The sequence below is a fragment of the Lepisma saccharinum genome, chromosome 10, assembly GCF_977018435.1.
Source record: "Lepisma saccharinum chromosome 10, izLepSacc3.1, whole genome shotgun sequence".
NCBI lineage: Eukaryota > Metazoa > Arthropoda > Insecta > Zygentoma > Lepismatidae > Lepisma > Lepisma saccharinum.
The window spans coordinates 62,507,404-62,651,582 of NC_139238.1; the positions used below are offsets into that span (position 1 = coordinate 62,507,404).

The 144,179-nt window shown below is 36.8% G+C and overlaps 1 protein-coding gene across 1 annotated transcript; it reads right to left on the bottom strand.

Annotated features, from left to right (window-relative positions):
- Positions 1 to 3,384: 3,384 nt before the first annotated feature.
- Positions 3,385 to 91,135, bottom strand: LOC145994126 (pickpocket protein 28-like). Its single transcript, XM_083130215.1, has 7 exons — positions 91,051 to 91,135; positions 89,856 to 89,978; positions 85,954 to 86,081; positions 85,114 to 85,384; positions 22,110 to 22,227; positions 20,872 to 20,957; positions 3,385 to 3,679 (listed from the first exon to the last, which is right to left on the bottom strand). The coding sequence occupies exons 1-7, from the start codon at positions 91,133 to 91,135 to the stop codon at positions 3,501 to 3,503; spliced, it is 990 nt and encodes a 329-aa protein (XP_082986341.1). The 3' UTR covers positions 3,385 to 3,500.
- Between the last annotated feature and the right edge of the window lie 53,044 nt (positions 91,136 to 144,179).

Sequence of the window (144,179 nt, forward strand, 5' to 3'; positions counted from 1 at the left end):
TACAACATACACAACGCAGTACAAAAGCCCAATAGTTAGTTTTCTGACTGAATCGTTCCTTCTTATTCATTCAGAACTTTGCAATCATTTCCAAGAACATTTCAAATTTTACATAACATCAGAAAGTATTAAAATAATACTGATATACTTAAAATACAATCTTTACAGTTCTCCATAATGTAACTTTATTTCTCAAATTATCAAGTGAAAGAAGCAATATACAATCTAGATAAAATTTTACTCTGCATTTGAAACTTATTCTGAATTCGAAAGAATCCCCAACCTTCTTCATATATTTATTTACTGTAGAATAATTTACGGATCAAAGTTCCACTTGCAAAATTTATTTGGAAAGTTTTATGTGGAGGAAGAATGACGAAATAGTTTGTAAGATAGTAGTTTCAGAGTTTGAAAACGCAATTCCAGTTTGTAATTTGCAGATATTTTAAATTTCTCTGGTTCAAATTTGGCTGCAAGTAATCGTTGTCATAGTTCTGAAAAGTATTGTTTCGTATTAAGAACTTTACATACAAACGCGTGCAGAAGACGAGCCAAAGTGTACAAGTACTAATTTAACTAACTTAACCAACTCTAAATACTTGATTAGTGCTAGGAACATCAAACTTAAATGTCTTAACCTACTAAATTCAAGCCTATAGAAATAGATTTATGATCACACAGTAAATGAAACGCTTTGAGAATATCGATAAAAATATCTTAGTTCTTGGTTTAATTAAACAATAAAGGAGAAAAGTTACATGAACTCACAATGATTAACTGTACAAGTGTACGAATTATTATTCGTTAAAGGACTTTGTCCGCAGATTTTTCATTTTCATTTCCATGTGTGTATAACCGGAAAATATACTCCAAGGCTGATATGCGACACACATTTGTACATTAACGAAGTAACTTGCATTACACTAATCTTAGATCTTGCTCTTTTTGACAGAAATGTACTACAAAGAAATAATGAAACATCCATTGGTTTATATTGAGTACAAGGGTACAAAATTGTTTACAATGTATTTGTGAAATACCAAAATTGAACAAACCTGCAAAAAATTCAATGATGGGTGTAATATTCACCACCCATGCAATATTTACCATCGTGCATACAACTCTATGTAACTCGAATTGAAGATGTACTAAGTGAATTTTATTTCCAATAGCGTGGAAATTAGTACGCGATCTTCGAAATGCACATTTTCGACAACGTTTTTCACAATAATGTGAACATACAAATCACAATCAACATCGGTTTGTGTTAAATAAATGAATTTGTTAGTAATTATAAATCCGACTTACGTAAAATGTACATAACAAATCAGTTAGGCTCACTACGTACTTCTCACTAGTTGAACACATTTTCAAGATATTGATGACTTTTCTTGTGGTACTGTCGGTTAGGTTACGTTTTAGATTTTGAACTTCTTTATTTAGTTAAAGCAGGTTGATAGAGGTTGTTTGTAATCTTTAATTTATTTGCTTCTGAATGCAGACGTGTGTTTCTCCTTTGTAAACGATAGAATATCTTTTCAAACTACGAAACATTGCTTGCAGTTTGTGTATATACCTTCGTCTATATATTTTTCTCTTTTCTGGCAGCATAGTCTTTAGCTTGTTTAGAGCACGTCTTCCTCGATTTTTTGGTACTAAAGTAGGTAAATTTCTTAAATTGGGTGTAATTTTAGCGATGGCACTGCAGTTGGCTTCAGCACGTTCTTTGGTGGAAAATACAGAAATTCTGCTTTCAGATCTCGCACATAGTCTTCTTCACAATAATTGGCACTGCACACTTGCATTTTTTACATTTCGTCCAAAAGCATGAATCCACTGGTTACTTACGCAATTATCGACTGGAAATCTATGATATTTTATGTCAGTTCCTTTAGTTTTCTGGTTATAGATTTCATAGCTTACTACAGCACAATTAGACATGATTGCAGTCTACAAGTACAAAAATACAATAAAAATAAATCGAACGCTACAAAATCAATAACCTGCTTGTTCCGATTTTTGCGACGTGTTAGTATCTAAATGTTCCCAGCACCAAACTTACTGCACATAGCAACGAGCACCGTCAAACCCGATCCTCCCAGATGACGTAATGCATACGTACTTCACATAGCAACGAGCACCCCCTGCAATCAACGTATTGTAATAACATACGGAATGTAAACTTGTCAACAGCGTTTGATATAAATATCTTGAGGATGAAACGCCACTTCAAAAATTATTAATATAAGAACTAGTTTATGGACGCACAAACTGAGTTTATATTTACACACAGTGCTCCTAATACTTGAAACAAGAAACTTGTGAAGACCGTTTCGTAAAAATCATCCTTAATAGACTGGCAACTTTAAAAAAATGCACCGGTATTAACAAAAGTACCACTTCAGCACCATCTGTAAGCAGCAGTTTGAACATGACGGAGACCTTTTATTTTCTGTTATTTACTTAAATCTATTCAATCGTAACAAAATTATAAGGTTTACATGTTCTAGTGAATAAAACAATATTTTATGTCGGAAAATTTCTTCCTTACCGAATCTATATTAATTGTATGGCTATCCTTAGAAATTTGGATCTATGCTTTAGCATGTCTTTAGAACCCCCTTAAATAGAGCCGGAAAGAGGGTTCCTAGACCGAATTGAAATACTTTACAAATAAAAAGCTTCTTAACGGTCCAGATGCCATTTACGCGTGCTGACTTTCTCTCCTGCACCGGAATTGAATTTATGTAAAATTCCTGAACCTACAACAACCCTGTTATTAAGTACAGTCACCGACAAAAAAAATGAGATCCTGAAATAGTCTCTTTCCTGCAAGGCGTCGCATAGGTCATTAAACATCCCTAAGAGTTTCAAAATGCTTCTTTCGCATATGTTACAAAATCTCTTCTTGCAACATATCCGTGTGTATCTAAATCCAACTCTTATAAATAGGGCTGGGCCGATACCGATGTATCTGTATCGGTTGGAATTCATCTGCCGATATCAACTGATACTTCCCGACATTTTCATCTAATTATTCTGAAAATTATGCAAAAGTTCCTTTTATATTTTACACCACTTTTATGTGAAAAATGAATTTTTGTATAACATAACATGTAATATTATAGTGTAATAGTGCAATTCTTTAATATTTTGAAGTAAATCTTGGTTAATTGTTTTATATCTTTCACACAAATATTAATCAATATTTTGATGAACATTCAATTATTACAACTTTCAAGTATCGATATCGGTATTGGTGAGAATCGTTTAACGTATCGGTTCAAAGTGGTATTGACTCAGTCCTATTTATAAAGAACCATTAGATATTTTTTAAAAAGGAAATAATTACTTCTTTCATGTTTATCAAAATTTATTGACTCATAACACAGAAAGATAAAAAGAGATTAACATTACTAAAATTACATTCACCAATGGTAACAGGATAAAATATACAGGGTAAAGGTTATTATAAGTTAGGAAATAATGGGGGGAAAATCTTAAAAGTAATTGCCATTGGTCGGCTTTGTAGGTTCATCTTCAGAAGATTCCATATTTCTTCGCTGTCGCCTGAAGTAATAGAGCAGTGCGAACAATCGGAAAGTGAAGAAGTAGACAATCTCTATGACGCTAAGGGCGCTGAATCCTAGACATAGACCTAGAAATCCCCCACAGTTGGCTGCAACAGAGAAATTTCAAAATTATAAGTGACATAATGGAATTGCCTTCTTGCTTTCCAATTATTAAAAAACTAGAACCTTTTAATGGTATATTTAAGTAGTGTATTCATGTACGTTCAAATTCATACTTGGTACGAGGCCTATTATTTCTATTACTTTAACCACAATGGAAAACCTATTTTGACGATGTTTTTGTTGATTTTATAGTATTGCAACTCTGTGATTTTTCATTTCATACTTCGTACGAGTGTCATAATTTCTTTCGAGTTAAAGTACGTAACACCTACACCCACGCACACCACACGCAAAGCCACGCACACCCATTGCAACTTTGTGATTTTTACCTCATACATGGTACGAGGCCTATTGTTTTTATTAATTTAACCACAATGGTAAACCTACTTTGATGATGTTTTTGTTGATTTTATACTATTGCAGTAGTATAATCATATTCCTTCAAAATAACACTTGTTACGAGGTCTATTGTTTATATTAATTTAACCACAGTGGAAAACCTATTTTGACAATGTTTTTGTCGATTTTATACTATTCCAAATCTGTGTTTTTTCACGTCACACTTGGTACGAGTGTCATAATTTCTTACGAGTTAAATTGGGCAACATTACGCAACATTGCGATCGCTCTTAAGGGTAACTTATAGCATCATGTCATGCAACAAGTTATTACGCAACATTGCGATGGCTCGTAAGGTAAATTATTGCGCAATGTTTACGCAGCAAGTTATTACGCAGACCCGTATCTAGCGTGTAGTTGGTTATGGCGTAATGGGTGTCTTCTGACTGACTTACTGTTCCGGATGTTTTCATCCGCGCTTAGGTTACTTAAAGGGTTTTTGCATTACAGATCAGTCAGTATGGTGAGAGTGTTTGAAGAGTACGGATGTGTTGTTGCAGTGTTAAAAGTTAAGTATTTAATTTATTTTAAAGCCACATACTATTTATTATTTTTAAGTTTAAAAAGTGCATCAAGTGATTTTTCTTCATTGTAATTTCGATCAGATTGAGTTTTGGTGTATTTATTATTTTTTTATACTTAGTACAAATATATATTTTATATATAATAAAAAATAGCTAATATAAAATAAAACATCATGAATATTTTTGGGTTTAAGAAGCAACAACATAATCAGCTTGTAGAGAGAATTTCAGTAAACATAGATGTGTTTAGAGAAATTTATCATCAATTAAAAGGGTTACTTCTTGTTCACTTGAATAGTATTTGGTCTCCTGTTGACGAGGATACTGGAAAACACTTATTTGTATTTAATAATAACTTATCATCATATTAGTTACCTGTTAGTGGGAAAATTCAAATAAATATTTCACCACCCAATGTGGCAGTTTTGCACATAGGTCGAAATTTGTATAGAATTGAACATAGTACATTACTTCCTGATACGTCTTATGATGTGGAAGCTGGTGAATTTTTGTATGCTGAGATAATTGGAGAGTATGATAAATTGATTCCTCTGTTTATCGAAATAAGAATAATATATCCTCTTATTAATATATAAAATATCTAAAAAAAAAACATGGATATATTTGGTAATAGAAGGCGACAGGAGATTCCAGATAATTCCAGCAAGATTGCTAGTGTATATGCACGTCTAAAGAAACTGAAATCAGATTTACTCATATTACAGAATTCGCTAAATCTAAATATTCAAGCAGAGATTACAAATCTGCAAACTCTACTGATTGATATTATAGTAAAAATTGATGGAGAACTCAAATCTTTGCTTGAGAAATATACTAATTTAGCTTCAATAGATAATCTTCAGAACTTAGAAGAGAATATTGCCAACTTGAAAAAAGAACTTGATAAATTTAGACAAATCCAGAGAACGAATACCGAACAGCTGAAACAGCAATTAAATGACCAGGCAAATAGTATTCGTACCGAACTGCAAACCATCATCCAGAATATCAAAACTCAAGAAGAATATGAGCAGGTAAATGCTAGTATTGCTAAATTGCAAGAACAGTTTCAATCTTTCGAAGTTCCTACATTGCAAAGTATCAAATCTGAATTACAGAAGGATGAACTGCAGACAGCTATAACCGAAGTTCAATCGAAACTACAGACATTGGAAGATTTTATAAATAATTTACCTTCATCTTCTGAATTAAATGCTATTGCTCGGAGCGTTGCCGGCATCAAATTTCAGTTGGAGACTTATGAAGATTTTGGGAAGATACAAGGTACCATAGCTCACATAGAGATACTATGGCAACTATGAGAAATGAGCTAACAAGTGTACAGGAAACTCTGGAATCGAAACTGCCTGGCATTACTGATATTCTAGCTATAGTTCAACAGCAAGTTACTAAGCTTGAAAGCTTGAATACTGAATCAGAATTATCGCATTTCCATCATCCTATTGACGACATTCAGAGTAAATTAGAGACACTGCAACAGTCTACACCTACGCAGGATGACATAACGACACTGCAAGAAATTTTGAAAAATGCAGCTGATGAAACAGAACTCGATGCTATAAAATTGACTCTTACCACACTTCAGAATACTGTAGCTGCTTTGCCTACTTCTCAGGAAATCAGAGCTATGAGGAGAGCAGTACATCAAATTTTAAAATCTGAGGATATCAAAAACATTCAAGCAGAAATTGCGCAAATCAGAGAAACTGTTGCTAGTCTCCCCAACAATCAAATAATTAACGAACTACATGCATTATTTACAGAAATCAGAAGTCAAGTACACGATCTTACTACCCAGAGTTCTAAATTGAAAGTTGTAGAAAATTTACAGGAGATTATTTCTAATATTACGTTACAAATTACTACTCTTCAAGCAAGTCAAGAATCTGCTCTATCAGGTTTTGCTACTCAACTTCATGATCTCAAAGAGGAAAATAAACAACTTTATATTGATGTAAAAATCAAACCTAGCTACGATGAGTTAGTTCGTACTATAAACGAACACTTGGAACCGGTATTAAGCAGACTAGATGACGTAGATACTCGTCAATTTTATTCTATGGAAATTGTTAGGTTACAAAGGGTTCCAAATTCTCGAGGGCACTGGACGTACGTCAATGCTGGCAATGTTTACAAATTATATATGTACACTCAGGTAAATGAATTTTTTGTTGATGGTAGTTTAGTTTTCTAAAACATGGAAAACATATTGAAGTTCCTCAGCTTACTATAGTGCGAAAAGATGGTATACGCAAGGCAGTTCAAATAATTATTGCATACTGGGATGAGTCTACCAATAAATATAAAATTCATGACGACGAACAATTATCAGTTTTTGATATTGAAATTGTTGACAAGTTAGTATTTGACATGAAGCGGTTATACCCCGAGGACAATCCATTTTATGCTATATTGTCACTTCGAACTCGATGTCAACACAAGATATAGTTCATGAATTACACAATTACAAACGATTAAGTGTAGTAACAAAAGGTGTGAATGAATTCTTCCAGGCTGATCTGATTGAGATGGCCCCTTCAAGGGGGACTTAAAAAAATTTGGATAAGATAAATCATGGTAACAAATATATGCTTACAGTTATTGATACTTTTAGCAAATATGCATGGGCTGTTCCCTTAAAATCCAAGACTAGTACTTGTGTTACCGAGGCTTTTATGTCGATATTTAGTGATGGAAGGATACCAAAATAATTAAAGACAGATAGAGGGAAAGAATTTTACAATTCTACATTTGCTAAGTTAATCAACAACATAATATTAAACATTATTCTACATACAGTGATCTGAAAGCTAGTATAGTGGAACGATTCAACAGAACATTAAAAAATCGCATGTGGAGACACTTTACTCTACAGGGCAATTATGAGTGGGTTCAAATTTTACCCGAACTAGTTCATGAGTACAACCATACAGTACACAGTACTATTCACATGAAACCTGCCGAGGTAACCAAGTCTGATGAGCAACGATTGATTTCTACTGTTTATTGTAAAAAGTATAAATATACTACCAAGAAGTCAAAGTTTAAAATAGGGGATAAGGTAAGGGTCAGTAAATATAAACAGTTATTCGAGAAGGGTTTTACTAAAAATTGGAGTACGGAGTTATTCTCAGTGGTTCAAGTTTTACCAGGGAATATAAATACATATATAATAAAAGATAATCATAACAAAATATTGAGAGGGAGATTTTATGAAGAGGAACTTAGTAAAACAAAATATCGAGATACATATCTAATCGAGAAAATATTGAAGAAGAAAAATAATAAATTGTATGTGAAATGGTTAGGTCTGCCAGACAAAAGTTGGATAGAAGCAAACCAGGTGATTCTTTGACACCAACATGGAATGTGGTACAGCGTTTACCAGATGAAGTTTAAACTAATAAAAAAATGGAGAGTTGTTACCTGATAACATAAGATGCCTCATTGCAGACCCATCAGGTTGTGGGAAAACCACTTTGCTGGTTGATAATTTCTTGCTTGCCCCCAATTGGCTACATTGGAAAAATAGACACTTGTATGTGTTTTCTAAAATTTTAGAACAACCGAAATACCAACAACTCATGAAGCTGTACGAGGGATTGGGCATAGCTACATTTGCATCAACAATAAAATCTCTCGACCAATGTTTGAAAAATTCTGTTGTGGTATTCGATGATGTTATTCTGGAAAATCAGAATGAAATTAGATTTTTTTTACACAGAGAAATAGACTGCTTTTATTTAGCTCAAACTTATTCCAAAATTCCCAAACAATTACTACTAGATAATAAAAACTTAATCTGTTTGTTTTGTCATGATCATACTAATTTGAAACATATATACGATAATTATGTAGAAGGAGACTTAAATTACAACCAATTTTCAAAATTCTGTGCATCTTGTTGGAACAACGACGATTTTGGATTTGTCACCATCGACATGACTCGTAAACCTAACACTGGTAAATTTAGAAAGAAAATCAACGACTTTTTAAACGTTGAAACGATATAAAATAACCATTGATCACAAAAAATATGACGAAATATAAAATAGAAGATAATTCGAAATTACGAGAGTACTTGTCCAAACGTTTCAAATGTTGGAATTCAGAGAATCGAGGTTTTTACGAACAACACAACCGTCAAGACTAACCTATTATCGATGCAATCAGTGGTCTTGGTAAAGAGATTAAGGGTTTACAGAACAAAATAAAAACCTCATCAATGAATTGGTACCTCTTATTGCTAAAAATTATGCAGATTTTCCTCCTACGAGTTTGGTTTCATGTTGTTGTTGTTATTATGTTTTTGTTGTTGTTATTAAGTTTTAAATTTTTAAGATCATGATATGGTATTTGGTATACAAGGAGTTGTATACCAAATACCATGTCATGATCTTAAAAATTTAAAACTTAATTCGAGTTTTACTAATTAACATCAAGAAAAGAAGAGGCAATGTATAGCCAAAGGAAATGGAATGAAATTATTACTCAGTACGCCACAATTAAAACGATTGCAAAATACGAGAAAGAAAACACACAGTGGAAGATTCATATTCAGCATTCCAGCTCTCCTGGCTACATTGGGGGCAGTTGGGAGCTTAGCGGGGGTTGTGCTGCTATTGCCAAAACTGTAATTGATTGAAAAAAAATAAGGCAGAACTAGAAGAGCAAAAGCGTCCTAATCTTGCCATGGAGAAAAAAATAGGCAAAGGTGTGAAGTCTAGACCACTCAGAAAATTTTTTAAAAAAAGAAGAAGATCTTACCAACCAAGACATTGAATCTTTAATTAAAATATTTAAAATTAAACACTTCGGGGGTTTTCCTGTCTGATTCTCTTCCGAAAGGTAGTCCTCAATCTCGAGAATGTGGTGTAGTGAATTTGGACAAGTCCGAAAACTTTGGTACTCACTGGATATGCTATTATAAACAAAATGAGAATACTTTTATTTTTGATTCTTTCGGAGGGGTACCCCCTACGGAATTAATTCGTTACTTGAAACATGTGAAAATGTATTACAACGATGGTAGTATTCAAGATTTCGATCAAATTATATGTGGCTATGTTTGCATTACGACGCTCAGAATTTTAAATAAAATACCAAACATCAAATTAAAAGAATTTCAAAAAGCTGTATTATATATTCAATATGGAATTTTTCATCTCTCCAGCGAGACTTCGGTTTTAAAACTACATCTTCACGATGATATTATCTATCCAAAATCCATAGCTCTGAGAGCATTCTACAGTATGTATATGATTCCGAATGTAGCTACCTACAACAATACTATATTAGTAGGTAATGAAAAAGATAATTATTCCTCCTGGACAGTATAAGTTATTTACTTCACAATTTGAACTTCCAACCACTGTCTTGCTTTCTCAAAATTCTGTAACACACAGAGTAGAGATTGTAACTACCAATGAAACAGTGGACTTATATACCATGGGAGAACCTTTAGTATTTGAGAACAATAGCAAATTACAAACAGGTGTTAGGCACATAGGTAAATTTATACCAAAATTCTTAGCTATTGAGACATTGAATATTCACTGTAATATTGCCAAAGATATGATTATCAAAGCACTGAAATTTCTATTGGCAGTCACAAGGAGACAGGTATCATTGCTACATTTAATCCGAATTCGGAATTTATGGAATCTATCTTCTATTCCCCATTCCCACCAGTCTATTTCCCTGTTTCTATTGATAACGTTAATTACATGGAAATAACAATTACGAATGACAAAAATGAAATCATCGATTTTGCCGGTGCTAATAGCACTGCGATAATAGAAATTAATATTTTAAATAATTATAAAAATAACAAGATGGAAAATATTAAGATTTATGAATTACAGTCCTTCTTTCCAAACAGGAGGACATTTACAAATTCGAATCAGCCCAATAAAGAGATACAGTATGCCATTACGGTTGGTCAGTGGGGACATTAAAATTTTCCAAATCAGAAAGTGCATATTATAAAGTTGGTGGGTTCGAAGCTGGTACAAAAATTCAAGCAAAATGTCTCACAGTACTGTTCCCCATGAGATTGCTATTTGGCTTTTTCTCTGATTATAAATAAATTATGTGGAAAGGTGGTTTGAGTATCATATTTCGCAGAGCACCCAATGATTATAATGCTGTCATGAGATACAAAACTTTAAATGCAGATGAACCAGCTAATGAGGCTTGTTTACCCGAAGCTGTAAAATGTGTGATCCAGTCTATGGAGTTGCGAATGCCTATAGTTGAATATGAATCGAATTATGCTCTCAAATACATAGCCAACATTTTGAAAAATCCTGAAGTTCCGATTCAATTTTATACTTATCAATGCATACAGAGGTCAATGGAGGGTACATTGTTTGAATTTGACCTTACTAATCAGTTCCAATCTTTGCAATATGACATGCCAGAGTTTGTAGCTGTGCTGTTTTGAACAGGGAGAGATGACAATCAGGAAAAAGATAGCAGCCAATTTGATAATTGTAAAGTTAAAAATGTGTATCTGAAGAATGGCAGAAATGAAGTATTTCCTCGTGAGAATTACAATTTAAACATTGCAGATCAAGATTATTTAAAATTATATGAAGCTTATAGTGCATTTAAAAAAGAGTAACTGAAGGAAACATAGACATGTATTATAATCCAGATGAGTTCATAATTCACAGACCAATGTTTTTAATAAATGCATCAAAAAGAAAATTGGTAGTTATAAATGATCGAACTAATATTAAATTGATATGTGAATTTCATGAAACTATACCCAAAAATACAATATGCAGTGCAATTTTATTTGTGGTGAAATCATATATTTATGATGTAAAAAATGAAAGAGAGATAGAAAAATTTTAATAGGAGAGAATAATATATAAGAAATTAAACTACGTGTATATTTTTTTGATATTTTTAAAATTTTGGTTTGATGTTAGGTTTATTTTTTGTCACATGTGTTGAGTGCAATTATTATTAACTTCTAAACTAAAGTATCATCAAGGCAAAGTATGGATTCCACACTCGAGGATACACCTCTTGTCGTCGTGTGGATCAGGGCTACTTTTTTTATTCTTTCTAATCTCATGGTTTGAGCTTTGTATTCTATTATCCTCTCGAAGTATCCTCGACTGTGAAGAAAGGCAATCAATATAATCCTGGAATGTTAGTTTGTTTTCCAAGGTATCTTTCCACGTTCCTTTTGCTTTCTTCATAACGCTGCTTTCTGTTCTGAATGTATACATCATCGAAAGCAAACCAGCAAACTCAACAATAATATCACCGTTACATTCATCTTTGAACTTACCGAGAACCTTCTTGTTGTGGGAAGGAATTCCAAATCTCTTAGGTTGAGGGTAGAAAGAAGTGTCGAAATACCCAAGCATGGAAGGATGTTTAAGATCTTCGCAGAGGTTAGGTGTTTGTATGTCATAAATAAAACTATCGGTGTCTATGTACAAAACTGACAGCTTTTCATTATAGAAAGGTTTCATAATATTATAATGAAATTCGAACATGTACAATTTCGACAAGTCGAGAACTGTTGCACCAACGTAAATAGGTTTTCTGAATTTTATTAATATCATATCTAGATTAAAAAGTGTTAAATTCTCGTTGTAAATTTTTCGCTATTTGAATCTAGGATCAGATATTAATTTTCTACATTCATTATAATCTGAAACCAATTTTATGTCTATATGCTTTCTGACGTTCTCCATCGTTTTTCCAGAAACGGCATTATTCATTAGTTTATAAAAATCTTTATATAATTCTGAAATGGCAGCTGTTCTGTATCTCGTGTTGGTCTCAATATAAGATGTTAACCATGGAGAGTGTTTGAACTTGAGAATTCTTCTCACATTTACTACCTGAACACCCTTCCCAATCAAAAACTGGAGATTCTTGTAGTGGACGACATATCTCTCTTTTCTCTCCAGAGTTAAAATAAGCTTGCTTTGATTAGAATCAGGTGGACATTTAATTTCCGGAGCCGGAGGTAAATCGGAAAAAAATATGATGCAAATTATTTGGAAATTCAATGTCCACCTCAATGAACAGACCAAATTCACGATCGTCGAAATGATTAATATCAATTGAAATATGATCTATCCACTCGAATTCTCCGTATGGAAGTTTTGTATCATTGCAAATCTGTAGATTCTTTACGTCAGCGTAAAATATGTAATTCGATGGTCGATTTGCATCGTATTGATTCTCAGACATGTGAATATTGTTTGCTTTTGCATGTCTCTGCGAGCATTGCACCATCCCCCCACGTATCCCCTTTTCTATAAAAAGTAACATGTCCACATCCGATATCAATTCCAACTTAATCCTGGTCTGGAGCAACATAGCAGACCACGCCAAACCAGGAAGACTGTAGAAGTATGCTGGATGTAATTTATAAATATTTATTGCTGTTTTTTCTGAATACCTGAACAACATCAGCAAGTATTGTTACGTCTGATTTGAGATATGCATACTGATAATCGCCGAGAGTATTGCATCTCAATTCCTTCCATATTAATTTTGCATGTTCGTATTCTTCATTTGTAATTCCGTTTTTTTTTCAGTTGACTGAAGAATTCTTTTTGAGGTGGGAGAGTGTCATCGTCAAATTTAGATTCATCGGTTACATATTCGTAACGATAAAAGCCTTTACGTTTAATCAGTTATACGTGTATGTTTCATCTTCATTCGTTCCTGGAATTTTAACTTTCTTACTTATAGAAATATAACGTTCTTCGTTTTGAGCAAGAATATCTATTTTTTGCTTATCGTATCCAAGATTCCTAATTAAAAAATGGAAGTCGTAATTTGATCCATTGTAAAAAAAAATGTTGGTACGAATTTATTCTTCTGGATTTTGAGGTTGCAGGTGTTACAAATTTAACTAATGTAGTTTCCGGTGAAATGATTATGGTGAAATACTTTCCGATTCTCATCCGTGAAATGTTGATCACACGACGGACACGTTTCAATGTTATTGTAAGATTGAAGTTCATCACTGGATAATGGAAGCATTGATTTCGATTGGCATAAGAAGCTGCCAATGTTCTCAACCTCCTCCACCATCTTTTTTAAAAAGAGTTCAATAACATTCGGTCCGCGATATATATATGGTTTATCTATCCTATCCTGCCAAACAACAACATATCCAAAACTATTAGGATCATCATGCTTTTACGGTGTTGTGGAAGAAAATTCGGGATCCGGATCGCAATAAGACAATGGTTTGAGAAAAACCTCAAAGTCTGCAATGATAATGGCCGGATGTTCTAACAAGACCTTGTGCATTTTAAATTCTTCGAATTCATTTTCTTTGGGCATTAACATGCGAGCCGGTCTGTTGACTCCACAGTAGACTTTATGTTCAGCAAGTTTTTGTTTGGCAATTTCTTGATTTTGGAAATGTTGGTAATTACGTCGGTCACGATCGTCGAATACGGTTAAACACCTTGGACAAAATTCGATGTGTGCATCAATCTTGGTTGTTTGGCTCCTGACCAAGCGGGAGAGTGAACGAATTAGCGTGTAATGATGAACATCATCGTCAGCAATAAGAAGCAGATTGATTTCCACGGCTTCGTCATCAACAATATTAGTTATCCTCACAGGATGCACAAAATGCTTAACTGAAGTATACGAATATGCATTTATAGCTAATCGTTTTCCTTCTCCATTTCGTACCCTGTTTTCAAATTTTGTTATGTCAGAAATAGCAACAGGGTATTCAATGCCTGTCATAGCATATTCAATCTCGTCGATATATTTCTTATAGTGACTAACCTGTTCCGGATGATTTGAACAATGAATCGGGTGAAGCTCCGCTAAAATGCACCACATAAAACACTTATTGTCGGTGTTATAAACGTTCAGCACAGTTCTCTTATGCTGAATTTCTACCGGAAGTGGAACGTAGCTTGAAGCAGAAATAGGAGTCAATTTGTTTACATAAGCGATTAATCTATGAGGACTTCTACATAAAGACCAACCTGATCCCTTAGCCTCGAATTCATCATGTTTCCTAATCAATTCACTAATAAGATTAGAATAAAAAACGTTCAAATTATCAATGTCTGCCAAATAAAGAACTTGGTTTTTCGTTTTGTGAAAAAAAATATTTCTTGTACTATTGGTTTTCTCATATTTACAGATTAGATCAACATATACTTTTATGGAGTTGTTTTCCACTTTATTTTTCAAAATATTTATGATAGATGTTTTAATTTCGCTCAAAAAACTAGAAATGTCACAGACTGATTTTGAAGTAAAAAGAAAATCCAGGAGTTCGTTGATGAATGCAGATCTAATCGGCTTTTGGTCATTAGACATCTTAATTTGTTTGGAAGTAGAAGCTTGAGTTTCAGGATGATCAATTTTTCTCTTCAATGTTCCATGTCCGGTTGATGAATTGCAAATTTTCAGCTGTTTACTTAAATGTGCAATGCTAATTATTTTTTCACATTGAGTACAAGGCTTAGTAGATAACAAACAATTTATTTTCGAACCTGTTTCGCTACATCTTGCCCTATGTTTGCTAATATTAGTTTTGGAAATTAATTTCCCACAAATAACAGATTCGATGAACTTGGTAGATGACATTTTTTTTAATATGCTTTAAGTAAATAACAATAAGACGCACAATCAACTCGAAATTCAATAAGATTCTATTTACTAGAAAAAAAACAATTTTAAACTTAGGATAATTGATAGAATGTAAATTAAAAAACAGAGTATTATTTATATTAATTATTTTATTTATTAGATTTTCATTTTTTATTTCTAATATTTATTAATATATTTTTAATAATTTAATTTAATAATTCAATAGGAACATTGGAGTTATGGTTATTGATATAACTCCTAGGTATTTATATATAATTTTTTTCAGGGAAAAATACAAACTTCAATACAAATACAAATTCATACAAATTCAATCTGTGTGAAAAATAACTTGAACCACCTTCAAAATAAAAATAATTGTAGCTATTACGATAAAATTTTCAGCTATGTTATTTATACAGAATTTCAGGAGACAACAAGTAACATCTGATTACATCAAAACTCAATCTGATCGAAATTACTATGAAAAAAAACACTTGATACACTTTTAAACTTAAAAATAATAAATAATAATAATAATAAATAATGTGTAGCTTTAAAATAAATTAAATACTTAACTTTAAAAAAAAAATATGAGGAGCACTGCAACAACACGTCCGCACTCTTCAAACACTCTCACGATACTAACTGATCTGTAATGCGAAAACCCTTTAAGTAACCTAAGCGCGGACCGCGTTGAAAACATTCGAAACAATAAGCCAATCAGAAAACACCACAACATCGCATTACGTCATAACCAATCAATCAGAAAACACCACATCATCGCATTACGTCATAACCAACTAATCAGAAAACACGACATCATTGCATTACGTCATAACCAACCAATCAGAAAACAACACGTCAGATATGGGTCATCATAATATTGCGTAATAACTTGTTGCGCAACATGATACAATAATTTACCCTCATGAGCCATCGCAATGTTGCGTAATAACTTGTTACGCAACATAATGCAATAGAAGTAGACCGAAAGTAACTTTGCGTGGGTGTGAGTGGGTATGCGTGGTTGGGTAAAGGTGGGCGTGGGTATGTGTGGGTGGGTGCGGGTGTGCGAGGGTGTGCGTGGGTGGGCGTGGGTGGGCGTGGGTGTGCGTGGGTGGGTGTCGGTTTGCGTGGGTATGCGTGGGTGTGTGTAGGTGGGTGTGGGTGGGTGTGGGTGTGCTTGGGTGTGCTTGGGTGTGCGTGGGTGTGTGTGGGAGTGCGTGGGTGTGCGTGGGTGGGTGTGGGTGTCTGTGGGTGTCCGTGGGTGTGCGTGGGTGTGCGTGGGTGTGCGTGGGTGTAGGTGTTACGTACTTTAACTCGAAAGAAATTATGACACTCGTATGAAGTGTGAGATGAAAAAACACAGATTTGCAATAGTATAAAATCGACAAAAACATCATCAATATAGGTTTTCCATTGTGCTTAAATTAATAAAAATAATAGGCCTCGTACCAAGTGTTGATTTGAAGACCTCCAATCCCTCTACTGTATTTCTAAGGCAAATTAGTTTAATTTTCTGCTTATAATGCAAAGTTAACATAGTTTTCGTTATATTCACTACGTACAAACCAAAAATTATGCTTATTTAATGTATAACTAACTTAGTCTCTAGCCTTCTTAAACCCGAAGGTTCATGGCTGCGGCAACATATGCCTTTCTTCTGTCCCTGTCCTGAGTAAGATCTATATACTCTTTTCCATCCCTACCAATTTCCTTTAGGTCCAACTAAACATTGTCCCTCATCTTTGTTTTGGTATTCCTATTGGTCTCTTACCATCAGGTTTCCCAATAACAATTCTGTAAACTCTTCTTTCCTCTCCCATTCGTTCCCAATGACCTACCCACCTAAGTCTTCTTGATTTAATCATTCTAATAATATCTGGACATGAATACAAATTATGTACTTCAAAATTATGTAACCTTCTCCAGTCACATGTCTTCTCATCCCTTTTAGGCCCAAATATTTTCCAAAGGATCTTATTTTCAAATATTCTCAATTTATGTTCCTCTTTCAATGTAAGTGACCAAGTATATTTACTGTATTTAACTTCAATTTCTTGTAATTAGCAAACGAATCTAATTACTATGATATGTTAAATAGCTAATACTGTAGTTACTATATCTTTTTCTATCAGCTTATTTTCAAATTAATGTTATTAACTTTAGTCTTTCATTTATAACGATATTGCTCTTTTTTTATCAAATTATCTAAGAGTACACACAGACAAACACATGCGTACACACTTTTACGTACATAGATATGCCTTTTTTCAATATTTTAGTATGAAGGTTGCACTTTTTCCTATTCAAGCAAGGGTAGGAAATGTAGGATTTTTGATAATTTGTTGTAGGTTTTTGTTGTCCAAGTATAGATGAGAACTGAGCTGGGACTCTGTTTTGAGCCTTTTCATGAGAGTTGCATGTGAACTGTATGCAAATTGAGCACTATTGGCTCTGCATGCTTCTACGTTTTGTTGTTATTTTCCACAAAGTCTGTGAGATTGTAGAGAGTTTCCCCTTTTCAAGTAGTCCTTTATTGATTTTATTTGTATGTGTTTTATGGTCTTAGCAGTTTTATGTTATGAGGCACTTTGTTGTTGAATATTTTTATCTGATTGTTCTGAGATATTGAGTGTCTGCTGTTTTACTTGTAATTATCTTTCCTTCTTTTGTTGTGTATTTGACTACATTTTACCCAAGTTAGTAGTATTTAGAATAATTGTTATTAACTTGTAGATATAGGGAGTAATACTCCTTTGCAAGATGCCCTATACTTTAGCCTGAACATTATTTTTAGTGTTCACTTTGTAAGCCTTAGTACACTTAATGTAGAGGTAAATTAGTCTGCAATGTAGGCATTTTTCTGATAAATTATAGTAACTTAGTCGTTTACTGCTGATGATGCTAATCTGCTCTTCTTATGTACTACGTATGATGTAGCTTAATTGAGTAATTGGAATTTTGTGTTGAAAATAGGATTTTCTGTCTATCGTATTCCTCTGTTGTTCAGTTCGTCCATATACTCTATGTGATCAAAAGTATCCGGACACTCCGCGAAATGTGTGTTTATCATAGAGGGCGACACCGTACTGCCATCTACATCGTGGAACACATAGGCAGCTAACTCAGTAGTCTGCAGACAGTGTGCGACAGCAGTATGGGATGGTCTGAGTAACTCACAGATTTTCAACGTGATCAGTTAGTTGGGTGTTACTTGTGTAGGAAGTATGTGTGTGGGATTTCCACCCTCCAAAACATCCCTCTGACCACTGTTTCCAATGTTATAGTGAAGGGATGTGTACAACCCAAAAGCGTGCAGGCTAACCTCCCATGTTGACCTCCAGAGACCTTCGAGTGTTGAAGAGGGTCGTAGAGCATTATCGTCAATCATCCATCTCCACCATCACACAGGGATTCCGAACTGCATCAGGATCTACTCCAAGCACCATTACTGTTTGGCGCAAGGTGCGGCAACTTGGTTTCCATGGCCGAGCAGCTGCCCATAAGTCAAACATCACACAGACAAATGCCAAACGCCGCTTCGTGTGGTGCAAGGAGCGTCACAACTGGACCATAGAACAGTGGAAAACCGTTGTGTGGTGTGATGAATCACAGTACACAATCTGGCTATCCGATGGTAGGGTGTGTGTGTTGAGAAAGCCTGGTGAAGACATCTACCAGCCTGTATAGTGCCGACAGTGAAATTCGGAGGTGGTGGGGTTAGAGTTTGGTCATGTTTCTGCTGGAGGGGGCTAGGTCCCCTTGTTGCTTTACATGGCAATGTCAGAGCACAAACTTACGTTGGTATTTTAACAGCTTTCATGCTGCCTACCATCGAAGACCAGTTCGGGGATGACCACTGATGGCCGTGTGCACGAACGAAGATCAAATTTTAAACTCGGATCGGGAAAGGATCACTGGAAAATTCCATTGCACGAAGACGGTTCAACACTTGATCGCGATCTAGGAACATCAAAACGAGTTTATCTTCTGAACGGCCATTCGAGACCGTTTTGGTGGCCGATCCTGGTTCACGATACTGACGCTTCGACTGCAGGCAGTTGTTTTTGAATATAAACAAAGCGGAAAGTGATATCGAGGGCGTGCAAACGCTAGAAATGTTGGATGTACAATGCTGATAATTCGAGAGTTGTGTAAAGTAAACTAAAAACTGCCAAAATAATAATAATAATTTGTGGTTCTGTGGTGCAAAGTCGAAATTTTTCTAAATACTGTACTTTCTATCCCAGAACACAAAACATGTGCAAGTGCAAGGTAAATTAGAACAGAGCAATGTTACGATATTGCTACATGGTGTTGCTACACGACATGACAATATAAATATATAAGAATTAAGAAATGAAAAATTCAAATACTTACCACAATACAGTAATAATAATAATAAAATATCTTTATTGAGCGGGCGAGTTTCAGCGTACGCTGTTCTCTCGCGAATGCATTTCGTAAGGCATTGAAGTCCCGTAGAAGAAGGTTCCATGCTTTCTCCTTATTCTTTTGTCTTATGCCGTCAGTTCTTTTTTAAGATTATTATTTCTTTACACCCTACTACATCCTTGTACTCGTCGATAAGGTTGATCAGTACATTTCTCAAATTCAGATAAGTTTGCAGCCCGAATTACTTTCTTCTCCTACACGTTGATACTTTAACACATCACACTATTCGGTGGGGTTCTTGATTGTCATTTGTTTTAGCCAACCAATCAGGTATAGCCTTACAAATTAATCTCGGATCATTTGAACGGAATCTCTTGAACGTCGTTTTTCGTTGGTGCAATGCAAATCTTTAAACCAAGTTCATTTAGAGTGGATCAAAATTGATCCCGCTCATCTGAACTTCGAAATAATCGGCGTTGGTGCACTCGGCCATGAGTCTTTCAACACGACCGAGCACCCGTCCATACGCCAGGGCTTGTGGGGGAGTGGTTTGACGACAACAACGTCCCACTAATGGACTGGCTTGCGCAGAGTCCTGATTTGAATCCCATAGAACATCTCTCGGATGTTTTGGAATACCGACTTCGTGCTAGACCACACCGGTCCACATCAGTACCTCTTCTCATTTTGGCGCTCTGCGAGGAATGGGCTGCCATTCCTCATGAAACCTTCCGGCACCTGATTGAAAGTAGGCCTGTGAAAGTGAACGCTGTCATCAAGGCTAAGGGTGGGCCAACACTGAATTGACTGCCAGTGTTGCCGATGGAGGGTTACCCAAACTTGTACTTTATTTTCAGGTGGGTGTCCGGATACTTTTGATCACATAGAGTATTTTAAGTTTTAATAAACTGCCTTGATCAGCAACTGTAAAGTATTTCATATGGAAACAAGGCTTAATCGTGTTAAATAGACACTCACAAACATCCATGCCCCTGCCGAGATTCGAACCTGGTGCTCCTATCATCGTAGCGTAATGTGCTAACCACTCCGCCACGGTGACCGGCTTTATTTTTTAAATTGGAATGATCAGTTGAAACACAACAGTACAGTGAGATTTGATTTGCATCTTCTGAACTAATAATCAGATATGACGGCATTGTAATAAAACGCATAATGGAGAAAGTTCTTAACATACGACAACTGAAGTATCTATTAGAAAAACTTACCTAAGAAGTCTGTCCAATCGTAGAGTTCACTTCTCTGCATGGGGGAGAAAGTACTATCCTTGAAATAGACCCTCACTTCTCCAAGTCTGCAGGAAAATGAATTCAAGAGTTAACCAATCAAGTGAAAACAGTAAAACAAATAAAAATCATCGACAGACGTGCAATGATAGTACATTCTTATTACTAGAGCTCGGAAGTTCAGGCGTTTATTTTGGTTAAAATAAGCAGGCAAAAAAGGCATTTATAATGTGGAAAATGGGCACCAAATGAAAAAATAAGCACAGTGCACCGAAAAAAGTAGCAAATTTCAAGTTACTTATATCTATAATTCTTTCAGAAAGTTATATTCTGGATGGAAATAACATTTTTATTTTCCTTTGTTTGCATTCATTGCATATGACCACTAGTTTTATTCGACATTCATAGATAGCCATCTATCAGAAAGAATACTTTTTCGTAGCAGAAAGTGATCTCTTTAAATTGATAAAGCAATTGAACCACACATGAAATAGGCTCCTTCAATCAGATTCATATCGTCAGGAAAATAATTTCTACTTTTAAGAATTGAGACATGCACAGTAACGCTAATCGGAACTGGACCTACAGTTTGTGTTCTTCCACCAGGAATCGAACCCAAGCCTCTTGTTTACATAGCTACCACGCTACCACTGCGCCACAGGGGATGCCCTTCCTTTAAGAATATCACGACTTGTTTTTAATTTTTCCATTTCCACATTTGCACTTTTTTCTGCAAAAGCTAACCCCTATTCTCACGACACTTCCTTCATCTGCTTTACCGATTCCTTAGAGCCTTTCATCGATGCTACAAGAGATATGATATGAAACTGGAACCATAATATAATTTGTACTAATATTGCGTTTGTTTTATTGGAATTTCCTTCTTCATTAAAATTTCGTCCCGACTTCTTTCCAAAAAGATCTCTTCGGGTGGCAAAACTACAGTCATTAACAATTAAGCAATTGAGTACTTACAGTTGCATTTTCACAAGTTAACAATACATGTTCAAAAACTGTTACATTGTTAAATTTTCCGTTACATAGTAACTGGTATTCTACTTCGTTTATAACTTTTGAGCTAAACACACGTGAATTTTTCGAAACTGTGGGTAATAACAAGAAATGTCCTACATAGACAATCTGGAAAGATATCGCTGAAAGTATTGTAGAATTTATAAAGATAATTGCTGATGATGTGACCATAATATATGTATATTTACCTTCCATATTTCGAAATGTCATCGGGGTGTAAGTTCTCAAAAGAAATGTGTGTGCTGTATTCTACTTGAGAGCAAGTCGGTAGGCAATGAGAGCAGTTGTAGTTCTTCACCCTGAATCCTGAAAAGGTGAACAACAAAATAAGAAGTCGCATCACCTTGCAATGGCGAAAGCATGTTGTAAAGGTGAAAATAATTTCTATGTAGTCCAGAAATAATTTATGTTCAAGTTAGCCTATGCTTCCAAGATTAACTTATATGCTAAGTAATATACAGATCTTATTATATGAATCTCTTCTGTTACTGTGCCACTGTGATTTCCCACGTGGCCCCTCCCTTGCAGGTTTGGCCGGACCGAGCTAAACTGTGACGTCATAAGTGGATGATCGAGGTAGGGGACCTGATTGGCCACTGCAGGGATGTGTTCACTATACGTTACAGCAGTGAGCGTAAACATAAAATTTGCCCGCACTTTAATACTGTTGGAGGCCGGAAATAATGGTAATTCTACTATTGCAGTCACTGTCAACGTAGTGATATTACAATATAAACATTCAAACATTTGAAGAGATGTAAAAAGTAGTGATCGTTAAAAATGTTAAATGAATTTATCACTTTTCAAAAAATTATCCCACAATATCCACAATATCGTGGAACTCTGTAGTGGAACTCTTTATTATTTTGCAGTTGTAAAATTAGTGAACAAATATTTACAGTGTTTTCCTCACCTGTGAGTACATTATTCCTACAAAATAATTTTTCAGGTCCTCCACAATAAGGGACACTTCTTGATACTGCAAAAAATAAAAACACCCAAATTAGGTGAGAATGATATACGATATTCCTTAAATGAAAAATAATTATTATACCTGTTTGAACATACCACTGCATTTGCCAATTGGTGTTAATAGACATGTTATACAGTGTAAAACAACATGCTCAATGGTTTTTCCTATTTGAAAGTCGGTGAACTAAGAATGAACTGAATTTCCGGCTTGAAACTCCTACTAAATGCTGAAATAAGGATCAACTGAATTTCCTGCTTGATGTCCTACTGAACGCTGAAATAAGAAACAACTGAATTTCCTGCTTGATGTCCTACTGAACGCTGCCTCCCCGATAGCGCGGTGGTAGCGTCGTTGCCTTGTAATCAAGGGGTCCCGGGTTCGATACCCGGTAGAGGCACATAGTGGTTCGGATCCCACTATAAACTGTAGGTCCAGTCCCGATTAGCCTTACTGTGCACAAAGTGGACTTAAAACACCAAATCAAACCAAACCTACCGAACGCTGAAATAAAAATCAACTGAATTTCCTGCTTGAAAGTTCTATTGAACGCTGAACAAAGAGAAGAATCAACCGAATTTCTTGCTTGAAAGTCCTAGAGAACGCTGAAATAAGGATCAACTGAATGTCCTGCTTGAAAGTTATACTGAACGCTGAAACAAAAATCAACTGAATTTCCAGCTTGAAAGTCCTATTTAATGCTGAACTAAAAATCAACATAATTTCCTGCTTGAAAGTCCTACTGATTCTTTATAACATTCACAATTTTATTGTCACGATATAAATTTTAATGAGAAGAAAGAGAATTCATTATCACTGTTACTTTTTTTAATTATGAGATAAGTTGACTTCTGTATTTTATTTCTTAAAGAAATTATATATTTGTGCTGGTGATAATTCAAAACCGATCAGCGACAATTATGGCGACCTTTAGGCAGAATTCGTGAATACATAGTTTGGAAGTTATGTTCTGATTTCTTTAAATAAGGGATCGGAAGCAACATTCTTACAACTTAAGAACGGGAGTTTCTTAAGATGTGATGTCGTCGATAGTTTCAGGGATAATGAAACTAATGATGAAAATGTTGATCCAATGAAGAATATTATTTGTTGCAGTAACGTTGAAGCAGATTCTCGACTAGTGAAGTGCAATAGCTGCAATAAATAGGAACATTTAGAGTGTAGAAATTTTATTGTAATGCACTGGGAAATATTTAGTTCTTCTAATAAAATATATTTCTGTAGATCTAGTAAACCAGAGTTTGATCCATTTTTGTTAAAATCTTATACAAGTACAGTAAATCCAAACTTGGACAAGATTATTGCTGCATTTCAAGTTACGGTTACCCAAAGTTTGCAGAAAAATAATGAGAATCTTAAAGGAAAGTTGAAAAAGTACATAAATTGAGAGTATAAGATCCTTAGGAAAATATTTGGACCTAAAAGGGATGAGGAAACGGGTGAGTGGTGATTGTTATATAATTTAGAAGTACATAATTTGTATTCGTGTTCAGATATTATTAGAATGATTAAATCAATGTGGGCATGTGGCACGAATGGGAGAGGAAAGAAGAGTTTACAGGATTCTTGTTGGGAAACCTGATGATAAGAGACCTGTAGGAAGGCCAAGACGAAAAAGGAGGGATATCGTTGAGATGGACCTAAAGGAAATCGGTAGGGATAGAAAAGAGTATATAGATCTTGCTCAGGATAGGGACAGATGGAAGGCCTGTGTTGCTGCAGCCATGAACCTTCGGGTTTAAGAAGGCTAGAGAGTTAATTACTTAGCTGTGAATTGCAACAAAATTATGAAATGCTACAAAAGGATTTGCAACCAAATAATGAAAAACTTGAAGAGAAGTTCCAAGTCATTCGAAATGAATTGCACTAGTTTCATCACATTGAACATTCGTTACAAAATGTTGCTCAAACTTGTCAAAATGTTATTAGTGAGTTTAGGTGTAAATTGGATGAAGGAATTAGTACAACACATGCCGAAGTTTCAGATAACTAAGAACAAATGAAGAGTCATGAGGGAAAGTTGACAAGGATGGAAGTCTGCAATGAGGAAATTATGGAGAAATTTACACAATATGAGGTTAGGTTTGAAACATTAAATGCCGAAATAGATAGAATGAAGGTAGTTCAGACTTCTACATGTAGCTCTGAAACGTTGGTAAATAACGTGATAACATATTCAATGCGTGCCTGAATTTTCGTAATTGTCCAAGTTGACGACTCCTTACTGTGGAGGGTAAAAAATCTGACATGAGAACTCCTCTGAATTGTTTGACTCCCAACGGTTCGATCAGAGATTCAATGTCGTGGTTACTGAGTGCTTCTTCTTTTTTAAAAACTTGTTCAAAGCGTTCTACTTGACTCTTTTACCCTTTTCTCCATTTCCAGGTTGTGCCGTTTCTGTTCTTCCAATTCTGCCTTGTTCTTCTTTGAGTCGATTACGTTTTTTGCTATGGTTTATGCCACCCAGTAAACTTCCCACTGCACCCAAAGCTGCTAGAATTGTTGGATTGCTGAATATGAAACCTCCCGTGTGTGTTTTTTCCCCTCGAACGTTGTAATCTTTTCAATTGAGGAGTGCTGAGCAACAATTTCATTCCGCGACCTTTGGATAAACAAGAACGTTTCTTTTCTCGTTGTTTCTTGGTGAGTAATCCATCGAGGGCAACCAGAGTTTTAACATTCGAGTACGGTGCTTGGTAAACTACACGCTTGGGCTTCATGATCATGTTATGTTATACAGAGGCTGATCAGCGTATATGTGACCAAACGCGATTCCTTCCCGCTGCACTCGCCCAACCTTGGTCGGGCTTGTTTGTCAGTGTAGTTTGTGAGCTGTAAAAGAGTGGTAGTGTTTTCTCACAGGGCCGAAAATCCATCACAAACTGGGCCACTTTTGTGAGGAGTACGTTGTATAACATTTCCAAGCGTTTGCGTTTTCTGGATGGGCCGAAAATTCTGCCAAAACTGAGTTGCTTTTGGGAAGGTTATGTTGTAGCCCTTTATGATGCAAAGTTCAGTGTGTCAATGATCAGGAAGTAGTGTAAGAGCAAGGATTGTGACGTTCATTTGACTTTATTCAAGAATGTGATCGACAAGTATAAGGATTGCATGGCCCCAGCGTTCTGTTCTCCAACAAAGGGGACGAGAACACAGCCGTGCACACAAGCCACCACAAGTATGCAGGCGAAACTTAGCAGAATGGCCAAGCAAGAGAATCCACCGACCCAAAGACAGATGACGAATCATCTAACCTTGTCTTTGGAAACTGTTAACCGCATCTTGCACCTGTGGAGGGTTTCATACTTATCGTGCTGTGTAATCGTTACGATTGTAATCGTTTACGAGTTCTTGTAGGATGTCGATCCATTTGTAATATTCCTGAAGCGTGAACCGTTTCCACATGCGTGTTTTCAAGGTTCGCTTGAAACGTTCCACATTGCTGGCTTTTAGGTGACTGAAGGTTGAATAATGATGAATGTTGTGTTTTCGAATGAACTGCTCTAATACGGAGTTTTAAAATTCTTTTCCGTTATCTGTTTGAAGGAATCGAGGTCGTCTGCCACTTTCATCGAAAATTATTTTTAATGCTTCCACTACACATGTTCCCGTTTTAGTTTTTAGAGGTAAAGTCCATGCGAATTTTGAAAACGTATCTATGACGGTGAGGAGGTACTTGTTGCCTTTGTTAATTTTATGTAAAGTTTTCAAATTACCGCTGCTTATTTCGACGAGGTCACATTGCCACAAATCGTCTATACCTTTTGTTACAACCAATAAACGCATGTAATTGCGACGCTCTGGATTGTGCAACTTGTTCACTATAGCCTTCCTAGACATTGAATGAGAGATTTCGTTTGAAGAGAATGACTAACGTAAGTAGTACAATAAACCTGCTTCTACGCCATTAAGTGGGTCTCAGTGTTGCCAACCCACCCCAAGAAAATTTCACCATATGATATTTTACAGGCGAAACTAACCTACCAATAGGAGTTGGCAACACTGACTAGTTGATTCTCAACGTCTTGGAAAAACGTCATAAGACAAATATCTTAATCTTTAAGAAAGTCGACTTCCGGTATGTCAAGATGTTACTTCTGGCCTGTCAAGAAAATTTTCTTAAGACAATTATCTTCAGACGTTTTTCCAAGATATTGATTTTCTTGGGTCCTAATTGAGCTAGGATGATGATTTTAGGTTTGTTTAATAGGATTCGACGAGAACTATTCGACTAGCAAATAAAATCGATTCTACCCCCCCTCTATTTTTTTCTAGCATACTGATCTATTGCATGCTAACCAAACCTCTTGTGTGGCAGTGCTCTTGTAACGCCACGTATGTATGTATGTAATGCGATTTGTGGGGGAAGGGAGCAAATTTTGAACTTACGGCTTAATTAATCTGCATGCATGCTTGATTTTTGACTTGTTTATTTCTAGTTCGACATGCGATATAACGTTAAAAAGTACAAAGCAATCAAGTAATCTACCCTGTCCAGTTGGTCCTGGGAGCCGCAAAATAATGTTGTCAGCTCTGAGCTGAGGGGATAGCTTTTCCACTTTATTACTTTTTTAAACTGGTCTCTTACAATACATAAATTTGCAAATGGGATGTTCTCTTCATTACTGGATTCTTTTTCCGCATTTGGCGCCAGGTCATTTTCGGCATTTTCACTTGGTCCTTATGTGGCTCATCTGCTTCTTCGGTGTAAAAGAGATCGTCCTGGACATCTAAATGGTCATATCCACCATCGTTACTATCATTCTCCACAACATCGTCCTCATCGGAACTCTCACCAAGAAATACGTCCAAAATAAGAGATTTATTACAGAGTCGTGGACGCTTCGGTGCATTCATAACGCCGTTAATCGCGCGGGGGACAAGTGTCACCCAACTGACTTTCAAGCTCAATAACACGGGCTAGTCCTCACTACAACATGCAAACGTACATTAGTCGGTAATGTAGGCGAAAATTACTGAAGCCCCTCCTACACATTGCTTGGCGATAACGAAAACAAAGGGGCTGGGTGACAATGTTTACCTATAGCTGTACATATAGAAGAAAAAAAATTACCTGACCAATAAAATGTAACAATACCGATCCTGACCTTTGTCGGATGACGTAGGTTGCAATCCCACCCCCGATGGCGTATAGACTTAAATGTTTGCATAACATGAAATACTGTTAATGAAAATGTGTTGTTTCTAATGTTCAATATAGAAAATCATATAACAAGAAAAAGAAGAAAAGAAATGTTGCGAGGCAGATACGGAGCCTCAACTCAAACCATATATGATCAGACAACATTTCAACGATGCGTTCATAACTAACGTGTGATTATTCAAAAATTCAAATAGTGCAGTGAGAAACAACCAAGTATCTAACTCTCTAAGCTTCTTAAACCCGATGAGGACAAATACAAGCACATCCTGATCTGAGAAAGATCTATCTATTTACTATTTTTCTATTCTAACCGATTTTTGCTTTTAGGTCCATTCGACCCCTCATGGTATACGAGCTCCCAGTGCCCATCCCCCTGATGGTGGAGGAAGCGAATCTATTTATCCTTGCCAAGTTGGACATGAAACAGCATGATATGTGGGAGACTATAATTTATACATGTGGTTGCTTGGATGCTTACAGAGGATGACAAGGTACCCTAGGATGCCATAGCTCGTGCGATTGAGGTATTTTATTAAGCTCATATTTTGATGAGTGTAAACAATTAAGTAAGTCACAAGGGGCTGAGGCATAGTTCGAATCTCTCAGTCTAGGTATGGATGCAGACAGGCACGAAGTTTTGTGTGTGGACGTAAAAAAATGTCCTTCACCCCGATGGCATAGTGGTAATGTTGTTCTTGCCTTGTTCCCATCGATAACATAGTGGTTACACAAAAAAAAACTGTCCTCTATTAAGAAGTTCTTCTCAAAATTAATCAACCACTCTCTCTCTTCTCCTCATTAAAAAACACATTATTTCCAGTGAAATATTGACTCAACTACCTTTCTAAGATGCTAGAATGGCTACCACGAGCTTGGTGACTGAACATTAAAGACCACCGAGCGATTTACTTCACAGTACTGTCACTTAGTTTCAACAAGCAGAGTTCAAGGCTTCCCGGGTGTCCTGCAGGGTTCGGCATTTTTTTTAAAATAGCATGCTAATAAACTCGCTTTACAATATGAAGACCCCTCTCAATGTGTCGGCTGCAGTTATTCTCTGGTAATTATGCCTTGCCGATGGCGTTGTCGCCTTGTAATCAAAAGGTGCCAGGTTTTGATACCTGTTGGAAGCTGCAATTCAATCAATCATTCTCTGGTAATTATATTCTTGTGTCAAGTACAACCCCCTCTAGGAACATTTAACATATATACAGCTTGTTAAATAACATTGTTTTTCTGATCATCTCATCCTGGTAGTCACAATTGATCAATGAGAAAAATATATTGTGCTGACATGGGAAACACGCAATAAAAATGCATGATCAATGGTCAAAGTCAAAAGCAAGCGGAAAAAATAAACAGTGAGAGTAATACAAGCTTCCAGCCGTGTGATTTGCACAGAATTAGATACAAAATTGCATTCATAACGCCGTTAATCGCGCGGGGGACAAGTGTCACCCAACTGACTTTCAAACGCAATAACACGGGCTAGTCCTCACTACAACATGCAAACGTACATTAGTCGGTAATGTAGGCGAAAATTACTGAAGCCCCTCCTACACATTGCTTGGCGATAACGAAAACAAAGGGGCTGGGTGACAATGTTTACCTATAGCTGTACATATAGAAGAAAAAAAATTACCTGACCAATAAAATGTAACAATACCGATCCTGACCTTTGTCGGATGACGTAGGTTGCAATCCCACCCCCGATGGAGTATAGACTTAAATGTTTGCATAACATGAAATACTGTTAATGAAAATGTGTTGTTTCTAATGTTCAATATAGAAAATCATATAACAAGAAAAAGAAGAAAAGAAATGTTGCGAGGCAGATACGGAGCCTCAACTCAAACCATATATGATCAGACAACATTTCAACGATGCGTTCATAACTAACGTGTGATTATTCAAAAATTCAAATAGTGCAGTGAGAAACAACCAAGTATCTAACTCTCTAAGCTTCTTAAACCCGATGAGGACAAATACAAGCACATCCTGATCTGAGAAAGATCTATCTATTTACTATTTTTCTATTCTAACCGATTTTTGCTTTTAGGTCCATTCGACCCCTCATGGTATACGAGCTCCCAGTGCCCATCCCCCTGATGGTGGAGGAAGCGAATCTATTTATCCTTGCCAAGTTGGACATGAAACAGCATGATATGTGGGAGACTATAATTTATACATGTGGTTGCTTGGATGCTTACAGAGGATGACAAGGTACCCTAGGATGCCATAGCTCGTGCGATTGAGGTATTTTATTAAGCTCATATTTTGATGAGTGTAAACAATTAAGTAAGTCACAAGGGGCTGAGGCATAGTTCGAATCTCTCAGTCTAGGTATGGATGCAGACAGGCACGAAGTTTTGTGTGTGGACGTAAAAAAATGTCCTTCACCCCGATGGCATAGTGGTAATGTTGTTCTTGCCTTGTTCCCATCGATAACATAGTGGTTACACAAAAAAAAACTGTCCTCTATTAAGAAGTTCTTCTCAAAATTAATCAACCACTCTCTCTCTTCTCCTCATTAAAAAACACATTATTTCCAGTGAAATATTGACTCAACTACCTTTCTAAGATGCTAGAATGGCTACCACGAGCTTGGTGACTGAACATTAAAGACCACCGAGCGATTTACTTCACAGTACTGTCACTTAGTTTCAACAAGCAGAGTTCAAGGCTTCCCGGGTGTCCTGCAGGGTTCGGCATTTTTTTTAAAATAGCATGCTAATAAACTCGCTTTACAATATGAAGACCCCTCTCAATGTGTCGGCTGCAGTTATTCTCTGGTAATTATGCCTTGCCGATGGCGTTGTCGCCTTGTAATCAAAAGGTGCCAGGTTTTGATACCTGTTGGAAGCTGCAATTCAATCAATCATTCTCTGGTAATTATATTCTTGTGTCAAGTACAACCCCCTCTAGGAACATTTAACATATATACAGCTTGTTAAATAACATTGTTTTTCTGATCATCTCATCCTGGTAGTCACAATTGATCAATGAGAAAAATATATTGTGCTGACATGGGAAACACGCAATAAAAATGCATGATCAATGGTCAAGGTCAAAAGCAAGCGGAAAAAATAAACAGTGAGAGTAATACAAGCTTCCAGCCGTGTGATTTGCACAGAATTAGATACAAAATTGGATTGATCTTGCTCATGGATAGGGTGAGAGATGGAAGGCTTCTGTTGCTAAACCTTCGGTTTTTAAGAAGGCAAGAGAATTAGTTGGTTAATATCAGGCTATTAGGAACTGGCATCCTTGAAACTGAATGCTGCAAGCCTTTCCCTCTACACATTTATTTCCGACACAATCCTCGCTCTCGTTATGCTTTTTTACAGATAACATCAAAAAGCCGTGACATGCGATTTTCAGGCTCTTCCATTCACAACACAAACACTCATGTTTCTTTTTACATCGCAATGATGAGGATACTCAGTACCATATAAGATTTGGTGAGTCTCAGAGCTCCAGGAAAAATAAACTCCTGTAGGATTTTCCGTGTAGCAGTGAGACACATTAGCACCGTAAATTGAACTGCACATAATTTAGATTTTATTGAAAAGCAAACAGAAGCCGTGTTGGGAGCAGTTTGAAGACTGGAACGGTTATGCAAGGACACTTATTATGATATAAACATTTCAGTATAATATTTCGAGAATTGCTTTTCGATAATGTTTGGTACTTAATTTAATCAATTGTTTGAAAAAACACAAAACTTTCAAATGAGAATTACGGCCTTTTTAAATTTTGTAGGTACTTGAGATACTATTGTAACACTCTTCGTAAAGCTGTATATACTATTTCCAACTTTTCGTTCTTTTTTGAGCCTGAAAGTGTGGTGAAATCTCCTTTCTGTTCCTACAATAGTTAGCCCAGTTTTTAACAGTACATCTACAAATTCCATGGAAGTGTACCAGTTATCAGTAGTTACATTTCTGTTGGTATCAAAATTAGGTTTACACAGTCTTACTACAGCCTGCCTATGTATAGAAAGCTTTTTCTTGTTTTTCATATAATTCTAGTCCATCTGGTCCTTTATCGCAATATAGACAAGAGTAGTATAAAAGTATATAATATAAACTCGAGAAAGTATGAACCCCCCTCAGGCAGATTTGGCTACACTTAAACCTAGCTCAACATGCCCATATGAGCTTTTTGCTCAAGTGTGGCACCCTGTCTAATCCAAGATTTTTGTAAAAATGCCCTCGGGAATTTCCCGTGAAAGTATGACCCCCCTCAGATTGATTTGCCTACACTTATAAAAGGCACTTCTGTGAGATTGTTGTCCATAAGCTTGTCAAAAATATGCCCCTCTTGATATTTTTTTTGGCCACACTTAAAACTAAGCCAAAAAGCCACCCACATACACACCCACACCCACCCATATCCACCCACACCCACCCTCATACACCCATACCCACTCACACCCACACATATTTACTTCCGGTCTATTTCCGGCTATTTCTGGCCATTTCTGGCCATTTCTGCCCACTTCCGGTCCACTTCCGGTCCACTTTCGGTCTATTTCCGGCTATCCCTGGCCATTTCTGCCCACTTCCGGTCCACTTCCGGTCTATTTCCGGTCTATTTCCGGTTCACCCACTTCCGGTCCACTTGTGGCCTATTTCTGGTTTATTTCTATTGCATCATGTTTTGCAACAAATTATTACCCAATATTATGCAATAAATTATTAGGGATGTGTTGTTTTCTGATTGGTTGGTTATGACATAATGTGATGATGTGTTATATTCTGATTGGCTTATTGTTTCAGATGTTTTTAATACGCTCCGTGCTTAAGCTATATAAAGAGATTTTGCATTGCATATCAGCCAGTATTGTGAGAGTTGTTGAAGAGAAAGGGTGTGTTGTTGCAGTGCTGCTCATATTTTTTAAACACAAAAATATAGCAGATTTGTATAAATTGAATTATAGGTTTGTCTGATTTAATATAGAGAATTTTTTATTATTTATATCAAACATATTGAACAAAGGGTTTATATCTGCCCCAGTTTGTTATACATGACACATGGTATTAGGTCTTTTTTTTTCTAGGACATGCCTGTGTAGACATGCATTTGTGCTAGGGCAGTGCTTCTGTACTTATTCTATCTTTGTGCATGTAGGCTATCAGCTTTATACAACCTGTCATAGGTTTATTTAGTATAGAGTTTTGATTTGAACCCCAAGAAATTTTATATAAATACCAAAGCCAAAAATATTAACACACATATACACACACTAGGTATACAAAGCACACTGCTGAACCCAACTGATATTTTTTATTAAGTATAAAATTTTGATTTGAATCCCAAGAAATTTTATATAATAAACCAATAATAAAAATGCCAAATCAAAAACATTGTAATCAATGCAAAAAGAATATATCCAGCCCCAATTGGGCTAAGCATCAAAAGAATTGTGATTCAGACAAATGCAGAACACCCACAAAAATATGTCCTACATGCCATAGAAAATATAGCATGGAATATTTCACATATAAACATAAGGGTACTTGTTCTGCACAGTCATCAATATTGCCCCCACAACCATCTACATCTGGTCTGAAAAGGAAGCATGAAACACCTGTTAATGCTAGACCGGCAAAGCAGCCATGCTATGAACCCATCCATAGCAGTTTTGCTGGCCAACGTAGGGATTACCGGTTTGTATCAGAGCAAAAATGTGGTATTAAGAATTCTTTGAACAGTATAAATCCTGATGTGCAGGCAATTCTAAATGCACAAAATGGCTCTTATAAGCTGTCCCTCAAATTGTTTACACAATATAAGAAACCAAATGGCACAAAATTTACACAGCCCCACATAACAGAAACTGTAGATATATATTCAAATACAAATTCAGACAAAATAATAAGCAGTTTGATAGATCAATTGAATATTAAACACTCTGAATTTGCAGCAAAAGAGTCAGGATGGAGCCTATGCGGATCTCCACACAAGCTCTATGTTAATATTTCTGAATTCAGCCCATTACAAGGATCTACATATCTGCCATTACCTGCCAATATTAAAAACAAAAGAGCCGTGGTTAACATAGAAAATAATGATGAGAAATGCTTTCTGTGGTGTATTTTAGCTGCTTTGTTTCCAGTTTTAAGGAATCCTCAGAGAATAACTTATTATAAACAACATGAGCACGATTTTGATGAAGCAATGGAGAGCTTAAAATATCCAATGTCTGTTCAGAATATTGATAAATTTGAAAAAAAGGCCAGGGATATCAATGGTAAACAATTATCTATTAATGTATTTATTTGTTCTACTGGCCGTGGCAATTTCTTGATAGATCCTCTCAGAATCAGTACACTTGATGATGATTCTGCTGTTCCGATTGATCTGCTCTTAATTGAAGGGTATGACACACACCATTACACTCTGATACATAATCTTGAAGCTTTAGTCAGAAAACAACTAGACAAATCTAAGACAATATTCAAGTTGTGCAGAAGATGTTTGACTGTATTTGATGGTAAAAAAATAACAAATCCAAGTGAAAATGCCAAATTCAAAAAATTTGAAGCCTTGTTGGAACACCAAGCATATATAGTCTGTGATTTTGAATCAAACCTCAAACCCCTTGCATTCTGCAACCCAGATCCTGATGAATCTTCAAGTACATCATACCAGTTACATGAACCTTCTAGTTTTTATTATGTTGTTGTACAGGATGGTGTTGTTAGTAAAGAATATTTATACATGGGAGCAGATGCCATCAAAGAATTTGCACATAGAATAGAAAATGAGTGCCATGACATAGCATCTAATATCTTATTAAAATCAAAACCTATGTTGCCTTTAACAGAGGATCAGATTGAAGATTTCAACAATGCAGAAAAATGCCCGGTATGTGATTCTGAATTTTCAGATACAAATATCAAGGTGAAACACCATTCTCATACAGATGGTAAATTCAAAATGGCTCTGTGTAATAGCTGTAATATTAAGATCCAGAGACCAAAATTTGTCCCTGTATTTTGCCATGGTGCATCCAATTATGATTTTCATCATCTGATTAGGTACGAGGGGTTTGACAAGCAGAATTTAAATATTTTAGCTAAAAATAATGAGAAATATATTGCCATTAGCAAGATAATTAAAGTTAATGGTGTTCCTATTCAATTAAGATTTCTTGATTCATACAGAATTTTATCGGCTAGCTTGGCTACACTGGCCACTCAATTATCTGATGATCAATTCAAAATTACATGTGCTTTGTTTCCAAATCAGGACCTGAAATTAATTAGGCGGAAGTATGTATATCCATATGATTATGTTACAGATTTTTCTAAATTTGATGAGTGTTCTCTGCCAACACAAGAAGAGTTGTACAGCAAAATCAGAGGATCTGGAATCACTGATGATGATTATCACCATGCCCAATTGATGTGGAACAATTTAAAATGCCAGACATTTGGTGAGTATCACAAGGCTTATTTAAAACTTGATGTGGCTCTCTTAGCCGATATACTGCAGGCATTCAGAAAATCTTCCATGCAAAATTATAAACTGGACCCAATGTATTTTTACAGTGCACCGGGCCTAGCATGGTCTGCAATGTTTTTAAACACTAAAATGCAATTGGATCTGATCCAAGGTCAAGATATGTATCTGTTTATGGAACAATGTATAAGATGAAGCATGGTGCAATGCTCTCAGAGATATGCCAGAGCTAACAACAAATATATTCCTGATTATGATCCAGCACTGCCATCAAATTATATACTGTATGTAGATGCCAACAGCCTGTATGGTTATGCTATGATGGATAAGTTGCCATATGCAGGGCTTGAGTGGGTTGAAGATTTCAATATTGAAGATCTTAAGGATTTTGATGACAGTAACTATGGCCTGTTCTTAGAGGTTGATCTGACAATTCCAGATAATTTACACAACACATTTTCTGATCTGCCCCCAATTCCTGAGGTTGAGTGCTCACCTGGCTCTAAACAGAAGAAATTGATGATGACTCTAGAGCCAAAACAGGATTATGTCATATATTACAAAAAACTCCAGTTCCTAATGAATCATGGTGTTCAAGTGACCAAAGTTGGCAAAGTTTTGAGGTTCAGGCACTCAAGATGGTTGAAGCCATAAATTGGACACAGAGCTACGAACATCTGCAATGAGCCAATTTGATAAATCTTTGTTTAAATTGATGGTGTAATGTGTAATGTGTATGGCAAAACCATAGAAAATGTCAGAAAACATACTGATGTTAAAATAATTACTGACCCCAGCCTGAGCAAAAAATTGATTGCAAAGCCTAATTTCAATTATAGAAGAATTTATGATGAAAATATGGCACTCTTCAACAAAAAAAACAAAGATTAAGTTTGATAAGCCTATTTATGTAGGGGCTGTGATATTGGAATTGGCCAAATTACACATGTTAAAGCTCTATTATGATATGCTCAAGCCTATTTATGGCGATTGTGTAAAATTGATGTACATGGACACACATAGTTTTATTCTTGATATTCAGACAGAAGATGTCTATCAAGATATGACACAGCCTGCATTGCTTGAATATTTTGATACCAGTGAACATACACAGATTCAACCCCACAACAAAAAGGTGCCTGGCAAGTTAAAAGATGAGACACTTGGTGATGTTATTGTGGCATTTGCTGGGTTAAGGGCCAAGATATACAGTTTTGAAACATGTGGTGGTGCTGTTGTCAAAAAGGCCAAGGGCATTGGCAGAGTAACTGTAGACAAAGAGCTTGAATTTAAAGATTATGAAGATTGTCTCAAATCACAGAGTTCAATCAGAACATCAGAATCCAGAATTCAGAGTGTGGATCACTTGTGACTACAAATGTTGTAAGAAAAGTGACTCTGGACCCACATGATGATAAGAGATGTATTTTGTCATGTGGCATACATACTCTACCATGGGGTCATTGTGACTTGAAAAATGGTAATCAATGCCCAATTACAGAGCATGATTTGAAATAAATAAACATGCCTATGAACTTATTTGGGTTCAAAAAACAGGCTATTATGGACCTGCCAACACCACAACCCTCTTCTGATATAATATCTAAACTAAGTGCTTTGTTAATTATTCATCTGAACAGCATACTTACAGATGTTGATGATGAAACAGGTAAAACATTGTACATATTTAACAATAATTTAAATCATTACCAATTACCTGTAGGTGGTCAATTACAATTTATTACAACCCCTGAGGGTGATGTCAAGATTTCAGTAGGGAGAAATATTTATAGAATTAAGCACTCAAACATGGTTTCTGGCACTGTATATACTGTTTCTGCTGGTGACTGCTTATATATTGAGGTCCCGGGATCCTATGACAAGCTTATACCTTTTTTTATAGAATTAAGAATTAGATATTCAATAATAAATAACCACTAAAACAAAATGCCTAATGATATATTTGGCCATACAAGGCATGAAGATCACAGTGATGAGATTCTTATGCTTGATGTCAGAGTCAAAAAATTAAGAAGTGATTTACAAGCTTTACAAACCACACTCAATGCCAGTCTTCAACTAGAAATTACAAATTTACAATCACAATGCATGGACCCTCTTCTTAAAATTGACTCACAACTCAAATTATTGCTACAGAAATATACTGATTTGGCCACATTGGATAATTTTCAAAGTTTAGAAGAAGCTGTGGCAGCTCTTCAAGCCAAATTTAAGACCCAGGCCACCAACTCTGAGCAATTGAAACAACAATTGGAAGAGCATATTAATAATGTCCAGACACAGTTCCAAACAATTGTCAAAAGCATAAAATCACAAGAAGATTTTGATCTAGTGATTTCCACTCTAAAGGAACAGATTCAATCACTGGAGATACCTAATCTGGACCCCTTGAACAATGCCATAGCCGAGGTTAAAGAAAAAATTGAGACACTTGAAAATTTTATGAACAACTTGCCATCTTCTGATGCTTTGAGTGCAATAACTCGGAGTGTTGCCAATATTAAGCTGCAACTTGAAACATATGAAGATTTAGGAAAAATTCAGAGTACCATAACCCATCTTGAGGGTACAATAGCAGCAGTGCAAAGTGATTTGACAAATGTACAAGAATCTCTAGAATCTCAACTTCCTGGTATTGTAGACACCCTTGTCAGTGTCCAGCAACAGATCACAAAACTTGAAAACCTCAACACTGAATCAGAGCTATCTCATTTTCATCACTTGATCGATGATATCCAAACAAAGCTTGAAATTTTACAACAATCAACACCTACTCAGGCAGATATAGCCCTGCTCCAAGATGCTATGCAAAGTGTGGCTGATGCTTCTGAATTAAATAATGTAAAATTGGCACTTGAATCTTTGCAAAATACTGTATCAAATCTGCCTACATCACAGGAACTTAAAAATATTAAGAGAGCTGTGAATCGCATATTGAAATCAGAAGATATCAAGAATATCCAGACAGAGATCAAACAACTTACTCAGACAGTGGCCACTCTACCAACTAATCAACATATTAATGAACTGCATGCCCTGTTTGAGGATATCAGAAGACAAGTCCATGATCTTACTGCTCAAAATTCAAAATTGGCAGTTGTTGAAAATTTACAGCAAATTGTAGCTAATATCAAGCAACAGCTAGGGACCATGGAATCCAATCAAGCAAATGCTTTGTCTGTTTTTGCCACCCAGCTTCAAGAGATTGTGCAACAATACAAAAAACTTGTTGTGGACATAAAGATCAAGCCAGGCCATGATGATGTTGTTAGGACTATCAATGAGCATCTTGAATCTGTAACAAGTAGATTGCTTACAGCAGAAAAAGAAATAACCGGCATAATCGAGAATCCTAAACATACAGTAATTCTTGAATTGTACAGTATCCCCAACAAAGAATATGATTCACCATTTACACCAGGTGGCAAAATATATATGCTGTCCCCTGCACAATTTTATTACCAGTTTTTTGTTGGGGGCACACTTAGACCAATCAAGATCAAATATTGGCTTCAACCACAGGCACACCACTACCCTACCTTATCAATAACAAATGCTGACAACAAACCAAAAATCACCAGTGTAGAGTTAGAGGATTTTACAGATCCCAATACATTATAAACATCTTATGCTGAAGATGATGGCTCTCTGGAATTTTATATACAAATAGGAGACAAACTGTATTTAGAAAATCCTGTAGTATCAGCTGCTGAACACCCTATAGTTACAATATTCTTGTTTACATACTATGTCTAGACAAATTATTGTTGATGAATTACACAGACAAGCCAGACATAATTATAAGAAACTTCCAGTAGTCACAAAAGGCATAGATGATTTATGGCAGTGTGACTTGATTGAGATGGCAAGTGGACAGCTAAAAAACTTAGACAAGATCAACAAGGGCTTCAAGTATCTACTCACTGTCATAGATACATTTTCAAAATTTGCCTGGGCTGTGTCACTCAAATCCAAGACTGGAAAATGTGTTACAGAAGCCTTCAGGACAATCATCAATCAGAGTGGAAGATCACCGTGCCATTTGCAAACAGATAATGGCAAAGAATTCTATAATTCTGTGTTCCAACAATTTATTAAAAGCCAGTCAATACAACATTACTCGAGTTACAGTGATCTCAAGGCCTCAAATGTAGAGAGATTCAACAAAATCCTAAAAAATCATATGTATAAACAATTTACACTTCAAGTTAATTATAAATGGCTTAATATTCTTCCAGAACTTCTACATAATTATAACAACTCTGTCCTACATAAGTATAACAACTCTGTCCATTCGACAATCAACATGAAACCCTCTGAGGTAACTTCATCTGATGAGCAAAAATTGATCAGCACTGTTTATTATCCTAGATACCAGCCAACAACAAGAAAAGCCAAATACAAGGTTGGTGATCAAGTAAGAATCAGCAAATATATGCACTTATTCAAAAGAGGCTTTACCAGAAACTGGAGCACTGAATTATTTACAGTGGTTCAAGTTAAACCTGGGACCCTTAACACATATATAATAAAAGATCACCGAGGAGAAATTCTCAAAGGCAGGTTTTATGAAGAAGAACTCAGCAAAACTAAGCAGCCCGACACATATCTCATAGAAAAAATCATCCGCAGAAAAGGCAACAAGTTATTTGTCAAATGGCTAGGACTCCCAGAATACAGCTGGATGGAGGCAAACAAAATAATACTATGAACACCTGGGATGTTATAAAGAGGCTGCCAGAACCTGAACAGCAGATTAAGAGAAATGGCAAGTTGCTGCCTGATAATATTAGATGTCTTATTGTTGGGCCATCGGCTTGTGGTAAAACTACACTAATGATTGATAATTTTTTATTGGCACCCAACTGGTTAGACTGGAAAAACAGGCACTTGTATGTTTTCTCTAAGAGCTTGGAACAATTAAAATATCAGCAGCTGATGAAGCTATATGATGGACTGGATATAGCCACTTTTGAATCAGATGTTAAGCCACTTCATGAATGTCTCTATAATACTTTTGTTGTGTTTGATGATATTATACTGGATAATCAAAACAAGGTTAGAAATTTCTTTACACAGGGCCGACACAAAAACATTGATTGCTTCTACCTGGCACAGACTTTTTCTAAAATACCGAAGCAGCTGATCCGAGACAACAGCAATTTTATATGTGTGTTTCATCAAGATCATACCAACCTCAAACACATACATGATGAATATGTAGGTGGGGACTTGAGCTACAATGATTTTTCCAAGTTTTGCAGTAGGTGCTGGAACCAGGACAGTTATGGGTTTGTCACAATTAATATGACAAGGAAACCCAATAGTGGCAAATACAGAAATAAAATCAACAATTTTCTAGACATTGAAACATATATAAATAAACATGAAAAGGCCAATCATTGATGATCTTAAATTAAGAGATTATCTTGTAAAAAGATTTAAGGGATGGAAATCAGAGAACCGAGGAATCTATGAACAACACAAGCAAACAGAACAACCTATTATTGATGCTATTAGTGAATTAGGTAAAAATATCAAAACTGTTACAGAGCAAAATCAAAATTTGATCACAGAGCTTGTACCTGTAGCTGCAAGGAACATATTAGATTATCCAATCACCCCACTTTCTACTATTCATACACCTAGTCCTGTTGCTCCTCGAAGAATTGAAGCTACTCAGGATCCTATTGAATTGGGTCTTCTTGCTCAAAAATATTTAAGCACACCTGAAGACAACAAAGATGAGGTCTTTGGCTTATATGCTGACACAGAGCGTGACGGTAGCATCATACATAGAATTGGCAATTTCAGAGTAACATTTATGGGAGATGATCTGATAGTATATTCAGAATCTCATCTTGGAGAAAAAGGTGGTTTTGTTAAATATCCTGGCACACCTGGATTGTGGGAACTGATGACTAGGAAGAGACCTGGCAGCTATACAGATCAAGATTATGAGCGTTACAAAGAAATATTAATAAAATCAGATGCTCTATACCAGAACAATGATCCCACACAAAAAAGAGTCAAGTCTAGCAGTGGAGCAAAATACAACAACTTAATCAAGCCCATATGGTCACAGATGAAGACAGGTAGTGGAATCAAACAATACACCACCCTGCCTAAAGAATTTGTCTGGGTTGATGATGTCAGGAAACTTCTAGATAGGTTGCTGGTGATAGCTGGGGAAGAAAATGCTGGCAACCACAATTTTTACAATGAAAAGGTTGGAATTATGTATATGATAAGCACCAAATTGTCTAATTTTATAATGAATGACACTAAGGGGATTGGATATCTTATAAAAATTATTAATACTCTACCACCTAAATTTTGGAATATCTCTGAGGGTCGGGGGTTGTTTAATGACATTATAAACAAGCTGCCATTTGAACTACACATTCCAGGCTATCAGTATTGTGGTCCCGGTACAAAATTGGACCATAGATTAAACAGAGGTGACCCTGGTGTTAATCCCCTAGATGCTGCTTGCAGAGACCATGACATAGCATACAACACACATTCTGATCATGACAAGAGACATGTTGCAGACAAGAAATTAGAAGAGGCTGCATTTGGTAGATTTGTAAGCAAAGATGCTTCTTTAAATGAGAGAATAGCAGCATTGGGAACCACCATAGCTATGAACACCAAACAAAAACTGGGGTGGGGGTTGTGAATATATATATATATATAATAAACCTACGATGAAGGCCAAGGGTGTTATGTATCAGATACCTTATGCAGGTCTTAAATCTCTTAAAACTATTGATAGTCTTTTAACCAAAAAGCAGCGCAAGAAAAAAAAATTCTTGTCTTGCCAAGGGTCATGGTATGAAATTGTTGCTAAGTACCCCCCAATTAAAAAAATTACAGCAATCTAGAAAAAAATCACATGTGGGTGGATTTATATTTACTATCCCGGCCATCTTAGCAGATTTGGGGGCTGTTGGGAGCTTGCCTGGGGGATCAGCTGCTATAGCAAAAACAGTAATAGATGCCAAAAAGAATAAGGCAGAATTAGATGAAATGAAGCGCCATAACCTGGCCATAGAGAAACAAGGCAAAGGTGTTAAGAGAGCCATGAATAAGTTTAAAAAAAACAAGAGCCGCTTACAAACCAAGATATTGAAGCTTTAATCAAGCCACTGGGCATCAAAAATTTTAGAGGTGTGTACATGTCTGATTCTTTACCAGAACAACCACTCAACAAAGAGTGTGGCATAGTTAATTTGGATAAGTACAAAAATCAGGGCACTCACTGGATCTGTTATCTTAAATATTTAAAAGATGAGGCATTTGTGTTTGATTCATTTGGAGGTATTCCACCTGAAAATTTAGTAAAACATCTAAAATCAACTAATCTTTATTACAATAATGTCGGTGTTCAAAATTTCAAAGATGTTAATTGTGGACATCTGTGTTTATCTGTTCTTAGATATATGTCTCAAATAAATAAACCATCAATTGAAAATTTTCAAAAAGCCCTGTGGTATTTAAAACATCATGGGGGTATTCCATCTCACCAGCCAAAATTCAATATTGAAACTTAGATTACATGATGATATAGTGTATCCCAAAACAATAGCTCTCAGAGCATTTTATGGCATGTACTTGATCCCTAATATTACACACCACAACAATACAATTGCAGTTGGGGATCAAAAAATTGTCATCACTCCAGGGCAATATAATCTATCTACCTAAATGCTCAGTTACCCAGAGGTATAGTATTAACTCAAAATTCTGTCACTCACAGAGTAGAGATTGTATCTGCTACAGAGACAGTGGATCTGGGTACTATAGGAGAGCTGTTAGGATTTGAGAACAACACAAAACTTGAACCAGCCATCAAACACACTGCTATTAATATACCTAAATTCTTAGCCATAGAGACTCTAAATATTCACTGTAATGTGGCCGATGGTATGATCACCAAATCAAATGGCATAGGCACTCACAAACAAACTGGCATCATTGCAACATTCAAACCTAACTCTGAATTTATGGAGCCCATCATCTACACTCCATCACCAACATTATATTTTCCTGTGTGCCATAATAGAATAGATTATATTGAATTGATGGTCACTAATGAAAAAGAAGAATTAGTTGATTTTGCTGGAGCCACAACAACTGCAATCATAGAAATTAATATTTAAATAAAAATACATACAAAAAAAATGGAAAATATTGAGAGTTATGAGCTACAATCATTCCCCCCAAACAGGAGGACCTTTGCAAATTTAAATCAACCCAACACAGAGATTGAGGTTGATCTTGATGTAGGGGATGGCTTTATACACCCTCACAGAGCAGATTTATACATCAAATTTGATGTTGTAAAGCTCGATGTAACAGATTATCCGGCAAATTCAAATATAAGATTGGTGGACAATTTTGTGCCACATCTGTTCTCTGAAATTGAGATCAGAAAACATGGTGTTGTTATAAACAGAGTGGATTATCCCGGCATTACCTCCACAGCTTTGGCCACATTAAAATTATCCAAGACCGAGGCTTCTTACTACAAAATAGGTGGACTTGAGGCTGGTGATAAGATATTATCTAAAAGCCACACAGTATTGTTCCCCATGCGCCTGTTGCCAGGATTCTTCTCAGATTACAAAGATATTATGTGGAAGGGTGGTTTAAGAATCACATTTAGAAGAGCTGCCAATGATAATAATGCTTTGATGAGGTACAGTACATTAAACTCTACTGGGGAAGCTCTGCCTAATACCCTACCTGATGAAGGCAAATGCATTATTCAGACTATGGAGCTAAGAATACCGGTTGTTGAATATGAAGCCAGTTATGCTCTTAAATACAAAGCAGATATAAAAAAAAATCCACAGGTACCTTTACAATTTTATACATATCAATGTGTACAGAAGCCTGCCACTGGTACCTATTATGAGTTTGATGCTACAAATTCATTCTCCAGTATACAATATGACATGCCAGATTTTGTGGTGGTACTGTTTCAGACTGGAAGACACAATAATCAGGAAAAAAAATCAAGTAAATTTGATAGCTGCAACATCAAGAACATATATCTTAAAAATGGCAGAAATGAGGTATTCCCTAGAGAAAATTATAATTTAGGCATGTCCAAGGATGATTTCCTCAAATTATATGAAGCATTTACAGCATACAAAAGGGTCACTACTGGCAATACTGACATGTATTACACACCAGATGAATTCAAAGCACAGAGACCCATGTTTGTCATCAACACTTCAAAAAGGAAACAGGTTGTGGTTAATGACAGGACAAACATTAAAATTATCTGTGAATTCCACGATACACTCCCTGATGACACCATATGTAGTGTTATTCTTATAGGTGAAAAATCATATGTTTATGATGTAAGAAATGAGAGAGTCACAGAGCAATTCTAGAAAGTCTCTGCATATTACATTGTCTTAGTATTAGATATGCAAGTTGAGGCTGGTGTCCAATTAAACTTAAACCGGAAGTGGACCGGAAATGGACCGGAAGTGGACCGGAAGTAAATATGTGTGGGTGTGGGTGTGTATATTGGTGGGTGTGGGTGGCTTTTTGGCTTAGTTTTAAGTGTGGCCAAAAAAATATCAAGAGGGGCATATTTTTGACAAGCTTATGGACAACAATCTCACAGAAGTTCCTTTTATAAGTGTAGGCAAATCAATCTGAGGGGGGTCATACTTTCACGGGAAATTCCTGAGGACATTTTTACAAAAATCTTGGATTAGACAGGGTGCCACACTTGAGCAAAAAGCTCATATGGGCATGTTGAGCTAGGTTTAAGTGTAGCCAAATCTGCCTGAGGGGGGTTCATACTTTCTCGAGTTTATATTATATACTTTTATACTACTGACAAGTATTGTAAATGTAATGTGTTTTGATTATTAGATCTAGTTATATTAGCACCAAGCGAATAGCAAGCTTTAGAATTGACATTAAATTAACTCAGAACTTGCAAAATTACTTTCAGGGTTGGCAGATCTCATACAATTCAGAAGTACTGCAAATCTAGCTGCGTGTGTAGGAAAAACTGCGTATAAGCTGTCTCACTCTCTCTCTCTCTGTCTGTGTGTCAGGTGGTCGTGTCGTTCGCTAGTTGTATGTCACAGCTTAACCCGTACTAGGTAATATTTTTTTTACATGAGGTAAGTTAGCATACCTTGCTAGGGGTATATGTTTCAAGCTTCTAGCTGTAGGGCCTATTTGCAAAGTGTAAGTTTAGTAACACTACTCGTCGAAAGCAGCTCAAACAGTGTTGCCAATTGTAGGTTAATTTTCCCCGTTATACAATTGCAAGAGATAAGTTGCTTATAACCTATCTGGAAGGCTTGGAGTGTGTGTGTCCATGGTAGGTTAATTTAGTTTGCAATAGATCTTGTGTGTTGGCCCTTACAAGTGATATAGCTGCCTTACTCTGTAAGGTATAGTGTGTGTGTGTGTGAGCTGGTGAGGTTAGTTTAGTTCACCTGTCACGATATGCACCACTTTCTGCCTTTGAGTCACCTGTAAGGCTATATGTGGGTGGGTGAGTGAGGTTAGTTTAGTTCACGATAGATCACACTTTTAGACAGTAAAATTAATCAAAAATATTAACTGTACTTCAAAAAGTAAAATTGTGTGTATCTCATGTCGATTTTATTTGCTAGTCGAATAGTTCTCGTCGAATCCTATCCAACAAACCTAAAATCATCATCCTAGCTCAATTAGGAGCCAAGAAAATCAATATCTTGGAAAAACGTCTTAAGATATTTGTCTTAAGAAAATTTTCTTGACAGACCGGAAGTAACATCTTGACATACCGGAAGTCGACTTTCTTAAAGATTAAGATATTTGTCTTAAGACATTTTCCAAGACGTTGAGAAGCAACTAGTCAGTGTTGCCAACTCCTATTTGTAGGTTAGCTTCGCCTGTAAAATATCATATGGTGAAATTTTCTTGGGGTGGGTTGGCAACACTGCGGCTCACTTGATGTTCCAGAAGCAGGCTTATCCTACTACTAACGTAATTGGATGTTTCGAAGGCGGCATTTCACTGGTTTGATTTGATTTTGATTTGATTTAGTTTATTTTACTTCGCGTTTTGTGCCTGTTGGCTAATTTGCGAAGATGGGGATGAGTGATGAAATGATGAAATTGATGAATGGACATTCACAAACAACCAAGCCCGACCGGGATTCGAATCCGGGACCCTTGGCGTCGCAGCGCGATTCACTGGTATTTGAATAAAAAGTTTATCTCCAGCGAACACATCAAAAACTGTAAAATCTTCATCCTTATATATTTCATATACAGAATGCGTTTCATCCCAATACGCTAAAGGGATATTTCCTGACTTCTGGACTCCGCTTAATGTCATTGTAGTAATAGCTATCTGTTTTACATGAGCCCAGAATGAAAATTTGTGTATTTGTATAGTACCGTTGATTGAAAATCTGTAATATGGTTTATGTGGGCTTAATACGTACAACTTGTTGTCCTTAACGAACGTGGAAGTTCTTTGCAGGTGCGGTATGCTATTGATTTCGATAGCTTGCAAGAAAAACAATTTGGCAATTTTAGTATCGATAGTAACTAGATTACTGTGAACATGTTCCAGTTTATTTTCTGTTGGTAACAATTGCTCGACGATAAAATCCGTCAAGAGTCAAGGGGTCAAGAGTCATCAGAAGCTTATGTTGAACGGAGTCGGGTGGACATTTGATTTCGGGAGTCGGAGGTAAATCCAAAAACATGTCGTGCAGATGGTTGGGGAATTCGAGGTCCACCTCTGCGAAGAAACCACATTCCCTATGGTCGAAATTTTGTATATCTATTAATGCAGAATCCATCCACTCAAAACGACCGTAGGGAATTTTCTGTATCATTGAATAACTATACAAATTATTCACATCAAGATAAAATATGTAATTTTGTATGTATATGACATATGACATATGTTTGCCTTTGCTTGTCTCTGTGAACATTGAACCATTCCATCCCGTATCCCCCTTTCTATAAAGAGAAGCGTGTCTACATCCGATATCAATTCGAGTTTGATTTTTGTTTTGAACAACATGGCCGACACACCAAACCAGGAAGGCTCCGGGGGAGAATAGGGACCTAATTTTATTTAGGGCGCTGTTTGCGGTCGACGTCACTGGATCCTCTGTAAGAGAAAGTAGAATGTGCGCGGTACCCCCAACCACAGCTGGGAACTGGCCGTAGCCAGCCGGCACCTCCGACAAGCGGGCGCCGGGTAAAGGATTAAAGGATGCCTCGACACCCCCGGCGTTAGCTAGGAATCGGCAAGCCGATTCTCCTGTACAAGGGCGGCAGGTTAGGAAGGAGGTCATGGTGCTCCCAGACCAGCCGGGCAGGTAGAACCTGGCACCTATCAGCCGAAGCGATTAGACCAGGTAATTAGGTTGCTGCTAGGCTCTTCTTCTTCTTTCTACTTTCTTCTTCCTTCCTTCCTTCTGGGATGGCTGCTAGGCTTCTGGCTGGATGGCCAGTTTTTCCCAGGATGTTTGCCAGTTGACATCCGGGAGCCAACTGAGCTCCGGTCTCGCTGCACTGGGTATTATACTCGCGGTTGCGCATGGGTGGTGAAAATTTTAATGCAAGTACGCGTTTCTAACTCATTTTTTTACATATTGCAAACTTCGTACTGAGGAATATCAAGGTTTTAACTTTGAGAAATCACTAGTGGGAAAATCACTAGATGCACGTGACAATATAAACTAAAACTGTGTGCATTCAGACAATACAATTAATAATGAGCCTCACAGGACTCTGCTATTCGAAACAACACGTTGAACAATGTAAATGACAATAATTGATAACATTTAAAAGAATATAGTGACCACGCAGGGTCTAATAATGAGTGAAGCTAGTAAACGTAGAGGTGGAAGCGTTAAACGTTTACAGAAAACATTTAAACTAAAAGCGTACGCCTTGCAGGGACATTCTGCTTAACTCTTTCATCCGATTAAAAAGAATATAGCGAGCATGCAAGATCTAATAATAATTGAATGGCCACCAAGCAGGGTCGTTTCACCCGACGTAGCTTCCGGTATAATAATCATGGTGGAATATTTTTTTATGTTATCATCCGCAAAATCTGATTTGCAGACCGGACAGACAACAGTGGCATCGTGAATTTGCAAATTGTTAGCACATAACGGAAGCATCGATTTCAATTTATTCAACACGCTACCAATTTTCCCAACCTCTTTGACCATCTTTTCAAAGAAGTGTTTGATTACATTTGGTCCTCGGTATACGTAGGGTTTGCTGCTTGACTGATCACGCCACACTACAACGTTACCAAAACTAGAAGCCTCGTGCAGCTGTTACGGTGTTGTGGAAGAAAGTTTGGGATCCGGTTCGCAGTAGGAAAGCTGTTTCGAAAAAGACTCAAAATCCATAATAATGATGGCCGGATGTTCAAGCAAGGCACTATGCACTTTGAATTCTTCGACCTCTTCTGATTTTGACAACAACATTCGAGCTGGTCTATTGACTCCACAATGTATTTTATGGTCGGCAAGTTTTTCAATAGATATTTGACGTCTGGTGTATTTTCGGCAGTTGAGTTGTTTTTATCATTGAATGTGGTTAAACACCTTGGACAAACCTCGATGTGGTGTTTATACTTGGTTGTCTGGCTTCTGATCAACCGGGAAAGTGAACGAATGAGGCCATAAAGATGGACATTTTCGTTCAAAATAAGAAGCAGGTTGATTTCAACGGTCTTGTCGTCATCACTATGGCTTATTGTGACGGGATGTACGATATGTTTATCTGATTTAAAGGAATACACATTGATTGACAAGCGTTTTCCCTCTGCATCTAGTACCTGGCCTTCGACCTTCGTTATATCTGATATTACCACAGGGTATTCGATTCCAGACATGGCATATTCAATCTCATCAACATATTGAGTATAATGAGAAACCTGCTCTGGATGATTTGATTGATCAACCGGGTACAGAGTCGCCAAAACGCACCAAAGAAAGCACTTGTTATCGATACTTTGAATATTCAGCACGGGTCTCTTATGTTTAATGTTCGGAGAAAGAAGCATGTAGCTGGAAGCCGAAAGAGGTGTGAATTGATTTACATAAACCATTAATGTATGAGGACTACCAAACAATGACCAACCTAACCCCCTACCCTCGAAATCGTCGTGTTTCTTAACCAGTTCGTTGAAAAGATTGCCACATGGCCTGCCCACCTAAATCTTCTTGATTTAATTATTCTAATAATATCTAGACATGAATACAAATTATGTAGTTCTAAATTATGTAACCTTCTCCACTCACCTGTCTCCTCATCCCTTTTAGGTCCAAAGATTTTCCTAAGGATCTTATTTTCAAATACTCTCAATTTATGTTCCTCTTTCAATGTAAGAAACCAAGTTTCACAACCATATAATACTACAGGGAAAATTACGGTTTTGTATATTTTAACTTTTAGTTTCTTAGATATTAAACGAGAAGACAAAAGCTTATGAAGAGAGAAGTAACATGCATTTCCTGAATTAAGCCTACTTTTTATTTCCTCTTTAATATAATTTTCATTTGTTAATATTACTCCTAAGTATTTGAATTTGGAAACTGTTTCAAACGAGTTGTTATCAATAATTAGATTTTGATTATTACCTAACACTTGGTTTCGGCCTGTAAGCATATATTTAGTTTTCTCTTTGTTAACTTCCAAAACTATCTCTTTAGCAGTTTTGAAAAATATTTTAGCATTGTTCTTAATTGTATTCACATCATCCCCCAGTAAGTCTACATCATCTGCATATACTAACAACTGAGTCACACCATTTAATTTCAGTCCTTCTTTAGTTTCTTTTACCTTCCTAACAGCATATTCTAAGGCAAAATTAAAGAGCAATGGAGATAATGCATATGCTTGTTTTAACCCATCATGAATTGTAAATGTGTGAGACACATTAATACCCACACGAATTTTACTTTCTGTTTCACTGGTGCATATTTTTATCATATCAACAAGCTTCTTAGGTATTCCAAACTCGACTAATATATTACATAATTTATCTCTTTTGACCGAATCATATGCTTTTTTAAAATCAATGAATAGCTGATAGACATTTTGATTATATTCCCACTTTTTTTTCAAGTCTTTGTCTAATGTGAAAAATTTGATCTGTAGTTGATCTGTTACGTTTAAATCCACATTGATAACACTGTGTAACAAATTTACAACTTTTTTCTCTTTCCGAAATGAATGCAACTGTTTCCGATAGAACTTGTCGCGCTGATTACAGTGGTGTAACTGAAATGTCTGTATCAGCCTCCGATTTCAAGAAATAATAGTTGAAAATTTTATTATGTAATGTAAATGCTATGCTATTTGAAGCACTGCAGGACATGGGATGTAACGAAGGATGAAACTAAAAGTAATTAGTTTTTGAAATTACACAATACAAGAAGCAAAGATTACATGACGACAATGCTATCGATCTGCATAAATACCAGTACCGGTACCAAAATATATACCCTGTCCGACCCCTGTCTCATATCCCTCCCTGAGCCAAAGGTACCTACATAAACGCCTAAATGAAATTAACATCAATTCAAGAACTACAAATATATATTATGAACAAAATATATTATGTATTATGAACAAAATATGTTATGTATTACAATACAGATCAAATTAAGTTATGTACATACATCCAAGGATGGAAAGGATGATACATAAAGTAACATATATAAAGATTTTCAAGGTAGTCTTATCGGCGCTTCCGTTTGTACTGAGCACCCTCGTTTTCTCGTTTCAAGCCCCAACAATAGTCAGCTAACATAGTAATCCCACACTTTCCCTTGTACCTTTCTTCCAAGACACGAATGGTCTGATGAAATCCTTCACTATGATATGATCCTCCCGAACCATATCAAAGATTCGGTCATATTTAATATTATTCTTAATTATTTTACTTTTTATATTCACTATAAAAACGTTATGAAAGATGAGATATTTAATAGTTGAACTAATGACCTAATTCTGTCATTCGAGAAGTTTAGAATTTGTTATTTGCAAGTTTCTTGAAAGCAAAATCTTTCATTTTTGACAATTAGTCAAAAATATGTGTTCTCAGTTTTAGAATCAAACTATTATGAAAGCCATAAGAGTTAAATTTCAGTTGGAGTTATTAGTAATATAGGCCTTATGGACATTAGAAAGAAGTTTTTAAGAATGTGACAACTTTATAGTAGAGAATATTATAGAAACTTTAAGGATCATAACTGTTGTTTTAGACATAGAAAAATGAACCTTATGGAAAATACTGTTTAATCTTTAGAATATTGCCATTATACACAAATTAGGTCTGCATATCACAGCTGTAGCTATGTTTATCTTTTGTGTCACGGGAGGCACTCTGCTTGACATGCGGGGGTATAAATACAGCTTCGGAACCTAATTCGGGGGCATTTTCATCACCGACTCCGATGGATTAACATCTTAAATACTCAGCTCCCCTTATGGGAGGTTTTCAAGAACTCAGTCTTCGTTCCCAAATTAGCTTAGAGACATAGTTATTCTGTCGTATGGGTAGGTTCGCCCTGTGGATTTGTTAACATGTCACCATACGAAAGAATAAGTTCATTTCAACTTTATTTTGAAGTTTTCTGAAATTTTAAATAAAATCTTCACAAAATAATGTTAAATTTCGACTCAGAACTTACTGTTATTCTGACGCATGGTTAGGTTCGCCCTGTGGACATGCTAACATGTCACCATGCGTGAGAATAAGTTAATTTACGATTTCTCTCAACCTTTGTGATAGTTCAGTTTCATATCTTCGAAACTTATACGTGATATATGCATAATGCAACAGGACTTAATGTTATTCTGCCGTATGAGTAGGTTCGTCCTGTGGGCATGCTAACATGCCATCATACGGAAGAATAAGTTCAGATTATTTCGTCTCCATGATAATTATTTATTGATCAGGTTATTCATTAGTGATATCTGGCATGGTTAGGTTTCGCCCTGTGAACATGCTAACATGTTGCCATACTCAATATCAAGTCGATGTCTCTAATATTTTACGAATTATATCAGTTTGTATTTCTGCATATATCTTGAAGCCAGACCATAATGTCCAATTTATATTAAAATCGGAGTCAATACTTAAAACCTTCGCCAGTCACGTCGACGTTATGCTTCATTATGTCAAGGAGCGTTCATAAAGTTCCAAGCAAGCGCCTGGTCGTCTTTATATAACTGATATGACACCTTGATCCATATGATGTAAATAAACTGCAAAAGTCGCGTAGATTTAATTATAAGAAAGAAATCTGTTCTGTCCATTATTTATGGAGATCTGTAACTAAGATGTAAATTTATAACAGTATCTTGAAAATAAACCATCTTCAGGAAAAAAATTGCCCATAAAGAAGCCTACTGAAGACGCAGACCTGTCTTCGGAAACAGATGTTATTCATTTATAAAATCTCCCTTTTACATAGCCTGTCAAATGACTTAGTACATAACAGTTGAAGCTTCATATCCCACGTATTTCTACTACTATACCCGTACCTGAGAGAGGTCAGAGTATCCCATTAGCCCACTGAATTAGCCGAGGTGAAGAAACAGATGACATAGGATATTGAAAGGTGATTGAAAGAAATAGGAAGGAAAAGATGAGGATGGACGCTTTGTCTTCGTGATTTTTTTTAAAGTAATAGCTGCGATTGTATGGTTTTTCGAAGGCGATTTATGCTCGAGGACGCTGACGACAGAGGGTGGCCTAAAGGTTCGAGAGAGGAACCGCCACGAAGCCTAGTTCAGTATGAGAGCAGCCTAAAGTGTCGCGATGGATGTTTCCGCTCACTTTCTTCGTCTCCTTCGAAGTTTAGAGCTGGCGATCGAGCGGAGGTCTCTCCCCAGCCATGCAGCTAAGCAATGATGATTTCAAAAGGATGGTATTTGTTTTCTTTTGATTTTGAGCGTTTTCCCTTATCAGTTGTTATGTTTTCCTTCCCAATTTTGCGTAACGCTATGCGTCGCTCTTCATAGTCATTCACCTGTTAATATGTGCTGATAGGAATATTGGCAGCCCTGAAAGGACTCCCCCTGGAACTGGAGGAAAGGAATTGAAGGGAGAGTGGTTGATCACGACGGCACCTTACAACTATGTTCATCTAATACTGCACCTAAGTTTTCTGGGAAGAAGTCTAAGTGACTGTGTAGATAATGAAGCTTTATGGACATGTGACAACCCATTGCATGAAAGCTCAGTAGCAGTTCTTCTACAAGTTCGGCATAATGTTCAGATTTTCGGTTTCCAAGGAAATTTGTTATCACATTCTTCTGTGCAACCCACGCTCTTTTCTCGTTTTCATGCAGGATTTCGTCGAATGTTGAATGTGTAATGAGTTCTCTAATCTGTGGTCCGACGAAGATTCTTTCCTTTAACTTTGCATCTGTGATATGTGGAAATATTGTCTTTAGGTACTGGAAACCACCACCCTCTTTATCTAGTGCCTTCACAAATACCTTCATTAATCCTAATTTTATGTGTAATGGTGGTAAGTACACATTTTTTGGATCAACAAGAGGCATGTAACTAACACTTTTCTGTCCAGGAACCATTGACTTTCTTGTGGGACAGTGTTTCACACGATAGTGTTTCTCTTTCGCCTTGCTATCCCATTCACACAGAAAACAACTGTGTTTTGTATATCCTGACTTCATTCCAAAATGGAGACCAAGAACCTTACAATCTGCACAAATGTGCCAAGGATGATCCGCATACTTCATTCTGTCAAGCAAGAGCTTCATATTTTGGTATGATTCTTTTATACCTACACCATAGGCGACTGGAATAGCAGGATGACTGTTGTCATTGTGTAATGACAGAGCTTTAAGACTGAATTTCGAAGAATCAATAAATAAACGCCATTGATTCATGTCCTACTCAATGTTTAATGCAAACATAAGTCCACACACATCTGTACAGTACACCAAACCTTCCTGACAGCTGAAAAAATTCACTAGATCACTTCCACGACAGCGATACATTGTTATTTTCGTGTCCTTTCCCAAAAGGTTCCAACCTTGTAGTCTGGAAGCTAATAGTTCAGCCTGTGATTTGGACAATTGCAGATCCCTCACGAGATCATTTAGTTCTGCTTGGCATATTATATGCAGTTCCCTTGCGTTCCCCATACACAGGATCTTCACTTCCTTCACTTTCGGATTCACGTTTCAGTATCACAGTCACTCAACGTCCAAGCATTTGGTGGCACAGGAACAGGAAACTCATTACAGTGTGGAACAGGCCTAATAGCAGAAGGTACACATGCATAGTTGATTGACTTGTTTGTTTTTGCGGTTCTTCCACGAATGTTTGTTAAACAAAAATAACAGTCTGTGGTGTGGTCTTGTGGCTCACGCCACACCATTGGCACGGCAAATGGCATTGCCTTGTGTGTTCCGTTCAACCATCCCCGAAGGTTCACAGCACAGTATTTACAACACATGTGCAGAGCCCATTTTTTATCCTGGTCCCCGACTTTGCAGGAAAAGTACAATTCATAAGCCTTTTTCACAGCAGGTGTCAGGTGAGTAACATTGGTCTTAACAGTCACTCTTCTACATATGTAACAGAACTTGTTTGGGTTATTTACACAACTTCTTGGCATGATTTACAGTAAAGATACATCAAACACATATAATGTCAGAACCGGAGATTCTTGTCACATCCGAACAGGAATATCTAACAGTCACACGTAGCAACAAACTGAAATCTTTGTGCTGCAAGTCCAGCTTTCAGTACCTTCTGAGCAGTACATTAACACTGTGTGAACTCATACAAGAGTTCTCGGAACAGACAAACATCCAGAACAACAATAAATAACAACACACAAACACACTCTCAATAATGTACCACCGGCTTCTGATACGGATTTTCACGCAGTGTTGCAACTCCGCAAGGGGAAGTATTGCCACCTTGTAAGAGGACAATTTCGTATTTTAAAAATCCCTTTTTTCCGATTTGCGGGAAAATGGAGGCTGATACAAACAAATGCACTAGTGCTCCTACATCAGGGTACCAAGGGGTATTATGGTCACTACATACCATCTAGGAAAGAAAACCTTTGTTACACAGTGTAATCACCTATTATTTCATTAGCATATGGGATTAGTCTTGTTAAAAGAATGTTAGATAATATTTTATATGTTGTTGATAGTAGAGAAATTCCACGGTAATTATTGCAGTTTATTTTATCACCTTTTTTAAACACAGGAACAATTATGGATTCTTTCCACTGTTGAGGGATTTCTTCTTCATTCCATATTAAACAAATTAATTTATGAATTTCACATATTAAAGAATTTCCACCATATTTAATTAATTCGGCTGGTGCTTTGTTATTCTTTAGCCTTTTAATAGCATCTTTAACTTCAGTCAAGTTAGGTTCTGGAACTAAGGGTTCTGCTGTGTGCACTTCATTTACTTCTGATTTATCTCCTACATGAACATTTAAAAGGTCATTAAAATAGTTCTTCCATCTATTTAGAATATCGCCTGGGTCAGCTAGAAAATAACCGTCTTTATCTTTAATCAAGTTTACTTTAGCTTGCCACCCCTTTCTAAAATCATTTACACCTTTATATAACACTCTGACATTTTTGGTCTTGCTGTTTGTTTCAATTTCGTTAATTTTCCTTTTCAACTAATTTCCTTTTTTACTTCTAAACGTGTGGTTAACTTCTCGATTTATTCTATTATAATTGCTTAGATTTGTATCATCAGAGTTATTTAACCACCTAAGTCTAGCCTGATTTCTTATTTCTATTAAATTATGACATTCATTATCAAACCATGGCTTACCTTTCCTTGGTATTAATGTTTATATTACAAAATATAAAATATTATCTAATATTATTTCCTGTTTGCTACTTGTTTGCAAATTTTCAGATGCCTATTTCGATTAGGAATGCTAATTATCTTTTCATTAAGGACAGGGCTTAGAAGGTAACAAACTATTTATTCTCGAACCTGTTTCACTACACCTTGTCCTATATACTAATAAATTCGCATCGCACAAGTATCGTATTCGGTATTATTATTTTTACGAGTGAAACTGGTCGATTCCATTTTTTTAATACGATTTCACACAAATCAAAAGTCAAGTAACAAACGATAGAATTTGTATGTATATTATTTGTAGAGAATTTCTCGGGGACAACAAGAAAAATCCGATCATGTAAAAAATTCCTATTGGGCAGACCATTTTTAACTCATTGTGACCATCAATCACTTTCTTGGTTAAATTCAGTAAGATCGTTAAATCCAAGGCTAAATAGATGGGATCTGAAATTGCAAAATTATGATTATTCAATTCAGCACGTTAGTGGTTCTACAAATACGGCCGCAGATGCGTTAAGTAGATATCCAATTAAGTCACAAAACAATTTGTTTCCTTCCACTTTATATGTAAACTGTATAGATATTAATTTAATAAACGAAGAAAACGTATCTTATTGCGTCTCATACCCTTAGGTATGTGGGATCTTTTGGGAATGTAGCTCACTAATCATCATTCATCCTTGATGGTAAAGCACTCTCTGCTCGTGGTGAGATTGATGGTAAGGCGCTAGAGGTACTAAATTTACACACTTGAATGGCAACACATGACACTTGAGTTTCACACCCCTAAAGATTGGATCAGCATGGGTAATGTAAGGATATACCTGTCTCTGTACTGCAACTGAAGATCTGCCGTGAGAGGTTATGCCTGTGACTGTACGTAGAGTCTGACTTGCGACTAGCGTTAACACGCTCTCCCTAGAACCTCCTCCTCTCTCTCTATTCAATCGTAACTTGCTCCTCAATAACTGAATTAGAACTGACCCCGAACTCTCTGCCTCCCAGACATTTATTGCAATTCAATTTAATAAACAAATGCACAGTCAGGCCTGTAGCCTCTTCCTGGATTTCGTCTGATTACAGCTGATGACCAGGAAGAGCTTCAGTGCTGTCCGACACTGCATTCCTGTGATGTTTCTGAATATTTCCTGATTGGAAAACGATGGTTGAATGACTGGAAGTTGGAGTTCGTTCTCCATAATAATTAAAAGATACTACGGATCGTTACGATGTCCCTCTCCGGAAAAGAATTCCCTTTTGAATTCGTCTTTATGTCTGATCCAATCTTATAGGGATACCATTTATTATAAAAATAAGAAACGAAAACAAAAATAAAATGCCGAAAACAAGAAAATAATAAAGTAAAAACCATGAACCTATCCAAAGTGAATATCCTATAAACCCACTGACCCACAAGAACATATAACAGAATGCATTATTTCTGCTGAATAAGTGAGTGGATCAGCGTGAAATAACATAACGCATGCATTTGTTGATGTAGAGACCTGACGTCACATGCGTCGGCCGTCAAAACACACTCATTCACGTCAGAGCGTGACCAGCCTCTTGCGACACAAGACGTATTTGTCTACACGAGACAGTCATTGCACCGTTTGAAGTTAAGAGACTCGAAATTACATAATAAATTTGCGTTAACATTAAATTATAGATACTAATAGCCTTCCTTCACCGTAAATAATGTGGAGCACTGAATAAGAAATAAATACATAATTCGTTGCACCTGTGTTGCTAGTAATTTTTGGTTACTAGGGTCAACACGTATGCCGAATATTGCGAACTGAGTTTATCGCACATAAATATAATCGTAGCACGTATCACTATAGATCACCGTCTTTATTTTTATATTAACAATATATACTTACTTATTTAACTCTGTAATTTGATATGAAATATGTACACACTCATATATAACACATGAATTAATAATTCAAGTAGAAATAATATTTAAGCATCGCAGTTGTTACACCTTTTGTCCATGCATATCAATGTTGTATTTATTCTTCTATTAAAATTGTTCGTTGATAATTCCATAAACATGCATTGAACACACGCTGAGAGTGAAAAGTCCAACATCTTTGACCTCGATGTCGTTCACCTAATGTACGATGAACAAATGAATCGTAACATTGTCCATTTAGGATAATCATCCTTTATTCCAGACACGATGTTCAGCTCAGATTGACTATACTTCGTGGAATTTTACTGTACCTGAGAGTACAGTACCACTACGTTCTGCCACACTGTACTTGTGTGGAATGTACTGATGAAAGTCGGACAACCCAGATTGTACATTTCCTTCTGTCTGTCACTGAATGAACATCTTCCCTGTAGAGTTCTGCTGTCTGCGTTTCTCGTACTTGCACTTTGGGAAGGGATAATTTGGGGAAGTTCAAACTTAAGAGTAGAAACGTGATTTCTTCTGGCAATGAGAATTGTTCTGCATTGGAATATTGATGAATACATTTTTGCTGCTGAGTGTATCATGTAACGACCAATGGAATGTGTGGTCGTATGTGTCCTCGGAATGGGAGAACTATGTTCCTGGAGGAATAATCACTATGTGTACTGCTTGTTTTTTTAGACGAACTTCGTGGGGTGGACCAATGATTTCACCCCTTTGATGAAAAACTGGAACATTTGGTGTGAAAACTTCTTGTACTGCTAACACTTCGTTGGGCGATTCTTCTTTTGAGGCTTTGTGAAGAAGAATAGACGTACGTTCGTAGAGTTGTACATGACATGGAAGTGTGACAAGTAATATGGATATTAGGAGTGTAGCATGACACTTTAATGGAGGAATCATGTAGTTTACACTCTGGAACATGTCGTTGTTTGTAAAACGTTTTACTGCTGGACTTGTAGATTATATTAGAGATTTTGTTCGAGACGTAGCACGACAATTTTGAGAAGCTGTGTAGATTCTCTGGAACGTGGCACGTCGTGGTGTACTTTACGAATTGCCTTAACAAGGCGGGGGGGGGGGGGTTTCTTGATCCCTTGTAGAGTAAAGCTGGAACATGTTTCAGCAGTCTGGCTCCCAAGCTGGCGAATGCTGTCAGGATGCTGGACGCGCTGCTAGTGGTTCCCGGTTCGACATTTTCCTTTCGGGTTTGGGAATGCCGAATTGTTTCCCTTGCAGCTGACACTGGCTGTTCTCTGGCCGACAGCTGATAAATTTCGAATTTGAGACAGGTTTAAGGTAAAGGTAATGTTAGCGTAAATTTAAGATAGGGTAATTTTTCCGGGAAAGGATTATTTTGATCCAATCTTTTTGGTACAACACTCAAGAATAATATTTTGCCACTCATGATTTAAAAATGCCATTATCAATTGAAATATACTTAAACTAGTAATAAACTCTTATATTATACCCATTAAAATAAATATGACAAACGCTAATTCCTAGTGGAAAAATATAAAAAGAAATATGATGAGAATAGCTTCGTGAAAGCTACCACGGTTATTCCAGAATCTAGAAAGAAAATAGGATAGTGCCTATAAAGCAATCGGAATTTTAATTTATTTTTGTCCCCGTAAAGTACCAATGATATATGTCGTGATTCGATTAATTGAGTTTAATTCATTATTGCTTGTTGTGAGTTACTATTTGACAACGTTCTAACAATCTGGCAACCTGCTACAGTCTAAAGAATTTAGCCGTCATCATTTCTGCTTACGATAATTTTCTGCTTCAAGTCTATGTCTCCCGCGACCGGGGTTTTGCTGGCTGGCTACCTGATCCCCATAACGGGAGAGGTGCGGAGGGGAAATTCTTACGTTAGCAAAATTCTTCGTCCGGTCGTAGATTCGAACGCGCAAGATATGTAATGCCGTGTAACTGAACTCTGGCTGCTGCTGTGTTTCTCGGATGCCGTTGAAATATACCTTTTGCGTCAATAATGTATTGCATGCATCTACATCAATGCCTATGACCTTAACATGCTTCTGCGTTTAACTGTACAATGACAATGAGGAAATAAATTCGTTTGCGTATGTACGCCCAGTTTGTTTATCGATTACTTCTAAAATACATGACGATTTGCTGTGAAATACTGGTTGATAGTAACTTTGCTTGAATGTATTGCTTCTTCTACTTTACTTTTGATGAGAAAACCAGTCTTGTGCATTTAAAATGAAAATACCATATTACTATAAGGACATATGAAAACGTATTTAAAGCTAAACGAGTAATAATGTTATTTTTCGCCTTGCGCTTATTTTCCCTACTGGTTACATTTACTTGTAGAAGCCTGTTTAATCTTTGCTGTGTTAAAAAAATATCTTATTTTAGTCTCTTATGTTACTCATAGTGTGCAAGTGGTCGTTAAAAATGTACTCTAATACAAAATTACACGGGAAACGATGCTTATTTAAAGTCGACCATCCCAAAAATAAAATAATTAATCTATAAATATGCGATAATTGCCTTATATTATGCTGACATCACTAAAAATGAAGAATCTATCATTCTCTCTATCCATTCTAACATATGCTTAGCATATTATTGTAGCAAAGCTTAAAACTAAAACCGTTGTGGTTTAACCATAATCATTCTGCGATGGCAGAATGGATTTCCAGGATTTTGGTCTAGATCCAATATCCGAAGGAAAATACTTGTTATTGGGGCGCAAAAAATATCGTGACGTCGACGTCTACATATTCATATAAAATAAATATTCTCAATAACTGGCGCTTAATACAAAACTTCGCTAATATAAATGTTTACCTTCTTCTGAAGTATAACTAAAATTTTAGTGATGTAACTACTAAGCTAGTATAAATTATACCGCTTAAACAAAATATTATCGCATATTAAGAAATTTGAATAAATTAATAGAGACTAATGCCTTAAAAAAACTTACTTTGTGCACACTGGAGTCGTGTAGGACCTATTTAACATTAATAAATGCCGTAACTTGGAGCAAAAATTGCAATATTTATATTTTAAGATTTAAAACAATCTACATTTTAAAGTTTTTAACGTTCGAAGCTACAACGTGCTAAGGATAAATATTCAACTGTCAAACAAAACATTGTCAAACAAAACATCGGACAGAGAAAAAAATATATAAATATATACTAACAAAAAAAAATCTCGTTAATATGTGAGAATTCGTCCACGCCGTGTAATGCTCTCGTAATTCTCTTCTAGTTATTCAAAATAAGTTGGCTGTGCCTAACTTTGCTTAAAGCATATAAGTATATGTATATATGTGTACGGATTCATTCTCGTCACAACTGCTTACCTGTGTACGGACATCTCACGTCACTGCAGCCTATTTATACATCTATTACTTCTCAACTAGAACTTTTAATTAATCGGGCGGTTTATACCCTAAATCACGGTACGCCACTCTAACTATATACGCTTGGCGTAATAGCGGACATAATTGTACAGCGTGTCGAGCAATATAATTAGCATTTCGTTTCTTTACATATTAACATGAATTGAAAATTTTTAGGCAATGTATGCGTAAGTTAAGGTAACGTAAGGCAAGTGACTATCTGGTATAAACTTGACTATCTCCTTAATCTAAGCTCCCTTCATGAGGTGCTAGGAGACTTCAGTCATTAAGAATATAAATGAGTGGTCCTCGGGGCCTTATTCGTTCCCAAAACTATATATGTATAAAAATGTAATATCCTCGTTGCAATAATCTTAGCAGTTATAGTTCAAGCATTCTAAATCATTTATAAGTTACGGCCAGTTTTAAACAAAATTTAAATTAAACTTTTAAGGAATTTCAATTAATAATAATAACAAAAACAAAATATTAGTAGTGTGATTGACTGTATAACCAGGACCGGAAAGTATGAACCCCCCTCTGGCAGATTTGTCTACACTTAAAACTTGCTCAACATGCCTATATGAGCTTTTTGCTCAAGTGTGGAACCCTGTCTAATCTAAGATTTTTGTAAAAATTCCCTCGGGAATTTCCTGAGAAAGTATGACCCCCCTCAGATTGATTTGTCTACACTTACAAAAGGCACTTCTGTGAGATTGTTGTCCATAAACCTGTCAAAAATAAGCCCCTCTTGATATTTTTTTGGCCACACCTAAAACTACGCCAAACGTATTAACACACACACACACACACACACACATACCCGTATTGACCTTGACCTTGACCTTGACCTTGACCCCGACGTTAACCTTGACCTTGACCCCGACCTTGACCTTGACCTTGACCTTGACCCTGACCCCGACCTTGACCTTGACCTTGACGCTGACGTTGACGTTGACCACACCCACCCACATACACACCTATACACATCCACACCCACACACATACACACCTTTACACACCCACACCCACCCACATACACACCTACACCCACCCACACCCACCCACACATATTTACTTCCGGTCCACTTGTGGCCTATTTCTGGTTTATTTATATTGCATCATGTTTTGCAACAAATTATTAGACACGTGTTGTTTTCTGATTGGTTGCTTATGACATAATGTGATGATGTGTTATATTCTGATTGGCTTATTGTTTCAGATATTTTCAATGCGGTCCGTGCTTAGGGTATATAAAGAGATTTTGCATTGCATATCAGCCAGTATTGTGAGAGCTGTTGAAGAGAAAGGTTGTGTTGTTGCAGTGCTGCTCATATTTTTTAAACACAAAAATATTGCAGATTTGTATAAATTGAATTACAAATCTATTTGATTTAATATACAGAATTTTGACAACCTGTCATAGGTTTATTAAGTATAGAGTTTTGATTTGAACCCCAAGAAATTTTATATAAATACCAAAGCCAAAAATATTAACACACATACACACACATATACAAACACACACACATACAAATCACACTGCTGAACCCAACTGATATTTTTTATTAAGCATAGAATTTTGATTTGAAACCCAAGAAATTTTATATAATAAACTAATAATAAAAATGCCAAATCAAAAACATTGTAATCAATGCAATAAGAATATATCCAGCCCCAATTGGGCTAAGCACCAAAAGATTTGTAATCCAGACAAAAGCAGAACTCCCACAAAAATTTGCCCAAAATGCCATAGAGAATATAGCATGCAGTAGTTGTATTTGTGATATTATAAACTCAAGAAAGTATGAACCCCCCTCAAGCAGATTTGGCTATACTTAAAACAAGCTCAACATGCCCATATGAGCTTTTTGCTCAAGTGTGGAACCCCGTCTAATCCAAGATTTTTGTAAAAATGCCCTCGGGAATTTCTCGGAAAGTATGAACCCCCTCAGATTGATTTGTTTACACTTACAAAAGGCACTTCTGTGAGATTGTTGTCCATAAACCTGTCAAAAATATGCCCCTCTTGATATTTTTTTTGGCCACACTTAAAATTAAGCCAAGATGCTTATAAAACCCACACCCACACACACCCACACCTACACCCACCCACATACACCCACACCCACCCACACCCACATATATTTACTTCCGGTCCACTTCCGGTTTACTTCCGGTCCACTTCCGGTCCACTTCCGGTCCACTTCCGGTTTACTTCCGGTCCACTTCCGGTCTACTTCCGGTCCACTTCCGGTCCACTTCCGGTCTACTTCCGGTCCACTTCCGGTCTACTTCCGGTCCACTTCCGGTTTACTTCCGGTCTACTTCCGGTCCACTTCCGGTTTGACTACTTCCGGTCTACTTGTGGCCAAGTTGTGGCCTATTTCTGGTTTATATATATTGCATCATGCTGTGCAACAAATTATTATCCAATAAATTATTAGATACGTGTTGTTTTCTGATTGGCTGCTTATGACATAATGTGATTATGTGTTATATTCTGATTGGTTTAAATAAGCAGTGTTTCTATTGGCTCTGTAAATCTATATAAGCCAGGGCACAGTGCAGATTCTTCACCATTGCTGGATCGGCAGTGGAACCCACAAGTGGGGGGCAGAACCTGAACAGGCTCCACCAAAGTATAGGAGACTTGAAGCATATAATTTGGCGGAATAACCCAAGTAAGGTCATAGAGACAATATACACTGGTGCAGTAAAAGCCAATTTTTGGCAGGGGGGCCAAAGTGGTTCCTAAATACAAAATCTCAAGAACTAATTGACATAGAGCTATGCAGTTTTTTTGTCTGCCATACAGTCTGGTGGAATAACCCAAGTAAGGTCATAGAGACAATATACACTGGTGCAGTAAAAGCCAATTTTTGGCAGGGGGGCCAAAGTGGTTCCTAAATACAAAATCTCAAGAACTAATTGACATAGAGCTATGCAGTTTTTTTTGTCTGCACTGAACCCAACTGATATTTTTTATTAAGCATAGAATTTTGATTTGATTCCCAAGAAATTTTATATAAATACCAAAGCCAAAAATATTCACACACATACACACATACACACACACACACACACACACACACATACACACATACACACACACACAAAGCACAGTGCTGAACCCAACTGATATTTTTTATCCAGCATAGAGTTTTGATTTGAAACCCAGGAAATTGTATATAATAAACAACAACAAAAATGCCAAGTCAAAAATATTGTAATCAATGCAATAAAAATATATCCAGGCCCAATTGGGCCAAGCACCAAAAGATTTGTAACCCGGACAAATACAGAACCCCCACAAAAATATGCCCCAAATGCCATAAAAAATATAGCATGCAATACTTCACATATACACATAAAAATACTTGCTCTGCACAGTCATCAATATTGCCCTCACAACCATCTACATCTGGTCTGAAAAGAAAGCATGAAGCACCTGTTAATGCTGGACCTGCAAAGCAGCCACGCCATGCACCCATCCATAGCAGTTTTAATGCCCAACTTAGGGATTACCGGTTTGTATCAGAGCCAAGATGTGACATTAAGAATTTTTTGAACAGTATAAATTCTGATCTGCAGGCAATTCTAAATGCACAAAATGGCTCTTATAAACTGTCCCTTAAATTGTTTGCACAATATAAGAAACCAAATGGCACAAAATTTACACAGCCCCACATAACAGAAACTGTACCGGTATATTCAAACGCAAATTCAGACACAATAATAAGCAATTTGATAGATCAATTGAATATTAAACACTCTGAATTTGCAGCAAAAGAGTCTGGATGGAGCTTATGCGGTTCTCCACACAAGTTATATGTTAATATTTCTGAATTCAGCCCATTACAAGGATCTACATATTTGCCATTACCTGCCAATATTAAAAACAAAAGAGCCGTGGTCAATATTGAAAATACCGACCAGAAATGCTTTTTGTGGTGTATTTTAGCTGCTTTGTTTCCAGTTTCAAGGAATCCTGAGAGAATAACTTATTATAAACAATATGAACACAATTTCGATGAGGCAATGGAGGGTTTAGAATATCCAATGTCTGTTCAGAATATTGATAAATTTGAAAAAAGGGCCAGGCATATCAATGGCAAACAATTATCTATTAATGTATTTATTTGTTCCACTGGCAATTTCTTGATAGAACCTCTCAGAATCAGTACATTTGATGATGATTCTGCTGTTCCTATTGATCTGCTCTTAATTGAAAAGGATGGCACATATCATTACACTCTGATACACAGTCTTGAAGCTTTAGTGAGAATACAACTAGACAAATTTAATAGAATATTTAAGTTGTGCAGAAGATGTTTAAATGTATTTGATGGCAGGAAAATGGTAAATAGGGTTCCTGAATGTAACACAGAAATTGCTAAAAACAAGTTAATTGAGCATCTGAAATACTGTGGCAAAATTAAACCTGTTCATATGGTGATGCCCAATCCAAGTGAAAATTGCAAATTCAAAAAGTTTGAAGCCTTGTCGGAACACCCAGCATATATTGTCTGTGATTTTGAATCGAACCTCAAACCTCTTGCATTCTGCAATCCAGATCCTGAAGAATCTTCAATTACACCATACCAGCTACATGAACCTTCCAGCTTTTGTTATATAGTTATACGGGATGGTGTAGCTAGTGAACCACACTTATACATGGGACCAGATGCCATCAAAATATTTGCACATAGAATAGAAAATGAGTGCCATGACATAGCATCTAACATCTTATTAAAATCAAAACCTATGTTGCCTTTAACAGAGAAACAGATTGAGGATTTCAACAATGCGGAAAAATGCCCGGTATGTGATTCTGAATTTTCAGATACAAATATCAAGGTGAAACACCATTCTCATACAGATGGTAAATTCTTAATGGCCCTGTGTAATAGCTGCAATATTCAGATCAAGAGACCAAAATTTGTCCCCATATTTTGCCATGGAGCATCCAATTATGATTTTCATCATTTGATCAGGTACGAGGGGTTTGACAAGCAGAATTTAAATATTTTAGCTGAAAATGATGAAAAATATATATCTATTAGCAAGATAATTAAAGTTAATGGTGTTCCTATTCACATAAGATTTCTTGATTCTTACAGAATTTTATCTGCTAGCCTGGCTACACTGGCAAATCAATTATCTGATGATCAATTCAAAATCACACGTGCCTTGTTTCCAAATCAGGACCTGAAATTAATTAGGAGGAAGGGTGTATATCCATATGACTATGTTACAGATTTTTCTAAATTTGATGAGTGTTCTCTGCCACCACAAGAAGAGTTTTACAGCAAAATCAGAGGATCTGGAATCACTGATGAAGATTATCACCATGCCCAATTGATGTGGAACAATTTAAATTGCCAGACATTTGGTGATTATCACAATGCATATTTAAAACTTGATGTCACCCTCTTAGCTGATATATTGCAGGCATTCAGAAAATCTTCTATGCAAAATTATAGACTGGATCCAATATATTTTTTCAGTGCCCCGAGCCTAGCATGGTCTGCAACGTTTTTGAACACTAACATGCATTTGGATCTGATCCACGATCAAGATAAGTATCTGTTTATGGAGAAATGTATAAGAGGAGGCATGGTGCAATGTTCCCAGAGATATGCAAGAGCAAATAACAAATATATGCCTGATTATGATCCAGCACGGCCATCAAATTATATAGCGTATGTAGATGCCAACAGCCTCTATGCTTATGCTATGATGCAAAAACTGCCATATGCAGGGCTTGAATGGGTTGAAGATTTCAATATTGAAGATCTTCAGGATTTTGATGATAGTAACTATGGCCTGTTCTTAGAGGTTGATCTGACAATTCCTGATGATTTGCACAATACATTTTCTGATCTGCCCCCAATTCCCGAGGTTCAGTGCTCACCTGGCTCTAAACAGAAGAAGCTCATGATGACTCTGGAGCCGAAACAAGGCTATGTCATATATTACAAAAACCTCCAGTTCCTGATGAAACATGGTGTTCAAGTAACCAAAGTTGGCAAAGTTTTGAGGTTCAGGCACTCAGAATGGTTGAAACCATACATTGATACAAACACAGAGCTTCGAACATCTGCAAGGAGCCAATTTGATAAGGGCTTGTTTAAATTGATGGTGAATTCAGTGTATGGCAAAACAATTGAAAATGTCAGAAAACATACCGATGTTAAAATAATTACTGACCCCAGCCTGAGCAAAAAATTGGTTGCAAAGCCTAATTTCAATTATAGAAGAATTTATGATGAGCACATGGCACTTTTCAACATGAAAAAAACAAAGATTAAGTTTGATAAACCTATTTATGTAGGGGCTGCGATATTGGAATTGGCCAAATTACATATGTTAACATTGTATTATGATGTGTTGAAACCTTTTTATGGTGATAATATAAAATTGATGTACATGGACACGGATAGTTTTATTCTTGATATTAAAACAGAAGATGTTTATCAAGATATGTCACAGCCTGAATTGTTTCAATACTTTGATACCAGTGAACATACAATAATTAAACACCACAACAAAAAGGTGCCTGGCAAGTTAAAAGATGAGACACTTGGTGATGTTATTGTGAAATTTGCTGGGTTAAGTGCCAAGATGTATACTTTTAAAACATGTAGTGGCGCTGTTGCCAAAAAAGCCAACGGTATTGGCAAAGTAACTGTTGAAAAAGAGCTTGTATTTGAAGATTATGAAAATTGCCTCAAATCCCAGAATTTAATCAAAACATCAGAATCCAGAATTCAGAGTGTGGATCACTTATTGACTAGCAATATTGTAAGGAAAGTGGCCCTGGACCCACATGATGATAAGAGATGCATTTTATCATGTGGCATACATACTCTACCATGGGGGCATTGTGATTTGAAAAATGGAAATCAATGCCCAATTACAGAGCATGATTTGAAATAAATAAACATGCCTATGAACTTATTTGGGTTCAAAAAACAGGCTATTATGGATCTGCCAACACCACAACCCTCTTCTGATAAGCTGTCTAAACTGAGTGGCTTGTTAATTATTCATCTGAACAGCATATTTACAGATAATGATGATGAAACAGGTAAAATATTGTACATATTTAACAATAATTTAAATCATTACCAATTACCTGTAGGTGGGCAATTGCAATTTATTACAACCCCTGAGGGTGATGTTAAAATTTCAGTAGGGAGAAATATTTATAGAATTAAGCACTCAAACATGATTTCTGGCACTGTATATACTGTTTCTGCTGGTGACTGCTTATATATTGAGGTCCCTGGATCATATGATAAGCTTATACCTTTTTTTATAGAATTAAGAATCAGATACTCTATAATAAATAACCACTAAAACAAAAATGCCTAATGATATATTTGGCCATACAAGACATGAAGATCACAGTGATGAGATTCTGATGCTTGATGTCAGAGTCAAGAAATTAAGAAGTGATTTACAAGCTTTACAAACCACACTGAATGCCAGTCTTCAATTAGAAATTACAAATTTGCAATCACAATGCATGGACCCTCTTCTTAAAATTGATTCTGAACTCAAAGTGCTGCTTCAGAAATATACTGATCTGGCAACATTGGATAATTTTCAAAGTTTAGAAGAAGCTGTAGCAGCTCTTCAAGCCAAATTTAAGACCCAGGCTAACAACTCTGAGCAATTAAAACAGCAATTGGAAGAGCAGATAAATAATGTCCAGGCACAGCTCCAAACAATTGTCAAAAGCATAAAATCACAAGAAGATTTTGATCTAGTGATTTCCACTCTAAAAGAACAGATTCAGTCACTCCAGATACCTAATCTGGACCCGCTGAACAATGCCATAGCCGAGGTTAAAGAAAAAATTGAGACACTTGAAAATTTTATGAACAATTTGCCATCTTCTGATGCTTTGAATGCAATAACTCGGAGTGTAGCAAATATTAAGCTGCAACTTGAAACATATGAAGATTTTGGAAAAATTCAAAGTTCCATAACCCATCTTGAAGGTACAATAGCAGCAGTGCAAAATGATTTGGCAAATGTACTAGAATCCCGATTGCCTGGAATTGTAGATACCCTTGTCAGTGTCCAGCACCAAATCACAAAGCTTGAAAACCTCAACACTGAATCTGAGCTATCTCATTTTCATCACTTGATCGATGATATCCAAACAAAACTTGAAATTTTACAACAATCCACACCCTCTCAGGCAGATATAGCCCTGCTCCAAAATGCTATGCAAAATGTGGCTGATGCATCTGAATTAAACAATGTGAAATTGGCACTTGAATTTTTGCAAAATACAGTATCAAATCTTCCCACATCACAGGAACTTAAAAATATTAAGAGAGCAGTGAATCGCATATTGAAATCAGAAGATATCAAGAATATCCAGGCAGAGATCAAACGTCTCACTCAGACAGTGGCCACTCTACCAACCAATCAACATATTAATGAACTGCATGCCCTGTTTGAGGATATCAGAAGACAGGTCCATGATCTTACTGCTCAAAATTCAAAATTGGCAGTTGTTGAAAATTTGCAACAAATTGTAGCTAATATCAAGCAACAGCTAGGGACCATGGAATCTAATCAAGTAAATGCTTTGTCTGTTTTTGCCACCCAGTTACAAGAGATTGTGCAACAATACAAGAAACTTATTGTGGACATAAAAATCAAGCCAGGCCATGATGATGTTGTTAGGACCATCAATGAGCACCTTGAATCTGTAACAAGCAGATTTATCACAGCAGAAAAAGAAATAACCGGCATAATCGAGAATCCAAAACATTCAGTAATTCTTGAATTGTACAGCATCCCCAACAAAGAATATGATTCACCATTTACACCAGGTGGCAAAATATATATGCTGTCCCCTGCACAATTTTATTACCAGTTTTTTGTTGGGGGCACATTGAGACCAATCAAGATCAAATATTGGCTTCAACCACAGGCACACCACTACCCCACCTTATCAATAACAAATGCTGATAACAAAATAAAAATCACCAGTGTAGAATTGGAGGATTTTACAGATCCCAATACATTAGAAACATCTTATGTTGAAGATGATGGCACTTTGGAATTTAAAATACAAATAGGAGACAAATTATATTTAGAAAATCCTGCAGTCTCAGCTGCTGAACACCCCATAGTTGCAATATTCTTGTTTACATATTATGTCTAGACAAATTATTGTTGATGAATTACACAGACAAGCCAGACATAATTTTAAGAGACTCCCAGTAGTCACAAAGGGCATAGATGATTTATGGCAGAGCGACTTGATTGAAATGGCAAGTGGACAGCTGAAAAACTTAGACAAAATCAACAAGGGCTACAAGTATCTACTCACTGTAATAGATACATTTTCAAAATTTGCCTGGGCTGTGCCACTCAAATCCAAGACTGGAAAATGTGTTACAGAAGCCATCAGGACAATCATCAATCAGAGTGGAAGATCACCGCGCTATTTGCAAACAGATAATGGCAAAGAATTTTATAATTCAGTGTTTCAACAATTTATTAAAAGCCAGTCAATAAAACATTATTCGAGTTACAGTGACTTCAAAGCCTCAATTGTAGAGAGATTCAACAAAACCCTAAAAAATCTTATGTATAAACAATTTACCCTCCAAGGTAATTATAAATGGATTAATATTCTTCCAGAACTTCTACATAAATATAACAACTCGGTCCATTCCACAATCAACATGAAACCCTCTGAAGTAACTTCATCTGATGAGCAAAAATTGATCAGGACTGTTTATTATCCTAGATACCAGCCAACAACAAAAAAAGGCCAAATACAGGGTGGGTGATCAAGTAAGAATCAGCAAATATAAGCACTTATTCAAAAGAGGCTTTACAAGAAACTGGAGCACTGAATTATTTACAGTGGTTCAAGTTAAACCCGGGACCCTTAACACATATATAATAAAAGATCATCGAGGAGAAATTCTCAAAGGCCGATTCTATGAACAAGAGCTCAGCAAAACTAAACAGCCTGACACATATCTCATAGAAAAAATCATCCGCAGAAAAGGCAACAAGTTACTTGTCAAATGGCTAGGACTCCCAGAACACAGCTGGATCGATGCAAACAAAGTGATAATATGAGCACCTGGGATGTTATAAAAAGGCTGCCAGAACCTGAACAACAAAATAAGAGAAATGGAAAATTGCTGCCTGAAAATATTAGGTGTCTTATTGTTGGGCCATCTGCTTGTGGTAAAACTACACTAATGGTTGATAATTTTTTATTGGCACCCAACTGGTTAGACTGGAAAAACAGGCACTTGTATGTTTTCTCTAAGAGCTTGGAACAATTAAAATATCAGCAGCTGATGAAGCTATATGATGGATTGGATATAGCCACTTTTGAATCAGATGTTAAGCCACTCCATGAATGTCTCGATAATTCTGTTGTTGTGTTTGATGACATTATACTGGATAATCAAAACAAGGTTAGAAATTTCTTTACACAGGGCCGAAACAAAAACATTGATTGCTTCTACCTGGCACAGACTTTTTCTAAAATACCGAAGCAGCTGATCCGAGACAACAGCAATTTTATATGTGTGTTTCATCAAGATCATACCAACCTCAAACACATACATGATGAATATGTAGGTGGGGACTTGAGCTACAATGACTTTTCTAAATTTTGCAGTAGGTGCTGGAACCAGGACAGTTATGGGTTTGTCACAATTGATATGACAAGAACACCCAATAGTGGCAAATACAGAAATAAAATCAACAATTTTCTAGACATTGAAATATAAATAAATAAACATGAAAAGGCCAATAATTGATGATCTTAAGTTAAGAGATTATCTTGTAAAAAGATTTAAGGGATGGAAATCAGAGAACCGGGGTATTTATGAAAAACACAAACAAGCAGAACAGCCTGTAATTGATGCTATTAGTGAATTAGGTAAGAATATCAAAACTGTTACAGAGCAAAATCAAAATTTGATCACAGAGCTTGTACCTGTAGCTGCAAGGAACATATTAGATTATCCAATCACCCCACTTTCCAGTATTCATACACCTAGTCCTATTGCTCCTAGAAGAATTGAAGCTACTCAGGATCCTATTGAATTGGGTCTTCTTGCTCAAAAATATTTAACCACACCTAAAGACAATAAAGATGAGGTGTTTGGCTTATATGCTGACACAGAGCTTGATGGAAGTATCATACATAGAATTGGCAATTTCAGAGTAACATTTATGGGGGATGATCTGATTGTTTATTCAGAATCTCATCTTGGACAAAGAGGTGCTTTTGTTAAGTACCCCGGCACACCTGGGTTGTGGAAACTGATGACTAGGAAAAGGCCTGGCAGCTATACAGATCAAGATTATGAGCATTACAAAGAAATATTAATAAAATCAGATGCTCTATACCAGAACAATGATCCCACACAAAAAAGAGTCAAGTCTAGCAGTGGGGCAAAATACAACAATTTAATCAAGCCCATATGGTCACAGATCAAGACTGGCAGTGGAATCAAACAATACAACACCCTGCCTAAAGAATTTGTGTGGGTTGATGATGTCAGGAAACTTGTAGATAGGTTATTGGTGATAGCTGGGGAGGAAAATGCTGGCAACAACAATTTTTACAATGAAAAGGTTGGAATTATGGACATGATAAGCACCAAATTGTCTAATTTTATAGTGAATGACACTAAGGGCATTGGATATCTTATAAAAATTATTAATACTCTACCACCTAAATTTTGGAATATTTCTGAGGGTCGGGGGTTGGTTAATGACATTATAAACAAGCTGCCATTTGAACTACATATTCCAGGCTATCAGTATTGTGGTCCAGGTACAAAATTGGACCATAGATTAAACAGAAGGGATCCTGGTGTAAATCCCCTAGATGCTGCTTGTAGAGACCATGACATAGCATACAACACACATTCTGATCTTGACAAGAGACATGTTGCAGACAAGAAATTAGAAGAGGCTGCATTTGGTAGATTTGTAAGCAAAGATGCTTCTTTGAGTGAAAAAATAGCAGCATTGGGAACCACCATAGCTATGAACACCAAACAAAAACTGGGGTGGGGGCTGTGAATATGTATATAATAAACCTAGAATGAAGGCCAAGGGTGTTATGTATCAAATACCTTATGCAGGTCTTAAATATCTTAAAACTATTGATAGTCTTTTAACCAAAAAGCAGCGCAAGAAAAAAAGCTCTTGTCTTGCCAAGGGCCATGGTATGAAATTGTTGCTTAGTACCCCCCAATTAAAAAAATTACAACAATCTAGAAAAAAATCACATGTGGGGGGATTCATATTTACTATCCCGGCCATCTTAGCTGCTCTCGGGGCTGTTGGGAGCTTGGCTGGGGGATCAGCTGCCATAGCAAAAACAGTAATAGATGCCAAGAAAAATAGGGCAGAATTAGATGAGCAGAAGCGCCATAACCTGGCCATGGAGAAAAAAGGCAAAGGTGTTAAGAGAGCCATGAATAAGTTTAAAAAAAACAAGAGCCGCTTACAAACCAAGATATTGAAGCTTTAATCAAGCCACTGGGCATCAAAAATTTTAGGGGTGTGTACATGTCTGATTCTTTACCAGAACAACCACTCAACAAAGAGTGTGGCATTGTTAATTTGGATAAGTACAAAAATCAGGGCACTCACTGGATCTGTTATCTTAAATATTTAAACAATGAGGCATTTGTGTTTGATTCATTTGGAGGTGTTCCACCTGAAAATTTAATAAAATATCTAAAATCAGCTAATCTTTATTACAATAATGCCCGTGTACAAAATTTCAAAGATGTTAATTGTGGACATTTGTGTTTATCTGTTCTTAGATATATGTCTCAAATAAATAAACCATCAATTGAAAATTTTCAAAAAGCCTTGTGGTATTTGAAACATCATGGGGGTATTCCATCTCACCAGCCAAAATTCAATATTGAAACTCAAATTACATGATGACATAGTGTATCCCAAAACAATAGCTCTCAGAGCATTTTATGGCATGTACTTGATCCCTAATATTACACACCACAACAACAAAATTGCAGTAGGGGATCAAAAAATTGTCATCACTCCAGGGCAGTATAATCTATCCACTCTAAATGCTCAATTACCCAGAGGTGTAGTGTTAAGTCAAAATTCTGTCACTCACAGAGTAGAGATTGTATCTGCTACAGAAACAGTGGATCTGGGTACTATAGGAGAGCTGTTAGGATTTGAGAACAACACAAAACTTGAACCAGGCATCAAACAAACTGCTATTAATATACCTAAATTCTTAGCCATAGAGACTCTGAATATTCACTGTAATGTGGCTGAGGGTATGATCACCAAATCAAATGGCATAGGCACTCACAAACAAACTGGCATCATTGCAACATTCAAACCTAATTCCGAATTCATGGAGCCCATCATCTACAATCCATCCCCAACATTATATTTTCCTGTGTGCCATAATAGAATAGATAACATTGAATTGATGGTTACTAATGAAAAAGAAGAATTAGTTGATTTTGCTGGAGCCACAACAACTGCAATCATAGAGATTAATATTTAAATAAAAATACATACAATGGAAAATATTGAGAGTTATGAGCTACAATCATTCTCCCCAAACAGGAGGACATTTGCAAATTTAAATCAACCCAACACAGAAATTGAGGTTGATCTTGATGTGGGGGATGGCTTTATACACCCCCACAGAGCAGATCTATACATCAAATTTGATGTTGTAAAGCTCGATGGAACAGATTATCTGGCAAATTCAAATATAAGATTGGTGGACAATTTTGTGCCGCATCTATTCTCTGAAATTGAGATCAGAAAGCATGGTGTTGTTATAAACAGAGTGGATTATCCCGGCATTACCTCCACAGCTTTGGCCACATTAAAATTATCCAAAACCGAGGCTTCTTAATACAAAATAGGTGGATTTGAGGCTGGTGATAAAATTATATCTAAGAACCACACAGTGCTGTTCCCCATGCGCCTGTTGCCAGGATTCTTCTCAGATTACAAAGATATTATGTGGAAGGGTGGTTTAAGAATTACATTTAGAAGAGCTGCCAATGATAATAATGCTTTGATGAGGTACAGCACATTAAACCCTACAGGAGAAGCTCTGCCTAATACCCTACCTGATGCAGGCAAATGCATTATTCAGACTATGGAGTTAAGAATCCCTGTTGTTGAATATGAGGCCAGTTATGCTCTTAAATACAAAGCTGATATAATAAAAAATCCACAGGTTCTTTTACAATTTTATACATATCAATGTGTACAGAAGCCCGCATCTGGTTCTTATTATGAGTTTGATGCTACAAATTCATTCTCCAGTATTCAATATGACATGCCTGATTTTGTGGTGGTACTGTTTCAGACTGGGAGACACAATAATCAGGAAAAAAATTCAAGTAGATTTGATAACTGCAACATCAAGAACATATATCTTAAAAATGGCAGAAATGAGGTATTCCCTAGAGAAAATTACAATTTAGACATGTCCAAGAATGATTTCCTCAAATTATATGAGGCATTTACGGCATTCAAAAGGGTCACTACTGGCAATACTGACATGTATTACACACCAGATGAATTCAAAGCACAGAGACCCATGTTTGTAATCAACACTTCAAAAAGGAAACAAGTTGTGGTGAATGACAGGACAAACATTAAAATTATCTGTGAATTCCATGAGGCATTACCTGATGACACCATATGTAGTGTTATTCTCATAGGGGAAAAATCATATGTTTATGATGTAAGAAATGAGAGAGTCACGGAGCAATTCTAGAGGGGTCTCTGCATATTGCATTGTCTTAGTACTAGATATGCAAGATGAGCCTGGTGTCCAATTGAACTTAAACCGGAAGTAGACCGGAAGTGGACCGGAAGTAAACCCGAAGTGGACCGGAAGTGGACCGGAAGTGGACCGGAAGTAAACCGGAAGTGGACCGGAAGTAAATATATGTGGGTGTGGGTGTATGTGGGTGGGTGTAGGTGTGGGTGTGTGTGGGTGTGTGTGGGTGTGGGTTTTATAAGCATCTTGGCTTAATTTTAAGTGTGGCCAAAAAAATATCAAGAGGGGCATATTTTTGACAGGTTTATGGACAACAATCTCACAGAAGTGCCTTTTGTAAGTGTAAACAAATCAATCTGAGGGGGTTCATACTTTCCGAGAAATTCCCGAGGGCATTTTTACAAAAATCTTGGATTAGACGGGGTTCCACACTTGAGCAAAAAGCTCATATGGGCATGTTGAGCTTGTTTTAAGTATAGCCAAATCTGCTTGAGGGGGGTTCATACTTTCTTGAGTTTATAATATCACAAATACAACTACTGCATGCAATACTTCACATATACACATAAAGATACTTGCTCTGCACAGTCATCAATATTGCCCCCTCAATCATCTACATCTGGTCTAAAAAGAAAGCATGAAACACCTGTTAATGCTGGACCGGCAAAGCAGCCACGCTATGCACCACCTATCCATAGCAGTTTTAACGGCCAATTAAGGGATCACCGTTTTGTATCAGAGCCAAGATGTGGTATTAAGACTTTTTTGAACAGTATAAATTCTGATGTGCAGGCAATTCTAAATGCACAAAATGGCTCTTATAAGCTGTCCCTCAAATTGTTTACACAATATAAGAAGCCAAATGGCACAAAATTTACACAGCCCCACATAACAGAAACTGTACCTGTATACTCAAATGCAAATTCAGACAAAATAATAAGCAATTTGATAGATAAATTGAATATTAAACACTCTGAATTTGCAGCAAAAGAGTCAGGATGGAGCCTATGCGGATCTCCACACAAGTTATATGTTAATATTTCTGAATTCAACCCATTACAAGGTTCCACTTATGTGCCATTACCTGCCAATATCAAAAACAAAACAGCCGTGGTTAATATAAAAAATAATGACCAGAAATGCTTTTTGTGGTGTATTTTAGCTGCTTTGTATCCAGTTTCAAGGCATCCTGAGAGAATAACTTATTATAAACAACATGAAAATGATTTTGATGAGGCAATGGAGGGTTTAGAATATCCAATGTCTGTTCAGAATATTGATAAATTTGAAAAAAAGGCCAGGGATATTAATGGTAAACAATTATCTATTAATGTATTTATTTGTTCTACTGGCCGTGGCAATTGCTTGATAGCACCTCTCAGAATCAGTACATTTGATGATGATTCTGCTGTTCCGATTGATCTGCTCTTAATTGAAGGGGATGATACACGCCATTATACTCTGATACATAATCTTGAAGCTTTAGTGAGAACACAACTATAGTCAAATCCAATACAATATTCAAGTTGTGCAGAAGATGTTTAATTGTATTTGATGGTAGAAAAATGGTGAATGGTGTTTGTGAAGAGAATGCAGAAATTGCTAAAAACAAGTTAATTGAGCATCTGAAATACTGTGGCAACCATAAACCTGTTCGTATGCTTATGCCTAACCCAAATGAAAATGCCAAATTCAAAAAATTTGAAGCCTTGTTGGAACACCCAGCATATATAGTCTGTGATTTTGAAACAAATCTCAAACCTCTTGCATTCTGTAGCCCAGATCCTGAGGAATCTTCAATTACATCATACCAGCTACATGAACCTTCTAGTTTTTATTATGTGGTTGTACAGGATGGGGTTGTTAGTAAAGAATATTTATACATGGGAGCAGATTCCATCAAAGAATTTGCACATAGAATAGAAAATGAGTGCCATGACATAGCATCTAATATTTTATTAAAATCAAAACCCATGTTGCCTTTAACAGAGAAACAGATTGAAGATTTCAACAATGCAGAAAAATGCCCGGTATGTGATTCTGAATTTTCAGATGCAAATATCAAGGTGAAACACCATTCTCATACAGATGGTAAATTCTTAATGGCCCTGTGTAATAGCTGCAATTTTCAGATCCAGAGACCAAAATTTGCCCCCATATTTTGCCATGGAGCATCCAATTATGATTTTCATCATCTGATCAGATATGAGGGGTTTGACAAGCAGAATTTAATTATTTTAGCTGAAAATGATGAGAAATATATTTCTATTAGCAAGAAAATTGAAGTTAATGGTGTTTCTATTCACATAAGATTTCTTGATTCTTACAGAATTTTATCGGCTAGCTTTGCTACACTGGCCACTCAATTATCTGATGATCAATTCAAAATCACATGTGCTTTGTTTCCAAATCAGGACCTGAAATTAATTAGGCGGAAGGGGGTATATCCATATGATTATGCTACAGATTTTTCTAAATTTGATGAGTGTGCTCTGCCACCACAAGAACAGTTTTACAGCAAAATCAGAGGATCTGGAATCACTGATGAAGATTATCACCATGCCCAATTGATGTGGAACAATTTAAAATGCAAGACATTTGGTGATTATCACATGGCATATTTAAAACTTGATGTGACCCTCTTAGCTGATATATTGCAGGCATTCAGAAAATCTTCCATGCAAAATTATGAACTGGATCCAATATATTTTTACAGTGCTCCGGGCCTAGCATGGTCTGCAATGTTTTTAAACACTAAAATGCAATTGGATCTGATCCAGGATCAAGATATGTACTTGTTTATGGAGCAGTGTATAAGAGGAGGCATGGTGCAATGTTCTCAGAGATATGCCAGAGCAAATAACAAATATATTCCTGATTATGATCCTGCACGGCCATCAAATTATATATTGTATGTAGATGCCAATAGCCTCTATGGTTATGCCATGATGAAAAAACTGCCATATGCAGGGCTTGAGTGGGTCGAATATTTCAATATAGAAGATTTTAAGGATTTTGATGACAGTAACTATGGCCTGTTCTTAGAGGTTGATCTGACAATTCCTGATGATTTACACAACACATTTTCTGATCTGCCCCCAATTCCTGAGGTTCAGTGTTCACCTGGCTCTAAACAAAAGAAATTGATGATGACTCTGGAGCCGAAACAGGGCTATGTCATATATTACAAAAACCTCCAGTTCCTGATGAATCATGGTGTTCAAGTCACCAAAATTGGAAAAGTTTTGAGCTTCAGGCACTCAAGATGGTTGAAACCATATATTGATACCAACACAGAGCTTCGAACATCTGCAATGAGCCAATTTGATAAGGCCTTGTTTAAATTGATGGTCAATTCAGTGTATGGCAAAACAATTGAAAATGTCAGAAAACATATTGATGTTAAAATAATTACTGACCCCAGCCGGAGCAAAAAATTGATTGCAAAGCCAAACTTCAATTACAGAAGAATTTATGATGAAAATATGGCACTTTTCAACATGAAAAAAACAAAGATTAAGTTTGATAAGCCTATTTATGTAGGGGCTGTGATATTGGAATTGGCCAAATTACACATGTTAAAATTGTATTATGATGTGTTGAAACCTTTTTATCAGGATCGTGTAAAATTGATGTACATGGACACAGATAGTTTTGTTCTTGATATTCAAACAGAAGATGTTTATAAAGATATGGCACAGCCTGAATTGTTTCAATACTTTGATACCAGTGAACATTCAAAAATTCAACACCACAACAAAAAGGTGCCTGGCAAGTTAAAAGATGAGACACTTGGTGATGTTATTGTGGCATTTGCTGGGTTAAGGGCCAAGATGTACAGTTTTGAAACATGTAGTGGTGTTGTTGCCAAAAAAGCCAAGGGCATTGGCAGAGTAACTGTTGACAAAGAGCTTGAATTTGAGGATTACAAAAATTGCCTCAAATCCCAGAGTTTAATCAGAACATCAGAAAATAGAATTCAGAGTGTGGATCACTTATTGACTAGCAATATTGTAAGAAAAGTGGCTCTGGACCCACATGATGATAAGAGATGCATTTTATCATGTGGCATACATACCCTACCATGGGGGCATTGTGATTTGAAAAATGGCAAACAATGCCCAATTACAAAGCATGATTTGAAATAAATAAACATGCCTATGAACTTATTTGGGTTCAAAAAACAGGCTATTATGGAGCTGCCAACACCACAACCCTCTTCTGATATGATATCTAAACTGAGTGCTTTGTTAATTATTCATCTGAACAGCATATTTACAGATGTTGATGATGAAACAGGTAAAACATTGTACATATTTAACAATAATTTAAATCATTACCAATTACCTGTAGGTGGTCAATTGCAATTTATTACAACCCCTGAGGGGGATGTCAAGATTTCAATAGGGAGAAATATTTATAGAATTAAGCACTCAAACATGATTTCTGGCACTGTATATACTGTTTCTGCTGGTGACTGCTTATATATTGAGGTCCCGGGATCATATGACAAGCTTATACCCTTTTTTATAGAATTAAGAATCAGATATTCAATAATAAATAACCACTAAAACAAAAATGCCTAATGATATATTTGGTCATACAAGACATGAAGATCACAGTGATGAGATTCTGATGCTTGATGTTAGAGTCAAGAAATTAAGAAGTGATTTACAAGCTTTACAAACCACACTGAATGCCAGTCTTCAATTAGAAATTACAAATTTACAATCACAATGCATGGACCCTCTTCTTAAAATTGAGTCAGAACTTAAATTATTGCTTCAGAAATATACTGACCTGGCCACATTAGATAATTTTCAAAGTTTAGAAGAAGCTGTAGCAGCTCTTCAAGCCAAATTTAAGACCCAGGCTAACAACTCTGAGCAATTGAAACAACAATTAGAATAACAGATTAATAATGTCCAGGCACAGCTCCAAACAATTGTCAAAAGCATAAAATCACAAGAAGATTTTGATCTAGTGATTTCCACTCTAAAAGAACAGATTCAATCATTACAGATACCTAATCTGGACCCCTTGAACAATGCCATAGCCGAGGTTAAAAAAAAAATTGAGACACCTGAAAATTTTATGAACAACTTGCCATCTTCTGATGCTTTGAGTGCAATAACTCGGAGTGTTGCAAATATTAAGCTGCAACTTGAAACATATGAAGATTTTGGAAAAATTCAAAGTACCATAACCCATCTTGAGGGTACAATAGCAGCAGTGCAAAGTGATTTGACAAATGTACAAGAATCTCTAGAATCTCGCCTGCCTGGTATTGCAGACACCCTTGTCAGTGTCCAGCAACAGATCACAAAGCTTGAATCTGAACTATCTCATTTTCATCACTTGATTGATGGTATCCAAACAAAACTTTACAACAATCAACACCCACTCAGGCAGATATAGCCCTGCTCCAAAATGCTATGCAAAATGTGGCTGATGCTTCTGAATTAAATAATGTGAAATTGGCACTTGAATCTTTGCAAAATACTGTGTCAAATCTGCCTACATCACAGGAACTTAAAAATATTAAGAGATCTGTGAATAGGATATTGAAATCAGAAGATATCAAGAATATCCAGGCAGAGATCAAACAACTTACTCAGACAGTGGCCACTCTACTAACCAATCAACATATTAATGAACTGCATGCCCTGTTTGAGGATATCAGAAGACAGGTCCATGATCTTACTGCTCAAAATTCAAAATTGGCAGTTATTGAAAATTTGCAACAAATTGTAGTTAATATCAAGTAACAGCTATGGACCATGGAATCCAATCAAGCAAATGCTCTGTCTGTTTTTGCCACCCAGCTTCAAGAGATTGTGCAACAATACAAGAAACTTGTTGTGGACATAAAAATCAAGCCAGGCCATGATGATGTTGTTGTGTCAACGTATAATTTCTATGTTAGACAAAGGTGATGACCATTTCGAGATTAAGGTTATATTTAAACTACATAAGAATATATTGTTTTATAGATCTACAAACTCGAACCATTGGAGAGTTTTTGTACCCGAAGCAGCTGTCAAGAAAGTTTTATATGAACAACATGATTTCGCTGCCCATTTTGGGTTTTCTAAGCTTTACAAATACTGTTTCAAATTATTTATCTGGCCTAAAATGAGAGGAAGTATAAAGTCATATTTAAGTGATTGTGTGGAATGTGCAAGGTCAAAACAAAAATTACAACATATTACCAAAGAGCAGCTTCACGTGATTTCTTTCAAATTACAGTTCTTATCTTTATACTTGATTCGTCCATGGCCATTATCTCAAGGATATCAACATATTCTGACTATTGTAGAATTGACCAGCAAATATGTTATGGCTTATCCTCTCAGGAAGGCAACAACGCGAGAAATTATCAACAGAATTAACTTAGGTTATTTCCATCATTATCATATGTGTACAGTATTGTTAACAGATAATGGATCACAATTTAAATCCAATGAATGTGAAAAAAAATTGAAGTCAATTGGTGTAAAGCAATCTCAATTCACCATATTCGCCTCATGCAAATCCAATAGAGTCATATAATAAGGAGGTTTTTCGTTTGCTTAGATTATTTTGCAAAACCAACCACAGATATTGGTCCAAAGTTTTAACAAATGTTATAAAATTACTAAATTACTCATATAACGAGGTTGTTGGTTTCACTCCGGCTGAAATTTTTCTACACGAGGAAGTTCGGGATATAACTTCTGTTATTCACTAGCCATAAGAGAATAAAGAATTGTCTTGGACACCTAAATATATTCAGTTAATTGAAACAAGTAAACAATCAAAATTCAGAAAGAAGTCTTATTCTAACATAAAAACCCCTACAATTGTTCAATGTGATTTAGTTATGGTTAGCAAGCATGCAAGACGTTTTGTCTAAAGAAAACTCTCCATAAATGTTGACATATGTGAAACCGTTTTTGGTGGAGTAGCTGAAAAACACTGAAAAACAATTTTATGAACGTGGTGTCTTTAGATGGACAACATATAAAGTGTACACACAATTTACAAAATATCAAACTCTTCCACTGTTCAATGGAGAAGATACAAGAGTTGTTTTTGAATCTTAACAAATAGGTGCAAGGATACAAACGCAGTTTAGAATTGATTTTCATTATTTGAAAGATTTATATATAATATTAAAAGTTGATTTGAATGTGGAATATTTGAATATTATGTTACTGTGTGATGTGTATTATTAAGCCACCAAAGTATGATGGCTATATTTTATTCATCCCAGCAAAGGTTATTGTGACTGCCATTCTTTATAACATTCTCAATTTTATTGTCATCAAAAAAGATTATTGATAAGAAGAAGGAGAAATCATTATCACTGTTACTGTATTTTCGTATTATGGGATATAGTGTAATACACAAACTCGTAAGTTGATTTTTGTATTTTATATCTTAAATAAATTATATATTTGTGCTAGTTGCTAATTCAAAACCTAACAGCAACAAACGCTGAACTAAGAATCAACTGAATTTCCTGCTTGAAAGTGCTACTGAACGCTGAACTAAGAATCAACAGAATTTCCTGTTTGAAAGTAAAACTGAACGCTGAAATAAGAATCAACTAAAATTCCTGCTTGAAAGTCCTACTGAACGCTAAACTAAGGATCAAATAAATTTCCTGCTGGAAAGTCCTATTGAACGTTAAAATAAGGATCAACTGAATTTTTTGCTTGAAAGTCGTACTGAATGCTGAACTAAGGACAAACTCAATTTCCTGCTTGAGTTTGAGTTGCTGTTTTAAGTCCACTTTATGCACAGTAAGGCTAATCGGGACTGGACCTACAGTTTAAAGTGGGATCCGAACCACTTGTGCCTCCACCGGGTATCGAACCCGGGACCCCTTGATTACAAGGCGACGACGCTACCACTGCACCAAGGGGGAGGCGTATTTCCTGCTTGAAAGTCCTACTGAATGCTGAAATAAAGATTAACTGAATTTCCTGCTTGAAAGTCCTACTGAACGCTGAACTAAGAGACAACTGAATTTCCTGCTTGAAAGTCCTACTGAAGGCTAAACTAAGAATCAACTAAATTTCTTGCTTGAAAGTCCTAGTGAACGCTGAAATAATGATGAACTGGATTTCCTACTTGAAAGTCCTACTGAACACTCAACTAAAAATCAATTGAATTTCTTGCTCGAAAGTCCCACTGAATGCTAAACTAAGTGTCAAATAAATGTACTCACGAGCACTCAATTACGTAAGAACTCAATTCATTTCCACTTAGCAGTAAACTACGTATTAACTCATAATCCTACTTGAAAATACTATTCAAAACTCAATTCAGTTCTACCGAATTTTGAGCTAAGTATAAATGAAGGAGGTTTAACTTAATTTCGTACTATATGATCTACTTGACTAACGAAAAAATATATCCGAAGGCAGTCGAATAGTTGAAAATGAGAAGCCAAAAATTGAAAGTGAAATTTAGTGGGAAGTAGGCGGAGTAGTTTCCTGTTTTTTGACACCGAAAGATCTTGACGAATACTCACGTGGCATGTAGAGACCGACGCAGCCGCAGAGTTTCTGCGATAGTTCTTCGAAGCATTCTGCCTCGCAGTTCATCTGGGTGTAGACCTTGAAGTGTTCGAGTGTTCTCTCGTCCGGAAATAGGCAACCCCTTTTCTCGGGCGGGTAGCTCCTGAGGTTCGGGTGCGAGGTGACGATCGTAGGGGAGACTATGATGGAGAGGGTCTCCTTCTCTGGGAGTGAGATTGCGTCGTCCAACATATGGGGCAATTCAAAAGGGCTGTGTAGTGCTACCTGTAAAAGTACAAACGTGGGTCACGTCAAAAGGTCGATTCAGTGCTACCTGTAAAACTATAACACGTGGGACAATTCAAAAGGACTGTGCAGTGCTACCTGTAAAACTACAACACGTAGGGCAATCCAAAAGGCCTATATAGTACTACCTGTAAAAGTACAACACATGGGGCAATTCAAAAGGACTGTGTAGTGTTACCTGTAAAAGTACAACATGTGAGGCAATTCAAAAGAGCAGTGTAGAGCTACCTGTAAAACTACAACACGTAGGACAATTCAAAAGGACTGTGCAGTGCTACCTGTAAAACTACAACACGTACACATATTCATGTCTAGAATTTGAAGGCAAGGAAAACACTAGAAACAAAGCAAATGAAGGACGAAATTACATGCGAAAATGACAACGATTATAAATAAAATAAATGAGTAGAGACCCTGAATCATTAATGAATCCATAAGGACCCGATGGCCACCTTTCTTTTAGCCAAAACTCACCTGAAAAAGAAACAAAAATTCAACGATCGAATGAAAGCTAAGTTTGACAGCGCACCCATCAATTCCATACAAACCTTAAATGAACCTCCTCGTGGTTTCAGAAATGGAATCACTTTTTCCATCTTCATTATGTTAACAGCGAGACCTCCATCGGGCCCTCTCGTGTCCGTTCGCCTAGGGTACGTTGAGAAAAAAGGTGCCACTGGAATAGAAATATGCACGTATGAACACTACATTAAAAATGCAAATACACGCATGGCTTTTTTTACGTGAGTCAACTACAACAAGTATGGCTAAAAAGTGTAAATTTCTTTTCGATAAATTTGAATTGAAGTCCACCATCCTGAAACGTGTTGACTATATGCACTCATGCGAAATACCAGGACCTTGTTTCTGGCTGCCATATGTACCGTATTTTAATGTTTTTCAAGATGGTGGAAGGAAAATAGACTATGGTCTGGATTGGAGTTATCGACATTATATTTTAACCCTACCTTACCCGTGCCGCACAAGAAACTTACCTAAGTGGTTGGGTGGCCTTAGAGGTCCACACATTGTTATCACTAAAATTCAAGAAACCATTCTGATATTGATTCACAATACACAGATGCTGTTACATAATAATTACGAATTTTAACATCATAAATAAAAAAACACGAATTATTGTTACATGCACGAGTGTCACAAACATTCATTTCATTCACTAAAACATAATAAAAATATTAAACCATTATTTTTTTGTTTATATGGGTGCGGATACTAATAATTAAAAACAAACCAGCGTTAAGAGTCATTCCATATGAAATCAACACAGCCCAAAACCTGACATTCTACGATTTTCATGAAACTTGAAGAGTTGAAACTATGATGGAACTTAGTAACTATGAAAATTCTTAGTTTCGTGCATCTTGTAATTGTTAAATTATTCAAGGTCAAAGTTAGCACAAATTGCCCTTTTTTAGCCTGCTTAGCTATACTAAATCTGCTGTAACTCCGCCCCTTAATTTGCCTAGAAAGCTTAAATAAAGCTTACTGTACAGGGAATTGAACAAGCTTTCCAGTGATATATAACAAGCCTACCTGTGGATAAAAATATAATTTTGTCAAGTGACCTTGACCTTTTACCTTGAATATCTCAAAACATGTCATCACGAAAAATCGTGAAAAAAATATATTTGGTCCCTCATACCATACTATAAAACATGTCAAAAAATCATTCTGGAACTGCAATGGGATCAGAAGATACAAAATAATATGTGTAACTATGTGACTGATAAAAGCCCCATTATATGAACTATGACGAGTCAAATGTCCCTTAACACCCCCTTAAAAAAGGAAAGGAGTTATCCTGGGTATAATTGGTCATGAAAGAAATAGGTTAGGCACAGGGAGATCCCTAGCCGTGTGTGTCAAGCTCAGGTCCGGCACATTGTTGACGGCCACATTGAATTCAACGCAAACATTTCAAAGGAAAGGGGGTGATGTGATATATTAAATCAGGCTAGAATTTCACGACAAATGAAGTAACGAAGGTGTATCCAACATATATTTAACCAGAAAAAAGTTATTACTGCACGCTTGCAACCATTTTCTCCTTTTCGAGGTGTTAAAAACAAAGCATTGGAATGTTCCTAATGTGTTAGGAATTCATCGAGATCACGCTGACATCTCGGAAGAGATTCATACGCACCATTTCATATGATTTTAATCAACGACATTCACCAAATAGTTAAATAGTGAAGAATATTGGGAAAAGTATCTCAAACAATTACGTGACACTTTCTTTGGAATGAAAAATTCTTCAGTGACGAGGCTAATTTTTATGTTCACGGTGAAGTTAATAAAAATAATATGCAATACCTGTGATTTGCCCAGCCGAATGGTTGTTGCTGGTAAGCTAATGATGTGGTATAGTGTATGGAGAACGGGTATGGTTGGTCCATATTCAACAACGGAACCTTATATAGTGAGGGCTTCTTGGATTTGTTAAATGAACAGGTTTTTCATCCTTGCTTACGGGGTATGGCACTTTTCCAGAGTTTTGAAACAGGACAGAGTGTGACCACACTATGTGGACATTGTGGCAATTTCTTCGTGGTAAAGTTTTAGGTAGATTGATGGGCAGACATGGATCTATTAAAGGGCCTGCACATTCCCCAGATCTAACATCTTAGGAGGACTTTTACCTTCAGAAACATTTGAAGAGAATGGTACATGCACTAAAAGTCTGTGATTTTGGCCATCTGAGAGAAGTTCTAGGTAGATTGATGGACAGACAGGGATCTATTAAAAGGCTTGCACATTCCCCGGATCTAACATCTTAGGAGGCCTTTTACCTTCAGGAACATTTTAAGAGAATGGTGCATGCACTAAAAGTCCGTGATTTTGACCATCTCAGAGAAGGCATAGTTGCTGCTTGCGATGTTGTTGCACCTGCTACATTGCCAAAAGTTCTATGTGAGTGTGAGAGACGTCAACGAGTGTGCTCACAGGAACATTGACAACATTATAATGTGCATATATCGTAAGTGGAAGATATGCGTGTAACTTTTTGCTGGCTAAAGATACGTTGGAAAAACTTTCGTCACTTCATTTCTCGTGAAATTCTAGCCTGATTTGATATATCACATCACCCCCCTTTCCTTTGAAATGTTTGCGTTGAATTCAATGTGGCCGTCAACAATATGCCGGACCTGCGCTTGACACACACGTCTAGGGATCTCCCTGTGCCTAACCTATTTCTTTCATGACCAATTATACCCAGGATAACTCCTTTCCTTTTTTAAGGGGGCGTTAAGGGACATTTGACTCGTCATAGTTCATATAATGGGTTTTTTTTCAGTCACATAGTTACACATATTATTTTGTATCTTCTGATCCCATTGCAGTCCCAGAATGATTTTTTGAAATGTTTTAGAGTATGGTATGAGGGACCAAATATATTTTTTTCACGATTTTTCGTGATGACATGTTTTGAGATATTCAAGGTCAATTGTCAAGATCACGTAATGTATCACTGGAATGCTTGTTCAATTCCCTGTACAATAAGCTTTATTTGAGCTTCCTAGGCGAAATAGGGGCGGAGTTACAGCAGATTTAGTATAGCTAAGCGGGTTAAAAAAGGGCAATTTATGCTAACTTTGACCTTCAATGATTTAACAATTACAAGACGCACGAAACTAAAAATGTTCGTAGTTACTAAGTTCCATTCATAGTTTCAACTCCCCAAATTTCAAGAAAATCGGAGATGGGCAGGTTGGAAATTTCACATATCTGTGTTGATTTGGCATGGATTGACTCTTAAGAAAAACAAGGACTAATTGTTCACAGTCACTAGCACGGATGTCGTGTAGTAACATACACCCAAAGAGGGGGAGGGGGAACTGAGAGACTCACCACGTGAATTTTGCCTCATATTTACGTTACCTTTATGGTTTATATTCACAGTTGAAAAATCGAAAAACAAGAAGTAGTGTGCCTAGCAGCTTCCCCCCCCCCCCCCACACCCGCCCTTTAGGTGAGCTCCGAGTACTGTGAGACAGGCATCATGAAACTGAGAGAAATGCCTGAACCGGGGAGGGACTATGTTCAGAAGTAGTGTATGAAGTACCCTTTCACGTATACACTGTCTCGGGTATCTCTGGAGCAAGGTCGCGCATAGCGTCAGAGAAGTGGAGGAAATCGAGTAGGCAGAGCGAGGCAGTACACGTCGCTGGGGAGGCAGGTAACTGCAGTAGCTTTACCCCCGTCCTGGCAATCCCCCTCCTCTCGCGTGTTCATTGGTGGAGTCGTCTTGCGTCACTACTTGCCCAGAGACTTGTTTTCGTTCTCAAGGTCCAGAGATAGCTGAGGCAGAGTGTAAGTCCGTTTGTATTCGTCTAATAAATACCTACTGGAATTTGCAGGCTTTGTAGTCTTTCTTTTCGATCATCTCTCGTTTAACCTGATAAGGTTTGGAAACCAGTCTGATACTCACTACACAATTCATCCTTCTCGTCGGTTGCATCAAAACAATCATCCTCACCGTTGCAAAGCAGTTCCTTCCTTACGCACCTCCCATTCCGGCACTTGAACTTGGATTCATCACAGTGTCGTTTCACTGAATGGAAGAAAAAGATTAAATATTAGCCTTGGACTCTATGTACTTGAGTACACGATTCACTTTCGACTGCAAAACAAGACTTTCGATAGTTCACAATTGCCAGGTTCAACAAAGGCACGGAAACTCTCAAGGGAACACACAGGACCAGACTCAATAATGGAATCAGTGGCGTAGCAGGGAGTGGGCGACCGCCCGGGGCCTCGCGCCTGAAAGGACCTCCCGTCTCATGTGGTTGATAGGAGAAACGTAATAAATACATGTGAGAAAAAAAGATGGAAAAGGCTAATTTTGTGGTCAATTACATTCTATTTTTATCTGGCCTAACATAGGAGGCAGGAGGGCCCTACATTTAAAGGGGCCGAAAAAAGTAAAAATGATTGTCGTATTTCTCATGTGAAACGTTTAGGCAAAAATTCAGACTTGGACATTTTTACCCACTTATTCTTTTCTTGAATAAAAAGCACCTCGTCTTGTCTTTTCTTCTTTCTCCTGACCATGCACTCCCGATTTCAAAATTTTAACAATAAAGCACCCTCAACTACGAGACATTTGTTTGCGTTGTTTTCAACAAAAGGACGATATGGGTAATATAAGCATTTCTTCCTTCCTTCCTACAGTTTTAGATTTCAGCTCCCGGAAACACTTAACATTAATTCTTGCAAGACAAAAGGATGTTTTTATAGTTAAATCAGTGTAAAATAAACTGTAAGCTTAAATGTAACCCTATTTCAAATAATAATAATAATAATAATAATAATAATAATAATAATAATAATAATAATAATAATAATAATTGCTGTAAATTGTAGCATGTAAATCACTTAAAACAATATATTTTGTTGTAAAATGTCGCTACAATTTTACCATTCAAATTTCAATAATTATTTCCAGAAATCTCTTACAAGTGCCTCCCCCCCACCTGGCCCACCCCTGCCAGTGCACTTGTAAACCGGGAAGGTCATATTCATCTTGTATGCATTATAAACCTGGCTAGGAAGTTCATTGAAAGGCGTGTTTAGCATCACATTCAAAGCCCGTAAACAAATGATTTAGACGACCTCGTTCTTGCCTTGACTCAGATCTGTCCTCACAGATCGGTAGATGCCTGGGCTTCTATGAAAGAGTGCCAAGCCATATTTGTTATTTCCATACATTTATAGAACATCTTAGTTGATACGAAATGGAAGTCTGTAATAGAAATTATAAATGTAGTTCTTCCGATGAGTTAAACACCAAGTACGTAACATTGGAAATATCGAGTTTAAAAGCAGAATTGAGGATTTATGTTTCTCGCAAGTACGAAAATGTGGCTTGGTACTACCCTTACATATAATACGTTGATTACTAATAATATTCCTACCTTATCCCTGAATTTAAATCTCTCAGGGGTTCATCCATCCTCTAATAACAAATGGGTACCTGGGAGAGTAACTCCCAGGGGCTAAAATCTGCGGTAGCGTGGTGCAGGTCACATCACCCCCTTTCCGATATTGTGAATGTGTGGCTCCCTACCTCTATATCCCCTTTATACCTTTATAGCAAAGTGCAGGGCTTTCTGCTTGAAGTCGCAACCACCCCCAGGCCTCCATCTACAAGGAGACCTCCGCTAGATCTTGCTGGATTACTTGCAATTTATTATAATTATTATTATATTTTGATCACACTGCTTTGAAGGACAGTACAAAATAAGATTTATGCGCACTACTACTAATGATAATATGCATAAAATACTAACCAGGAACTCTACTTTTCGCCAACAGAATCTAACATCCTTTTCTTTATTTCATAAATATTCAATTCTTTATCCATTTGACATTAATTACCTTGTTTTTACACCAATTTTGACGATCTTAAGAACACGCAAGCTATAAAATAAATAGCTATATGATGTTATATGCCATCCTTTTACGTATTCGTGTAATAATCAAAATGCAATATTAATAAATTTACATATTTTAATTAATATTTTATTTAATTACAACTTATTTTAATTTAAACATTATTATTATTATCATTATTGACACACTTGGTTCTGACCCCACTCCCCGAAATATATTTCCAGTTACGTGCCTGCATCTGGAATAGCTTGGCTTCAAGAAGTTACAACTGAAATGTGTATACAAGAGGGATGGGGTTGTTATCCTGGACCTGGGTATCACGGTGTATATCATATACTATATCAGAGGACTTAGTGTTTGATTACCGCAGTGATCGGAAGTTGATGATCTAAAAAATATCAAAAAGTGACTCATAAAATTGCCTTAAAATTATTAGAAAATGACCTAAAAATGTTAAAATATAAGTCATTCACCTTTCAGAGTGGACTTTGCACGATACAGTAGTCAGTCAGTTATGTTTTGTTGCTCATCAGATTATTTTCTTCATATTGTGACTAATTTGACTTTCAAATCACAAATTAATGAAATTATAGTGGCCAGCAAGGGAACCTCAAACTAGGCTTCACTCAAAGTGTTTTAAGTTTTCTGCAGAAAAAATAAATATACCACAATTAATTATTTAATAAATTGTCAAAAATTGCAATTAAAAATAATATCGTACTTCTGTACTGACAATGTTTTCGAATAATGGAGTAATTGCTAAAAAGATTATGTTACGGAATTTAAATACACTCATTGACAAATAAATGAAGTATCCAGAAGGAGTGGTGGAAATGAAATGAAATTGCACCTGTTGACAGGTTAAGTGACTTATGACCGATGTATCAATTTCCATTTACTATTACAATCGGTCATTCTCCGCACTTCCCCAAGATCTCATTTTTCTGCTCTCTGAAAAATGGACAGCCGTCTCAAACAAACCAGCATTCTTTCCCACGAAGCCCAGCCTATATTTGATATTCAAGAGAAAGAAGCCAGTGTGTACCCGCAATAAACTCTGATATCCATCCAGTCCACATTCGGCTCACGTCACCATCAATCCACGTTCGGCTTGATAGTTGAAATTTAGAGAAGCAGGGGGCCAACGGTGAGATGCAGTTAATCACGAAAGTTCAGGCATTTTAAAATTTAAAAACCCCAACGAGACTCTCGCCCTCATCCTGAACAACGATCCTTTGTTCTCGAGGGAGTAAGCAGCTGCCCAGGCTCATAATCAAAACAACAGTTCTGCACATAACAGACTGAAACAGACAACATAACTTCTGCGAGCGCGCCAGCCAGTCTAGAGTCTGGACATTTCCTTGTCAATGTGACGGATATGAAAATTTGAACTACAATTCTGCCCAAAAATATATCTTCGCCTCAGTGAAGTTTAGACAGCCACAGAACGCATAACTTTCCGAAGTGAGTTAGTCGCACCCGAGTTATGACTGCTAAAATTACAGCGAGATACTTTTCGCCCTCCAAAGCAGCCCCGCAAACAAGGAGTTATTGTGTTCCCATGCTACGTGATTATCGATCTTCAGTGCAAACTTTAAGTCACGTGCGTGTGGAGCTATAGTAGACTGACCAATAACAAAGAAGAAGGCATTCCACCCCGTTGGCAGCGTAGCCGGTTAATCAAGGGTGAAACCAAGATACATCAAGAACAGTTCCGATACATCGCCCAACCCTCCAGGAGGGAAAAACTTTGCTCGAACAGTTTTTCGGTACATCGCTTGAATCCATAAGAAGCTTCAACACAACACTTCAAAAAGAGACTTTCCTCTTCACTTTAGTGCGAACAGTCATTATTGTTTATTAAGAAGTGCATCAGTATTAGTATTTGTTTACGTGTACAGAACGTCGCAAGCGCGGCTCGCGACCGTCTCTTGTCTTCACCCAGTGCATGATGGGCCTGTCGACTCACTGCGACAGTCAGCTGTTCTGGTAACGTATGTAGTGTGATGAGACGATGTAAGTATTTGGACAGCTCATTAAATGACTTATTTTCATATGTCTCAGTGTCCTAATTTCTTGTAACTCGTAACAATAATTCTGATTACTGAACTTGGCTCGTGAATAAAGACCAGCGAATAAGGACTCGAATGGCCTTCTCCGCTGGCCAAATTACTGGCCGTTAACAAAACATAAAACACACGTATTTGATATTATACACATGCCATGGATTTGTATTGTGTATTTTGTTTGCAGTGCTATGGATTAACTAACATCCCATGCCCAAAACTAAGATTCGAACCCTACCATTTCTATTATAGACTGTATTGCAATGATTATAAAATCAGATCAAAAGGACAACACTACGGGCGTACTGCTGACCCCATGTCAATAAGATGTGGCATCCTCTCGGGTCTTGATACATGCGCCGATTCGATTTGGAATGGAGTAGTACAGATTTTGTATCCTCTCCCGAGGCAAGTCGGCGCACAGCCGTTCTATCTGGCCCTCAACATTTTGCAAATCGGCACTGGGTCAGAGTTGACGTCCGAGCTGATTCCTTACATGTTCTATCGGGGACAGATCAGGGGATCTTGCTGGCCACCGGAGTACCAGGCAGTCCATAGACACATGTACCGACGGACGAGCATTGTCGTGTTGATAGACTGTGCCAGGATTCTGTCTCAAGAGGGGTAGCACATAAGGACGTAGCGCTGTGCCATCAGAATCCCCAGAACCACTCCCAGAGGTGATCTGCAGTCACATTTGCATCATGGCTCCCCACACCATGATGGCAGGGGTAATACCGGTGTGTCTCTCCACAAAATTGGCATCATGTGTCCTCTCCCCTCGGCGCCGCTATACTCGCACACGGTGGTCATCCGTGGTAATGCAGAACTGAGATTCATCGCTGAACATGATGCAATGCCACTCGTCACTGTCAGTAGTTAGAGAGGGGGCACGAGCGGCCACCCCCCCCCCTTAAAATCTAATTTCATAGCTCTCTTAGCGTAATTTAACTGAAAATCATGATTTTAGCTGATTTTTCAAGATCATAAATTTCAATTTTATTGTATAAAAATTCTAAGATTTAGATAATTTCCCCTATGACATTCAATTTTTTTAAAATTTCACCTTTTTTTCAAATAACTAAAGCAAAATCTATTACTTTTTAACTGTAAAAAATATTTGACGGTACAAGAAATATACAATTTAAGATATGCTAGTATTGAGGGGCCGCAAACTTAGCTACGTCAACTTAAAAGCGCTCTATTATGGTCTGCAGCTAAATCCCGTTACTGCTTGATCATGTTATAAAACATTAGGTAATGAAACTTGTGTCTGACAAGTACTTTTTTTGCAACTAGATTGCGAGCACTTACACATACATACTTCTATTTGTTAGTAACCCCCCCCCCCCTCTCACTCTTCTAGAAAAGTGTAATATGCAAGTGTATGTACAAACATTGAGGCATTGCTACGTAAATGTTACTAGCTCGGAGAAAGTTACGCATTTTCAGTTATGAAAGCTATATTAGTACTTTCTATTGCAACTAGATGGCGAGCGCTTACATACACATACACATGCACACGCATGCTTCTCTTCTCTTTTCATGTTCCTCCATGTACAATTATTTGCTACTAGATGGCAATACTGTGTAAAAAAATAACCTTTTTCTCTTCGGAGGCTCTGTAATATGCAGGAACAGGTAATGCTCTGTTAGAAATATTATTGATTTGCAAAACAGTGTTGTTCGGAAAAGCCAAAGGTACCTGAGGGAAGCATGTTTTTTGTTTGTGCAGGTTGCTTAAGGTTACATGATTTATTGCAAGGTGAAGATATTGGCTAGTTAGGGAAAGTTATGTTAATAAATAAGTAGTGGTATTTACAATAGGGACAGCGCAGGAAAGTATGAACCCCCCTCAAGCAGTTTTGCTACACTTAAAACTTGCTCAACATGAGCATATGAGCTTTTTGCTCAAGTGTGGAACTCTTGCCTAATCCAAGATTTTTGTAAAAATGCCCTCGGGAATTTTTCAGAAAGGAAGAGAATTTTTCAGAAAGGAAGAGAATTTTTCAGAAAGGAAGAGCTCCCCTCAGATTGATTTGCCTATACTTACAAAAGGCACTTCTGTGAGATTGTTGTCCATAAATTTGTTAAAAATATTCCCCCACTTGACCACACTTAAAACTAGGCCACCCACACCCACCCATACCCACCCATACCCACCCACACCCACCCACACATATTTACTTCCGGTCCACTTCCGGTCCACTTCCGGTCCACTTCCGGTCCACTTCCGGTCCACTTCCGGTCCACTTCCGGTCTACTTCCGGTCTAAGTTCAATTGGACACCAGGCTCATCTTGCATATCTAGTACTAAGACAATGCAATATGCAGAGACCCTCTAGAATTGCTCTGTGACTCTCTCATTTCTTACATCATAAACATATGATTTTTCACCTATGAGAATAACACTACATATGGTGTCATCGGGTAATGCCTCGTGGAATTCACAGATAATTTTAATGTTTGTCCTGTCATTCACCACAACTTGTTTCCTTTTTGAGGTGTTGATTACAAACATGGGTCTCTGTGCTTTGAATTCATCTGGTGTGTAATACATATCCGTATTGCCAGTAGTGACCCTTTTGAAAGCCGAAAATGCCTCATATAATTTGAGGAAATCATTCTTGGACATGTCTAAATTATAATTTTCTCTAGGAAATACCTCATTTCTGCCATTTTTAAGATATATGTTCTTGATGTTGCAGTTATCAAATTTACTTGAATTTTTTTCCTGATTGTTGTGTCTTCCAGTCTGAAACAGTACCACTACAAAATCCGGCATGTCGTATTGAATACTGGAGAATGAATTTGTAGCATCAAACTCATAATAGGTACCAGATGCGGGCTTCTGTACAGATTGATATGTATAAAATTGCAGAGGAACCTGTGGATTTTTTAGGATATCAGCTTTGTATTTAAGAGCATAGCTGGCCTCATATTCAACAACAGGGATTCTTAGCTCCATAGTCTGAATAATGCATTTGCCTGCATCTGGTAAGGTATTAGGCAGAGCTTCCCCGGTAGAGTTTATTGTACTGTACCTCATCAAAGCATTATTATCATTGGCAGCTCTTCTAAATGTAATTCTTAACCCACCCTTCCACATGATATCTTTGTAATCTGAGAAGAATCCTGGCAACAGGCGCATCGGGAACAGCACAGTGTGGTTTTTAGATAATATTTTATCACCAGCCTCAAATCCACCGATTCTGTAGTAAGAAGCCTCGGTTTTGGATAATTTTAGTGTGGCCAAAGCTGTGGAGGTAATGCCGGGATAATCTATTCTGTTTATAACAACGCCATGCTTTCTGATCTCAATTTCAGAGAACAGATGCGGCACAAAATTATCTACCAATCTTATATTTGAATTTGCCGGATAATCTGTTCCATCCAGCTTTACAACATCAAATTTGATGTATAGATCTGCTCTGTGGGGGTGTATAAATCCATCCCCTACATCAAGATCAACCTCGATTTCTGTGTTGGGTTGATTTAAATTTGCAAATGTCCTCCTGTTTGGGGGGAATGATTGTAGCTCATAACTCTCAATATTTTCCATTGTATGTATTTTTATTTAAATGTTAATCTCTATGATTGCAGTTGTTGTGGCTCCAGCAAAATCAACTAATTCTTCTTTTTCATTAGTGACCATCAATTCAATGTAATCTATTCTATTATGGCACACAGGAAAATATAATGTTGGGGATGGATTGTAGATGATGGGCTCCATGAATTCGGAATTAGGTTTGAATGTTGCAATGATGCCAGTTTGTTTGTGAGTGCCTATGCCATTTGATTTGGTGATCATACCCTCGGCCACATTACAGTGAATATTCAGAGTCTCTATGGCTAAGAATTTAGGTATATTCATAGCAGTGTGTTTGATTGCTGGTTCAAGTTTTGTGTTGTTCTCAAAGCCTAACAGCTCTCCTATAGTACTCAGATCCACTGTTTCTGTAGCAGACACAATCTCTACTCTGTGAGTGACAGAATTTTGACTTAAAACTATACCTCTGGGTAATTGAGCATTTAGAGTGGATAGATTATACTGCCCTGGAGTGATGACAATTTTTTGATCCCCTACTGCAATTTTGTTGTTGTGGTGTGTAATATTAGGGATCAAGTACATGCTATAAAATGCTCTGAGAGCTATTGTTTTGGGATACACTATGTCATCATGCAATTTGAGTTTCAATATTGAATTTTGGCTGGTGAGATGGAATACCCCCATGATGTTTTAAATACCACAAGGCTTTTTGAAAATTTTCAATTGATGGTTTATTTATTTGAGACATATATCTGAGAACAGATAAACACAGATGTCCGCAATTAACATCTTTGAAATTTTGTACACGGGCATTATTGTAATAAAGATTAGGTGAATTTAGATATTTTATTAAATTTTCAGGTGGAACACCTCCAAATGAATCAAACACAAATGCATTATTGTTTAAATATTTAAGATAACAGATCCAGTGAGTGCCCTGATTTTTGTACTTATCCAAATTAACAATGCCACACTCTTTGTTGAGTGGTTGTTCCGGTAAAGAATCAGACATGTACACACCTCTAAAATGTTTGATGCCCAGTGGCTTGATTAAAGCTTCAATATCTTGGTTTGTAAGCGGCTCTTGTTTTTTTTAAACTTATTCATGGCTCTCTTAACACCTTTGCCTTTTTTCTCCATGGCCAGGTTATGGCGCTTCTGCTCATCTAATTCTGCCCTATTTTTCTTGGCATCTATTACTGTTTTTGCTATTGCAGCTGATCCCCCAGCCAAGCTCCCAACAGCCCCGAGAGCAGCTAAGATGGTCGGGATGGTAAATATGAACCCCCCCACATGTGATTTTTTCCTGGATTGCTATAATTTTTTTAATTGGGGGGTACTAAGCAACAATTTCATACCATGCCCTTTTGCAATACAAGAGCTTTTTTTCTTGCGCTGCTTTTTGGTCAAGAGACTGTCAATAGTTTTAAGATATTTAAGACCTGCATAAGGTATTTGATACATAACACCCTTGGCCTTCATTGTAGGTTTATTATATACATATTCACAACCCCCACCCCAATTTTTGTTTGGTGTTCATAGCTATGGTGGTTCCCAATGCTGCTATTTTTTCACTCAAAGAAGCATCTTTGCTTACAAATCTACCAAATGCAGCCTCTTCTAATTTCTTGTCTGCAACATGTCTCTTGTCAAGATCAGAATGTGTGTTGTATGCTATGTCATGGTCTCTACAAGCAGCATCTAGGGGATTAACACCAGGATCCCCTCTGTTTAATCTATGGTCCAATTTTGTGCCTGGACCACAATATTGATAGCCTGGAATGTGTAGTTCAAATGGCAGCTTGTTTATAATGTCATTAACCAACCCCCGACCCTCAGAAATATTCCAAAATTTAGGTGGTAGAGTATTAATAATTTTTATAAGATATCCAATCCCCTTAGTGTCATTCACTATAAAATTAGACAATTTGGTGCTTATCATGTCCATAATTCCAACCTTTTCATTGTAAAAATTGTGGTTCCCAGCATTTTCCTCCCCAGCTATTACCAATAACCTATCTACAAGTTTCCTGACATCATCAACCCACACAAATTCTTTAGGCAGGGTGTTGTATTGTTTGATCCCACTGCCAGTCTTGATCTGTGACCATATGGGCTTGATTAAGTTGTTGTATTTTGCCCCACTGCTAGACTTGACTCTTTTTTGTGTGGGATCATTGTTCTGGTATAGAGCATCTGATTTTATTAATATTTCTTTGTAGTGCTCATAGTCTTGATCTGTATAGCTGCCAGGCCTCTTCCGAGTCATCAGTTCCCACAATCCAGGTGTGCCGGGGTACTTAACAAAAGCACCTTTTTCTCCGAGACGAGATTCTGAATAAACAATCAGATCATCCCCCATAAAAGTTACTCTGAAATTGCCAATTCTATGTATGATGCTCCCATCAAGCTCTGTGTCAGCATATAAGCCAAACACCTCATCTTTATTGTCTTTAGGTGTGGTTAAATATTTTTGTGCAAGAAGACCCAATTCAATAGGATCCTGAGTAGCTTCAATTCTTCTAGGAGCAACAGGACTAGGTGTATGAATACTGGAAAGTGGGGTGAATGGATAATCTAATATGTTCCTAGCAGCTACAGGTACAAGCTCTGTGATCAAATTTTGATTCTGCTCTGTAACAGTTTTGATATTCTTACCTAAATTATTAATAGCATCAATTACAGGCTGTTCTGTTTGTTTGTGTTTTTCATAAATTCCACGGTTCTCTGATTTCCATCCCTTAAATCTTTTTACAAGATAATCTCTTAACTTAAGATCATCAATGATTGGTCGTTTCATGGTTATTTATTTATGTCTCAACGTCTAGAAAATCGTTGATTTTATTTCTGTATTTGCCACTATTGGGTGTTCTTGTCATATCAATTGTGACAAACCCATAACTGTCCTGGTTCCAGCACTTGCTGCAAAACTTGGAAAAATCATTGTAGCTCAAGTCCCCACCTACATATTCATCATGTATGTGTTTGAGGTTGGTATGATCCTGATGAAACACACATATAAAATTGCTGTTGTCTCGGATCAGTTGCTTCGGTATTTTAGAAAAAGTCTGTGCCAGGTAGAAGCAATCAATGTTTTTGTGCCGGCCCTGTGTAAAGAAATTTCTAACCTTGTTTTGATTATCCAGTATAATGTCATCAAACACAACAACAGAATTATCGAGACATTCATGGAGTGGCTTAACATCTGGTTCAAAAGTGGCAATATCCAATCCATCATATAGCTTCATCAGCTGCTGATATTTTAATTGTTCCAAGCTCTTAGAGAAGACATACAAGTGCCTGTTTTTCCAGTCTAACCAGTTTTGTGCCAATAAAAAATTATCAACCATTAGTGTAGTTTTACCACAAGCAGATGGCCCAACAATAAGACACCTAATATTATCAGGCAGCAAGTTGCCATTTCTCTTATTCTGCTGTTCAGGTTCTGGCAGCCTTTTTATAACATCCCAGGTGCTCATATTATTATTTTGTCTGCATCGATCCAGCTGTTTTCCGGATGACCCAGCCATTTGACAAATAACTTGTTGCCTTTTCTGCGGATGATTTTTTCTATGAGATATGTGTCAGGCTGTTTAGTTTTGCTGAGTTCTTGTTCATAGAATCGGCCTTTGAGAATTTCTCCTCGGTGATCCTTTATTATATATGTGTTAAGGGTCCCGGGTTTAACTTGAACCACTGTAAATAATTCAGTGCTCCAGTTTCTTGTAAAGCCTCTCTTGAATAAGTGCTTATATTTGCTGATTCTTACTTGATCGCCCACCCTGTATTTGGCCCTTCTTGTTGTTGGCTGGTATCTAGGATAATAAACAGTGCTGATCAATTTTTGCTCATCAGATGGAGTTACTTCAGAGGGTTTCATGTTGATTGTGGAATGAACCGAGTTGTTATATTTATGTAGAAGTTCTGGAAGAATATTAATCCATTTATAATTACCTTGAAGTGTAAATTGTTTATACATATGATTTTTTAGGGTTCTGTTGAATCTCTCTACAATTGAGGCTTTGAGGTCACTGTAACTCGAGTAATGTTTTATTGCCTGGCTTTTAATAAATTGTTGAAACACTGAATTATAAAATTCCTTGCCATTATCTGTTTGCAAATAGTGCGGGGATCTTCCACTCTGATTGATGATTGTCCTGAAGGCTTCTGTAACACATTTTCCAGTCTTGGATTTGAGTGGCACAGCCCAGGCAAATTTTGAAAATGTATCTATTACAGTGAGTAGATACTTGTAGCCCTTGTTGATTTTGTCTAAGTTTTTCAACTGCCCACTTGACAACTCAATCAAGTCGCTCTGCCATAAATCATCTATGCCCTTTGTGACTACTGGCAGTCTCTTAAAATTATGTCTGGCCTGTCTGTGTAGTTCATCAACAATAATTTGTCTAGACATAATATGAAAACAAGAATATTGCAACTATGGGGTGTTCAGCAGCTGAGACTGCAGGATTTTCTAAATATAATTTGTCTCCAATATGTATTTTAAATTCCAAAGAGCCATCATCTTCAACATAGGCTGTCTCTAATGTATTGGGATCTGTAAAATCCTCTAACTCTACACTGGTGATTTTTGGTTTGTTGTCAGCATTTGTTATTGATAATGTGGGGTAGTGGTGTGCCTGTGGTTGAAGCCAATATTTGATCTTGATTGGTCTCAATGTGCCCCCAACAAAAAACTGGTAATAAAATTGTGCAGGGGACAGCATATATATTTTGCCATCTGGTGTAAATGGTGAATCATATTCTTTGTTGGGGATGCTGTACAATTCAAGAATTACTGAATGTTTTGGATTCTCGATTATGCCCGTTATTTCTTTTTCTGCTGTGAGCAATCTGCTTGTTACAGATTCAAGGTGCTCATTGATGGTCCTAACAACATCATCATGGCCTGGCTTGATCTTTATGTCCACAACAAGTTTCTTGTATTGTTGCACAATCTCTTGAAGCTGGGTGGCAAAAACAGACAGAGCATTTGCTTGATTGGATTCCATGGTCCCTAGCTGTTGCTTGATATTAGCTACAATTTGTTGCAAATTTTCAACAACTGCCAATTTTGAATTTTGAGCAGTAAGATCATGGACTTGTCTTCTGATATCCTCAAACAAGGCATGCAGTTCATTAATATGTTGATTGGTTGGTAGAGTGGCCACTGTCTGAGTGAGTTGTTTGATCTCTGCTTGGATATTCTTGATATCTTCTGATTTCAATATCCTATTCACTGCCTTCTTAATATTTTTAAGTTCCTGTGATGTAGGAAGATTTGATACTGTATTTTGCAAAGATTCAAGTGCCAATTTTACATTGTTTAATTCAGAAGCATCAGCCACATTTTGCATAGCATTTTGGAGCAGGGCTATATCTGCCTGAGAGGGTGTGGATTGTTGTAAAATTTCAAGTTTTGTTTGGATATCATCTATCAAGTGATGAAAATGAGATAGCTCAGATTCGGTGTTGAGGTTTTCAAGCTTTGTGATCTGTTGCTGGACACTGACAAGTGTATCTACAATTCCAGGCAATCGGGATTCTAGTACATTTGCCAAATCATTTTGCACTGCTGCTATTGTACCCTCAAGATGGGTTATGGTACTTTGAATTTTTCCAAAATCTTCATATGTTTCAAGTTGCAGCTTAATATTTGCTACACTCCGAGTTATTGCATTCAAAGCATCAGAAGATGGCAAGTTGTTCATCAAATTTTCAAGTGTCTCAATTTTTTCTTTAACCTCGGCTATGGCATTGTTCAAGGGGTCCAGATTAGGTATTTGGAGTGATTGAATCTGTTCCTTTAGAGTGGAAATCACTAGATCAAAATCTTCTTGTGATTTTATGCTTTTGACAATTGTTTGGAGTTGTGTCTGGACATTATTTATCTGCTCTTCCAATTGCTGTTTCAATTGCTCGGAGTTGGTGGCCTGGGTCTTAAATTTGGCTTGAAGAGCTGCTACAGCTTATTCCAAACTTTGAAAATTATCCAATGTTGCCAGATCAGTATATTTTTGAAGCAACAATTTGAGTTCAGAATCAATTTTAAGAAGAGGGTCCATGCATTGTGATTGCAAATTTGTAATTTCTAATTGAAGACTGGCATTGAGTGTGGCTTGTAAAGCTTGTAAATCACTTCTCAATTTCTTGACTCTGACATCAAGCATCAGAATCTCATCACTGTGATCTTCATGCCTTGTATGGCCAAATATATCATTAGGCATTTTTGTTTTAGTGGTTATTTATTATAGAGTATCTGATTCTTAATTCTATAAAGAAAGGTATAAGCTTGTCATAAGATCCCGGGACCTCAATATATAAGCAGTCACCAGCAGAAACAGTATAAACAGTGCCAGAAATCATGTTTGAGTGCTTAATTCTATAAATATTTCTCCCTATTGAAATCTTGACATCACCCTCAGGGGTTGTAATAAATTGCAATTGACCACCTACAGGTAATTGGTAATGATTTAAATTATTGTTAAATATGTACAATATTTTGCCTGTTTCATCATCAACATCTGTAAGTATGCTGTTCAGATGAATAATTAACAAGCCACTCAGTTTAGACAGCATATCAGGAGAGGCTTGTGGTGTTGGCAGATCCATAATAGCCTGTTTTTTGAACCCAAATAAGTTCATAGGCATGTTTATTTATTTCAAATCATGCTCTGTAATTGGGCATTGATCCCCATTTTTCAAATCACAATGCCCCCAAGGTAAAGTATGTATGCCACATGATAAAATGTATCTCTTATCATCATGTGGGTCCAGGGCCACTTTTCTTACAATATTTGAAGTCAACAAGTGATCCTCACTCTGGATTCTATTTTCTGATGTTTTGATTAAATTCTGAGATTTGATGCAATTTTTATAATCTTCAAATACAAGCTCTTTTTCCACAGCTACTTTGCCAATGCCCTTGGCCTTTTTGACAACGGCACTACATGTTTTAAAACTATACACCTTGGCACTTAACCCAGCAAATTCCACAATAGCATCACCACATGTCTCATCTTTTAACTTGCCAGGCACCTTTTTGTTGTGGGGTTGAATTATTGTATGTTCACTGGTATTGAAACAATTCAGGCTGTGACATATCTTGATAAACATCTTCTGTTTTAATATCAAGAATAAAACTATCCGTGTCCATGTACATCAGTTTTACACGATCACCATAAAAAGGTTTCAACACATCATAATACAATGTTAACATATGTAATTTGGACGATTCCAATATCGCAGCCCCTACATAAATAGGTTTATCAAACTTGATCTTTGTTTTCTTCATGTTGAAAAGTGCCATGTGCTCATCATAAATTCTTCTGTAATTGAAGTTGGGCTTTGCAACCAATTTTTTGCTCAGGCTGGGGTCAGGAATTATTTTAACATCGGTATGTTTTCTGACATTTTCAATAGTTTTGCCATACACAGAATTAACCATCAATTTAAACAAGCCCTTATCAAATTGGCTCTTTGCAGATGTTCGAAGCTCCGTGTTTGTATCAATGTATGGTTTCAACCATTCTGAGTGCCTGAACCTCAAAACTTTTCCAACTTTGGTCACTTGAACACCATGTTTTATCAGGAACTGGAGGTTTTTGTAATATGTAACATAGCCTTGTTTTGCCTCCAGAGTCATCATGAGCTTCTTCTGTTTAGAGCCAGGTGAGCACTGAACCTCAGGAATTGGGGGCAGATCAGAAAATTTATTGTGCAAATTATCTGGAATTGTCAGATCAACCTCTAAGAAGAGGCCATATTCACTGTCATCAAAGTCCTGAAGAACCTCAATATTGAAATCTTCAACCCACTCAAGCCCTGCATATGGCAGTTTTTGCATCATGGCATGACCATAGAGGCTGTTTGCATCTACATACAGTATAAAATTTGATGGCCGTGGTGGATCATAATCAGGCATATATTTGTTATTTGCTCTGGCATATCTCTGGGAACATTGCACCATCCCTCCTCTTATACATTTCTCCATAAACAGATACATATCTTGATCTGGGATCAGATCCAATTGCATTTTAGTGTTCAAAAACGTTGCGGCCCATGCTAGGCCCGGGGCACTGTAAAAATACACTGGGTCCAGTTCATAATTTTCCATGGAAGATTTTCTGAATGCCTGTATTATATCAGCTAAGAGAGTGACATCAAGTTTCAAATAAGCTTTGTGATAATCACCAAATGTCTTGCATTTTAAATTGTTCCACATCAATTGGGCATGGTGATAATCTTCATCAGTGATTCCAGATCCTCTGATTTTGCTGTAAAACTCTTGTTGTGGTGGCAGGGAACACTCATCAAATTTAGAAAAATCTGTAACATAGTCATATGGATATACACCCTTCCGCCTAATTAATTTCAGGTCCTGATTTGGAAACATGGCACGTGTGATTTTGAATTGATCATCAGATAATTGAGTGGTCAGTGTAGCCAGGCTAGCAGGTAAAATTCTGTAAGAATCAAGAAATCTTATGTGAATAGGAACACCATTAACTTTAATTATCTTGCTAATAGATATATATTTCTCGTCATTTTCAGCTAAAATATTTAAATTCTGCTTCTCAAACCCCTCGTACCTGATTAAATGATGATAATCATAATTGGATGCTCCATGGCAAAATATGGGGATAAATCTTGGTCTCTGGATCTGAATATTACAGCTTTTACACAGGGCCTGTTTATATCGACCATCTGTATGAGAATGGTGCTTCACCTTGATTTTTGTATCTGAAAATTCAGAATCACATACCGGGCATTTTTTTGCATTGTTGAAATCTTCAATCTGTTCCTCTGTTAAAGGCAACATAGGCTCTGATTTTAATAAGTTGTTAGATGCTATGTCACGGCACTCATTTTCCATTCTATGTGCAAATATTTTGATGGCATTTGGTCCCACGTATAAGTATGGCTCACTAGCTACACCATCCCGTATAACCACAGAACAAAAGCTAGAAGGTTCATGTACCTGATATGGTGTAATTGCAGATTCTTCAGGATCTGGGCTACAAAATGCAAGAGGTTTGAGGTTCGATTCAAAATCACAGACAATATATGCTGGGTGTTCCAACAAGGCTTCAAACTTTTTGAATTTGCAATTTTCACTTGGATTGGGCATCACCATATGAACAGGTTTATGATTGCCACAGTATTTCAGATGCTCAATTAACTTGTTTTTTGCAATTTCTGCATTCACTTCCCGAACCCCCTTCACCATTTTTTGACCATCAAATACAGTTAAACATCTTCTGCACAACTTGAATATTGTATTGGATTTGTCTAGTTGTGTTCTCACTAAAGCTTGAAGATTATGTATCAGAGTGTAATGATATGTGCCATCCCCTTCAATTAAGAGCAGATCAATCGGAATAGCAGATTCATCATCAAGTGTACTGATTCTGAGAGGTGCTATCGGGCAATTGCCAGTGGAACAAATAAATACATTAATAGATAATTGCTTGCCATTGATGTGCCTGGCTCTTTTTTCAAATTTATCAATATTCTGAACAGACATTGGATATTCTAAACCCTCCATTGCATCGTCAAAATCATGTTCATGCTGTTTGTAATAAGTTATTCGCTGAGGATCCTTTGAAACTGGATACAGAGCAGCTAAAATACACCACAAAAAGCATTTCGCGTCATTATTTTTTATATTGACCACGGCTCTTTTGTTTTTGATATTGGCAGGTAATAGCAGATATGTAGAACCTTTTAATGGGCTGAATTCAGAAATATTAACATATAACTTGTGCGGAGAGCCACATAGGCTCCATCCTGACTCTTTTGCCGCAAATTCAGAGTGTTTCATATTCAATTGATCTATCAACCTGCTTATTATTTTGTCCGAATTTGTATTTGAATATACTGGTACAGTTTCTGTTATGTGGGGCTGTGTAAATTTTGTGCCATTTGGTTTCTTATATTGTGCAAACAATTTAAGGGACAGTTTATAAGAGCCATTTTGTGCATTTAGAATTGCCTGGAGATCAGAATTTTTACTGTTCAAAAAATTCTTAATTCCACATCTTGGCTCTGATTCAAACCGGTGATCTCTTAATTGGCCGTTAAAACTGCTACGGATGGGTTCATAGCGTGGCTGCTTTGCTGCTCTGGCATTAAGAGGTGCTTCATGTTTTCTTTTCAGACCAGATGTGGATGGTTGTGTTGATGATTGTGCAGAGCAAGTATCTTTATGTGTATATGTGAAGTATTGCATGCTGTATTTTTTATGGCATTTGGGGCAAATTTTTGTGGGAGTTCTGTATTTGTCTTGGTTACAAATCTTTTGATGCTTAGCCCAATTGGGGCTGGATATATTCTTATTGCATTGATTACAATATTTTTGATTCGGCATTTTTGTTGTTGTTTATTAGATACAATTTCTTGGGATTCAAATGAAAATTCTATGCTGGATAAAAATATCAGTTGGGTTCAACACTGTGCTGTGTGTGTGTGTGTGTATGTGTGTATGTGTGTATACACTTAATATTTTTGGCTTTGGTATTTATATACAATTTCTTGGGATTCAAATCAAAACTTGATGCTGGATAAAAATATCAGATGGGTTCAACACTGTGCTGTGTGTATGTGTGTATACGTGTGTATGTGTGTATACACTTAATATTTTTGGCTTTGGTATTTATATACAATTTCTTGGGATTCAAATCAAAACTTTATGCTGGATAAAAATATCAGTTGGGTTCAACACTGTGCTGTGTGTGTGTGTGTATGTGTGTATGTGTGTATACACTTAATATTTTTGGCTTTGGTATTTATATACAATTTCTTGGGATTCAAATCAAAACTTTATGCTGGATAAAAATATCAGATGGGTTCAACACTGTGCTGTGTGTATGTGTGTATACGTGTGTATGTGTGTATACACTTAATATTTTTGGCTTTGGTATTTATATACAATTTCTTGGGATTCAATTCAAAACTTTATGCTGGATAAAAATATCAGATGGGTTCAACACTGTGCTGTGTGTATGTGTGTATACGTGTGTATGTGTGTATACACTTAATATTTTTGGCTTTGGTATTTATATACAATTTCTTGGGATTCAATTCAAAACTTTATGCTGGATAAAAATATCAGGTGGATTCAACACTGTGCTGTGTGTGTGTGTGTATACGTGTGTATGTGTGTATACACTTAATATTTTTGGCTTTGGTATTTATATACAATTTCTTGGGATTCAATTCAAAACTTTATGCTGGATAAAAATATCAGGTGGATTCAACACTGTGCTGTGTGTGTGTGTGTATACGTGTGTATGTGTGTATACACTTAATATTTTTGGCTTTGGTATTTATATACAATTTCTTGGGATTCAATTCAAAACTTTATGCTGGATAAAAATATCAGATGGGTTCAACACTGTGCTGTGTGTATGTGTGTATACGTGTGTATGTGTGTATACACTTAATATTTTTGGCTTTGGTATTTATATACAATTTCTTGGGATTCAATTCAAAACTTTATGCTGGATAAAAAAAAGCAGAAATAGGGCACAACTTGGCCACAAGTAGACCGGAAGTAGGCAAACCGGAAGTGGACCGGAAGTGGACCGGAAGTGGACCGGAAGTGGACCGGAAGTGGACCGGAAGTGGACCGGAAGTAAATATGTGTGGGTGGGTGTGGGTGGGTATGGGTGGGTGTGGGTGGGTGTGGGTGGCCTAGTTTTAAGTGTGGTCAAGAGGGGCATATTTTTAACAAATTTATGGACAACAATCTCACAGAAGTGCCTTTTGTAAGTATAGGCAAATCAATCTGAGGGGAGCTCTTCCTTTCTGAAAAATTCTCTTCCTTTCTGAAAAATTCTCTTCCTTTCTGAAAAATTCCCGAGGGCATTTTTACAAAAATCTTGGATTAGGCAAGAGTTCCACACTTGAGCAAAAAGCTCATATGCTCATGTTGAGCAAGTTTTAAGTGTAGCAAAACTGCTTGAGGGGGGTTCATACTTTCCTGCGCTGTCCCTATTGTAAATACCACTACTTAAATATTTTCTTGGGGGGGAATTTTAACCCCTCCTTCTCCTTCTCTTTTTTTATCCTTCTAAAAAATCAGAGACAAAAAACTGAATGAAATACATGAATGGCGAGGTCATGTTAGCGTGTAACTCTGACATATGTGGCGTGCGAAGAGGGGATCGATGACAGTTCGTGACATGACACTCTAAACAGATTCAACTTGGAATAAAGATTGTTATCTGTTTCTTTGCGTGTAATAAAGAAAGGCAATAAGTAATAGATTTCGTCTTATAGTTTTCTTGACCTAGTGTTCACTTGCAAATAATTAAAATACTCATATCTCGAAAACTATACAACGTAGAATGGTGCGGTTTTTTTATTTGCTTCGTCTTAACATACTCTTTAAAATGAGACCAAAGTCGACATAGCTTATCATAAACAATATTTTATATTTTAAGAATTTGTAAAAAATATAATATATTAAAATGATAAAAATATGCCAAAAATGCCAATGTTTGTATTTGGCTATAAGAAGCAACATATTCCCCAATTAGAGAGACGTTCAGACAGCAGCATGCAAGTGATTTCCGATCTTCATCGTAAATTGCGAGGGATGGTCATTATGCAACTTAATAGTATATGGTACGAAGTTAATGAGAATACCGGAAAGCAACTATATGTATTTAACAACAACTATCCATCATATGAAATCCCTGTGACAGGAAAGATCCAAGTAAGTATCTCTCCATCCAATTCAGCAGTTGTACACGTAGGTCGAAATTTGTACAGAATTATAAATATATAAATACCGAAAGAAAAATAAAATAATAAATAAAAAAATAAAACATAAACAAAACAAAATCGACGTATTTGGAAACAGAAGAAGGCAGAAAATACCAGATAATTCCAGCGACATTGCCAGATTAGACGAACGTCTTAAGAAACTTAAATCTAATTTATTAATATTACAAAATTCTTTGAATGTAAGCCTACACGCTGAAATTACCAATCTACAGTCTGAATTAATTAATCCCATAGTAAAAATTGATGGGGAACTCAAATCTTTACTTCAAAAATATACTAATTTACCGTCTCTCGATAATGTTGAAAATTGAAAAGAGAATTTAGCTATATTAAAAAAATGATCTTGAGAAATTCCGTCAAATTCAAACAACTATTTCGGAACATCTAAAACAAGAACTAAATAATCAAGCAAATACTATTCGTACCGAACTACTTACCATAATTGAAACTATCAAGACTCAAGAGCAACATGAACTGCATAACGCAAGCAGTCTTGAATTACGGGACCTACTTTTATATTTTGAAATTCCCTCACTGGAATATATTAAATCCGAACTGCAAACAGACCAATTACATGCAGCCATAACAGAAGTTCAATTCAAACTACAAATATTAGAAGACTTTATTAATAATTTACCTTCATATTCCGAATTAAATGCCATCGCTCGCAGTGTAGCCAGCATCAAATTGCAATTAGAAACTTACGAAGAATTTGGAAAGATGCGGGGTACCATAGCTCATATTGAAGATACTTTGACAACCATGAGAAACGAATTGACGAATGTACAGGAAACTCTGGAATTTAAGTTGCCAAGCATAACCGAATCTTTAAATGTAATATTCGAATCGGAGGACAATAAGAATATTCAAGCGGAAATTACTATAATTCAAGATACTATTGCTACTTTGCCTAAGAATCAGATTGTGAATGAATTACATGCATTGTTTGTAGAAATCAGAAGGCAGGTATTAGATCTTACAAACCAGAGTACTAAATTGAAACTTGTAGAAAGTTTACTGGAGATTACTTCCAACATTAGAGAACAAATTGCTACCCTCGAAACAAGCCAGGAATCTGCTATATCAGGTTTCACATCAGAACTTCACCATCTCAAAGAACAATTTAAACAATTGTATGTCGATCTGAAAATCAAACCCAGCTACGATGAAGTGGTACTCACCATAAACGAATATCAAGAAACGGTATTAAGCAGATTAGACGATCATGAATTACGTCAATTTTTCACTGTTGAGATAGTTAGGCTTGAGAGTGTACAAAATGTACAAGGGTACTGTGTACAAAATGTACCCTTACAGTCAGTCTCATGAATTGTTCCTTGATGGCGAAATTAAATTTCTAAAATTTGGCTATGTGAAGAAGGGAAAGCATGTGGATGTACTAAATTTCACCATACAGAGAAAATATGGCATCTACAGAGCACTACAGATACCTGTTGCATATTGGGACGAATCTGGAAATAAATATAAAATACATGAGGATCAAGAATTATCTGTTATCCTTGTGCAAGCTAATGACAAATTATTATTTGAAGTGAAACAATTATACCCCGAGGATAATCCATTTTATGTCATATTTTCTTATAGAATCCGATGTCAAGAAATACACATATCATAAAAGATAATTATAACAAAATATTGAAAGGGAGATTCTATGAAGAGGAACTCAGTAAATCAAAATATCGAGATACATATCTAATCGGGAAAATATTGAAGAAGAAAAATAATAAATTGTATGTGAAATGGTTAGGTCTACCAGACAAAAGTTGGATAGAAGAAAACCAGGTGATTCTTTGACACTAACATGGAATGTGGTACAGCGTTTACCAGATGTAGTAAAAACTAATAAAGAAATGGAGAGTTGTTACCTGATAACATAAGATGCCTCATTGCATGCCCATCCGGTTGTGGAAAAACAACTTTGCTGGTTGATAATTTCTTGCTTGCCCCCAATTTGCTAGTTTGGAAAAATAGACACTTGTATGTATTCTCAAAGAGTTTAGAACAACTGAAATACCAACAACTCATGAAGCTGTACGAGGGACTGGGCATAGCTACATTTGCATCAACAATAAAACCTCTCGACCAATGATTGAAAAATTTTGTTGTGATGTTTGATGATGTTATTCTGGAAAATCAGAATGAAATTAAATTTTTTTTACACAGGGTCGTGACAAAGAAATAGACTGCTTATATTTAGCTCAAACTTATACCAAGATTCCCAAACAATTACTACGAGATAATACAAACTTAATCTGTTTGTTTCGTCAAGATCATACTAATTTGAAACATGTATACGATGATTATGTGGGAGGAGACTTAAATTACAAGTAATTTTAAAAATGTTGTTCATCTTGTTGGAACAGCAACGGTTTTGGATTTGTTACTATCGACATGACTCGTAAACCAAACAATGGTAAGTTTAGAAATAAAATCAACGACTTTTTAAAGGTTGAAACGATATAAAATAACCATTAATCAAAAAATAAATATGACAAAACATAAATTAGAATATAATTCGAAATTACCAGAGTACTTGTCCAAACGTTTCAAAGGTTGGAAATCAGAGAATCGAGGTTTTTACGAACAACACAAGCGTCAAGACCAACCTATTATCGATGGAATCAGTATTCTTGGTAGAGAAATTAAGGGTGTGACAGAACATAATAAAAACCTCATCAATGAATTGGTACCTCTTACTGCTAAAAATTATGCAGATTTCCCTCCTACGCCATTATCTAGTATCCACACTCCTCTGGTACTTAAGAAACCACCTGCTAAAGCAGCTATAGAAGAATCAGAGAAAATCGAGTTGGGTCCCCTGGCAATGGATTATTTGAGTACTGGAAAATTCGAAAAAGAGGAAGTATTTGGATTGTATCCAACTATGGAGGGTAATGAAGGTGTAGTATTGATAATTGGCAAATCTAAAGTAACATTCGAAGGGGACAACATAAAAAATAGTTTGGGTGGGAGAAACAGCTGGTCCAGATGTCCTGGTACGTAGGGCTATGGGAGCTTATTACCAAAAAATAACTAAAAAAATTTACAGAAGATGATTATCAAAGTTACTTTGAAATTTTGACACTCTCTGACGGTTTGTACCAAAATAACGATTCCAGTTAAAAGCGTGTGAAATCGAGCAGCGGGGATAAATACAAAAATCTCATTAAACCTATCTGGAATCAAGTAAAAACTGGTTGTGGTATAAAACAATACAATACTCTACCTAAGGAATTTGTATGGGTAAACGATGTGAGAAAACTTATAGATAGGTTGCTGGTTATAGCAGGGGAGGAAAATGCTGGGGACAATAATTTCCATAATGAGAAAATGGGTATTGTAAACATGATTAGTGACAAATTAGCTAATTTTATTGTAAACGATCCTAAAGGTATAGGATACTTAATTAAAATTATCAATAATTTACCTCCTAAATTCTGGAATATATCAGAGGGTCGAGGTTTGGTAAATAATACTATTAACAAACTTCCGTTCGAGTTACACGTACCTGGTTACCAATATTGTGGTCCTGGTACAAAACTTGAGAAACGAATAGAAAGAGGGGACAGGGGTATTAATCCTCTGGATGCAGCTTGTAAAGAACATGATATTGCACACAACACACACAAAGACCTGAATGATCGTCATGTGGCTGATCAAAAACTGGAAGAGGCAGCTTTTGGAAGATTAACAAGCAGAGATGCATCATTTGGTGAAAAAATAACAGTGTTAGGTACAACCATTGCTATGAATACAAAACAAAAATTAAGGTGAGGTTTGTAATATAAATACCCTGAAAAATAATAATAATAATAATAAAACAACATGAAACCAAAAGGAGTTGTATACTAAATACCATATCATGATCTTAAAAATATAAAACTTAATTCGATTTTAACTAAAAAACAACAAGAAAAGAAGAGGTAATGTATAGCCAAAGGAAATGGAATGAAATTATTACTCAGTACGCTACAATTAAAAAGATTACAAAATACAAGAAAGAAAACACATAGTGGTGGATTTATATTCAGAATTCCAGCTATCCTGGCTGCATTGGGGGCAGTTGGGAGCTTGGCTGGGGGTAGTGCTGCTATTGCCAAAACTGTGATTGATTCGGAAAAAAATAAGGCAGAACTAGAAGAGCAAAAGCGTCATAATCTTGCCATTTACAAAAAAATAGGCAAAGGTATGAAGTCTAGACCACTCAGAATTTTTTTTAAAAAAAGAAGAAGATCTTACCAACCAAGACATTGAATCTTTAATTAAAATATTTAAAATTAAACACTTCAGGGGGTTTTCATGTCTGATTCTCTCCCTAAAGGTAGTCCTCACTCTCGAGAATGTGGCGTGGTAAATTTGGACAAGTCCGAAAATGTTGGTATTCACTGGATATGCTATTATAAACAAAATGACAATGCTTTTATTTTCGATTCTTTCGGAGGGGTACCCCCTACAGAATTAATTCGTTACTTGAAACATGTTGAAATTTATTACAACGACGATCCTATTCAAGATTTCGATCAAATTATGTGTGGCCATGTTTGCATTACGATGCTCAGAATTTTAAATAAAATACCAAACATCAAATTAAAAGATTTTCATAAAGCTGTATTATATATTAAATATGGGAATTTTTCATCTCTCCAGAGACTCTTCGGTTTTGAAACTACATCTTCACGATGATATTATCTATCCAAAATCCGAAGCTCTAAGAGCATTCTACAGTATGTTTCTGATACCAAATGTAACTACCTACAACAATACTATATTAGTAGGTAATGAAAAAATAATTATTCCTCCCGAACAGTATAACTTATCTACTTTACAATTTCAACTCCCAACCACTGTCTTGCTTTCTCAAAATTCTGTAACACACAGAGTAGAGATTGTAACTACCAATGAAACAGTGGACTTATCTACCATGGGAGAACTTTTAGGATTTGAGAACAATAGCAAATTAGAACCAGGTATTAGGCACATAGGTAAATTTATACCAAAATTCTTAGCTATTGAGACATTGAATATTCACTATAACATTGCCAAAGGTATGATTATCAAAGCAGAAGAAAATTTGATTGACAGTCACAAGGAGACAGGTATTATTGCTACATTTAAACCGAATTCGGAATTTATGGAACCTATCTTCTATTCCCCAATCCCACCAGTCTATTCCCCTGTTTCTATTGATAAAGTTAATTACATAGAGATAACAATTACGAATGAGAAAACTGAAATCATCGATTTTGCCGGTGCTGATAGCACTGCGATAATAGAAATTAATATTTAAAAAATATAAATAAATACCAAGATGGAAAATATCGAGAGTTATGAATTACATTCCTCCTCTCCAAACAGGAGGACATTTGCAAATTTGAATCAGCCCAATCAAGAGATACAGTATGACATTACGATGGGGGATGGGTTCATTCAATCACATAGATCTGATCTGTATATAAAATATCCCCTCCCTGGGGCTAATATAAGACTTATAGATAATTTTGTTCCATTCTTATTTTCTCAAATTGAAGTCAGAATGCATGATACAGGAATTGACAGGATTGATTGTCCTGGAATTACATCCACTACAGTGGGGACATTGAAACTGTCCAAATCAGATAGTGCATATTATAAAATTGGTGGGTTCGAAGCTGAAACAAAAATTCAAGCAAAACGTCTCACAGTACTGATCCACATGAGATTGCTATTTGGATTTTTCTCTCATTATAAATAAATTATGTGGAAAGGCGGTTTGAGTGTCATATTTCGCAGAGCACCCAATGATCATAATGCTATCATGAGATACAAAACTTTGAATGCAGATGGAACAGCTAATGAGGCTTGTTTACCCGAAGCTGCGAAATGTGTAATCCAGTCTATGGAGTTACGAATGCCTATAGTTGAACTTGAGTCCAATTATGCTCTCAAATACAAAGCCAACTTTTCGAAAAATCCCCAAATTTCGATTCAATTTTATACCTATCAATGCATTCACAAGCCTGTGGAAGGTTTTTTTTTTTTTTAATTTGACATTACTAATCAGTTCTAATCTTTGCAATATGACATGCCAGGGTTTGTAGCTGTGTTGTTTCAAACAGGGAGAGATGACAATCAGGAGAAAGATAGCAGCCAGTTTGATAATTGTAAAATTAAAAATGTGTATCTGAAGAATGGCAGAAATGAGGTGTTCCCTCGTGAAAATTATAATTTAAACATTGCAGAACAAGATTATTTGAAGTTATATAAAGCTTATAGTGCTTTTAAACGAGTAACTGAAGGAAACATATACATGTATTATAATCCAGATGAGTTCATAATTCACAGACCAATGTTTTTAATAAATGCGTCAAAAAGAAAATTAGTAGTTATAAATGATCGAATTATATAAAATTGATATGTGAATTTCATGAAACTCTACCAGAAAATACTACATGTAGTGCTATATTAATAGTGGAGAAGTCATATGAATATGATGTAAAGAATGAGAGAGTGATAGAACAATTTTAAATAGAATAGAATAGAATATAGAATTTTATTATTTTATTATTTACTTCAGAGCCTTAGGCTCGATAAAAATATATGAATAATTATATATAACATTAAAAAATTAAATATAAATATTTTTATCAACTTTTTAGTTTACATTTATTACAATGTTTTGTCTTAACATTTTCATAGTGTCCATATTCTCTAGTATGGATGTTACAATCTAATATTTCTAATTTATTGTCATGGCCATCGAGGACTATTTTATTTTTATTGTAGTATAAATAGTATGATTTTTGTTGGTAAGATAATATGCAGACATTAATTTTTTTCATTTTTATTTTCAAATAAACAATTTCTACAATCATCCATTGTCAGTCTTGCTATATTTGGTCGTTTTATACCCTTAGCTTTTTTAATTTCTTCTTTTTTTCATCTATTTTGATACTTTTTGCTCGGAGTCCAGCACATTCTGATATTATAGATCCAGCTGCTTCATCTTTCATTTTCCCAGGGATCATCTTGTTATCAACACTGTATAATAAATTATATAATGAACAATCTTTTGCATAATTACTAAAATCAAAATGTTCTTTCATATCTAGTAAATTTTTGTACAAATCCTCTCTTTCTATTTCATATATAAAACTATCAGTATCCATGTATGCTACTTTTATGTTTTTCGTATCTAGCTTGCATCACATCATAATGAAATTTATACATTTCTAATTTAGATAATTCAAGAATTGTAAAAACACCCACAGCTATTGGCACATCACACACTACATCGATGCTATTTCTTTCAATAAGAGTCATATTTCCAGTAATTTCTATAAAAGTTTTGTATGTAGGATCAGCAATAAGTTTCAAAAGTTTTTTCCAATTGGTCACCAAACTACACCGCAATCGATTTTTTTGTTCTCTAAAAATTTTCCATATATGGCACTAATTATTAATTTATAAAGATATTTCAAAACTTTAGAATGTTATTGTATTCGATTGTTTGTATTTTTCACAATATATTGAGCTAACCATTTTGTTTGATCAAATTTTAAACCCCTTTGGATTTTTGTAAATATTATACCTTGTTTTTCATAATATTGTAACAGTCGATAATGAAGTACATAATTTTTTTTGTTTTCGAATGTTACCATTAATTTTGTTTCTTCTGTACCTGTAACCTTTTGAGATACTGGTGCCATAGCTAATCCATGGTGTTTCTCATGACACCATGGTGGGTATAGCATATCACCCTCCAATAGACAACCTTTTGGATGATCTTCAGGCCATTTAAAAAATCCCGGTTTTCAAGTTCTTCCTGAGTCATCCATTCGTAATTACCAATTGGGAGTGATTGAGTCATAAAATACCCATATAAATTGTTCATATCAATATAGTGAATATATTTAGATTTTTTATTAGCATCATAATCAGATAAATATTTATTGTTTGCTTTTATATATCTCAAAGGACACTGTACTATACCACCACGTATAGCAGATTCAACAAATGTAAACTGTTTACTATCTTCGAGAAGACCAATTTCAACTCCAGTATTAAAAAGCATAGCTTGCCAAGATAAACCAAGTGTTGTACACTTAAAAACAGGATCCAAATTATATTTTTCAAAACATTTTTTTCGAAAAGTATCGAACACATCAGCCAACAAGAAAACATCTAATTTCAAATAATAATCATGATAATCTCCCATTGTTTCGCAACCTAGCATTTCCCAAATAGTGTGTGCAAGTTGATAATCCTCCTCGCTACATTCTTTATCTTGAAGATGGTTATAAAATGCTTCTCTCGGTGTTACACTTGGAAAATCAGCTAAAATCATGATTTTCAGTTAAATTACACTAAGAGAGCTCACTATGAAATTGTTAGATTTTGTGGGGGTGGCCGCTCGTGCCCCCTCTATAACTACTACTGTCGTCAGCAGTCCATGCCTTCCAGTGAAGGAAACATTCCAAACGTGTTAACGGCAGCCTCCGCATAGGACAGTGAACTCGTAGTCCGGCTGCTGCCAGCTTACTTCCAATGGTCCGGGATGACACAAGGTGTTGTAGAGAGTCATGTACGTGTGTCGGGATAGCAGATGCAGATGTGACGGAGTTGCGAAATGCTTAGCGCACAATGTTGCAATACTCCCTTGGAGATTGCTAATTTTTGTAATTTTGTTATAATTTATTTGAAATTTTTGGCCAGTCTTGGTCGACCAGAACCTTCACTACGTCTGTAGGTGCCCTCACGTATCCATTGGTGCCAACATCTGGCCACTGTGGCATCTGAATGCCCGAGATGAATGGCAATTGCACGATTCGACCAATCGGCCTCATGCAGACTCCCAATACGGCCCCTTTCGAACTTAGTCGTGTCCTGGTAACGCTGTCTGATGCGTCTACGAGGCATTCTCTGTGTTGATCACCTTCTCTCACGGTGTTGACTGACTGTCTGAAACTCCACACACACCTTATGGACGCTATCAGGCCTGATAACATTATCACGCGGTGGCACAACTAATGCACTCTGGTGGCCGTTCTAGACGTTAAAAATCATTGCAACTATAATCATTTACATACATATCGACGGTACACACGTGTACGAAATGACGTTCGAGTTGGACCTTTCCTTTTGGGTGCTTAATATTTTTGTCAATGAGCGTATGTAAATTATGCTAGGAAAATCATTTAAAATTCATTAAACAACAGTGAAGGAGTAAAAGAAAACCTGAAAAAAGATTTGAAATGTTAAAAAATGGCAAAAATTACTGAAAAATGACCTAAAACCAAAAGGAAAAAAAGGTGGAAAATGAAAAATGCAAGATAAAAACAATGTTTTGTGGTTATAACTAAAGGAAACGGACTACTAACAGGTTTAGAATTGTCATGAAAGCCCAGAAAAATATGACTTTCATCAGCTTCCGAGCCCTATTGATTAGTGTATCATGCGTGTTTATAATTGTATATATTGATGCGTTCACTTCACTGGTTTCAATTACTTAAACTACGGGGATCGTTACTGTGAACGCTTTAGGGGTCAGATGGTAGAGCTTCGTCACGTTTATGGTCCCCATACAATCTCGCTGACAGGCTTCTGTTTTGTTCTGATTTTGTAATACAAGTAAACGAGGATTATACTGAGCGATAGAATAACGAATAAAGCAATGGATAAATACGACGCAACATTTGGGGATTGGAGGAGGACATGGGATGAGAGAGCATTAGCTTCCTGGGGATAAAAGGTAACGGAATTGAACGAAATATTAGTTTTAGCAATGTGTGATGTGTCGTTGCAGAATAATTAATATTCACTGTTACATTCTTACTTATTTGTTAGTGATTTACTTATTAACTTGCTGTAAAGAATGAATGAGTGACACTAAAATAAACATAAGTTTATGCACTATTGACATTTGTGCATAATGTTAGTGTTCTTAATATTAATGTTATTATTTCTCACTTTTGATTTGTTATTATTATTACTAAAGAATAGTTTGAAACGAGGAGAATCGAGTATTCCTGAGCGAACAATTTAGCTTCCTAACATGAATTCGCTTCTTTATTTATGCTTTGTGAGCTCTGATATATTCTTCAGCCCAAAATGTGTCATACACACAGCAATTCTGATCCTATGCTTTTCCAAGGACACGCGAATTCTGTGGAGTAAGCATATACCCGATGCACGCTGTTTCAACTGATTCATATGAGCCGCTAGTCTGAAACAATTCATCGTGCTTTCTGTGTTGTTGGTTTTATGGCTTGTGCGCGTGTTTCTTGTAGCCATGCTATGCTCGGAAAAGTTTGCTATTCTTTCAGTTTCGTTATTCTGATTTGTGAGAAAAAATCAATCTGGCGACACTGGAATTGTTGTGCTAGTTCTAATATGTGTTCATATTGAAATAAATACTGTGGTTAACGTATGGGAGAGCCATGGATAAGAGAAAGGACAATTAGTTCAGTGATTGGGTGTTTAGTGAGTTTTGCAGGAGCATGGGGGGCGACATTGGAGCATGTGCCTGGTGAGTACACAACGAAAATTAGTTGTTTTTTTTCTTTTAATTTGCGGTACTGTGAGAGGGATCAGTCTGTTCATCTGTGTCAGAGAGATCGCCCTCAAAGCGAGGCTTTAGTCTAGCTATTGAGAACGTATCGACTTTCTCTCTATTTCGACCATCTTTGAATGAAACCTTGTAAAAATTCGCGTCCATTTTCTCGTATTTTACCTCTAAACTTGTAATAGATGGCCTCGAATTCTGGTGCTTAGCTCTTTTAAGCTGCTGGCAAATACTTCCTAGCTGCTTGGACAGCAATTCCGTATTTGCCAGCCGATAACGGGCTTGATCCCGGTAGTATCGAAGAATGCCGTGTCCCCTGACGTCATGTGTTTCCGCTATTTCTGGAATGTTACCTTGTGTTTGTAAATTATCGCTTGACCGAGCACTGATGTCTGCCGAGAGATTTTACATTTTTTTTAACAGAGTCTCCCTTGAATCGTTCCACAATATGGTTCATGTATGTTGGTAAAAAGTCAGAAGGTGGTAATGAATGATGCAACACACTCACGAGGGCCATCCCTGTTTTTTGAATTTTGAGAAGAAACTAAGAAATACTTTTTGAAAAACTTTGTAATTGTTAACAACAAACTTTAAACTACTTCTCTACATAGTAACGTGTGACGAGTTTTTGTAACCCTGTTTCATATTCCTCTGCCGCCAGTACCTACATTGAGAAAAGTAGTTCTTTCAGTTCCTCATCCCTGTGAAATGCACAAATTTTCCCATACTTCAGATGATATTTGACAATTTCATAAAGAATTATCAGGGAACTGTTCACTGATTTCATCCAGTGTGACTTGCCGATCGTTCTTGATGAATTCATCAACTGCACTCAGCAGTACGTCAGTAAGGACAGACGGGCGCCCGGAACGTTCGTCATCATCGACGTTCTCCCTACCCGAGTTAAAGTTTTGACACCAGCGTCGAACAGACGACTCATCAATAACATTGTCTCCATAAACCTTCTTTAATTGACGGTGAATATCACATGGCATGGTTGCACATTCCTTGTGTTGAGCAATCTGATCGCAGCCCTAACATCACAAGTGGCGGCTTTTTCATTTATTTATTTATTTATTTATTTATTTATTTTTTTTTGAACATTGTAAACTCTCACAGAAACAATAACTACAATGACAGCGCTACGAAACTTTGCATGCACTGAGCAGACAGTCAACTCAGCGCGTGCTCGTTCGGCTTCGCAGATCGTATGCGCAGTTATCCCTGGATGCATTACGTCATCATCGAGTTGCTCGGCATGGAAATAGCAGGTCCCTTATGCAAATATTGGAGTATTTGGCAACAAATATCTTCTGAAATATAGTAGCAGGTTACAAATTTTACTGTTAAGATTCATCCTTTCTAATCACATTATCACAAAGTTGATTCAAATGCGTAAAATGGTTTTCAAGAAATCGTGTTACGAAGGAACCCCTGTTCTGTCCTCTCCACGCTTCCATTGTATGGGAGTTTTAACTTAAGTACGTTGGATTTCTTTTAGCTGTATGTTTTGAAATTAACTAACTAACTAACTAACTCCCTAGCCTTCTTAAACCCGAAGGTTCATGGCTGCAGCAACACAGGCTTTCCATCTTTCCCTATCTTGAGCAAGTTCTATATACTCTTTTCCATCTCTACCGATTTCCCTTAGGTCCATCTTAACGTTGTCCCTCCATCTTCGTCTTGGCCTTCCTACAGGTCTCTTACCATCAGGTTTCCCAACAAGAATCCTGTAAACTCCTCTTTCCTCTCCCATTCGTGCCACATGGCCTGCCCACCTAAGTCTTCTTGATTTAATTATTCTAATAATATCTGGACATGAATACAAATTATGTAGTTCTAAATTATGTAACCTTCTCCACTCACCTGTCTCCTCATCCCTTTTAGGTCCAAAGATTTTCCTAAGGATCTCATTTTCAAATACTCTCAATTTATGTTCCTCTTTCAATGTAAGGGACCAAGTTTCACATCCATATAATACTACAGGCAAAATTACTGTTTTGTATATTTTAACTTTTAGATTCTTAGATATTAAACGAGATAACAAAAGTTTATGAAGGGAGAAGTAACATGCATTTCCTGAATTAAGCCTACTTTTTATTTCCTCTTTAATATAATTTTCATTTGTTTATATTACTCCTAAGTATTTGAATTTGGAAACTGGTTCAAACGAGTTGTTATCAATAATTAGATTTTGATTATTACCTAACACTTGGTTTCGGCCTGTAAGCATATATTTAGTTTTCTCTTTGTTAACTTCCAAAACTATCTCTTTAGCAGTTTTGAAAAATATTTTAGCATTATTCTTAATTGTATTCACATCATCCCCCAGTAAGTCTACATCATCTGCATATGCTAACAACTGAGTCACACCATTTAATTTTAGTCCTTCTTTAGTTTCTTTTACCTTCCTAACAGCATATTCTAAGGCAAAATTAAAGAGCAATGGAGATAATGCATCTCCTTGATTTAACCCATCATGAATTGTAAATTTGTCAGACATATTAATACCCACACGAATTTTACTTTCTGTTTCACTGGTGCATATTTTTATCATACTAACAAGCTTCTTAGGTATTCCAAGCTCTACTAATATATTATATAATTTATCTCTTTTGACCGAATCATATGCTTTTTTGAAATCAATGAATAGCTGATGGACATTTTGATTATATTCCCACTTCTTTTCAAGTGTCTGTCTAATGTGAAAAATTTGATCTGTAGTTGATCTGTTTCATTTTAAATCCACATTGATAATCACCTATAATTTCATTAGCATATGGGGTTAGTCTTGTTAAAAGAATGTTAGATAATATTTTATATGTTGTTGAGAGTAGAGAAATTCCACGGTATTTATTGCAGTTCATTTTATCACCTTTTTTAAACATAGCTTTATGGATTATTTTTATGGATTATTATATTATGGATTCTTTCCACTGTTGAGGGATTTCTTCTTTATTCTATATTAAACAATTTAATTTATGAATTTGACATATTAATGAATTTCCACCATATTTAATTAACTCAGCTGTAGCATCTTTAACTTCAGTCAAGTTAGGTTCTGGAACTAAAGGTTCTGCTGTGTGCACTTCATTTACTTCTGATTTATCTCCTACATGAACATTTAAAAGGTCATTAAAGTAGTTCTTCCATCTATTTAGAATATCGCTTGGGTCAGCTAGAAAATCACCGTCTTTATCTTTTATCAAGTTTACTTTAGGATGCCACCCCTTTCTAAACTCATTTACACCTTTATATAAATCTCTGATATTTTTATTTTTGCTGTTTGTTTCAATTTCGTTAATTTTGCTTTTCAAGTAATCTCTTTTTTTACTTCTAAACGTGCGGTTAACTTATCGCTTTATTCTATTATAATTGTTTAGATTTGTATCATCAGAGTTATTTAACCACCTAAGTCTAGCCTGATTTCTTATTTCTATTAGATTATGACATTCATTATCAAACCATGGCTTACTTTTTCTCGGTTTATGGTATCCTATACTTTCTTTAGCTGCTGATTCTATTGCATTACGTATGTGCTCCCAATTCTTATTTACGTCTGTTTCATTTATATTTTCATCATCATTTAAATCCTGCAAAACATCAAATCTATTTGAAAGTTTAATTTGGTAATCTTTCTTAATTCTTTCATCAGTAAACTTTCCAGTATCAAATTTTAGAACTTTTAGATTTAGTTGCTTATGATTTATCACTGAGAGTCTATCTCTTAATTTTGCAATTACTAAATAATGGTCATTTGCACAGTCAGCACCTCTATGTGTTCTAACGTCAATTATACTAGTATGTCTTCTCTTATCAATGAAAATATGATCTATCTGATTATGAGTTTTACCATCTGGAGAAGACCAGGTATATTTATGGATATCTTTATGTTTAAAAGTGGTACTTTTTACAATTAAATTCTTTGAGGTTGCAAAAGTAATCAATCTTATACCATTATCATTACTTAATTCATGAAGACTTTCTTTACCAATCGTGGGTTTAAATGTCGCTTCTTTGCCAATCTGTGCATTACAGTCACCTAACAGAATTTTCATATCATGCTGAGAAAATTTATCAGAGACCTGTTCTAACTCTGTATAAAAATCATCTTTAGTATTATCATCTTTATCTTCCGTTGGTGCATGTATGTTTATTAAAATAATTTTACACCACCTACACTGTAAAACTGCATATGATATCCTATCATTAATAAATTCTACTGTTTTAAGAGTCGAGATAATTCTATTATTTATGAAAAAGCCTGTTCCAAAATTATGATTTTCAATACCACCATAGAAAAAAGTATAATTTTTAGTTTTACAATTCCCTTCTCCTGGCCACCTAACTTCCTGGACAGCTACTACATCTAATTTATACTTAACTATCTCATTAACTGTACACTGAAATGCCCCAGGCCGGTAAAGGCTCAGAACATTCCAGGTGCCTAATTTAATATCCTTATTCCTAATGTAGATCTTATCCTTAGTCCAGGGACCTCCCAAAGTAGTCCCCACCCGGGGATCCGAACGGGGGACTATTTTACCTCCGGAATATTTTACCTTGGGAACATCCATGGCCTTATGTTTTGAAATAAGATTATTTTGTTCTTGTCAACTGAAATCATGCCTAAATGCTATGAAAAGCTGTGAAAACTATTATCAGAAAACTGCCCGACCCTGTGGCCGAGTGGTTAGCACACCGCGCTGCGACGCCAAGGGTCCCGGGTTCGAATCCCGGTCGGGCTTGGTTGTTTGTGAATGTCCATTCATCAATTTCATCATTTCATCACTCATTCCCATCTTCGCAAATTAGCCAAGAGGCACAAAACGCGAAGTAAAATAAACTAAATCAATGAAATCAATAATATTATCAGCAAAGTAACGGAAGAAATCTAAAATATCACAGCTTTCCAGTCGGTAATTGCCTAAGTATTAGTTCATTCAAATGAAAAGGTCCATTTTATTTTTTCTGAAAAAGCGTTTTTTGCGAGACAGTAATTTCATGTGTTTTGCATGCCCACAGGTATATGTGACGTTTTAGTAATGAGGCATCTGCGCATGCGCAAGTGTGTACAGGTAGAACGTGTCCGTTATCTAAACACCTTCACTTTCTTCCCTCCAGGTGGAACGCTGTGATGAACAATGGAGCTGCCATTAAGGGACGTGTCCAAGGAAGAACAGCGGTGTGTCATTCGGTTTCTTCATGCTGAAGGAGTATATCCAGCGGACATTCATACGAGAATGAAAGTTGTGTATGAAAAATGTGTATCGGACAAAACAGTGAGAAAATGGCGTAGGCATTTTCGTGGTGGACGAAACACGTTGAAGGACGATGCTCGGCCGGGACAGTTGAAAAATCGCATTCCTCATGGACAGTGGTTTCTATTGACAACCTTATTCAAGAAGACAGACGAATATCCCTGGCAGCCATTAGCGAACAAGTGAACGTGTCATTGGGTAGTGTGCATGACATTGTGAGGCACAGACTGTGTTACAGGAAAGTGTGTGCACAATGGGTGCTAAAGTGTTTGTCAGAGGAACAAAAATGTGCAAAATGGGAATGTCATTGGCTCATTTGATGCGATACAGGAATGAAGGTGAGGACTTTATCAGAAAAATCATTGCTGGAGATGAATTCATCTGCCCGTATTACCAGCCAGAATCAAGGAGGGACAGTATGGAATGGAAGCATACAGGATCACCAAAAACAAAGAAAAGCAAGTCACACCTAAAGTCGGCAAACTTACGATGACCAAGGGCCACTGCTAGTGGAGTCCCTTCCGGAGGGACACACAATTAATGCAAACACGTACTGTGAAACACTGCATCGTCTACGGACATCAATCAAGAATAAGCGTCGAGGAAAACTCAGCAAAGGCATCATTTTACTCCAGGACAATGCTCGTCCCCATACAGCCAGACAGACACAGGATCTGTTGCAATCATTCCATTGAGAAGTGCTAGACCACCCTGCACACAGTCCCGACTTGAGTCCATGTGATTTTCACATTTTCGAACCTATGAAGGAACACCTCAGAGGACGATGGTTTGCCTAGAGTACTGAGCTGCAGGAAGCTGTCAGGGAATGTTTTTTTCCCAGCACAAGGACTTCTTCTACCAAGGAATTCATAACCTTGTTTCAAAGTGGGACCAGTGTTTTACCTCATAGGGTGAATATGTGTAGCCAACTACTGTAATAAAGTTTCTGCAAGGAAATGGACCTCTTCATTTGAATGCACAATAAACGAAAAGAAAAGATTGATATAAAAAATGCGGGATTGCCCATTTTTGTGAAAAAGGCATTGTGCGAGATCTAAAAGCAGAACTTTTGTATATTGTATGTAAATGTAAGAATTTAATAAACGTGACTGCTTCCCGTAAAATATCACTGCACTCTCCGCGTTAATCTTCTGTCTTTTCTTTCGCGCCGTCAATAGCTTGAACACATTGTTTTATATATATATATATATATATATATATATATATATATATATATATTCCTCACATATTTGTTTTAATTAATATTTTGCATTGTCATGAGTTGGGTAATACATTATTGCCTCAGGTACGCTCGAAGTCGAGGCCCGTGCTAACAAAATCGTGAGCTCCCTTCCCCAGGGTTGTTACGTTTGCTACGTAAATTATGCGTAATTTGCTAGTAATTTACTTCGCGTAGAAAACCAGGTTTTTACGCAGATGTAAAAAACTAATTTTGCTTCGTAAATATTAATATAAAAACTACTTTAATTATATTACATTTTAAACTTTAATATATTTTAGCACTAAATCATTATTTTCTGAAAATACTTTACACAGACATCTCACGCCTTCACTTGTATTAAAACAAGACAACGATTAACTACAAATTATTTGGATTATTTCGAAGTTTTAGTAAAAGCTTCAGATTCCTTTTTCATGCGTATTATACACTTGCATATGCTAATTATGACTGATGCATGGGTGTGTTCAGGGATGGGGGTTAAGATGGGGTAGTTGCCCCCCTAATACACTCACTTAGAATTTTAGTGTAGAAGAATCTTGTCACAGTTATTAAACAATAAATATTTATTTATTAAAATGTTTTAATTTTTTATACAAATAATTATTTTCAAGCAGGACAATATTCCAAGCAACTACGGAGGGGAGGAAGGTGTATTATTTCCTATGAAATTGAATTATCCCACTTTGTTCTCTAGCATCTTTTTTGTTATCAACATTCCGCACTATTCGTTACTTGTGTTACCTCTATGACTTTGCAGAATACTCGTAACCTAACAATGCTTTGGAAATCAGTAGCAGCGATTGGTTGGGAAAATGGGGGAGGGGGCAAGGACAGTTTACTATGAATTTGTAGACAAGGCTTAGCATTAAGATGCCATAGTACGGGGCAAGAAGTGTTGGAGGAAACTGCTCCACACGCTCCCCTAATTGCCGTCACGGTTAGATTTGTTAATTTATTTTATTTTACTTCGCGTTTTTTGCCTCTTGAATAATTTGCAAAAATGGGGATGAGTGATGAAATGATGAAATTGATGAATGGACATTCACAAACAACCATGCCCGAGTGGGTTTCGAACCCAGAACCCTTGGCGACGCAGCGTGATATGCTAACCACTCAGCCACAGGGTCCGGAGCAACGGTTATAAATTAATAAATTATGTGTAATTGTTTTGAATCTGCTATACCAAGCCATGTTTACATGTGAAATAGTCTCTGAACCACAGAGAGGGTAATAAAGGAGGTGAGGGGCAAAGCACATTGGTGCCACAAAGTTTGAATTATTGTAATGCATTTATGTTCGGAGGGTCCGGACACTATATACGTCTCTATTCCATACCCAACAATGCAATAAAACAGTGAGATGAAATGGGGATTTTCTTTCTCCGATTGAACTTTCATCAGTGCTTTTGCCCCTCCCCTAATCAGAGAGTGTCGGCACGCCTATGGACTGATCACATCACCCCCATCCTCGGCAGTGATCAAGAAAGTGTGGAGCCCTAACTCCACACCACCTATACACCTTCATGGCGTGGTGCAAAGCACAGAGGTACACTTTACCTTTTTTACTTTACAAATTCGAATGGAAAGTTTTTAAAGCATTTTTTTGTTTTCTACTACTGCCAACTACCATACATAACAATATTCATTGCAGAAAACATGTTTTCTATTCATTTCTGTTTGGTTCTAGATTTTAAGTACTGTACGTTTTATACGTATTTTATACCTACACGTTTTAAGCGTAATTTACGTGTCATGTAGAAAATCCTTTTTACATGTAAAACCACAACCCTGCCCCGGTCTTTCAAGTTCCCCCACCCAACCAAAATCGGGCCTGACCTCATCAAAGAAAATTATACTGTATGAGAGATTGATTTTACTTCGCAGTTCATTTTTTCGAAAAGGGATAAGTTTTACATTTTAATAGCTTATTAATTTACACTGAACTCTTGCGTTTCACAAAAGTTATCTCTACCCTTTGGCAAGAGGGGTCGCGGGTTCGATTCTTGGTGTTAACTCAGAGTCGGGAGGACAATTGGGGAGCTATTTGAAAATAGTTAGAAGGCTCCGGTCTCGAAAGTCAGGAAACAGGCGATGGGATTCGATGCGCTGACCACGCGTCACCCAATGAAAAATCCGCTCTAGCAGGACCTGACTATCGAAAGTCTGTTGCGTTAATTCATTTACAATAATGATTTTCAGCAAAGGTTATGCGTACCCCTTCAAGTACATTTAGAGATTGCAAGGGGTAAGTCTCGTTTAGATTTGATTTTGATTTGATTTCATTTTATTTATTTTTGTTTCCTTTTGTGCCACTTAAGGCTAATTTGCGAGATAGGGATGAGTGATGATATGATGAAATTGATGAATAGACGCTCACACATATCCATGGCCACGCCGGGATTCGCACCCGGGACCGCTAAGTCTCGTATAGAAATATTATTATACTCTTTTTTTAATTTATTCTAAAATTATTTGTTACTTCAATTACCACTCGTAATTGCTTCTCGCATTAAAGATTGTCACTGTTTATTTCCTTATAATGCTCACCTCCATGGCACTGTCGTACGCAGGATTTTGTTTTTTCGGGAGGAGCTGGAATTGTAAAGATGGATAATGTATAGGTGCTTTCAAGAGGGATGATATACACAAAACGATATTTCGTATATTTAGAACTATTTACACTAAAAAATTGCAATCGGAGTCATTTTATAGTGGGGTTGCATTTTCCACTCTGTTCTTTCCAAGTTACTCACTGCTTTTATTTCAAATTTGTTGGAATTTCTCAAAACTTCGGAGAGAAATGTAGCCCCATCAGCTTCCCCTCTGCGTACGCCAGTGATCCATGGTGAAGTGGTTAAGAGTGGCCTGGAGGTTGGCATGAAAGTAGTTTCCTGGCCCGATGCGATATAGAGACACCTAGCGACATATCAGAGGACTAGGAAGAGAACCTTCCTCCCTTCACCACCCCTCCCCTCCCGCAGTGAGGTTTCCAGGAAAAGGACACCCACCTGTTTCTTTTCATTTTGGTTTCGGAGGCTAAAATTTCTCCACTGGCAAAGCAATTCGCATTTCACTGCTTGCTGACTGACTCTTGCATGGAGCGAGAAGTGGCAGGCTCCAGAGACAGAACCTTCATCACTGAAGTTTTGATTGAATAAATTTGGTTGATTACAGTGGCTACTATAATTTTGTTCAATTTTCTTGTTGAGGTTGGAATTATCAATTGAGAGTAAAGAAGGAGGTAGAGAATATCAGTTGAAAGAAAGTATTTTTTTTGAAGGGGGTGTTTTTTTATACAAAATCGATATATAATAATAATGATAATAGTAAGGCAAGAATTAGTAACAATTATTATTTCAACTATTAACGAATCGAGTCCCTATTAGAGATGGGCAGGAGCGAAACTACCTGGAATTTAAAAATGGGAAACGTGGACATGTGTAATAACATATGGAAAAACTGAAAAGGAGAAATACGGACAAAACAATGTAACAAAATGTACAGTAGTAACAAAGATGTCAGGAAACAATAGTTTAATGTTGAACTTACACTTTGATGAAGTAGTTTTCTTTGTTATGATCTGACTTAAGTCCCTTTGCATAGTTCTCATCGTTGGAGTTCACAGCAGCTTTAATCGGCCAAGGTTGATTGATTTTGTTTATTTTACTTCGCCTTTCTGCCACTCTTGGCTAATGATAAGATGTAATCGATGAAGAGACGCTCACGAAGGACACGTATGCCCAGACCGGATTCGAACCCGGGACCACTGGAGTCGTAACGAAATGAGATAAGTACTCCGCCACGGGGCCGGCTAATCGGCCAAGGGTGGGGACAAACTCTCAGTGGTGACGGGAATCCCCTGTGGAAACATATGACCAGTTCCTGCATCACATTAGTTGCTCTCTCCTATTGTGATTTTTCCCAATGTTAATTGATTGCTTCCCAAGTGAAATTTCAGTCCAACTAATTATAGTATGATCTTCAAGATCAGCACTATACGTGTTACAAAGTACTCTTAAAAATATCGCAGTGAATTGGTCAAAATAAAGTGACAGAATTTCGAGGAGAGGCCGAGCTTCTGTGGACCCACACATGGCTACGCCAATATACGTAAGTAAACCCGTGGTGCTACAGCCCCTGAGGGCCAGAGCCCACCTACCGACTGCCGGCCTCACTTCCAGTCCAACCAGTTATGTGCGGTCAGCACGACTAACCCCTAATCTTTGTTGTAGGTTTCCGTGACTCATTCATAGCTTCCCAATCTCCTCACGATGGTGGGTGGCAACCGGTCCTATGCACAGGCCGAAATCTCAGGAGAAAAGTTGATACCTTTCCCCTAAGAGACTCGAACCTGCGCGCGTCCCGTAGACGGAACTCAAAGCATGATGCATCGGACCATACAGTCACAATGCAGAACAGCAGGCCCGTAGCCAGAATTTTATTTCGCGGGGGAAGGCTCATCCCTTATCAGCAGCTGCCATCTAAGGGCGAAAAAGTGGGGAATAGAACCCCTGAAGATGAATTTCTCAGTATATTACAAGTTATTGTACAAGATGTTTAATGTAAGTAAAATTAATCACCGCTATACCCTATTTTAATTACATATTTGTAAGATTTCGGAACGGTCTTCAGCCTCACCCCCCCCCCCCCGGTCACGTGCCTGCGGGAGAAAATATACATAAGTGCTGATCCCTTATTCTGATTGGCGTTTTAAGAATAGAATATCCTTCAGATCATCTCTAAGACATGGTCTTTTAAAAATCAGTTCTAGAGAAGAAACCTTGTCCAATTCACGTTTTCAACTTGTTTCCTTGTGTAGTTTTTAAAGCAGAGAAAAGTTATCACAATTGGTAATCTGGTGAACAAGATCGACGTCGAATATGTAATTGAAACAAAAATTTTAATGTTCGTACCACGATGGTTTTACTGACTGAAAAGTTTATGTTTCACAATTTTGATTGAACAGAGGGGGCTCTCTCACTGCACCAACCGCCGCCAACCTTATGATAATCGTTTGAGTATCTTGAGTTTCTGTTTTAAGTCTACTTTATATACAGATAGACTAATCGGGACTGGATTTATATGTATAGTGGGATTGAACTAACTATTAGGCGTCCACCGGATACCAAACTCGGGACATTTTAAATTACAAGGGTCACCTTTACCATTATGCTATAGGGGATGCAAAATATATCTGAAACTAAGAAGAAATTTTGAATGGAATGTAGAACGTAGGAGGCACCGTTCACATTGAAGGGGAAGACGCCAGGAAATTCTCCCTCCACTTTCCTAACCTGTACATCTCTAATTTGATTCTCAGCGAAGGCAAGAATTTTATCCAATATTTTATATCACTTTTGTTATTGTTAATGAAGAATTCGAAGTAATAATTTGTCTTTAAATCTCAAGTTAGAAAGTCAGCAAAAATTATGTTTTTATACTAAATTTTACATTAATTGAAGATTTGCAAAGAAACAGTAAACCTTTTTGTTGGTTGATTGATTTAGTGTTTTAAGTCCACTTTATGCACAGTAAGGCTAAGCGGGACTGGACCTACAGTTTAAAGTTGAATCCGAACCACTATGTGCCTCCACCGGGTATCGAACCTGGAACCCCTTGATAACAAGGCTACGACGCTACCACTGCACCATCGGGGAGGCCAGTGTAAACCTTTTCGTAATCATTCCACTCCAAAAACAGATGTTTCTGTTAGAGCCACATCAAGTTTGTTTGGAAGTAGTGATGTTCTATGACACACACACACACACACACACACACATATATCTCCTCAACAGGTCCTATAGACCAGCAATGTCAAACTCAATTCGTGAGTAGGGCCGCAAAACGATAATGTCAAAACTATCCGGGCCACACATCTAGAACCCCAACACCTTAAAATCCAGAACTAAGTGGTTCGACCCAATGGGGCCGAGGGGGGGATTCCAGTGATTATTATTGCAGCCATCGATATGTAAATTATATAGACCTCCCCCCATATTTTTTCATGGTTATAGTATTTTACATGTTAGTTTCGAGTATAAATTGGTTACAATTGTAACTGTTTGTTGCAATTATAGTTTCGTTTCGCACAGATTTCACTGTTTTTTTTAACAAGCTTCTCAAAAGTCTGCAATAAGTTTTTTTGTTAGCATGAAACTCTTAATGCAGACAACAAATGTTTTGTCAGTCATTCTTGATCATTCGGCTGTTTCATTAATCTTAATTATGGAAAACAACTTTTCACCAAGGCAAGTGCAACCAAAATTAATAAAATTTCTACAGCAAAATAGCTTATTCGAGGATATTGCTATTGGAGATATAAGAAAAATCAAGGATAGCCCACCTTTACGAGTTGCACTGCAATTAAATAAGTTCCATTCGAAGTCAGGACTTGCACACGCATCATCAAAAGAAAAGGGAGCAGAGATTATTGCCCTTCGCACCCTCTGAAGTCTTGAAACCTGTTTCCAACTTCATCACGTAGTATTTTTACTGTGGACAAATATTCCTGTCATTCCTGGTATTCCTGAGAAGTTGGGAAGGAAAATTATAACTTTATTAAAAAGTTTTAATATAACGAAAGACTGTAATTTGCAAAATGGCCTCCACTTCCTTCAAAATATCAACTCTTGTGTCACGGGGAGGAATCATTCAAGAAGTTTTACTGTCATATCAAGATAAGAATCGCATCCACGAATGAAGGGAGCTAACCGAGCTAGCTCACAGACGTCCGTAATTTCGCATATTGTGAGCGAAAAGGCAACAACACGAACAATTTTCGCTTTCAATTGTTCATTGACTAAGTCATAAATCCTCTCCTCAACTGTATTTCTGATTTTTTTATTAGCGTTGCTTTTCTGCCACGTTTGCCTAATGGCGACGATGAGGATGAGTAATGATATGATGAAATTGATGAAGAAAACCCATGCTCAGGCCAGGATTCGAACCCGCAACCTCTGGTGTCGCAACGGGTTGTGCTAACCACTCCGCCACAGATTATGGCAAATTTATTTCGTTATAAAGAAATACTTCTGAATGAATTTACTTTATCAGGGTACACAATTTCTACGCTTTTCAGTATTCACTTCACAACAAAACTAAGCATTTCACTTCAAAAATCTACATTCCTCTTCTATAGTCCTTTTCTTACTCCAACGAAGTTTGGGCAGCAATATGGTTCTCTGAAACTTTTACAGAAACTGGCTTTTCTTCCAGGTAAATCCTTGAAAATCAAGAAACAGACTTATAGGCGACAGAAAGTATGCACGCTGCCCTCCCCCAGCTGGCAAGATATTTTTGTACTTCAGAAGTAACCTGTAAATCAGCTTGCTTAGTTGACGCAACACCTAGTCTATAATGGAATGTATACCTGTGTAGGGAAAATTGGTCAATGTGTTGAAGTTTGGATGAGTTTGTGACTACATCACGTAGTTAAGGTCGGCAAAATTTGTAAAAAATAGAAACTGCCCTGGCGAGGAAATTAATGTCAAATAGATAAAGAATATAATATTTATTGAGTATGAAAAAATGATGTTACTTTCAGTTGACGAAAGTAAAATTCCTGGTAATATTTTGCATGTTATTATAAGTAGTAATAATTCTTGCATAAATCTTCTTTGGTACTGTCATTCAAAGTCGCATTGCTTACCAATATTTTTGTGAAAATAAACAATTTGCGATTAAACAACAACCTTATTTTCATTACTTAATTGAAGTTATTTTATAATCTCATTATTTTCATTATTTAATTTTTGTACTTGGTAAGTCTTTCGGGGGGAGGTTGGGACACCTGGACCCCTAAATACGTCCTTCGCGGTAGGGGTCGAGATAAAGTTACTGTGTCACTGGTTGCAATTCACGGTAAATATGCTCTGCTTCTCTACACTCAAACATACACAAACTCATGGCCTTCCTGCTTTCTTGCCTGGGAAAGAGGCAATAAATCAAGCTGTGACAGCTACGGGACCTTCTGACGAGGGGACGGAACCCAGCTGTGCAGAGGATTCAAACATCTGCGCGAACTAGCTCTCACCGTCAGCCTGAGGCAATTCGAACAGAGACATCTAATGGCCAAGCGGCGAACTATGATGAATGAAATTCGGCTGAAGCGGCCGTATTTTTCGCCGTCGATAATACATGACATTTTTAAACAATCATTTTTGGCTGTGCAAGTGACTTTTGAAAGAAAAGCCCTCCCCAGCTTAGTCGTAAAAGGATTGAGCATTACGTTAGTATGCATCATAATGGTCATTTTCGTTGGTGCTACCCACAAATCGTATTACCATTCTGTGCATATTTACGTATTTCCTTATGGGAAATTGAAAAAAAATAATGGAATTTGTGCACATTTATCGAACTGAAATTTCATAAATGTGTCATGTACTCCAAGTTTCATAAAGTAAGTTCACATCTACTGTGTGTTTTCCGGCACATTTTTGTCCTAAAACGTTATATTCAACAAAATGCAAAAAAGCCCATGTTAAATTTAAGCACTTTCCACGGCGACCTTCGCCAAACTCCACCTCCCTCTTAAGACAACGCGTTACGACGCCAGGGTGCTCAGGATCGAATCCCTGTGTTCTTTGTGAGTATGGTTTAATCAATTTCATCTTATTATCACGCATTCTCATCTTTGCGATTAGCCAAATATAGCAAATAAGCAAAGTAAAATAAATTAAATCTATCAATCGATTATTTGTTTCTAACTCTTTCATTTATTATGTAATTCTCTTTAATATGCGACGTTTATGTTAAAATTATTGTAATGACCGACTTATGATGCGTTGAGACTCTGGTAATTTAAGAGAATTGTTTTACCTTAGGCGTAGTTCTACCAGATGCATAACTCGGGTACATCGATTTAGAATATTTATGATACAAAATATAATACATAATGGTATGTAGAACCATAATTACAATTGTCTAATACATCGTAGATAGTAGGAGACCGCGAATAAGTGTGTTGCACGGCCGAGCTCACATGAGCAAGTCAGTCTATTTGCATGCTCGCATGCGCCGCAGACGGCCCGCAGCAGAATGCTTCCATTCCCGAACATACTCCCCCCGGTTGAATGAACATATTCAACTAATCTCCGTCTTTACCTATGGGGAGGAGCACAATTTTACTAACACTTCTCCTAAAAAGTCCATCTTTCGTTTTCAGTCACTACACGCACAAGTCCATCGTTCCCAGGATGCACCGCTTCCACCTTAGCTAGTTTCCACTGTAGTGGGGATACGTCGTCCTCCTTCAGCAGTACAAGTGTCCCTGGAGATAAGTTCTTCGTGGAGGAGGTCCACTTCTGGCGTTGTTGAAGAGAATGTAGGTATTCTTTATTCCACTGCTTCCAAATGGATCTTCTCATCTTCTGTACCCGCTGGTATCTGCTGAGTCTATTGTCAGGTATGAGGGTAAGGTCAGGTTCTGGGAAGGTGGTTATGGGTCTGCCATTGAGAAAATGCCCTGGAGTTAATATCTGGTAATCTGATTCGTCGGGTAAAACGCAAAGTGGTCTTGAATTTAATATTGCTTCAATCTGGCAAAGTAAAGTACTTAACAGGTTAGTATGGTGCTTCCCATCACTCTTCGTAGATGATGTTTTAGCGATTTAATCGCCGCTTCCCAGAGTCCACCGAAATTTGGCCCTCTTGGCGGTATGGATTTCCATTCAAAGTACTCATTTGCAGCGTAGTCTTGAATGACATCTTGAAACTGTGTAGATTCAAACATATTGTATAGTTCCTGAAGTTCTTTGTGTGCACCTCAAAGGGTACTGGCGTTGTCACTGTAAATGGCTGCACATTTTCCTCTTCGGGATATAAATCTTTTCAATGCAGCTAAACATGCTTCGGTTGTTAGATCTGTAACAATTAAACATGTACAGCCTTCGTTGAGAAACACACGAAAAGTGCAATGAAACATTTTCTCGTCGATTTGTCTCTTGGCGCTCCAGTCTTTATCTTTATAGATCCTGCGTAGTCTACGCCACTGTACATGAATGGATAAGCTGCTCGAATTCTGTGCTCCGGTAAATGTCCCATCAGTTGTTTACTAGCTTCTGATTTAACCCATTACTGCCCACTGTCGACATTTGTCGACATAACATTTAATAATTTAGTATAATTTTTTTCTCATGGGTTTTGTGATATTTGTTTACAACGATAACTTTCGTGGATGAGTTGGCAACTACTTCAGCGACTGCAACAGAGTGACCTTCAGTTTCCCTCCACAGAGCTTGGGGAGTCATTGTTGTTCACACGTGTTTGCATTGTGTTTGCATTGTGTTTGCATCGTGCGCTATGGCTGCTAGCAGTAGGTATGTTTTTTTGTATTATCCTAAATCTTAATTAGGTTATTTTTATGTGTGCATAAATAGCACATGTTGGTTATATTTACGCTATGTTCACTTTCGTTGAATGGTTGTTATCATCTTCTACGTACGTCGTTATAATTTAGTGTCGACATTTGTCGACAGTGAGCACGGACGGGTCCACTGTTTTCATCACCGGCCCTGTAACGATATCAGTTGTATAATTTTTCCAGGTTGGCTGTAGAGCAGATCGCTTGTATATTAGAAGAGACAGACGACCTCTTAGATGCAATTGTATACACCGAGCCTCCTGAGAATGTTCTTCTAAGCGATGGTGATAGTGATGAAGATGAACCCGTTGGAGATATGAACAAACTTTCTGGTAATCAACTTCGGACAGGTGCAGTGCTGGTTTGCTCCAAAATCACCGATAAGGGAATAGTGCATTTGAGACAGGGTGAACCAGTTGATGATGCGTGCGATAATGTTGCAGCTGTTTCAGTGTCCGATGTGCCTCAGTTTGATTTTGGAAGTCCTCCGCAGAAGCGACCAAAATCTGAAGCGTCAACAAGCAAAGATCCCGGTAGTTGTGTTCAAATCGAGAGTAAACAAATCAAGACTGGAGTAAAAGTTATACCTTCACATCAGAGAATAAAGTCTCAAGTTCGTAAGTGGGAAAAGAGTGACATCGGAGACAAACCTTCGATCGAGTTCACACGGCCCGACTTTCTTCAAAATGATTTCACACCGGTACAATTGTTCGAAATGTTTTTGGACGATGAAGTTATTGAATTTATAGTTCAATCCACAATTGAGTATGCTGTACAGAAGGAAAAACCTGCATTTACATTGTGCAAGGATGAACTCAAACTTTTCTTTGCAATATTATTCCTTTCTGGATACAATGTAATGGCTAGAACCAGAATGTATTGGGAAGTATCTGAAGATGTACATCACGCAGGTGTTTCGAAAGCAATGTCAAGGAATAGGTTTGAAGAAATACTGCGATACATACATTTTTGTGACAATTCAAAACTAGACGCTGTTGATCGTTTTGGGAAGATATGGCCAGTTTGGTCTATGATAAATGAGCGTTGGCTTCAATTTTATCCAGGTGATACATATCTCTCAATTGACGAGTCAATGGTGCCATATTATGGGAGACATGGCGCCAAACAGCACATCCACGGGAAACCCATTCGCTTTGGTTTCAAAGTATGGGCATTGTCGACGCGTCTTAGATATCTTATTCAAGGAGAGCAATACCAGAATTGGGAGTAGGTGGCTCTGTAGTCGTGGATTTGAAATCCGAACTTTCGGCTCGTTCACGGCTCTCTTTGTTTTTTGACAACTATTTTACTTCCATTCGTCTGCTGGAACATTTACAAGCAAACGGTCACGATGGAACTGGTACGGTTCGCCCAAATCGTGTAGAAAATGCTCCACTTCCGGATGTTAGTTCGTGCAGGAAACAAGAGCGGGGAAGTTACCATCAACTAACAGACAAAAGTACTGGCATTACTCTTGTACGCTACCATGATAACAACATCGTTACAGTAGCATCAACTGTCTCGGGTGTGTCACCTCTGGGACATGCAAGGCGATGGAGCAATGCGGACAAAAAATACATTTCAGTTCCTCAACCTTCGTGTGTTGCTCTATACAATACTTACATGGGTGGTGTTGACCGCATGGACCAAAACATTGCATGCTACAGGATTAGTATCAGGAACAAGAAGTGGTATTGGCCAATGATAAGTTATCTGCTTAACGTTTCCATGAACAACGCATGGCAACTTTACCGCCTGACTGCTAAAGGAAAAGAAGATGGGCTTGATCTGCTCTCATTTACGAGGTACGTAGTACGGAATTATATGCAGTCGTACGTGAAAAACCGTCCACTAGCAGGAAGGCCAAGCGTTAAAGTCTCATCCAGAGTATTGCCTGAAGTGCGATTTGATGGCACATCACACCATTTGGAAACTGTTTCCAAGCAAGTACGTTGTGGACATTGTGGAAAGGCTACAAGGAAGAAATGTAAGAAGTGCAATGTCGGATGCCATATACAGTGTTCAGAGGAATTTCACACACAGAAATAGATCAGCAACACTTACACAAAGTATGCATTGTTTTCTATTTCCAAAATTTAATTATGTTTTTATTTAGTTAGGTTCGAAAGTAGCAACTCAATTCAGAAATAATTGATAGAATTTTATTATGTACCGCTGCAAATGTAAAAATATGAATGAGCATTGTAATTTCTTGTAAATATGTTCATGTATCAATATAATCTGACTGTCAAACAATAAAAATATAAAATATGTGGAATTTCGTTGTAATAACTGCCCATATATTTAGTAAAATAATCATGTTTATTAAGGTTTTGTTATTCAGTATTGATGGTGCCATCCGTGCTCACTGTCGACATTTGTCGACATGCTAAAACTAAAAGACTATTGGTTGAAAAAAATAAAAATCATTATTTTGGCATTATTTTAGACAAACTACAAAAGGGTTTCAAAGGATACAAGAAATTTCGAAAAATAAATAATTCGGCAGTAATGGGTTAAGTCTATGGCATAAATACAATAGTGTAGGAAGTGCTTAATTATGTTTTCCCCGGACGATCCAATATTTTTGTCTGATAGAGGAAAGTAGTAACTGTGTTCCAGCATGAAGTAATCTGTGATGTTCGTATTATTTTAACAGCCGTGTAAGATGGGCCTTAGGATGCAAGATTATATGATGTTTAGCCTCAAAAGCTAGATCGCTGTTTGTAAACGTCCGCCCACGCGAATAATGGAATCGGCGTCGAGAAATAGATACAGATCTTTTATTCCACTGTTTGGCGAAACTTCTCTCGTGTGTCAAGTCTTCTATTTCCTGCTCATAGAATAAGGCTTGCGTTACTTTAATGCAAGTATCCGTGGTTCGTTGCAAATCCTTGGCATACAGTTTCGAAATACAAACATTATTAATTATCAATGAAAATATGATAAAGTGCAATAACTCTTACAATTCTCAAAAAGTTAGAGAATCTCGTAAGAATTTCATCTGATTTTTGGGAAGCTACCAATCAGGTTATTTTCACCTTCATTCGTTCTGGTACTTCTATAGGTGGGTTCATTCCAAAACGAATCTCGTTGATGGCCGAATTCGGATCTTGATCTGAGTGGCTTAAATATACTTCTCCTTGTAACCAAAGTGAGATTCCCTTTAGTTTCAGGGGTTCGACACCTCTCGATAACATATCAGCAGGATTATTCTTTGACTTTACGTGCCGCCAATCACACACCTGTATGTATTCTTGGATTTGAGCCACTCTATTTGCCACAAATGGTATCCAAGTCTATGGGTCCTTTGCAATCCATGCTAAAACAATCTGCGAGTCTGTATATAAATAATACCTCGTTTATTTGGAGATTCAATAAAGGTATTACTTTGTTAACTAATTTTGCCATTATAAGTGCTGCGCACAGCTCAAGTCAAGGTAAAGTTATTTTCTTAATCAGTGCAACTTTCCCCTTAATGCACAATAACAGTGAATTAACTTCTCCTCCTGTAATTACAGTTCTGAAGTAAATGCACGAGCCGTGCATTCTCTCTGACGCGTCTGAAAACCCGTGAATTTGAATATTTATTATCTTCCCTTTAGGTAAAATACATCGTGGAACCTTAATGTCTGAAATGTAGCATATTTGTGTTTATAAATACTTCCATTGGTTTAATATATCTGAACGTTACTCGTCGTCCCAGGATACATTTAATTTCCATAGTTTCTGTAGAAACTCTTTAAACAGTGCAATAACAGGCACAATGATTCCGAGCGGATCGAAGAGTTGCGCGATTTTCCTGGCAACCCTGCGTTTGCTTACAACTTCGTGAATGTTCAAATCGTAGCCGGCCAATTGTTTTCTTTCTTTGCATGTATCGGCGAAAGGCTTTGTTTATCCTAAGGTATGCTAGAGCCAGCAGCCCTACTGTTTCTTTGTTGATAACTGGCTGATTGTTTACACAACAAGCGTTTCTCTGCTTGATCCCGCGTAGGGGAAGTTGTAATGCATTTCTTCCTCCCGTCGGCTGGATCACTGCGTGGATGGGAAATTGTAAGATGTTGTTACTTCGCCGGTGCGAGTGTAGCCAACTCAGCATTTCGTTCTGGCGCTAACGCTGAATCTCCGGCCATTAATATGCAAAGAGTGTCAGCGGTGGTATCCCAATTGACGCCTAGAGTTTTTGTACTGTCGTCTTTAAACAGAATCGTATCTTTAACTTCCCGTATAGTTTCCATTACTCTTGCAGAATTGGATGTCCATTTTCGTAGCTTAAATTCTCCTGTCGATAATAATGCTGACAGTTCTTTACGTAGATTAATGGCTTGATTCTCGTCTTCTTGCCCGGATAGCAAGTCATCCATATAAAAATATCTCTGCAGTATTTCAGCAGCTTACGTATAGTTTTGCATTTCATCTGTTGCTAGTTGCTGTAGGCATTTAGTCGCTATATATGAACTAGATGTCAAGCCATAGGTTACAGTGTTTAATTCGTAGATCATCAGTGGTTCGTCGTGAGATTTTCTCCATAATATGCACTGCAATTTTCTATCAGAAGGGTGCATATGAACCATCCTATACATCTTCTCGATATCAGATTTTAGAGCGATTATATGAGTTCTAAAACGAAGCAGTAACCCGAACAGATCCTCTTGTAGAACCGGTCCTGCATTTTGTAGACAATTGAATGATCGGCCACTGGTTGTTTTGACTGAAGCATCAAATACTACTAGTAGTTGGGTCGTGGAGCTTCCAGTGTTCACAACCGGGTGATGGCGGAAGAAATATGGGATGTCTTCCGTTGCTGGCGTTTCTCTCATTTCTTGCACGGCTTGCATGTGGTGTCATCTCTCGTACTCGTTCATAAATTCGACATATTGTTTCTTCAATTCCAGTTCTCTCTGTAGTCGGCGTTCTGAATGTAAAAATCTGGAGTGTGCATGTTCCAAAGATTCCCCTAATGCTGATATTTCTTCCGTCAAAGGTAAGCGTACTGTGTAAGTGCCATCTTGATTCCCTTCTGTAGTTTGGCGGAATTGTGCTTCCATTTTCTTATCTTTAGGCGACATGATTTCTTCAAACAAATTTTCAACCGACCAAAAACGACGAAAGAGGATTTCCAACGGCTCACCCTGTATGAAGAATGGTCTGCTTGGATGTGACGTTGTACCTGGAGTGTTGCACACTACATTCCAGCCAAACTGTGTGTTTTGTAACGTAGGATAAGGTCCAAGTTTCGACATCTTCTCTGGCAGTAGGATATCGAAAAATATACTTGCACAAATTAAAATGTTAATCTTTGCAGGAACATTGAAGTTTTCATCCGCCAGGTCAATATCTGTAGGTATCTCCCATGTCGAAGTATACATTTTTTTTCTGCAGGCAAAAGTTCAGTAATATTTTTCAAGGCAGGATATTGTGCTTCTACAGTAAATTCATTGAATCTTGATTTTAATTCCACATTCACAGCATAAGGTGAATTTACAGTGTTGGAACTTATTCCCTGTGTGAACGTATTTTATCTCTGTCTTCGTAACCCAAGAAGTTGTACCGTAAAAAGAAAAAAGTCCCCTGTGCTTAGCACCACGCCACGAAGGCATATAAGGGGTATAGGGTAACGACGTTGTACCGTATCCATACTAATGAGGCTCACTTGAGACCCAGGGTCCAATAAGATGCGGCAAGGCAAGTATTTTCCATCTTTGTCCTTTGCCAGCACACAGGCAGTAGCCAGCAAAACATTTTGGTTCTTATTCTTTACTGAATACGATGAATTGGCTCACTCTTCGACATGAGGGTTGAAAACACTGCTTGCTTCGTTCGCAGCTGATCGTCCTGGAGGGAGGGAAGGTACACTGCGCTCGCCACCCCTCTTTTCGTGCAAACTCGTGTGATGACGCAACTTACAGTACCAGCCTGCTTTACAATTTAACACTGACTGATTAGCAAAACGTAAACAATTACTGCATATGTGGTTCTCATACAGGAATTTATATTTCTGTTTATTTGTCAATTTTAAAAATGACTGCATCTGAATAAAGGATGAAAAGGAGTGGCAGTAGATGCAGCATTTTGTCGACGCAGTAAAATACGTGTTAGATGCTTGTGGCGGTCTTGACCTGACGTTACTAACAGCTGGTGACCTTGAAAACGGTTCGTCGATGTCGAAGGTTCATTTGCTTCGAATTTCTGTAGAGAGTTGCACTTAGCTTCTAAAAATATAAGCAATTCTTCTATGGTAATGAATTGTATTGCTAGATTGTTTCTCAAAATCTCTTCTCGTACTCTTATCCAATTTGTCTGAAAGATACTGAACGAGAAATATATCAATTAAGTCCGCGTCTCCCTGAATGTTTCTTAATGCTTCTACAGAACACCTAATCTTAGTCGTGACCTTTCTTAAATCTGCTATACTTTCCTTAGTGACTGGAGATACATTCAAAATGTCATTTACGTAAGCACCGGCTATTAACTTTGAATTATTGTATTTGCGCTGAATCAAATCCCAGGCGACCTTGTAATTCA

Coding starts and splice junctions, on each gene's coding strand:
- LOC145994126 (XM_083130215.1), bottom strand. CDS start 91,135: ATGTATGGAAATAACAAATATGGCTTGGCACTCTTTCATAGAAGCCCA. Junction 89,979..91,050: donor GAGGACAGATCTGAGTCAAG/GCAAGAACGAGG, acceptor TCTTCCATTCAG/TGAAACGACACTGTGATGAA. Junction 20,958..22,109: donor GACATTTCGAAATATGGAAG/GTAAATATACAT, acceptor ATTTTCCTGCAG/ACTTGGAGAAGTGAGGGTCT.